The 144,179-nt window shown below is 43.8% G+C and overlaps 1 protein-coding gene across 1 annotated transcript; it reads right to left on the bottom strand.

The window, feature by feature from the left end:
* Nucleotides 1-31,107: 31,107 nt before the first annotated feature.
* BMPR1A (bone morphogenetic protein receptor type 1A) lies at nucleotides 31,108-132,925 on the bottom strand. Its single transcript, XM_082268346.1, has 11 exons — nucleotides 132,771-132,925; nucleotides 96,479-96,641; nucleotides 84,498-84,600; nucleotides 82,347-82,446; nucleotides 77,926-78,028; nucleotides 60,362-60,500; nucleotides 60,085-60,277; nucleotides 53,861-54,158; nucleotides 52,123-52,298; nucleotides 34,180-34,310; nucleotides 31,108-31,535 (listed from the first exon to the last, which is right to left on the bottom strand). The coding sequence occupies exons 1-11, from the start codon at nucleotides 132,853-132,855 to the stop codon at nucleotides 31,410-31,412; spliced, it is 1,617 nt and encodes a 538-aa protein (XP_082124472.1). The 5' UTR covers nucleotides 132,856-132,925; the 3' UTR covers nucleotides 31,108-31,409.
* Between the last annotated feature and the right edge of the window lie 11,254 nt (nucleotides 132,926-144,179).

The following is a 144,179-nucleotide window of genomic DNA, read 5'->3' as shown; positions in this document are numbered from 1 at the left end:
GCCAGTGGTTTAGACATTAATGGCTGTGTGTTGAGTTATTTTGAGGGGACAGCAAATTTACACTGTTATACAAGCTGTACACTCACTACTTTACATTGTAGCAAAGTGTCATTTCTTCAGTGTTGTCACATGAAAAGATATAATAAAATATTTACAAAAATGTGAGGGTTGTACTCACTTTTGTGAGATACTTTGTGTATATATATATATATATATATATATAAAAATTATGGATAGACCGATATGTTTTTTTTCAGGGCCGATACCGATATTTTGGTCACAACGTATAGGTATCGGCCGATATTTTGTACATTTAAAGTTTTGAAAAATAAAGACAATTTTTGACACAAATCTGGTACTGAACATGTTAATTTTTGTTTAATGCTTAATGGCTGGCTGGCACCCTGTGATGGGTGGGTGGTTGGCACAGGGGCTGTGGGTGGCTGGCTGCTACAGGGCCAGTGGCTGGCTGGCACAGGGCCTTTGGGTGGCTGGCTTGCTGGTACAGGGCCTGTGGGTGGCTGGCTCCCTGGTACAGTGCCTGTGGCTGGCTGGCTGGCTGGTACAGGGCCTGTGGATGTGGGTGGCTGGCTGGTACAAGGCCTGTGGATGTGGGTGGCTGGCTGGCACCGGGCTGCTGTGTGTGGGTGTATGGCTCTGATACACTCCCACGAGATTAGTCCCGACTCCAGACAAGGCTGTCCAAGGCGAGGGAGGTGGCCTAAGAAGGCAGAATGACGTCACAAAAATTTCGACAATATCGGCCAGTTCCAGGGCCGATACCGATATATCAGGGAAAGTGCATATCGGCCCCCGATATATCGCCCTTGCTGATAAACATAATATATATATATACAGACACACATATACAGACACACACTTACACCACTGCTTGCCTGTACATTTCTCCTATCTTGATTAATACTCATATCCAGCCCCCTCCAGCTCTGCAGCTCTCCTTGGCTAGCCTATGATTCATCCCTCCCTCCCTTGCTGGCAAACTCTGCCAAGAGTGAGAGAGAGAGCTGTGCATGATGTCATTAGCCTAGGCTTATTACCAGACAAGAAAGAGGAAGTGGGCTGTATAAGGTATTTACTGGCAGAAAAAAATGTTCTACTATCCAAAGTTAAAACAACAAGGGCAGAGGATTTAATAGATGGAAAGATAAAAAAAATGACTGATGATCTGCTTTAAATAATTGTTATTGGATGCTTATGTTCCAATAAAGTCTAATTATTTTTGTATTGGCAAAATGCCTGTTTTGTTCGGCATGTTAAAGGACGTATTTCACATTATAGCCATCAGTTGTCAGTGTCACTTCCATGCTGCTATAGCAGACTCCATGTTGATATCCAGGATATCTGATATTACACTGACTTGCCTGATATTGTTTCGGGCCCAGGGATTCCTTAGGATTTGAAGCCAATGTCAGGAGGCAACAAAAGCTGGCCATGGTTCAAATCTGAACTGGCTGAGATTTGAACCATGTATGGCCAGGCTAAATGTATCCAAGTCAATCGATCAACTTGGGTACATTATAGCTAGTGGTTGTTATAGCCAGTAGCAATATTCATTATTTTCCCCTGGCCGGGACAGCTTCCTGGCGGGAGAACACAATGGCTGCCTGAGGGATTCTCCTGTCAATGCTGTCTGTGTTGATGGGGGTATCAATTTATTTCCTGCAACCACGGGTTTATGTCTATGGCTGGCCTAACACTGGCAGAAAGAAGTAGGCAGTGGGAGCCCCCATAGGTCTCCTTGTGTACTTTAACACACAGATAAACCGATATCTGAAATACAAAACTCAGGCCTGCATCCTTTCCATCAGCAGAGGCCCACATGAGAAGCCAACCTTTGCAGTTTTACCAGATTTAATGCACACATTTTGAAAGTTGCATGTTTAGCTAATTTTTGTGTTTCACCGCTTTGTGTTTATGTACTACAGTATGTAATGTATTTTAGGGCATTTAGAACAAAGGTTAGGTGTGCGCTAGTTGCTGTGTGAAACATGTCAAAAATGCAGATTTGCATTAATGTTAATCTCAAAGATGCACATGGGTCAAATTGTTGCAGAATACTGAAAATAATTTTGTTTCAAAAGCAGGATATGATAAACATACATAGATATAATGGGTCCAATGTAAGTCATGCTGTTGTCAAAGATGCAGTATGCGGTTTGGCAATATTCTGCTTGTTCAGGAACTACAATTCCCATCATGCCTAGTCATGTCTGTATATGTCAGAATTTTACAATGCCTAATGGGATGTGTAGTTCTGCAAAAGGTGGAGGGCCATAGTTTGAGGATCCCTGAGCTAGAAGATCCCTCTTCTCTTTAGCCCAGAGAACACGGCACCCATGGTTGCCAAAAGGAACGTTGAATTTTCGTCTGTCCACAAAACAGTTTTCCACTATGCAACAGACCATTTTATATGAACTTTGACCCAAGGAAGACTGCAGCGTTTCTTGATCATGGTCAGATTTGGCTTCTTCTTTGCATGATAGAGCTTTAACTTGGATGGCATGGAGAACTGTGTTCAACCAACCTTCATCTCTAGAAGTTTTCCATAAGCTCATGCAGTGATGTCCATCACAGAAAAATGCCATCATTATGCTTTGGTCTTGTCCCTTGCACACACAGATTTCTCTAGATTCTCTGAATCTTTTGATGATATTATGTACGGCAGATGATGATATATTTAACATTTCTGCAACTTTGGGTTAAAGTGATGCTAAAGCCTCTTTTTTTTTTTTTTTAGTTAAAAATAACATATGTCATACTTACCTACTCTGTGAAGTGGTTTTGCACAGAGCAGCCCCAATCCTTCTCTTCTCGGGTCCCTCTTTGGTGCTCCTGGCCCCTCCCTTCTGTTTAATGCCCCCACAGCAAGCAGCCTGCTATGGGGGCACCCAAGCTGAGCCCCAGCTCCCTGTGTCCATTCAGACATGGAGCCAAGGCCTAACCCGGCCCTTTCTCTCTTCATTGGCTCACTGACTTTAACAGCAGCGGGAGCCAGTGACGCCGCAGTGCTGTCTCAGCCAATGAGGAGGGGAGTCTCGGACAGCTGGGTCTCTCGTGCAACATCGCTGGATCTAGATGAACCTCAGGTAAGTATTAGGGGAGCTGCTGCACACAGAAGGATTAAACCTTTTGACTTTACAACCTTTTTTACCGCTTGTGGACTGCCCACAGTAATATTACTGTGGCGGTGAGGTTTCCCTGGGTCCAGTCACGTAGTACTACGTGACTGGAGGGGAAGGGGTTTCGGGGGCACCCTCCCGCTGTGTTTAGACACAGCGGGAGGCGGGCCATGGGAGGAGAGGCGGCGTGAGAGACCGTGGGAGGAGAGGCGGCCTTCCTCCCCCGGTCGTCCGGTAAATGGAGAGAAGACCCGCCTGCTTATGTAAACAAAGCAGGCGGATCTTCTGTAAGACAGTCAGGGACAGATCTGAAGTTTCAGCTAAGCTGAAACTACAATCTGTCTGTGCCTGTCACAGAACCCCCCCCCCCCCCACACACACACACACGCACGCACAGTTAGTAAGCATACAGGCATAAATTAACCTCTTTGATCACCCCCAGGGTTCACCCCGTTCACTGCCAATGTCATTATTACAGTAACAGTGCATATTTTTAGCACTGATTACTGTAGTAATGTCACTGGTACCCCCAAAAGTGTAAAAAATGTCAGTTAGGGTTCCGATCTGTCCGCCGCAATGTCGCAGTCCCACAAAAAGTTGCAGATTGCCGTCATTAATAGTAAAAAAAAAAAGAAAACAATAAAAATGACATAAATCTTTCCCGTAGTTAGTAGATGCGATAACTTTTGAGCAAACCAATCAAAATACGCTTATTGCGATTTTTTTAACCAAAAATATGTAGCAGAAAACAAATTGGCCTAAAATGTTAAAAAATTTTGATTTTTCATTTTTTTTTTTTTTTTTGGGGAATGTCCTATAGCAGAATGTGAAAAATATTATATATTTTTTTTTTTTTCACAATGGTCGCTATTTTTTTGTTTATAGCGCAAAAAATAAAAATTGCACAGGTAATCAAATACCACCAAAAGAAATCTCTATTTGTGGGAAAAATTGGACATAAATTGTGTTTGGGTACAGCGTCGCACGACCGCGCAATTGTCCGTTAAAGTAATGCAGTGCCGAATCGCACAATAGGGCCTGGTCATTAAGGGGGCAAATCCTTCTAGGGCTGAAGTGATTAAGGAACATTAATCTGAAATCGACAAATTTTAGGACAGCTTTTCACAGATTGGTAAACCTCTGCCCACCTTTACTTCTGAAACACTCCGTCTCTCCAAGATGCTTTTTTATACCCAATCATGTTGCGAACATATTGCCAAGTAACCTAATTCTTCCTTGACAGTACCACTTACTTTGCCAGCTTTTTGTTGCTCTGTCCCAACTTTTTTGAGATGTGTTGTTGCCATCAATTTCAAGCTTACCTTATTTTTTTTTTCCTAAAATGGTACATTTTCTTGGTTTAAGCATTTGATATATTTTTTTTGATGGAGGAGTTATAGTTCAAATCTTTTTACAACTTGGGGTTGTATTTCTACGTTAATCAGATTGTTTAACCAAATAGGACGAATTCAAATCACAAATTTACAAATATAGAGCCGTTAGTTGAACTAAAGGCTTCAAATTGCATCTGTGAATTTTTTTGGTAATGGTGAAACCTGATATAATGCTGCCACCTAGTGGTTACATTTATTTGCTGCACGATGTAAAACTGATATGTAAGTGGCTTATTGGAAATTCATTTTTTTAGCTCATTTTTTTTGGCTAGTACGCAAGAAATATAACCCTTCATTGTTTGATATTAACATATATATATATATATATATATATATATATATATATATATATATATATATATATATGTCAAAATTTCACATAATATTTTCATTTCCACACTGAATTTCTATTATTTCTAGCTTACTTCTATTAATTTGAACGATCTTGAAGTTTGAAAACGTACTTTATGAAGAATCCCACACATATACTTTAAATTCTGTGACACATATTCGCTATGCCCTATGAATATGTGCTACTTGTGTAATACATTTCACAGAGCCTACGGGGAGTGCTAAGGGGAGAGGTTTTAGGAAGCAGAGATAGTTACAGGAATCACTACTTTCAGGCAACCACGTGAGATGTACACCAAAGGAACGATCAGAAGAGAAACTACAGAGCATGCAGGGAATTCAGATAGTTGTTGAAATAAATGGCTACAGCAGAGCATGCGTTATGCTCAAGCTGGCTATCAGGTTGAAGTGACTGGCCAGCTGTACAGTTGCCTGATCACTTCCATGCACCCATAGTAGTGTAGTGTAGTGTAGTGTAGTGTAGTGTAGTGTAATGTAATGTAGTGTAGTGTAGCTTTCCGCCACCCCCAGAGTTTAGTAACTGAGAACTACAAGTACTGACATCCTTTGCAGCTGTTCGCTTGTAGTTCCCAACTGTTGAGCACTCTAGGTAGTTTACAGATGCTTCCTAATCAGTTTATAGTTGCGGACTATGAGGTACAATCAGACAGTCTTGCAAGAGCCCTGCATTGCACTTGCCATCTGCGGTTTAGGGATGCAATGCTTCACAAGGCTCCTAGTAAAAAAAAAAAAAAAAAGCAAATTTTTTACCTGCAAAAAGATGTACATTTTAGTTATTTTTTTTACAAAGGTGAACTAATCTTTTAATGTTCAATCTGAATTTATTAAAATATTTTTTTAATAACAATATAAACAAGGAAACTTAGCAGTCCGTGCTGTTACATCAAAGAGAAGAGTATCATAATACGGATTAAAACATGGAAAGGGCACCCGGTGTATCTACCACGACCAGGCAAAGAATAACAATATAAAGGTATATGGGTAAGACAAAGTATTGACAGCTACATAAAAGGGCCTTTGCAGAGCATGATCAAGACACAACTGATATCAATGAACATCACTTCAAAGAAGTCAAATTCAAGGAGGGCTGGTAGAAATACTAGCCCTTTATGAGAAAACGCAGAACTCAAACACATTTCCAATGTGGGGGGAGATGTTTTATACTTTGGAGTGTAAGCTTGAAATGAGTTACCTTATCCACCTGGCAATAGTAGCTTGGAAAGTGGAAGTTTGCTACTACCATAGGTAAAAAGATAGGTCTTGGATGCAAAACAATTTTATCCTTGTGAAGGATCAGGAATGGCTCCTTACAAGTTCAGATACATGACTAAGATCACCTTTCAGGAGAGATAATCCAATATTCCTAGATAGGTTCAAAAGGGGGTTTTTGCAGGGCAGAGAGATCCAAACTGAGATCACAAGGCAACACAGGATGTTGTAGTCAAAGTCTAATCTGAGAAACACCTTGAATAAAGGTTTTTACATGGGAAAATGAAGCCAGAGGTTCTGGCGAAAAAATGGACAAAGCAAAAACCTGTACCTTAAGTGTACTTAAGGCCAAATTCTTGACAAATGTAGATTGTAGGAAGGTCAGAATGTATGACACAGAGTAATCTGTGGGCCTGCAGTGTTTGTCTTCACAGCAAGCAAGGAAGGATTTCCAGGTATGATGGTATTTTTTTCTGGATGTGGCTTTTCTGGCTTTGAGCAGCTTGGGAATGACAGAGTCACAGATACCCTGATAAAGGTAATGAAGTAGGATGGAACAGGGCCCATGAGACAGACGTTCTGGCTGGGATTGTCTCATAGAAATTTAAGTATGTCTGTGTACTATGTTCTTCTGGGCCAGTTTGGTGCAATGAGAATCACTGTTTTTTTCTCTTGCTCTAGTTTGTGGAGCAGTTGAGTTAGAATCCGCATTAGAGGAAAGGCGTACATGAATGTAACAGAGTCCAGGGAATTACCAATGCACCCAATGCCAGTGCTATTGGATCCTTGGTCCAGGCTGCAAACAGGGGTAAACTTGTTGATCTTGGAGGCTGAGGTGTTCAATTCTGGAGCCCCATTTTGTGATATAGAGGATTGAAGATTTTAAGATGAAGAAATCAATCCCCTTGGTTCAGGTGGAAGAGACTAAAGTAATCCATATTCCAATTGTCCAATCCTAGGATGTAAATGGGCTGGACGGTTTTCCCCACCCATGAGATGATCAGACTTACTTCCGTTAAGGCTGACTGACCCCTGGTACTCCCCTGGCGGTTGATATAGGCCACAGTCGTGGTGTTATCCAGTTGTTCACCGAGTGGTTGACCTTAAAGAAGGGGGGGGGGGTCCAGTGATTGAGAGGTATTTTTATCACTCTGAGCACCAAGAAGGTGATGGGGGGCTTGGCTTCCCTGGGTGATCATGTCTGAACTGTGAGAGATTGGAACACTCCTCCGCTAGTCTGTGAGGCTAGAATCTGTTGTCATCACCATAGGTGTGCGCACAGGGTGTGCCAGGTGTGCCTGGGCACACCTTAAACATCCTATGTGGCGCAGATTCCCCCTGTTTAGACCCTAAAAATATTATAAAAAAATAAAATAAAAATAAATAGAACTAAAAAATAATTTAAAAAAATTAATAAAAAAACTACAGTCACCATCCACTGCCCTACTGACACCAATCTCTGCCTACGGACACTGTCAGTATATATACACATGCACACACACATATGTGTTTGAGCTTTGGGGTGCACACCCTAATGCCATAGGCTACGCACACCTATGGTCATCACCCTCTATAGCTGTGTTAGAAACAACTTCCCCACTGTCAAGGCTGGACTGGAAATCCACCAAGCTAGGGAGTTCCTTGCTTGGCTGAATAGAAGCATGAGGAGGTTCAATGGAGGAGTGTGCTTGTTCCAGGCCAAAAAGATGTATTGGAAAGGCCTCAAATGAAACTGGTCAATGGGCATAATCTCAAACCAGACTCTGAGCATGAGATCTTAGAAGATTATGTTTTCTGTCAGAAAGACTTTTACCTGGCCTGTGTCTAGAATGAGGCCTAGGTATTCTAGGTGAAGGAAAAGTTGAAGAGCAGACTTTTGAAAGATGATTACCCAACTTAAAGCCTGAAGAATCTGAATATTTAGATATTGGCAGATAGTTGACGGGGAGTCCTTCAGAAGAAGGTTGACTAGGTAATATGCTACCTGAATGCCTTGAGTACAAAGTGAGCAAGGAGGAGTGTCAGTGCATTGGTGAATACTCACGAAGCAGAGGAAAGGCCAAATGGCTGTGTGAGGAAGTGTTTGTCTCTTGCTGCAAAGAGAAGGAAGCAATTATGAGGTCAGTAAATGGAAATATATAGATAAGCATCGTGGATGTCTACTGATGCTAAGTATTTGAACTCTATTTTACCACTTTGAAACCACTGATTGAACCAAATGGTCTGGAACGTCTATAACCCAGAGACGGGCAAACTGTAACAGACACCCCACCAGTCTTGGGAGTAAGACCTTTCATTGTAAAGGAGGTTTTGGGGGGTTCCTGCGACCTCATTGATAAATTTGTCAAGCACCTCTCTAAAGAGGTATCCTTCAAAGGGCAAACATGTGAGGCATGGTTTACAAGAAGATCTGCCTACCAGGCTTTTAGTCATAAGATTCTGCCAATAGGGACAGAAATCAGCAATTCTGGAAATTTGTGTCATGGTTTGTTCTATGGCATCAACGCAAAAGAATAAGGTGGAGGGCAGTTTTTCCAAATGCTCCACCAAGGTTCAATCCTGGAAGCCAGGATCTTGTAGGTTGTTTATTGCCCTGGTCCAATTAGTTTATAGCTGGGAAACAGAAATAGCAGCATTAGCCAGTTGCAGAGCTGGGCCTGGGAGGTTAAACAAACCTTTTCAAATTTTCTATGAGAAAATCTATATATAGTCACAGTAAGATGTTTAAGACGGCAGGGACTACTAAAGGAACAGACCATGTTTTAGAGAACGAGAAAGAAAAAATTCCCCTGGTGGTGGGACTTTAAAGGCACTTGTATTGATCATAAAAAATAATAATGTATTAAATGTATTTTATTCAAAAAAATCATGAACATTATTAAAGAACATTAAAAGAATGCAAACAGTGTATTCCAAAAAAAACACAAAATGCAATAAATGGTCAAGTTGATAGCACAATGTATACCCAATGCATTTCAAAGCCAATAAGCCTCTTCTTCAGGGATATACATTGTGCTTGACCATTTATTGCATTTTGTGTTTTTTCTGGAATACACCGTTTGCATTCTTTTATTGTTCTTTAATAATGTTCATGATTTTTCTGAATAAAATACATTTATTACATTATTATTATTTTTTGTGATCAATACAAGTGCCTTTAAAGTCCCACCACCAGGGGAATTTTTTTTTTTCTCTATCATATTTAGGGATGTGGCACTATTATCAGGGGCTCTGCTGAGGCCAATCCTCTCCAACATGTTTTAGAGAACAGTTTTTCCACTAGATAAAGTTCAGCAATGATTCTTATAAGGGCGAAAAGCTTTTCAGGGTTAAACCATTCGTCGTTAATTGCCCATTCTTTTTATTCTTGAATAGGAAATGTCTATTTTACATTTAGCAGGACTATTTGTACCCAAGGGGGCATGACGAGAAGTAAGAGAATCAAGTGTGACTATGTTAAGGGTTTTACGCACAGCAGAAAAGAGCATATCTACATTGGCTATTATATTGTGTGAAGCCATAACATCATGTGTACAAGAGCCTGGGGATGAGAATTCTTCTTTGGCCTCCTGTAACAACACATCCAGGTCCTCTTCAGTCTGCTCAATGTCTTTGTCCTCTAGAGCAGTGGTCCTCAACCCTGGCCTACAGGGCCCACTACCAGGCCAGATTTTCAAGATAACTGAAATACATCCCAGGTGATATCATTTGCTGCTCAGTGATTGCAGTACTCTAGTCTGCATCTCCCCAAGGTAATACTTAAAATTTGGCCTGTTAGTGGGCCCTGAGGACCACTGCTCTAGAGGAGGCATTTCACTTTCAGACTCCAGGAGAAATAACAGGGGAAGAGAAGGGGCTTGGTGCTTTTACAGAGACTGCAAAAAAAAAAAAAAAACAAGGAATCAGTCTGACGGAACCATAAGGTGGCTTAAACATAAATCCTATTATGTGCCTGTGGCAGGCGGAGTATTCCCAAATGCACTTCACCTGGGTCCTTTCTAGCAGCTCGGAGAGTGATGCCAGCAGAAGTTGGAAAGAGGAGAAAAAAAAAAGTCAGTGTATTAACCCCTTCATGCCTAAGGGTAAAACATATCTAAATGCCTAAGCGCAATATTGACATGTGTAAATAAAATCGTACATATCATCACAACTACTTTGTGCATCCAAGTGGATTATACCATGTTTATTTCAGGACAAGTTGGACTCTCATTTGGTAGTAAATGGTTATAGATAGCTCCTATTTTTTTTTTTTTTTTTATTATTATCAAAGGAAAACTGGCCCAAAGTAGTAAAAAAATATTTTTTATTTTTTAATTTAGCGGTATATTTCTCCCAATATAAATCCTGATGATCGCAACAATACCACTTATGTGTATGTTATTTGTTGTTTGTACCCGTTGTACAGCCCAGAAGCAATAGTAAGCATTTTGCTTTTTTTTTTTTGCCCTACCTAAAAACACACTGACTAATCTAAAAAAAAAAAAACACAAAAAAAAAAAAAACTGCCCAAAATATACCGACCCTGGTCTTTGACCCTTACTTGACCCAAACACTAACCCTGGCACTGACACTAGATCAAACCTTGCTATAGGTATTTTTTCTTTATTATTTTTTTAACAGACTTTTTTTTTTCTTTCTGCAAGGAAAGAGAAATATACATTGTATCTTTCCCTGTCCATTCACAGAAAGAAATAAAAAACACAGAGGTGGGCTTCATAGTGACTGATCACTGTGGTAGCCATTAAGACACTACCACAGCAATCAGGTGAACCAGAGAAGCCGGTTTTTGATCTTTAGTACGGGGCCTGGGGCTCTTGGAAATACCCCGGTCTCTGCGTAGGAGTGTGCCGTGTAGCAAAGTGAGATACGCATATATGCAGCCCCATGGAAAAAAAAAAAAAAAGCCCAATTCCGTGAGGCTGCGTATATGTGTTAAGTCAGCGTGAAGGGGTTAAACAACACAAATACTGAGCTTTTCCAATGGGCATATTAACACCTATAAAAGGGTTAACAACTATAAGGCTGTTTTCACACTGATCCACAGGTGCAGTGCAGTGCTCCTGCGGGTTAGCTGCTCTTTGCAATAGACTTCTATTATATCTTGCGAGTATGGTGCACTTTCAGAAAGTGCACTACATACGGGTAAACCGCAGCTCATCAGTGTGAAAGCAGCCTTATAGGGGTGCTCAGGTTGAGGTTTGGGAGGAGGTAAAACCCCAAAGTTGGAACGTGAAGCCTTCCCGTCACATTCTGCTTTACACATGGACAGGAGGCATATACAGAAACCGATCCTTTCTATCTTCCTCCTCTCCCTCTGGCCATCATTCAGCGACTGCAGGAGGAAAATTTTCATTACGTTATTCAAAATAAAAAAAAATTGAAATTCTGAACCAAGTAGCCCTCACTCTTCAAAAGGTTGAGCACCCCCTCTTAGTACTTGGGCCTAAACAACCATGCTGTCAAAGCCAGTGACCCTGAAGCAGGATGGAAGACCGCGTCCTGAGACAAGGAATCAAGAAGGTGTAATGAAATAAATGTGAGAGAGCCAATCCGCTACCTGAGGGGTAAGACAGAATGAGCAGGATAAACAATATGTGCCAAATAACTTGTGGGTAAAATCTAAAAAATTGAAAAGTAATAGAATAAGGTAGAAAAAGCAGCCAATTCTATTCGGTGCGCCCACCATGTGATAGATATAGAAAAAAAAAATGAAAGAAATCGGCGCTAATTCTAAAAGTGATAAATTTTATGTGCACAAAAATTCCCATATGCAAAAAAAGCTAGAAATGTATGAACAAATGACTAATATCAAATAAACTGGTGATATATGACAATGCACAAATAATGATGATGAGTGCAAAAGAATATGTCCAATAGGTGATGCAGTAGTGCACAAACAGTGTGCTAACAAGAAGTGGTTTACAGTGATAGTTCCATAAATAAAACAAGTGATAAATGTGATTCCAGACTATGTTGCCAGAAGAAAAAACTGTCACTCCAGTGGATAAAGATGAATGTGTGCAATGGCCGCTCACCTTAATGCACACTCATATGAGCGTGTTAGGAAACTCCTTAGGTGCAATATGGACCTCTTGTGGGATAGGATGGATGGTGGGATGTGAAAATGATGCGCCTCTCTCCCCTCCATGAGAATCAATCCAAACTGCTACGCTGATAGTAACCGATCATCAGTGTGCTTCTCAGATGTATCTCATATGTGGGGTGATTAAATGAAGGCCATCATGGTGCAGTATATCAAAACAACGATTTTAATGTTTAAAAAGAACTTACAGTAAAGCAAAGAATCAAACGCTGACCGCAGATGTGGTGTACAATCAGACTTCCGGTTACGGCCGTAAACCGGAAGTGACGTCACCCAGCTCCTTTAAATTGAGAAAGTCACGTGTGGAGTGAGGCAACGCCTCGGGAGGAGCCAGGTGACGTCACTTCCGGTTTACGGCCGTAACAGGAAGTCGGATTGTACACCACATCTGCGGTCAGCATTTGATTCTTTGCTTTTCTGTAAGTTCTTTTTAAACATTAAAATCGTTGTTTTGATATACTGCACCATGATGGCCTTCATTTATTCACTGTCAGTGTGAGGCGAGGAGAGACGATAAACGGCACTTGTAATTACATGTTATTGGCTGTGATTGGACACCGACCATGACATGGGTAAAGAACTGCACCTTCGGCTCTTTACTTAAAATTGGGGTCATGGCGTGTCTTAGGGGCACAACACAACCATGGGCACGCGAGATTGGGGACACTGGGGGTGACCTCATATGACATTGGCCCAGAACAAGAGGGGATCCCAGCCGCTGTCATTTTACCATACATCCAGCGGGAGGATGTTAAACATCTATTAGACTACCATGTAAGAAAAAGTAGGGGGCATCTACTAAGCCGCTGAAAGAAAAGGAAAAAAAAAAAGGCTTTCCCTAATATTTAATGTTGGTAATATATTCAAGTAATATGTGCGGTGGCATTATGGCCAATAAAGTTTGCAGCTGTTATTTTTTTTTTTATATATTTTAAAGTTTGTCAAAAAGCTATTTTTTTATTTTCTTTGCTTATGAAACTTTGTTTCGATTTATAAAAAATGTTATATATCACAACGGCTAAATCTGTGTCTAATGCACGTACAAACCTTAATACCATAAAGAACATATTTGACTTTTACTCCAGGAGTAGGAGTTTGGAAATTTTAGAGAAATGCTTAACCACTTAAGCCCCGGAAGATTTTACCCCCTTCCTGACCAGGGGGTATTTTGCGATTCGGCACTGCGTGACTTTAACGGACAATTGCGCGGTCGTGCGACGCTGTACCTAAACGAATTTGGCGTCCTTTTTTTCCCACAAACAGAGCTTTCTTTTGGCAGTATTTGATCACCTGTGCGATTTTTTGATCACGCGCTATAAACAAAAAAAGAGCGTAAATTTTGCAAAAATAGCAATATTTTTCCCTTTTTTTTATATGAAATTCCCCCAAAAATAAATGTAAAAATCAAAATTTTTTAATATTTTCGGCCAATTTGTTTTATGCTACCTATGTTTGGTAAAAAAAAATCGCAAAAAGCGTATTTTGATTGGTTTGCGCAAAAGTTATTGCGTTTACTAACAAAGGGAAAGATTTTTGTCATTTTTGTTGTTTTTTTTTTTTAACGCGTAATGGCGGCGATCTGCGATTTTTTTTGCGGTACTTGACCCTTGACTGACATTTTTGACACTTTTGGGGTTACCAGTGACATTTCTACAGTAATCAGTGCTATATATATGCACTGTTACTGTAAAAATACACTGGTAGTGAAGGGGTTAACTTTATTTGAGAGGGAGGGGCTGTGTGTGTCCCTAGGGGCGTGCTTCTAACTGTGATTTGGCTGGGGCTTCAACTGTATGCAGAGTGATCAATGGATCTACATAGTAGATCCATGTGATCATCTCTCATACAGAGAGGAGAATGACAGGCAGCTTGTTTACACAAGCTGCCTGACTTTCTCCCTCTCCCCCGCCGATCGCAGAGTGGCCGGCGGCGATCGGGTCCGCCGGTCACACGCACGGGGGGGGTCCGTGACCACGCGGGAGCGCGCCTCCGGCGGCGCGCGCTCGCTCCCTAAACCCTCACAGGCGAGCGACGTAGACCTACGTCACTTTGCCTGTGAGGGGCTGACCGCCCACGTAGATAGTCGTGCGGCGGTCGGCAAGTGGTTAAATAATGCATTACAAATTTAACTAAACCCATTACATTTTAGTCGATTGAAATGTACTGGACACTGGACTGGATTTAGTTGAATAAAACAATTCAAATTACTAAAAAAAAAAAAAAAAAAAAAAAAGCCTAAAATTAAATGGCATTTTAGTCAAAAGACTGACTAAAACTAAATCGAAATTTGACGTCAAAATTAACTGTTCTGAACCATGTCAATTTTGAGCCTTTGTTTTTTATTTGTATACAGAGATGAAGAAGCTATAGAAAACATTTGCCTTCTCTATGTCCCCAGTAACAAACCCAAAACTATCTAGTAAAGGGCCCATACATGCTCAGACCTGACCTTTTTACCTAACCTTAAGATAATCGAATAATTGTTTGGCATTTGTCCAACTCTGTTCATTTTAAATTTTTGCAGCCTTGATTACTTTTTTCCATACGGTTATATTCTTTGTATCTTTTAAATGATAGTGTTCCTTCATTTTTTTATTTTTAAAAGCTCTTTTCTTATTATATATAACCATTTTAATGTTGGACTTGAGCCACATAGGTTTTATAATCAGCCTTTTAAACTCTTTGCCCATGTAATATTTTGCAGTGTGTTTGCGGTTGATCTGAAGCATTTCCCATCCCTGAAGCATAACTGAGTAATTGTCAAAGAGTGACCGTGCTGAAAACTGAAAGATGGCCTAGGCAGGAAGGGGGTGAAAGTGTCTGGTCTTTAAATGGTTAAAGTTGGTAGTAGGCTTCAGCACCACTTGAAATTTGCTCAAAATCCACCGAGTAGATAGACGGCTTGTACAGGCACAATGACGTACCTGTAGGTCACTGCCTTCTTCAGGTTTCAGGGCGCAAGCAACTGGACACAGCGGGATTGTGTCAGCAGGTCCCGGCCAATGATTTATGGCTGCGATTGGCTGTTGCAATTCACATCCAAGAGCCCTGTGGTGACAAACACCACAGGTCTCTGTACAGAGGAGACAATATCTTGGTTTCGTCTATTTGCAAAGCATGGAGAAATAACAGATTTTTAGTAAAATACAGTACAAATTACCACTTGTTAGGCACACACTTAAGCCCTCGATTACCCCAAGATGTTAACCCTTTCCCAATCAGTCTCATTAGGACAGTGTATAGTATCACTGATCACCATTAGTGTCAATGGTGAAGTCAGTGCCAGTTAGCCAATTTTCTACCTCTCAGATTGTCTGTTGCACTATCACAATACCACCATAAGTCGCTGATCACCACCATTACTAACATATATACAGGTCCTTTTAAAAAAAATAGCATATTCTGATAAAGTTCATTATTTTCTGTAGTGTACTGATAAACATTAGACTTTCATATATTTTAGATTCATTACACACAACTGTAGTGCAAGCCTTTTATTGTTTTAATATTGATGATTTTGGCATACAGCTCATAAAAAACCCAAAATTCCTATCTCAAAAAATTAGCATATCATGAAAAGATTCTCTAAACAAGCTATTAACCTAATCATCTGAATCAACTAAACTCTAAACACCTGCAAAAGATTCCTGAGGCTTTTAAAAACTCCCAGCCTGGTTCATTACTCAAAACCGCAATCATGGGTAAGACTGCCGACCTGACTGCTGTCCAGAAGGCCATCATTGACACCCTCAAGCAAGAGGGTAAGACACAGAAAGAAATTTCTGAACGAATAGGCTGTTCCCAGAGTGCTGTATTAAGGCACCTCAGTGGGAAGTCTGTGGGAAGGAAAAAGTGTGGCAGAAAACGCTGCACAACGAGAAGAGGTGACCGGACCCTGAGGAAGATTGTGGAGAAGGACCGATTCCAGACCTTGGGGGACCTGCGGAAGCAGTGGATTGAGTCTGGAGTAGAAACATCTAGAGCCACCATGTACAGGCGTGTGCAGGAAATGGGCTACAGGTGCCGCATTCCCCAGGTCAAGCCACTTTTGAACCAGAAACAGTGGCAGAAGCGCCTGACCTGGGCTACAGAGAAGCAGCACTGGACTGTTGCTCAGTGGTCCAAAGTACTTTTTTCGGATGAAAGCAAATTTTGCATGTCATTCGGAAATCAAGGTGCCAGAGTCTGGAGGAAGACTGGGGAGAGGGAAATGCCAAAATGCCTGAAGTCAAGTACCCACAGTCAGTGATGGTCTGGGGTGCCATGTCAGCTGCTGGTGTTGGTCCACTGTGTTTTATCAAGGGCAGGGTCAATGCAGCTAGCTATCAGGAGATTTTGGAGCACTTCATGCTTCCATCTGCTGAAAATCTTTATGGAGATAAAGATTTCATTTTTCAGCACGACCTGGCACCTGCTCACAGTGCCAAAACCACTGGTAAATGGTTTACTGACCATAGTATTACTGTGCTCAATTGGCATGCCAACTCTCCTGACCTGAACCCCATAGAGCATTTGTGGGATGTTGTGAAGAGAAAGTTGAGAGACGCAAGACCCAACACTCTGGATGAGCTCAAGGCCGCTATCGAAGCATCCTGGGCCTCCATAACACCTCAGCAGTGCCACAGGCTGATTGCCTCCATGCCACGCCGCATTGAAGAAGTCATTTCTGCAAAAGGATTCCCGACCAAGTATTGAGTGCATAACTGAACATAATTTTTTGAAGGTTGACTTTTTTTGTATTAAAAACACTTTTCTTTTATTGGTCGGATGAAATATGCTAATTTTTTGAGATAGGAATTTTGGGTTTTCATGAGCTGTATGCCAAAATCATCAATATTAAAACAATAAAAGGCTTGCACTACTTCAGATGTGTGTAATGAATCTAAAATATATGAAAGTCTAATGTTTATCAGTACATTACATAAAATAATGAACTTTATCACAATATGCTAATTTTTTGAAAAGGACCTGTATATATACAAAAATCCAATATATATACACCATCGTTTATAGATCCGAACTTTCACGCAAACCAATCAATATACACTTAATGGGATTTTTTTTTTTTTATCAAAGGCACATAGCAGAATACATTTTCACTTAAATTTATGAAGAAATGTGTTTATTTTTGTATTGGATACGTTTTATAACAAAGTAAAATATAATTTTTTGTTCCAAATTTTCAGTCTTTTTGTTTATATAATAAAACAAAAAAATGCAGCGTTGACCAAATACCACCAAAAGAAAGCTCTATTTGTGTAAAAAAATTATATAAAATTATGGAAATTAGATAGAAATGAGAGAAATTACCAGCTGCAGTAGTGCAGTGCTAAAGAGCAAAATAAAATGCTTGGTCACGAAGGGGGCAAAACCTATTGGAGCTCAAGTGGTTAAATTCAGCACTTTCATAAAGATGTGTTTAACATTTCCAAATAGGAGTTGAAAGGTGCTTTAACCACTTGCCTACTGTGCACTTAAACACCCTTCCCATCCAGGCCAATTTTCAGCTTTCAGCGCTGTCACACTTTGACTGACAATTGCGCGGTCATGCTACACTGTACCCATTTGAAATTTTTATCATTTTTTTCACACAAATAGAGCTTTCTTTTGGTGGTATTTAATCATCTCTGGGTTTTTTATTTTTTACAAAAAAAAAAGAATAAAGACAGAAAATTTTGAAAAAAAAAAAAAGTTTTTCTTATTTTCTGTGAGTAAATTTTGAAAATAAATTTTTCTCCTTCACTGAAGGGCGCTGATGAGGCGGCACTGATGGGCACTGATAGGCTGCACTGATGGGCACTGATGAGGCGGCACTTATGGGCACTGATGAGGTGGCACTTATGGGCACTGATGAGGAGGTACTAATATGCCGCAATGATGAGCACTGATAGGCGGCACTGATAGGTGGCACTGATAGGGGGCACTGATGAGCACTGATAGGCGGCACTGCTGGGCACTGAGAGGTGGCACTGCTGGGCACTGAGGTGGCACTGCTGGGCACTGAGAGGCGGCACTGGCGGGCGGCACTGCTGGGCACTGAGAGGCGGCACTGATGGGCACTGGCGGATGGCACTGATGGACAATGACGGGTGGCACTGATGGGCAGCACTGATGAGCACTGATGGGCAGCACCATCAGTGCCCACACTCAGTGCCCATAGTGCTGCCAGTCAGTGCTTATCAGTGCCTAGATGAGCAGGCACTGATGGGCACTGACTGGCAGCACTATGGGTACTGATTGTGGGCATTGATGAGGACACTGATGGCGGGCACTGTGGGCACTGATGGGGGGGCACTGTGTATGTTTTTTACCTTGTAGTAATCAGGGCACTGGTGATCAGTGCCCTGATTACATGTCTCTTTGTCCCTGGCGCTGTGCAGCTCTCCCTCCTTCCTCACACTGCAGGCTCCGTGTGAGGAAGGAGCGCCGGCGATGAGAGATGATCTCATATGTTTACATATGAGATCATCTCTCATTGGATGATCCGATCACGTGGTGAATGGCCGCTGTGATTGGCCATTCACCACGATCTGTGATCGGCCGTGTCCAAGGGACACGGCCGACACAGATTCTCCCCGCTGCGCGCTCGCGGGAGCGCGCGGGGGGCGTGTCACTGGGAGGCCGTTTAAAAACGGCCTCCCGAAAATTCGAGTCAGCGCTGCAGCCGTATATAGGCTGTAGGGCGGATGGCAAGTAGTTAAAATCTTCAAGCAAGCTTCTCAAAAGCGTCACAAAAGCTTGCGGTTTACACTTCTATTATACAAGTTGAAGCCCATGGGACCAAGCCTTACAGCGCTGCTTTTAAAATGCCCTTATCTTTCAGCATCAGACCTTTTGGCCCCAACCTTGCTATGTGGCACATGGTATCGGTAGCCTTATAACTGCCGAGAATTTCTCTCAACCTGGATTTTATACATTCTAAATGCCCCCCTGGTCTGATGGATCCCATTATAACTTACAAAAGGAATGAAAAGGAATAAAAGGGAATAAAAGGGAATGTGCAAATGGGGAAAAAAAAAAAAAATATCAGCTCCTGGTCAAATATTTACAGTGCACATCAGATGGGCTCTGGAGAGGGAAAGTAAGAGCTAATTCACCGCTTCAGTCACAGGTACAGAGAGCAATAAAATTGGCTATTCTTTAAAGGGGTTGTACAGTCAGAAGGTTCTCCTAATACATTCAATGCATTAAGAGAATAAAAAAAAAAAAAAAAACCTTCTGTGTGCAGTATCCACCCTAATATTTACCTGAACCCCCCTATCCAGTGATGCCCATGAGTGCCTCAGCTGTCAGGGACTCCCTCTCCTGATTAGCTAAGACACAGCAGCAGGGCCACTGGCTCCGCTGCTGTCAAACTCAGACAATCAAGAGAGAGAGGGGGGCGGGCTGAATGGCAGCTCCTTGTCTGAATGGATACATGGAGCTTCGGCACAGCTTCGGGTGCCCCCATAACAAGCTGTTTGCTGTGGGGGCACTCAACAGCAGGGAGAGGCGAGGAGAGCCAAAGAGAGACCCAAGAAGAGGAGGATCCGGCTGTTCTGTGCAGAACTACTTCACAGAGCAGGTAAGTGGAACATGTTTGTAAAGTCTTTTTTTCTATTAAAATAATGACTTTAAAGGTGACCTGTGAAGGGAAAATTTATGTAGGCTACCAATAAAAATGTTAGTTGTCTGTCATTTACGTTAATTGTTGCCTTTGATTCATAGTGTAACTGTCCCAGAACATGTACAGTAATAAATAGGACTTCTCTCCACCTTTCATTTGCAGATGTTTGTTCTAGGCCTGCGCCTGAAATTTTAGTTGTCTAGATGTATTTTGCTTTAACATTTCTGAAGGTCAGTACTGGCAGCCACTTTTTTTTGTTGACAGATTTACTTTTAACAGACTACCGAAGTTAGCGTTTTGACAGTAGACCTTCCATTGCAATGTTCTGTTTATCACCACTTTTTCACTATTGGCATGCCAAATCTGAATAGGGCTAAACCAGGGAAAAAGCTCAGCTATCAGTGATGCAAGAATGCAAGCCTTTAAAATAAGTCTCACCAAGTGTCTAAGAGAAAGCAGGCCTGCCCAGTGTTGCCCATAGTGAACAGATTATCCCTGTGGCTTAATGAAGAGATTAATGAAAACATACCAGACACACAATTACTAAAATAAGCTTATTTACTTAGAAATGATACATTGGACATAATCTGTGTACAGAACAAAGCAATTTATGGTAAACTTAATATAAGGCACCTTTGAAACCAGATGCTGTACAAAATACATTTAGTGTTACATTTTGAAAGGTTATTCTACATTTATGGCATATATATATATATATATATCATAATAGTATAGCCACTGTTTTATGTTATCATTCTCTTAACTATTTACACTTACTATATTACCTACAATTTTATCTTACTGTATACATAATACACAGTTCAGGTCAGACATTGGTACATTAGGACATAACAGTTACAGGTGAATGAATGTTCCCTTTGATCCCTGTAGGTTAGGACATAAGGAACCAAAACAAAAAAAAAAACTTGCTCAAGAGGTGTACAAATGGGTCATTGGTCTAGTATTGGGGACATTTTAGAGGTTTTCAAAGGCCATGTTTAACAGCTTACATTATAGCTCAACTCCAGGTATGATCTTTATTGCATACTTACACTGGTCCAGCATGGGCCAGTGTAAACATATCTTATACCTTTGGGGCTGCTGCAGAAACTGCTCTCCACTTTGTCCAATCAGAGAAGGCCTTGTATTCAATTAAAAAATAAATACAGATGTTCTGTAAATGGCTTAAGTGCTGATCAAGTGATCTATTGTAGTCAGTGTGCAAGCTGCTTGGCACAGGGCTGTAAAGATTGTGGCCATCACCATAATAGCACTCGCTACTACAGTGTAGCGGCTTCCCCAGTGACCCATCAGTTATGGGATATGCATACTTGCATTGGTTCAAACGGGTCCAATGTAAATATGCAATAAAAACAATACCTGGAGTTCAGTTTTGAATGAGTAACATTAATACACAGGACATAACAAAAATTCCTTTGAATACTAAAAAAAAAAGATAGATTGTAGAAAAGATAATTTGTAATTAAACCAAAAAGAACAGTTATGGTAGCAGTCCCATATACGTTTGGTTTTCTCTGGATACAAAATTGCATCAAACATTTATTCTTTTGTAAAAACTGAAATCACATTTTAAGGCAAGTCAACAGATGCAAGCTTTCGACCACAATTGTGTTAGGACGGAAGAGAATAAGTGTCTTTAGAGAATATAGGTTTTCAGGTCAGCAAAATGTAAACAATGGCAAAAATCAATTGGCAAAAATGTTTAGAATAGAACAGCTCAGCCAAATCTAAAGCCTTTAATCAATTCTTAGATATTTAAAGAAAATGATGTTTAATTGGCCAAAACGGCTCATTACTGTACACAACAGAGTGACAGAGGAGATAAGTAGATACTGAAAATGGTTTAGTACAGGAATTCGAATACTGATATGAACACACTGTACTCCATCCAAAACAGACTTGGCTCAAAGATCAACTGCAACCAAAATTGTTTTTTCAACTTTGGACAGGAAGCAAAGTGAACTCACCAAAACAGGATTCTATACAGCATTTAAGGACAACTGTAGATAATCCAAATGTATCCATTTTTTTTTTTTTTAAAGTTGGGCTTTGACAAAAAGTGCAATGTGCAACATGCCAAAACAAATTCTGCTCTATGTGCAAAATGTAGAAATCAACGTTGGTAGCTGGTCTACAATTGCTACTTTCTTTGCATTATTAAAGCAAACCTATCAGCCATAACCTTGTAAAGCCTAGTACACACTGCTAGTTTCTTTTTCATTCAACCCAGCAGACTGAACGAAAAAAAAAAAAACTGACAGCTCAGGTCGGAGCCACTGTACTAACAAATCCGATATTAGTACAGCGATCTTCCCTAGTTCTATTGTGTGCTGACAGGGGGACACGACAACACCCCCCCCCCCCCCCGCCAGAATACTCCGGTCAGCAATGGCTGAGAGCCCTGATCAGCATACCTTTTTGGTCATGCACCTTCCACAGAAGCCTTCTGTCAGACTAGATGCAGTACACATGGGCCGAATGTCGGCCAGTTTCTATTGAACTGGCCAATGCTGCCTGACATTCGGCCCATGTGTACAGGGCTTAAAAGTTCTGACATATACATATCCGTTTTTACCTTCATTGGCTAGAAATACCCCGCTGGGTGTGCCCCTCTGAAAAAGTTTTTCTTTTTTTTTTACTAAAAGTAAAGTTCCCTGACTTTGGGATTTTGCCATGTCTGTCTCTCATTCCCTACTCCAATGAAAGAGTATCTCAGTGGCCAATAAGGTCGCATTTATTGTAGAAGAGAAATTGAGTGGGCAGGGCTTTGTCATAGAATTAAAGGACTAAAGCCTCATACACACAATGAGAAAATCGGAAGAATGATCATCCAGTTTGTTTTTTGCAGGTTAGTCTCATATCGAAAAACAATAGGTTACTAGATTAACAAAAATTCTCCTAAGACAGAATACAACTTCCTGCGATGAAATGTATTGCAATGTATTCTTTTGTTTCCAACTATGCACAGTCTTGGTCACTCAATTTTTTACAGATGAATACTGTACTTAAATCGTTATTGTACGAGAAAGAAATTACATGCTTGTCCTTTTAAAGGATTATTTCACCTTTTGAAACATGTTACATGTTCCACCCATTTTTAGGGTGGAACATGCAACATGTTCCCAATGCTGCAGATGCTGCCCACTTCCCGCCTCGTTGGGACAGCAGTATGGGGAGAAGCTCCCCGTACTAGCTGTCACTTTTTGAAATCAGCTGTTTGTGTAAACTACAAGTCTCGACATCCTTTGAAAAGGTCGGCTTGTAGTTCTCAATGAACTACCATGGTGCTGTGGAGCACAGTGGTAGTATATTGATGCTTCCGGTCAGTGTATCTGCTTGCCGATACTGGATGTACAAACCGATGTACAGAATTATCTGCAGGAGACCTGCATGGCACCAGTGATCTGTTGATCACTGATGCAATGCTTTACAGGCTCAAAAAAAAAAAAAAAATGCACATTTTTTTACCTGTAAATAATGTGCATTTTGTTTTTTAAAGTGAACTTATCCTTAAACGAACCAGTTTAACAAGTGCCCGGAGGAGGGTAATCTGGACACTACCTAATGACAAGCAGAACTTTTCACTCAAAAAAAAGTTTTTAAAAGACTGACAAGTTCACTTGAAGCCCACATGTCCTGTTTTTTTTAATTTAATTTCAAAAGCCTCAAAACATTGAATTATAATATAAAAAATGTGCTGCTGAAAGCTGTAATAAAAACGTCTTTGCAGTGCAGACTTGCACATTGCATATTTGCAGACTCTTGTCAGATTTACCTTTGCAGTAAACACCCGAGGAACAGTTTTCCTATTTCCATCCACCCTTTACACCCATAAAGGAACATCATGCTGCCTATCCAGAATGTTTCTTTTTGTTATAAATGGGTAATGTAAGAACTCTATCCGCTCCTACATTTATAGGCATTTTTTTGAAGCATGCTAACCATCCATCACCTCCAGAGCAGCTGGATTAGAAAATAATACAGCATAGCAGGCGTAAGCAAATCTGTGAAACTGCTACTCTGTGCAGGAATGACAAGTTGTCTAATCCTTGTTTAAAAAGGGAAGCATGGAAGGGACATAGCTTATGTGGGTTAGAACAGCATGTGATGCATGATTTATGAAATTGTAAATAAAAGGAGTAGTTCGAGCAGCCTTCACTACACAAATAGCATTCCCACCTAACCCAACCAGGATTACATTTTTTTAAATAAGAGCTTTTTAACCAATTAAGGATCAGGCCTATTTCTGACACTTGCTATTTAAGTTAAAATCAATAGGTTTTACTAGAAAATTGCTTAGAACCCCTAAACATTATATTTTTTAATTGCAGAGACCCTAGAGAATAAAATGGAGATAGTTGCAATACTATGTCACACCGTATTTGCACATCGGTCTTACAAAATGCAATTTTTTGGAAAAAATAAATTTTTATGAATAAAAAAAGAATAAAAAAAGAAAAACCGGAAACTCAGCCCAATTCTTTCTAAAATGTGAAAGAATGTTACGTCGAGTAAATAGATACCCAATATGTCAGGCTTTAAAATTGCGCGCACGCTCGTGGAATGGTGACAAACAATGGTACTTAAAAATCTCCATAGGCGACACTTTAACAATTTCTACAGGTTACCTGTTTAGAGTTAGGGAGGAGGTCTATGGCTGGAATTATTTCTCTCATGCTAACAATCACTGCGATACCGCACGTGTGGCTTTGAACACCGTTTTCATATGTGGGCAGACTTATGTACGCATTCCGCTTCTGCACGTAAGCTCAGAGGGACAGGGCGCTTTACTTTTTTTTTTTCTTCCTATTTTACCTTTTATTTATACACTGTCCCTTTAAAAAAAATTGTATTGATCACTTTTATTCCTATTACAAGGAATGTAAACATCCCTAATAATAGAAATAAGCAGCACAGGTCCTCTTTATTTTGAGATCTGGGGTCAAAAAGGCCTCACAACTCACATCTACACTTAAAAAGCAAAAAAAAAAAAAAAGTATTTTTTTCAGCATGAAAAAATGGGCCCTTTAACCCCTTGCCGACTGCCTAACGCCGATCTATGTCGGCAGTCAGCCCTGCACAGGCAAAGCGACGTAGGTCTACGTCGCTAGCCTGTGAGGCTCTGGGGAGCGAGCGCGCGCTCCCGCGCGGTCACGGACCCCCCCGCGCGTGTGACCGGCGGACCCGATGTCCGCCGGTCACTCGGCGATCGTCGGGGGAGAGGGAGAAAGTCAGGCGGCTTGTGTAAACAAGCCACCTGTCATTCTCCTCGGTGTAAAAACACTGATCACACGGATCTACTATGTAGATCCGTTGATAAGTGTCCTTACAGCTCAAGCCACAGCCAATCACAGTAGAAAGCAAGCCCCTAGGGACACACACAGCCCCTCCCTCCCAAATAAAGTTAACCCCTTCACTACCAGTGTATTTTTACAGTAACAGTGCATATGTATAGCACTGATTACTGTAGAAATGTCACTGGTAACCCCAAAAGTGTCAAAAATGTCAGTCAAGGGTCCGATCTGTTCGCCCCAATGTCGCAGTACCGCAAAAAAAAAAAAAAAAAAAAAAAAAAAAATCGCAGATCGCCGCCATTACGCGTTAAAAAAAAAAAACAACAAAAATGACAAAAATCTTTCCCTTTGTTCGTAAACGCGATAACTTTTGCGCAAACCAATAAAAATACGCTTTTTGCGATTTTTTTTACCAAACATATGTAGCATAAAACAAATTGGCCGAAAATGTTAAAAAAAATTGATTTTTAAATTTTTTTGGGGGGGGGGGGGGGGGGATTTCATATAAAAAAAATGTGAAAAATATTGTTATTTTTGCAAAATTTACGCTCTTTTTTTGTTTATAGCGCAAAAAGTAAAAAGCGCACAGGTGATCAAATACCACCAAAAGAAAGCTCTGTTTGTGGGAAAAAGAGGACGTCAAATTCGTTTAGGTACAGCGTCGCACGACCGCGCAATTGTCCGTTAAAGTCACGCAGTGCCGAATCGCAAAATACCCCCTGGTCAGGAAGGGGGTAAAATCTTCCGGGGCTTAAGTGGTTAAGGCTGTTGGAATGAAGGTATGACGTCGCTCTGGCCATTGGAAAGAAGTAGGACGTTGCTGCGGTCCTCCAGGGCCATAGAGTTGAGAGAGAGCCATCTTGCCCTCACTCGACTTCCTGCCTGGGACATAGACCGGACCTTTTTTTCCGCTACTGACAGCTCCGGTAAGCGGGGAAAACGACCAGGAATCGATCTTTCCTACCACCCATAAAAGTGATCCCGCAGCGAATCTGCCATGAAAAGAGGACTGCCCGCCCTGTAAGAAAATACCAGGGTTATGGCAGCCATCTGCTGCCATAACACCGGTATTTAAAGCCAAAGTACCGATGTAAAACTGCGGCGGGCGGTCCGGAAGTGGATAAAGCCTGTTAACATTCAGCAAAATACATTTCAATAATGTTGACATTCTAGAAATCTATCAAAAGCATTTTAAAAGAATATGTTTATAGGATGCATACACACTATGGGTTTTTTTCTGCCCTCTGTGTACCATTGACTTCATAAACAAAACAGGGAGTAGAAATTCATGCAAATAAAGGGAATTCCATAGGGACCTCCAGGTAACCAGAACTAGTGTCCCCATTGGAATATTTCCCTCCTATTACTTGTGTGTGTCTCCCCCCCCCCCCCCCCCCAGGTCACTAGAACATGTCCCCATTGGAGGCTTAACCCTGTAATATTTTGATTTTTACTTTCAATGATAACGGTAAACAGGACAAAAAGTAGATAAATCATCCTAAGAGGCACTGACCGCAAAAAAACTGACATGTGTTCTAATCAGTCTCCATGCTATCCAAAAACAAAAAAAAAAAAAATACTTTAAATCCCCTTATACATGAAAATGTTCAGCTGAAGCTGTGGATCTTTTACTCATGCACATGTTGTACAGTATATAGTGACTGCACAGAAAGAGTAGTACCCAGAATCTCATATGTTATTGTCAGACTATCCGGTGTCTAACTTCTGGAGGCTCTACAAACATGCTTAGTCAAGTTTGGTGGTTGCTGTGATGTTGTGGGAAATGGGAGATGGCACCACTGCTAAAATTCTACAAAGGGGTAATCCTCTAAGAGCAGTAATCATTCCAACAAAACGAAATAGGTCCATTTCCCCTCCTTCCCAGCTCACAGTGTATTAGTATGCATGAGTATAGAAGTAAATAGAGGTCACAAATTAAATCAGGATCACCTAAAGTAGATCTAAACCCTAACTAGATCAGAATTAGTTTGAACTGCATCATTTTCCCATTTTAGACCTGCTGAACTCCTCCAGGCTTTTTCAGGCACTTAGTGTTTACATGCATGTACTTCCGTGTTGGCACATTACTGCTCTGGCCCAGCTTACTGACAAGAGTGTACCATGCCTACCATTGTACATCGGCAGAGACACTCTCTCAATAGTGCAGGAGACAAGGTGATATTGCAGAAGCACAATTGGGTAACAGATGTCACCCCACAATAAGAAGTTCCTAGTCAAAGACCTTCATGGTAGGATCATCAGGTGTTTAAAAAAAAAAGATCTGTTGATTTGAAAAGATCAAAATCTTCTTTTGAAATAAGATTATAAGGGGATCAATAGTCCCCATCATACACTTTTATTTTGCAATACCAAAACAAATAGTTATTTCTGACATTCCAAAATAGGTTTCATAGAAAAATCTCTTTTCGTGTTTTGATTGCGGTCTTTCTGCTGGTCGTCTCTTTTAAAAGCTTTCTGCATGCTTCGCTTCTGCGCATTCCTTTGGTTTATATTCATTTCTAAGGACTACATATCCCATGGTACCCTGCTGCCTGCAAGAAGGGATTGCTATACTGACTCCTCATTTCAGTACCTCTGCAGTTCAGTAGGCAGGCTCTGTGAAATGTCTGACTACCTACCTATAGGTTATAGTGAACACGTGTCAAGGAATTCAACAAAAAAAAGGTGTGGGATTTTTCAAACTTCAAGATCATTCAGATTACTAGGAGTAGGTTGCATAAAATTGAGAATCAATATGAAAATAAATATAGGATTCTAAATTTTTGACCACAGATACACTTTAACACTTATATCAGATTTTAATGATTGGGTTTACATCCACTTGAATGCCAGATTGCCAAGGCATGGGTTTAGCATGATTAGTTACTTATATAAAACAGAAATATGCCTATAAAATTCGTGTATGATGAACATGAAACTCCAATTTTGTTGAACAGCTTTATACATTGCAAGGACTGCAAATTTAATTTCAAAATCTTAAACTCCTCTAAACCCAAAACCAAAATGTAGAATATTGCAGCTTACCAGTCCCTTGGATGTGGTAGTTTAATTAGTTGTCAATTTTTAGACGGCTTCCTTTTCACCTGCTAAACCTGTGAACAACACACTTCCCTGTCCCTGGGTAGCCATGCTAACTCCACCACTGTAGGGGGGAGGGGCTAAGTAGTTATTAGAAGATAACATTGCGATTTCAGTTCATCTCAAAGGAAGTGACAAGGACAAAGCATTTCCAGCAAGATCAACATTAGAAAAAATGTTCCTAGCCTGACAAAATTAAACAAATGAAGCCACCTCATCCAAGGACCAGCTGAATGCAATAGATTACATTTTTGTTCTTGGGTTTAGTTCACCATTAAATCTTTTGCAGGTTAAGGTGAAGATGAAGCTTCTCGTGATGCAAGCCTAAGGACAATACCAGAAAGCAATATAATTTGACCTCCAGCTCTCTGCAGATATACGAGAGGGGCAGTGCGGCAATTAAATGATTTTAGGATACCCTTATCTACACAGACTTGAGAACGGTCACCCTTGAGAAACTTTTTTGGGCATAAATCAGAGCTCACACTGCACTATGACGGCAAAAGCAAACGTTTATTATTTTACATAACATGGCTTGTGTAGCGGTTTGTGTAGCTTTAAGTGGTTGTAAAAGGCTCAAGGTTTTTTACACTAAGGTAAAACAAAATCTCATCTAAGCAGCAGTCCCCTGAATACTTACCTGAGCCCCATTGTGATCCAGCAATGTGGACGACAGCCTGGGGACTCTCACTCCTCATTGACTAAGGCAAAAGCGGGAGCCTTTGGCTTCTGCTGCAGTTAATCACAGCCAGTGAGCCAATGAGTAGCGAGCGGAGGAGAGAGCGGAGCTGAGTCACAGCTCTGTGTGAATGGACATGCAGAGCAGTGGCTCAGGAGCATGCCTGCTCAGCTGCCTCCACAGCAAGCTGCTTGTTATGGGGGCACTCGGCAGGAGGGAGTCCCGAGAAAAGGAGGATCTGGGCTGCTCTGTGCAAAACCACTGCACAGAGCATGTAAGTATGACTTGTTTATTATAAAAAAAAAAATAAAAAAAAAAAAACAACAAGCCTTTACCATCACTTAAAAGGCTCATTCATACGGGAGTCTAAAACGCAGCATTTAGATAAGTACAGTCAAGAGTTTTGTAGATATCTAAATGCAGCACTGCAGCAATCAATGATACTTTACGCACAGCTGTGTCTACAAATGAAAATGTGCCCTGCACTTAAATGCGTTAAAAAAAAAAAAAAAAAAAAGAGGACACAGCTGCTTCCATGGCTGCACAGATCTGCAGATATTATGCATGTTTACACAGGACCTTCTGCTAGCTCTGCCCGCAAGAACCTGCAGGAAATACATATATATGCCTGTGTGAATGAAGCCTTATGAATATATATTTGTTTCCCAAAACTGGAGTTTCCCCTAAGATCGTTTGTGTACACATTTTTTTGGCTGGCACATTTTTATAATTTCTCCGTTTAACATCTTGTGAGCCTGCTAAAAATATTAGTGTACTTGCCTCTCCGATTACCTAATTCATTTATGAAAAAAATAAAATAAAAAAATCACAAGTCTAGGAATTACAGGTGTTCATGATTTGTTTCTTGACAACCTAACAACTAGCACAATATGTTGACAATATGGGCTATATTGATAAAGCAGTGAAAGTACTTTCATCATACATTCACTGGTAAATCAATCACTCATTAAAACACATGCACCTGGATGATTTACATGCTGTAAATGTTTGCTGATTGTCAGATTTATAAATATGTTATATTTCATTGCTATCCTAATTTGTAGGCGAAAACAAACTCGTTTGGCAGACAAAAATCACTTTCAATTGGTGAAACCTTAAAAAAGTACAAAAAAAAATAACGGTTTGGCTTAATAAAAAGTAGTGTTATTGGCACAAAATCAAATAATTTCGGTTTGTAAAATTCTCCCGCTTAAACGGTTTACTTGAGAGAAAAGGATGGTCAGGGCTAGACCCTCTGTTTTTTATTGATGTCTGTGTTCTCGCTGAGCAGATTTTTTTTCTCAGTTTTTGTCTCAGTGATGGTGGTCATCAAGACAAGGCATCTCTCCACTGAGAATTATGAAAGCAATAAAACATCTATTTTAAATAAACGTTAGAACCTCTGGCAGCTCTTTAATGTTGGTGGTGTCTGCAATAGGGAGACTTTAACTCATCACCAGGACAGGAAGGGAGGAGAAATCTTCCCAGCAGGGACACAGACAGTAAAAAAAGTCACAAAGACTCAAAGGACATCTTGCAATTGAATTACCATTTAAAAATAAAATCCTTTAGGGCTCATTCAGATCTGTGAGTTGCAGTAGCACACGGTTGTGAACCACATGCTCCTTCTGGTTTGAAAATAAAAAAGGAGCAGGTATGTACTTTCTTGCATTGAGGTGTGCTGGCGGTATATTCAAAGCGAATGGGATTCCATAATGCAGGATGCCTCAATGCATGAAAACATGGGTGTCAGCGCAACGCATAGTATGAATGGGCCCATAATGGTACATAGAATTCATAGACTGTTTATATTCTGACAACAGCAGCATAAAACTGTCAATTTCATAAACAATTCAGATATTTCAAGGTTTCAAACTTTCCATCCCAGTTCATACAAGCAGTCTATAGTCCATTAGGAATTGAACATATTAGGCTCGTACTTAAAGAAAAAAAAAAATAACCGTCCATATTGTAGAAAATCCCCAGAAAATATCCCTGTGGTTTAGTTCTCTTTGATGAAAGACCACTTGCTGTTGAATTGACTTGACATTTTAATGGGTACACACGCAAAAAAAAAAAAAAACGGGACAGCTTAAAAATATGAAAATAAAAATGATATCCAGCAAAGATTCTTGGTTTCCATATAAACATAATAAAGGCAATGTGATAACATGTTTCTTCTGGAAAAAAAAAAAATATGGATTTTATACGGATGCTGCTTTCACAGAAAGCAAAATAATCTGAACATGCAATTCATTACCCACTATACTGTGATAAAAGTCTTGATAAAATATAAAAAGAAAAAATATTTCTGTTCTGATGTACACAGAAGCTCCCAATGAAGAGAAGATGCGTTCTGCACCTTATACACACAGTACTGAATGAAGTCATTATTTAGCAGCCTGCAGAGTGCCACAGGGAAAGTTACCTCCTCTGCACACACCCTACTCCCTCTATTCAGAGTCTTAATGCTGGAGCCAACATTCCCATTGTCAAATCTTTACATCTTGAGCCTCTACCATCTTTGCAAGCGTCTTTTTGATTCGTAGGGCCGTTAGACGGGAAGCAGGATTTGTAGCCCAACACTCAGCCATCAGTTTCAAGATTGCTCTTAAGCACTGAGGAGGGAGAAAGCAAAAAATATGTTAAAATAATTATTACGAAAAGGAAAAGAAAAACAAATAATCCACTGTGTAGGCAACCAGTTATGATGAAGAAAAACAAGCTGCTATAAAAATACATGTGAATATTTCAATTGTCATCAGTGTTTTGATTTTGTTACCCAATCAAATGCAAGAAAAATGTCTATTTTAGCAGAAGCTCTAATCCGATTAGGTTTTATTCATACATTATTTACAGATCACTAAGCATAAAGATGTGCATTTTCAAGCTAATAAAAACAAATAGCAGACATTAAAGATGAACCTCAGGTATATGAGGCGGTGCCTAATTCACACGGCTGTAATGATTTACACAGGATCTTGCTGGAAGTTGACCATATGTTGTATGCATGTAAAGGTATGTGCCAACTATTACATGCATACACAGATCCTACTGGCTCCCACCACTGTTCTGCACCAATATGCAAATATCATAGCTAGCCATGACACCATTTATATACCAAGGAGGTTTTCATCTACTTCTAAATAAATCGATCAAGCAGCAATGGAGTATGCACTGAATGACTCATTCAAGGGGAGATGAAAATATTAGTGTGTAATCAGTGCTGGAGGTGCCACTGGCTACTCATTGTTGACATTAACATTCCAGCTCGGAGCACTGGTGGCAGCTAGTAGGTTCCATTTATTTTGTCAAAATCTAAGCATGCACAACCTAATCTTTATATATATATATATATATACAGTAAAACCTTGGTTTGAGAGTAACTTGGTTTAAGAGCGCTTTGCAAGACAAGCAAAATTTTCAAATAAATTTTGACTTGATATACAAGCGATGTCTTGATATACAAGTAGCCTCAAGTCACAGCTGAGTATAAAAGAGAAGAGAGGAGCCTCTAAGTGTAGCAAAATGGTTAAATTTAATGAAGGTACAACATTTAGCAATTCACATGGTTGATGATTGGAACAGGCACATCTAAGTATGCAGGCATCAGGGGTAAAGCTGTCCACATAGACCATCCTCCGCACCATCATCTACGTCATCCTTTCCATGCTGCCCCTCGCTTTCAGATCGCTTTACTGCAGGGTGGTCTTCCCGGTCAGGATTACAGACTAGCAGCCGGTGGTGCAGAAGATGGTCTATGTGGACAGCTTTACCCTGGATGCCTGCATACTTAGATGTGCCTGTTTTATTCATCAACCATGTGAGTTGCTAAATGTTGTACCTTCATTAAATGGAACCATATTGCTACTCTGTAGCTCCTGCTGGATTTTGCTTCCAATCCCCTTGTGGAAGCGGCTATTTGTGGATGGACATTGTATGGTTACACAACCTATCGCAATGCTATAATCTTTTTATATGGAATATAAATTGAAGGATTTATGAATAAATGGTTGTGGAACGAATCATCTGAGTTTCCATTATTTCTTATGGGGAAATTCGTTTTGATATAAGAGTGCTTTGGATTACAAGCATGCTTCCGGAACGAATTATGCTCGCAATCCAAGGTTTTACTGTATATATATATATATATATATATATATATATATATATATGTTCTCAAATAACCTCACCGCAAGTGTCAAATAAACCCAAAGTTATACAATTCATAAACTGTACATTGTGTAAATCAATGAAATAAATGAAAAAAAAAATAAAAAAATCAAACTATCGCACATAAAACATGCTACCGTAACAAATGTTAAAGCAAATCTTACTATCCACCATCACTGCTGCTCCCCCAATCGTGGAAAACAATCCCATAAGCCACATTCATATCTGAATTACAAGTTCAGACCATATATATATATATCTATATATATATATATATATATATATAGATATATATATATAGATTTTACTGCAAGGTTATTTTGCCACGATTTTGACTGGACTTGAAGCAATGCCTATGTCTACGGACCTCAAAACACATTAGAATTGGCCCAAAGTAGTGCAGAAACTACTCTGAAGTCGATGCAATTTGAAGTCGTGCAGATATGAACCGCACTTGTTAATCATGGAGTACGACTTGTCATGCGACTTTGCAGTCCCAGATCACAGGACAAGTGTGAAATGGGCCTTAATCATACAACCTGATATCCCATAAAAAAAAAGTATCCATTGGACATTCGAAATGGACACTGATCTCAGGTTAAAAAATAAACAACTTTAAGAGTGTTATTTGTGAGTATTAAGATCACAGCACTACCTCCTATCTATGGTCTGAACTTGTAATTCAGATATAGATGTGACTTATGAGATAGGTTCCATTTATGGTGTCCCCTATTCAAAAGGTTCCATTTAAGGTTCCATTTATGGTGTCCCCTATTCACAGGTTCCATTTAAGGTTCCATTTATGGTGTCCCCTATTCACAGGTTCCATTTATGGTGTCCCCTATTCACATGTACATGTGTTAGCCCAACCGTTTACATGTGTACAGTGTAAAAACTATGGTCCAAATATGGACCTTGAATGCTTAATAACCTGCTCCACATACGAATTAGGACACACGTGTGGCTGAGCCAACTGTTCGGGATTCCATGGCTGGTCACAGATCGTTTATAGTTGTTCAATATACCAATTTAAAGTCCCATGCATTTATATTCCCTAAAAATAACAAAAAAATGATCACAACAGCCTACCTCATCACTGTTCCACCTATTGGACACCGTGGGACGTAAACACTTTATGCATACAACTTCTCGCATGTCTTCAAAGGATGGATCGCTTGGCACCATATCATAATATGGCAACTGATACTCTTCAACAATACCTAACAAATGTTCCAGAAAGAATAATCATCAATAAAATATATGGATGGCATTGCTTTAAATTATGTTTAAAGTGTTATCAAGAGGATTGTGTGAAGTCTCCTCTTCAAATGTACTAACCACTGAAAGTAGATTGATTCATGTTAAGTGCAACTATCAAGCATTTGATAAAAGTCAGCAAGTTTTAGGCTCGGTTCACATTTATGCGAGTGCGGGAAGGCTGCGAATCCGCAGCCTGTTCCCGCATCGCACACGCACCCCCGGCAGTTCACACTGCCATATGCGATACGCTGGGGGTGTCAATGTAATCTTAACGACACCCCCAGTTTGATCGCATATCGCAGTGCGATCGTGCAGTTCGCACAGGATCGGATCGCACAAGTGTGAACCGCTGTGCGATCCGATCCTGATGCGGCTAGAAAAAAGGGTCCCTGTGCGTGTTTGGAGCGGCTGCGGTGCAAATTTAGCCATACAAACTGTATGGCTAAACTCGCACCGCACAGCCGATCGCATGCAATGAAGGAGCAGTGCGCTCCGACATTACATGCGAACCCCGCACACGCACAAGTGTCTCAATAAACATTCTCATTTGTATATATTAATAAAACAATTAGTCTTTACTTTAGTTCTATTAACAGCACACAATAACGGTCAGCGCTGATTTGTTTTTCAAGGTGTGTGCCATGGAGCAGTTATTATCCTGGTTTGATTTTCTTAGTGCGTTTATGACCTGAAACAAGTATGCAAGTTAGGTGTCGCAGCACTTCACTGGCTACATAGATATTTCAAGTCAGTGGTTATCCAAGCACTAAAACAATTAAAATGACAGCTCTACATCAAGACCAGAAGTAGCAACCATGATATTTAAAAGGCGTTCCTTTAAGTAGGAAAAAAAAAAAAAAAAGAAAAAAAAAAAAAAAAAAAAAATATATGGGTATGCCTGCTGGATTCTAGTCCATAAACACTTCCATAAAAATAATCTTCCAATATTTCCAAATGTATTTCATTTTTTTTGGGTATGAGCCGTAACGCATAGAAAAACTGAATTTTTGTAAAATCTTACCGTAAAATTCCTTTCTCTGAGTCCTCCGGCAGTCGCCACCCACTCGTACAGTCTTCACTTATGGGGTATTGACTTCATCTCCACAGGAGTTTCTAGGCATAGGACTTGTAAAAGAACAATAAATCTACATAGTCACACCCATGGGGGCTGTCCTTCTAGTCCAATACCCCCCTGCAATAGCCATCCCAATTTAGTTTGGTCGCAAGCAGTGAAAGTGTATAACAAAGGACCCCAAAAAGAAGGGCGGGGGCGGCGACTGTCGGAGGACTCAGAGAAAGGAAAATTCAGTTTTCTCTTACGTTCTCCAACAGACGCCGCCCACTCATACAGTCTTCACTTATGGGGACGTCCCAAAGCAGTGTAGACATGAGGGGTGGGCAACGCAACCGCCAGAAAAGCAACGCAGTACCCACATCAGAGAAAGGAACCTTACATGTACAAGAAGGTAACCTTCTGGGTAACAAAAAAGGGCTCAACATGAGCAACAACCCAGGAAAACAAACCACCAAGGGGAAAACAACCCCAACAGCTAGGGACCCGTACAAAAACCAGGGTTCCCTATGGAACTGCCACACAGAGAACTTTGCGGCCAAAGGATGCATCAGCTGATGCTAGAACATCAAGTTTGTAGAACTTTGAGAAAGTGTGCACTGACGACCAAGTCGCAGCCGTGTACACCTGGGTTAGCGAGGCCTGATGCCGATAGGCCCAGGACGTACTCACCGATCTGGTAGAGTGCGCCTTGACAGGGAAGGGAGGAACCCATTCCCGCAACGAGTAAGCCTGTACAATGGTCTGTCTGATCCATTTGGCAATGGTTGCTGCAGACGCAGCCATACCCTTCCGAGGTCCCTCAGGAAGGACAAAGAGAGAATCCGATCTCCGAAAGGATTCAGTCGAGGACAGGTAAACCCTGATCGCCCGGACAACATCCAAGGAATGTAAGGCAACCTCCTTTGGATGCTTAGGATTCGCACAAAGCGAAGGCAAAACAATGTCCTCATTCAGGTAGAATTCCGAAACCACCTTAGGCAAAATGGACGGATTGGGTCGCAAGACCACCTTATCCCTATGAACCACCAGGTAAGGGGAGCGGCAAGACAACGCCGCCAACTCTGACACTCTGCGAGCAGAAGCGATCGCTACCAGGAAAGCAACCTTCTTAGATAGCATGGGCAACGAAAGTTCCCTGATGTTTTTAAAAGGGGGATGCTGCAACATGGACAGAACCAAGTTCAAGTCCAATGGAGGTAAGGGCTCCCTTCTAGGAGGGGCCAAGTGACGCACACCTTGAATAAAGGTGCGAATTAAGGAATTAGACGCCACAGGGCGCTGGAAAAGAACAGCCAGTGCAGAGACCTGGCCCTTAATCGTGGCCAATGCAAGACGCTGGTCCACACCAGTCTGGAGGAAAGCCAACACTCTCGCCACCGAGTAGGAACAAGAAAAGAAACCCCTGGACTCACACCAGGCAAAATAAGCTTTCCACGTACGGTAATAAATCTTACCAGAGGAGGCTTTTCTAGCCTTAATCAAAGTAGGAATGACCTCTGAGGAAAGACCCCTGTCTCTCAGGACCTGGCTCTCAACAGCCAGGCCGTTAAAGCCAGCGACTGTAAAGCAGGATGGAAGATCGGTCCCTGAGACAGCAGATCTTCCCGCATTGTCAGCCGCCACGGAGGCTCTACGGCCAGGTGAACGATGTCCGCGTACCAGGACCGGCAAGGCCAGTCCGGCGCCACCAGAATCACCAGTGATTGTTCCAAGGCCAACCTGCGAAGGAACCTGGACAACAACTGAATCGGAGGAAAGGCATAGATCAGTCGATACTGACGCCAAGGCACCACCAGCGCATCCGAGGCGTCTGCCAGAGGATCACGCGTTCTTGCCACGAACCTTTCCACCTTGTGGTTTAGCCAAGACGCTAACAGATCCACATCTGGGGACCCCCACTTTGCACACAGCATTTGAAACACCTCCGGGTGTAGGGACCATTCCCCCTGGTCCAGGGTCTGGCGGCTCAGATAGTCAGCCTGCCAATTCTCCACACCCGGAATGTGAACCGCCGATATCGCCGGGACATGAGTCTCGGCCCAAGACAGAATACTGGTCTCTTCCTGGGCCGCCCGGGCACTCCTGCCGCCCTCTTGGTGATTGATGTACGCCACCACAGTGGCATTTTCCGTCTGCACCCGTGTACAGGGCGGCCCTGAAGACGATCCGACCGATCGTCACAGCCTGATCGCTCTCAATTCCAAAATGTTTATCGGAAGGGAGGATTCCACCTCCGACCAAATGCCCTGGGCAGACAGGTTGCCCAGGACTCCACCTCAGCCCGACAGGCTGGCATCCGTGGTCACTACTGTCCACAGAACTGGCCGGAAGGACTTTCCGCCCGACACCGCCGGGGACTGGAGCCACCACAAGAGATCCATTCTGGTTTGGCTACTCAGAGACACTCTCAGGTCCAAGGACTGAGGCAGTCTGCCCCACCTGGTCAGAATCTCCGCTTGAAGAGCGCAAGTGAAATTGTGCAAATGATATTGCCTCGAAGGCCGACACCATCAACCCCAGGGACTGCATACAGGTCCTGAGCGACGAGGAATTCTTGTCCCTGAGGGACCTGACTTCGCTCTGCAGGGTCCGGAGCTTGTCCTCCGGCAAGAACACTTTTGCTTGAGCAGAGTCCAGGCCCATTCCCAGATACTGGAGACGAACCGAAGGCGACAAGGTCGACTTCGGAATATTGATGGTCCACCCGAACTCTTGGAGCGTCTGGACAGTAGTGGACAGATCGCGCAGCAGGCTCTGGCTGGCATTCGATCTTAACAGGAGATCGTCCAGATATCCCAAGACCATAATACCCTGTGCCCGCAACAGGCCCAGAACAGGCGCCAACACTTTGGTAAAGACCCTTGGAGCCGAAGCGAGACCGAAAGGCAATGCCACAAACTGGTAATGCTCCTCCGCGATAGCGAATCTGAGGTACCTCTGATGACCCTCGAAAATAGGGATGTGTAGATACGCATCCTTCAGGTCTATAGAGGCCAGGAACTCCCCCGGATTCAGGGAGGCCACCACTGAGCGGAGTGATTCCCTTCGGAACTTTCGAACGCGCACGAAGCGGTTCAGCGCTTTTAAGCCCAGAATCTGGGCACGGTGAAAAGATTTGAGTAAACGAAACCTGTCCCGATGAGGCACCGGGACGATCACCCCCTGAGCGAGAAGATCCTGCGCCGCTTGATGTAGGTCCTGTAACCGCCCTGGGGTCAAATGAAGATTTGAGGGAAAGAATCTGTTTGCCGGCCGTGAAAGAAATTCGATCTTGTACCCTGACCGAATGATTTCCTGAACCCACCTGTCTGTGATTCAGAGCAGCCAAGGTTGGAGGAAACCACGCAAACATCCCCTCACCACTGAAATGGGTGAGGGCACCCCTTCAGGCAGAGGCGGACTGAGCCGCCGCGCCGGCCTGGCCGGATTTTTGCTTGCCAAACCAGGGCTTCTTCTGGCCACCTTGGCCCTTGAAGGGTTTTCCCTTGTTCTGTGCCTTGAAGGCACGAAAGGACCCCTGAGTAGGTTTAAAGGAGGGGGCCCGCTTACCACAGAAAAACTTGCCCTTAGTGTTCTGGGGCAGCAAAGTGCTCTTACCCCCAGTGACTCCTTTTACCAATTCATCCAGGGATTCCCTAAAAAAGCGAGACCCCGCATAGGGGATATCAGCCACCATCTTCCTTGATTTTTGGTCAGCCGACCAACATTTCAACCAAATTAAGCGACGGTTAATCACAGCGACAGTGGGCAGGCGTATCGCCAAAGGGGCCTCATTTAGAGCCGCATCGCACAAATGCATGACCCCACGGTAGATCTGATCCACCATCTCCACTGTAGTGGGAGGGGCAGAATCGGCCACGAGGGTGCATTTGAGCACCTTGGTCCAATCCGCCACAGCCTGAGCCACCATCACAGAGGCAAAAATAGGCTTGAGCATGGAACCCGCCACCATGTAGGCACGTCGGGCAAGAGATTCCAACCTCCTATCCGTAGGGTCCCTAAACACCGGAGAGTCCTCGGCAGGGAGCAGGGTAGATTTATTCAATCTAGCCACCGTGTGATCCACTTGAGGAGGCACACACCAGCGCGCCATCATAGTGGCCGCAAAAGGGTAGAGAAGTTGAAACTTCTTAGGCACCACGAAGGTGTGTTTTATTTAAATTGCGCCATAGCTCATTCACCTTATGGTGAAACTCTGCGGGGCAAGGAAAAACCTGCGCCGTCTTGCGGGTTCTGTGTGTGCCAAAAGAGGACACAACGCCCGGAGGAGTGGGCGCATCCTCCAAATGTGTTTCCTTTACTGCCAGGATCAATTCATCCATAGCTGCGCGTTCCTCGGGCGACCCGGGGGGGGGGGGGGGTCATCCACCCCTGTGACCTCCACCTCCCCCTCAGACTCTTGCGGGTCCTGACAAGAGCGAGACCCCGAAAGGGCCACGCTACCTACAGCAACCATATCACACTCAGAATCAGAAGAAAAGGAAATTCTGGGCCTTTTCCTAGCAGCAAGTTCAGACATCAGCACATCCATTTTTGACACCAAAGTTGCACAACAGCAGCCAAATTAGTGACTGTAGAGGATTCAGAGGACCCTGAATCCTCCACCAAAGCTGGAGGAAACTTGCTGTCCTGGGATTCCATAGCATAAATAGTTTTTTTTTTTTTTTGGAACTGACCCTTTAAGAGCGCTGTGGACACCACAGCACACCGCTATCGAGACTGACACACAGACTCCCCCGCAGGGACAAAACTGACCAGGAAGAGTGCACAAAGCAGGATAAGAAAAGAAACAGCAGGACAGACACCCCACAGTGTGTTACCAGCTTCTTCGGTCGGCTCTGTGAGAGGAAGTGATGTCACCGCTGGAGGCTGAACTAAGCTGCAGGCTAAGGGAAAATGGATGCCTATGTCAACTAATGGGAGGCTTCAGCAAGATGGCCGCCGACATGTGCTCGGAACGATCCTGTTGCCACACACAAGATGGCGCCGTAAGGCGCGAAAATACACTACATAGTGTAAGGGAAATGGCATTCCAAGATGTTCCATTTTAACCCGCAGCGGTCGCCGCATGTGTCTGCATCCCCAAGCACCCTAAAGTGACATTACGAGAGGGACCCCCAAAACCCCCACACAGCGCTGCTGTCAGAGAATAAAAACCCCCTCAGGGACCGGGACCAGGGAGCCCAAAACGCACAGACACAGGGGACACCACAGACACACAGGACTGCCGACCCCAGACAGAGGCCCCACATAGAATGTACTTACCTGTATCCGATGGCAAAGGGGTGCCTCATATCAAGCGGGAAGCCGCCCACCTTCAGATGGCAGGGGAGTGCCACCAGCCCAAAACACAGGACACTATCAGTGCACGGACAAACCTATGCTGTGTCCAGTGAGGTAGCCACCTCACATGGCTGCATCCCTGATGGACAGGGATGGGTCATTTGTGAGGCCAGGGCAAACACATAGCCTGCGAAATGCTCGATGGCGGGCTGGGGTTCCATCTGACCCTCTGTCCTGGAGAACCAGGACCGTCAGTCCGATTCCCAGCTCCGCAGACGCCGCCTTCATCCGAAGATCCACTAACTAGTGCTGATAAAATAAACAGCTAGCAATGTAAAGAAAAAATTACATCTTTTGAAAATAAATCATAAGAGAAAAAGAGAAAAGGCTGAGACTGTAGCCTCAGCACAGGGAAGCCTATCCACTCCTGAAGCTAGGCAGAAGACAAACTGAATTGGGATGGCTATTGCAGGGGGGTATTGGACTAGGACAGCCCCCATGGGTGTGACTATGTAGATTTATTGTTCTTTTACAAGTCTTATGCCTAGACTCCAGTGGAGATGAAGTCAATACCCCATAAGTGAAGACTGTATGAGTGGGCGGCGACTGTCGGAGGACGCAAGAGAAATTAGATTTTTGTCTTACCATAAAATCCTTTTCTCTGATGTTCATTGACTGACACAGCTCCAGTATCTTCTTGACCATTCGGTTATGCTGCCCCCTACAAAAGGACACTAGGCAGGAAAAAGCTTTAGCAGGCCTACGCGGCAGCCCTAGGGAATAAACTCCCACTTCCTGCTACAGTATCTCACAAAAATGAGTACACCCCTCACATTTTTGTAAACATATTCTATATCTGTTCATGTGACAACACTGCAGAAATGGCACTATGCTGCAATGTAAAGTAAGGAGTGTACAGCTTGTATAACAGTGTAAATTTGCTGTCCCCTCAAAATAACTCAACACACAGCCATTAATGTCTAAACCGCTGGCAACAAAAGTGGGTACACCCCTAAGTGCAAATGTCCAAATTGGGCCCAAAGTGTCAATATTGTGTGTGGCCGCTATTTTGTTTCCAGCACTGCCTTAACCCTCTTGGGCTTCAAGTTCACCAGAGCTTCACAGGGCACCACTGAATTCCTCTTCCACTCCTCCATGACGATATCACAGAGCTGGTGGATGTTTGAGACGTTGCGCTCCTCCACCTTCCATTTGAGGATGCCCCACAGATGCTTAATAGGGTTTTGATCTGGAGACATGCTTGGCCAGTCCATCACCTTTACCCTCAGGTTCTTTAGCAAAGCAGTGTTCGCCTTGGACTGCCGGCCCAGTCTCTGAAGTGAGGAGGGATTATGCTCCGCTTCAGTATGTCACAGTACATGTTGGCATTCATGGTTTTCTCAATGAACTGTAGCTCCCCAGTGCCGGCAGCATTCATGCAGCCCCAGACCATGACACTCCCACCACCATGCTTGACTGTAGGCAAGACACACTTGTCTGTACTCCTCACCTGGTTGCCGCCACACATGCTTGACACCATCTGAACCAAAAAAGTTTATCTTGGTCTCATCAGACCACAGGACATGGTTCCAGTAATCCATGTCCTTAGTCTGCTTGTCTTCAGCAAACTGTTTGCAGGCTTTCTTGTGCATCTTTAGAAGAGGCTTACTTCTAGGAAGACAGCCATGCAGACCAATTTGATGCAGTGTGCGGCGTATGGTCTGAGCACTGACAGGCTGATTCCCTCACCCCTTCAACCTCTGTAGCAATGCTGGCAGCACTCATACGTCTATTTCCCAAAGACAACCTCTGGATAGGATGCTGAGCACGTGCACTCAACTCCTTTGGCTGACTATGACGAGGCCTATTCTGAGTGGAATCTGTACTGTTAGAAGCTGTATGGTCTTGGCAACAGTGCTGCAGCTCCAGCTTATTTTCAGGGTCTTGGCAATCTTCTTATAGCCTAGGCCATCTTTATGTAGAGCAGGGATACTCAAAGTACGGCCCTCCAGCTGTTGCGGAACTACACGTCCCATGAGGCATTGTAAAAGTCTGACATTCACAGACATGACTAAGCATTATGGGAATTGTAGTTCCTGAACAACTGGAGGGCCATAGTTTGAAGGCCCCTGATGTAGAGCAACAATTCTTTTTTTCAGATCCTCAGAGTTCTTTGCCATGAGTTACCATGTTGAACTTCCAGTGACCAGTAAGAGAGTGAGAGCGATAACACCAAATTACCACATCTGATCCCTTGCAACACTAACTAGTCACATGACAACGGGGAGGGAATAAGGCTAATTGGGCCCAATTTGGACTGTTTAACTTAGGGGTCTACTCACTTTTGTTGCCAGTGGTTTAGACATTAATAGCTGTGTGTTGAGTTCTTTTTAGGGGACAGAAAATTGACACTGTTATACAAGCTGTACACTGACTACTTTACATTGTAGCAAAGTGTCATTTCTTCAGTGTTGTCACATGAAAAGATATAATAAAATATTTACAAACATGTGAGGGGTGTACTCACTTTTGTGAGATACTTTATAGGCATTCAGTTTAGTTGCAAGCAGTGTCAGAAGAAAAATAACTCAATAGAGGGGTGGGTGCTGCATCTGTCAATGAAAATCAGAGAAAAGGATTTTACGGTAAGACAAAAAATCCAATTTTCTCTTTCGTTCATTGACTGACACAGCTCCAGAACATTCTTGACCATTGGGATGTCCCAAAGCATGAGGGGTGGTAAAAAAACACAGCAGAAAAAAATTCCCAAAAGGCTAAACCTAGCCAACCAGGTAGCATGAAGCTTAACCAGGAACAACTGGAGCTCACCTGAAAACAATACACCCTTAAAGACGACAAAGTCATCTCAAACAGCAGCCCACAAAAAGTTGCGGCCAACAGCAGCATCCGCAGATGCCAGCACATCTATTTTCTAAAATTTTGTGAAAGTGTACACAGACGACCAAGTGGCCGCCTTGCCAACCTTCACCACTGATGCCTGATGTCAGAAGGCAGTGTAGAATGCGCCTTACCAGGGAACATAATTGCTAAATGACTGTTGCCGCAAAGTACACCCTGATCGTCCAAACCGCATCCAGAGAGTGCAAGGCAATCTCCTTAGGATGTTTAGGCTAAGGACACAGGGAAGTTAAATGCAATGTCTTCATTCAGATGGAAACCAGAAACAACCTTAGAAAGAAATGACTGACAAGGGTGAAGCACCACTTTATCTCAGAACCACCAGGTAAGGTGAATGACTAGACAGCGCCGCCAGCTCCGACACCCTGCGTGCAGGAGTAATAGCCACCAAGAAGACTACCTTCTGGGACAATATAAGCAGAGGAAGCTTGTGAATATGTTTAGTTGAGGCAACGGAGACCTTACTGGGGGAGTCAAGCGAACCCCCTGAATAAAGGTGCGAACTAAAGAATGCGTAGCCATATGATGGGAAAAAGACCGCCAAGGTCAAAAACAAGGCCCTTGACGGTACCCAAGGCCAGGTGCTGCTCAACACCTCGTTTAAGGAATGCCAAAATCTGAGCCACCAAAAGGGAACGGAGTTGAAACCCAAGAGACTCACCACGCTAAGTATGCCTTCCAAGCGCGATGGTAAAATCTTCTTAGGAGGTAGATTGTCTATCCTTTCCAACGTGGGAATCACCAATTCAGACAACCCCCTATCCTTCAACACCTGACTTTCAAAAGCCAAATCGTTAAAAGCCAGCGACTGTAAAGCAGGATGGAAGATTGGCCCTTGGGCCAATAGATCTTCTCTGAAAGGAAGTCTCCATAGGGGCATCGGCAACTAGCCGTAGCAGATCGGCATACCAAGACTGGCGAGGCCAATCTGGAGCCACTGGGATGACCGGATCCCTTCTGCCTCGATCTTTCACAGGAGACTCAGGAGAAGTTTTAGCAGGGGAAAGGCATATATCAGAAGATAGTGGCCCTAAGGAGACAACAGTTATGTTGGCCAGAGGATCCCGAGACCTTGTCACAATTCGCTGTACCTTCCTGTTGAGACGAAAGGCCAACGTGTCCACCTCTGGAGTTTCCCACCGGAGACACAGCTGAACCTTAAAATGCCGGCCACCTCCCAAACCGCCAGGACACTTCTTGAGCCCCGTTGGTGATTGACATACGCCAGTCGTGGCATTGTCCGATTGAATCCTTACCTGGCACTCCTGAAGGCGATTTGTCCAATGAGCCAGACAAATTTTATTGCCGGAAGTTCCAGTAAATTGATCACTCCGCCCACTTTGTTAAAGTATGGGACACCAATGCTATGGTGAATACCAGCCTAAGGACAGAATCGACCATAGTAAACATGTGGGGGACCAAAGTCTTGGCTCTCCTGTCAAAGGGGTCTTTTAAAAGCCAGAGATTCCTCCACCAGAATAAGTGTGGAGTTATTCAGCCAGAAAGCCTGAGAATCCACCGCAGGTGGGACTGTCCACTTTTTTTTTTTTTAAAGGGGATTCTTCAAAGGAATACCGTCTAGTAAAAACGCTTAGACCCTAACAGAAGGAAGCCCCCCTACAAAAGCTAGCTCACCACCTCAAGGGAGGGAGGGGGGGTTGGGTATAGAAAACCCACGGTGACCCTAGAGGGGCTGGGGAGAAGGAGGGGAACCTGGAAGTCCCAACATCCCAGGGAGGGGCCCACATCCACCCCAAAAACCTCCAAGAGGGGGGGGGGGACAACTACTTATCATACCAAGGAACCAGGTGGGCACCGCTCTGGACAGATTACATCGACACCCGATTGGGGGTGATGTTGGAAAGGAAGAACGCTGCGACTCAGGCAGTGACCAGGTCCAATGCCTCCTCGCGAGACATTTAAATAAGGTCTCCCCAGTCCGGCCAGAGAGCGTAAGGATCTAGAATATCCAGTCCGTCGCCCAGTCCAGCAGTTGACTTTAATTCTCACAGGAACAGAAAATGATAAAAAAAAAAAAAAAAAAAAAAAGAAGAGGAAAAAAATTCAATTTTAAAAAGGAAAAAAATACTAGGACCAGAGATCCCAGCAAGAAACTAGGTCCTTACTCCTGACTAAGCAGAAAAAAACGGAATGCCTATAGCAGGAAGAAGTGGGATTATTCCCCCTGAGACTGCCCCATAGGCATGGTAAAGCTTTTTCCTGCCTAGAGTCCTACTCCTGTTGGGGGGATGCATAACCCAATGGTCAAGAAGATTCTGGAGCTGTGTCTGTCAATGAACAAAAGACAATTCTGATTTTTGACTTATGGTAAAATCCAATTCTCTGATATTCATTGACAGACACAGCTCCTGATCTTCATAACCACTGGATTATACTGCCCTCTAAAAGGTGTAGGACACTAGGCAGAAAAATTATCTGGCTATGCCTATGGGCAGTCCCAGGGCTTTCCCTGCTATAGGCACTCAAGTTTTGTTACAAGCAGTGTCAGAATTACAACTCCACAGAGGGGTGGGTGGTGTGTCCGTCAATGTACATCAGAGAAAAGGATTTTACGGTAAGTCAAAAATCCCATTTTCTCTTTAGTTTTTTTGACGGACACAGCTTCTGATCTTCATAACCATTGGGACATCCCAAAGCAGTGTTGAACATGAGGGTGGGAACAGCAAAAAAATTCCCAAGGCTAAAAAGTAGCCAACCAGGCAAGAGGAGTTCAAAACAACTGGAGCCCACCTGTAAAAAAACACTACACCCTCAAAGAGGATCAAGTCCTCTAAACAGCCGCCTGCAAAACGTTGCAGCCAAAAGAAGCATCCGCAGATGCCAATATATTAACTTTATAGAACTATGTGAAAGTGTGCACCGACGGACCAGGTGGCCGCCTTGCAAACCTGCAACACTGACGCCTGAGGCTCTAAGCGCCTGAGTAGAGTGTGCCTTAACAAGGAAAGGAGCAACCTGACCCTTGATGGAATAGGCCTGAATAACTGTCTGTCTGATCCATCTGGAAATAGTAAAGGAAGTAAACTACCCTTTATGAGGTCCATCCGTGAGCACAAATCGCGAGTGTGATTTCCTAAAAGACTCCCTAGCTGCCAGGTACACTCTAATTGCCCGGACCAGATCCAAGGCATGCAAGGCAATTTCCTTCGGATGTTTCGGCCTGGGAAACAGGGAAGGCAACACAAGGTCTTCATTAAAATGAAAAACAGAGACAACCTTTGGGAGGAACGACAAACAGGGGCGAAGAACCACCTGATCTCTGTAAATCACCAAGTAAAGCGGACAGGATAACCCCACCAGTTCGACACCCTGCGTGCAGAGGTGATAACCACCAAAAAGGCCACCTTCTGAGAAAGCATATGAAAGGGAATCTCCCAAAGTTCCTCAAAAGGAGGCAACACCAAATTGAGGTCCCAAGGCAGCAATAGAGACCGCACTGGAGGAACCAAAATGTCGGACACCCTGAAGAAAGGTACACCAGGGAGTGTGTGGCCAAGGGTCATTGGAAGAGGACCGCCAAAGCCGACACCTGGTGCTCGATGGCACTCAAGGCAAACTTCTGTTCAACCCCCCGTTGATGGAAGGTCAAGATCCGAGCCACCGAAAAGGAGTGAGGATGAACCCAAAGAGACTACCACCACACAATGTACGTCTTTCACGTGGCAGATCTCCCTAGAAGTAGATTTCCTAGCTTTTAACAGCGTTGGAATCACCGACTCAGATAAAACCCCTATCCATCAGCACCTGGCGTTCAACAGCCAAGCTTTCAACACCAGCGACTGTAAAGCAGGAGGGAAGATTGGTCCTTGGGACAGCAGATCCTCCCCGAGAGGAAGTTTCCAAGGAACGTCGGGCCCACGGGGTCTTCAGTTTTTTGTTGCATATGTTGATACAATTGGATGAAACTTCCTGAGATCTGTGATGCGCTTTTAACAATTGCAACTTTGTGAGTATTATACTTACCATGCTTTTATTCAATAAATTATTTGTCTCAGGATAATGCACTAGGTGGGTGTGCCCTCTGTGTTTTTGGATGGTAAATCAGAGGATAATGACCCCCATGGGGCCACCAGCGTGTCTGTTTTGTCCGCAAGAGGATCCGGTGACCGAGCCACAAACCTCTGCACCTTTCTGTTGAGCCGAGATGCCAATAGATCCACCTTGGTAATGCCCCACCGGAGAAACAACTGATGAAACAACTCGGATGAAGGGACCACTCCCCTTGGTCCAACGCCAGCCGACTGAGGTAATCCGCCTGCCAGTTATCCACCCCGGGAATGTATACGGCTGCGAAGGCTGGAACAAACCTTAGAATGCCGGCTACCTCCCCAGCCACCAGGACTCTTTGTGCCCCCTTGGTGATTGATGTAAGCCACAGCCGTGGCATTGTCCGAATAAATGCGCACTAGACATCCCTGAAGACGATCCGTCCAATGGTCCAGGCACAGTCTGATCACTAGGAGTTCCAAGACATTGATCAGTAGTCTTGGCTCTTCCAGTGTCCAGATCCTGAGCAGAATTTTCCTGAGGATGCTTCCCTAGCCGGACAGGCTGGCATCCGTGGTGACCACTGTCCAATACAAGGGGAAGACAAATTTGCCCAGGCAAAGCGCTGGAGAATGAAGCCACCATATCGGACTCCTTCGTTCCCTGGTTTAGCCGGATCTGATTTCCAGAGACTGCAGTCTTATCCCATTTCGCCAGAATCTCCCTTTACGGGGATCTCTTATGGAGCTGTGCAAACGGAACCGCCTCAAAAAGGTAGACACCATCAGGCCCAGCACCCACATGCAAGTCCAGAAGGATAACCATTTGCTGGACAGCAGGAGACGAATTATAGCCTGCAATTTCTGGAGTTTGTCCAGAGGAAGGGGCACTCTGGCTCAGGCAGAGTCAGACCCAGATAGTCCAGCTTTGTGGACAAAACCAGAGCAGATTTTTGAAAATTCAGAATCCAGCTGAATTCTCTCAGTTTGTATAGTGATTTCCAGGTTTTCAACCAGAGCAGTAGGGGACTCCCCTCGAAGAAGGTCGCCCCAGGTAGCCAAGTACTGCGATCCTCCTTTGGTGTAACAATGCTAGCACCAGGGCAAATGCTTTTGTGAAAACCTGAGGAGCAGAAGTGAGACCAAAGGGTAACACCACAAACTGATAATGCTTCTATTCCACGACAAAGCGGAGGAAGCACTGGTGACTAGAGCTGCACGATTCTGGCCAAAATGAGAATCACGATTTTTTAGCTTGGAATAAAGATCACGATTCTCTCCCGATTCTCTGTGTAGCAAAAAAAAAATTGGGATAACTTTACTGTTACGTTTTTTTTTATTCATTAAAGTTTATTAATTGCGTTTGAAAGACTGCTGCGCAAATACAGTGTGACATAAAATATTACAACAATCGCCATTTTATTCTGTAGGGTCTCTGCTAAAAAAATATATAAAATGTTTGGGGGTTCTAACTACTTTTCTAGCAAAAAAAATGATTTTAACTTGCAAGCAACAAGTGTCAGAAAAAGGTCTAGTCTTTAAGAGGTTAAACTTCCTTTCTCCCTGGCAGAGGGGAGGAAAAGATACAATGTAATCATTTTGTTTATAGTTACTGGGAGACTATGCTGATAGGCGTTTGCAGGAGGAAAGATACAATGTAATCATTTTGTTTATAGTTACTGGGAGTTTTCCACAGCTGTTTTCTCTGCTCCCTCAGCTATGCAAAGAATCGAGCATGTGTCAGGTTTAGATCGTCAGGGGGGGTGAATCGAGATCGCGATTTTCATACGATTAATCGTGCAGCTCTACTGGTGACTGGCACATATTGGAATGTGAAGGTAAGCATCCTTGATGTGGAAAGAGTCAACAAAATCCCCCTGATTCAGGGATGCCACTATCGTGCAAATGAACTCCATCCTGAACTTCTGCACCTGCACAAAGCAGTTCAGCGCCTTTAGGTCCAGGATTGGACGCACCTTGCCTTCTTTCCTGGAAACTGTAAACCGGTTTGAGTAAAAACCCTGAAAACGTTCCAAAATCTGAACCAGGACAATGACCCCTTGAAGCAACAGGTCTTGTACAGCCCCAAACAGGCCCTGTAAACGGTCTGGGGACATGCGCAAGTTGGAAGGAAAAATCCTTGCATGGGGACATGCGCAAGTTGGCAGTAAAAAGCCTTGCTAGGAGACCAGAGTTAAACTCGATCTTGTAGCTGGACCGAATTACTTTGTGGACCCACTTGTCTTGTACCAGGGAAGTCCACGGGTCCAGAAACCAACGAAGACGTGCCCCCACCCCCGATACAGAGAAAGTGTTCTGCCAGACCAGGTTCATTTGGATCCTCCAGAAGAGGCCCTGAAAGACTTTGAGCGCTTGTCAGTCAACCCTGAGGGATGAAAAAAACTACTTCTGAGCAGAGAAGGAGGGCCCAAGTCTACGACTAAATTCCATGCCCTTATTAGCCTGCGGAAGAAAAGTACTTTCCCCCTGTGAGACCTTTAATGATGCCATCCAGGGTAGCCCCGAACAGGTGATCCACTTGAAAGGGGAGATCAAAGTCTTTTTAGAAGTCTGGTCCACAGACCAGCGTTTAAGCCAAAAGAAACGCCGAAGGACCACTGCCGAAACAGAGAGCCCAGCCACTAGGGGAGCTGCATCCAAAGAGGCATCACAGATAAACTGAAGCCCCTGGACCAGCTGGTACGCCAGCTCAGAAAAGGCAGGGGGGGAGCTGTTCTCACTTCAGGTCGCTGTGTAAAAGCCAAGCCCACTCGGTCAGAGTTTGCGACACCAGGGCATTGGTGAATATCGGCCTCAGTGCCGAACCAGCAAGAGTGTACATATTCCGGGCCACAGTCTCCACCTTCCCATCAGCTGGATCCTTAAAGGTCAGGGGCGACTTCAACCGTAATCATGCATTTTGCTAGCCAATCGCCCAAAAACCAACCCCACCCGAGACACAAATGACTGCAGGACCGCCGTCAGTGCATCGATGGATGGTTTGGATCCGGAGAGAGGGGTCAGGTGGGGAGATGTGCTCCAAATATTTCATGAGTCACCAGGGGCAACCCACAAAAAGTGTAACACACTGCAAAGGGACAACCCCCACCGCGCTGGCAGCACCACCCGGTTGCCAGGAACAAAGCACTAAAAGCTATCCTAAGCAGAAAGGGAGAGAACCCCACCAGAAACCGGCACCTGCAGCCACCTGGTCCAACCCTCCCCACGTGCGGCGATCAGGAAGTGAAAAGATCCAGGCCTTAGCACCAGGGGAGGAGTGCTCCCACCACCGAAATCGCCGCCCAAAGGGCTACAGCGAAACGACGGCCCCGCGCATCACCAGGAGGGATCTCTAGGCCTAAAGTAAAGGCCAAGGCAGGACATGGGGTCCTGGCAGGAGCCCCAACCAAGTACACCCAAATCCCCCCCCCCCCCGCACTACCGATCTTCCAGTCGCCAGCATAGTGCCGAGCCCCCACCCCAGGAGGTGAACCAGACCACTGCACAGCCTTAGCATAAGTGGAGGGGGGGTAGGATAGGGGGCAGATAAAAGGGGGGTGCCTGACGGAAGGGGGGGGGACCTGGGGGTCCGACCGTCCCAAAACCCTCCAGGAGGAGAGAGGGGACAGCTACTTACCATACCAGGAATCAAGCGGGCACCACTCCAGACAAAACCCCTCACCAACGAAATGGAGGAGCTGTCGGCCAGGAAGAATGCTGCGACTCGGGCCGAGACCTTGTTGAATGCAACCTCGCTAGGTGTTGAACTCCCAGGCAGGCCCCTGTCCAGTGGGGCTATGTCGCAGCCGACCTACGCAGAACTGAGGTTTGCGCACGCTCACTGGCCAGACTGGGGGGAACACTGGATCTAGACTATCCAGCCCGTCGCCCAGTCCAGCAGTTGATTGTAGATCTCACAAGGAAAATCCAGGAGAAAAAATTTGGATCTAAAGAAAAACATTTTGCCAGGACCAGTGAACCCAGCAGGGAACCAGCCTCTTACTCCTGACCAGGCAAAAAAAAAAAAAAACTGAGTACTTAGCAGGGAGAGGGCGTATACCCCCTGGGACTGCCCATAGGCGTAGCCAGATTCTTTTTCTACTCCTGTCCTACTCCTGTAGGTGGCAGTATAACCCAATGGTTATGAAGATCAGGAGCTGTGTCTGTCACTGAATGAAAGAGAAGTTGACTTGCAAAACCTTTCAAACAATAAGCAGCTTGAAGTACACCATCTAATGATTATGCTATTTCTCTGGCTAATGTTTTGGTTTAAATACTTTCTGAAGATCTGACCCGTTACAGTTTTAGATAAGGATTTCTGACAAGCATGTGTGTTCCGAGTTTGTGTTTCAAAGTAATGGACTCAAACAGCCAGGCAACTAGCATTTTCAGGAGTAGACCAGCAATGACAACTCTTCTACTATTCTCATGACAAGTATATTTTAAATGCACTGAAATGAAGTACTTTATATAGTGTGATTGACTTACCACCAGTAATGCAACGACGGGTCATTTCCCAAATGATTAAGCTAAAGCTATATATGTCCGCCATTATGTAAGCTTGGAAGTGGTTCTTATTCAAACTTTCATCCAGAACTTCAGGTGCCATGTAGCGTTTTGTGCCTACACGTGTGTTCAAAGGAATATCCACTTCATGGGTGTCACTTGGAAGGAGAAAGAAAAAAAAAAAGAAGGACTTTACCTTAAATTTCTCTACCACTTAATACAACTTAATACATTTTTTTTTTTTTAATTAAGCAATTTTTTTTAACCAGACAGTGCAAACAGCAATGGCATGGGATACAGCACAATGATAATTTCATTGGTCAGCATTGTAGCAGTCATTCATTTGAAACAATGAATTTGAAAGACAATGAAAGAACTACGGCGCTACAGTATGTAGGGGTGAACACAAGTGAAGGCAGCTTCACTTAGAAAAAAGTCCTGAAAACCTATGTGAAATCGGTGCAAAGGGAGGGAGCGGTCGCCGGCATTCTAGGGGTGAAAAACAAATATTGATAAAAACACAGAGGATAAAAAGGAATGAAAACACACACTCACTTTTTGGAAGAAAAAAAGTACTAGACATCTGAGGAATGGAGGGTCTCTATCAGGCTCTGTGGAGGGCAGCTGATGGAAGTAGGACAGAAAAACCTATGATACAATGGGATGGAGACTGCAGATGGAAGGTCCGGCTGCTCGGATGAGTGTCAGTGGCTGCATGATGGCTGTATAATGATCCTATCAGCGGGAGGCTGCGATAGTGAATGCCAGGCTGCTCGGTAGTGCTCCCTGCATGTGTGGCTTTATCCAGGTATGCATCTGGTAGAACGGTGGAAACTGTACTGGGCTGCTTTCTACCCCAGGCAGGTGCTCCGGCTATTCTGCAGTATGTCGGCATTTCGGACCGGTCAGCTGCTTGGGGATGGCTGGCTGGGGTTTGGGGTCCCTCTTGGGGACCTTCTTATCCTTGAGCAGCTGACAGGTCCAGGACGCCGATACACTGCAGGGTAGTCGGCGCCCCTGCCTGGGGTAGAAATTAGCCAGGTACAGTTTACACCTTGCTATCATATACATACCTGGACACAGCCACACTGTCAGGGAGCACTACAGATCAGTCTGAGCCTCCACCTTTCGAGCAGTCCAGCATTCACTATCGCAACCACTGCAACCCCCTGATCAGCTTGATACGGAGCTGCTGTCACACTCCACCCACTGATACGATTATTTATCATACAGCCATAAACAGCCGCTGACACCCATCCGAGCAGCCAGGCCTTCCATCTGCAGTCTCCATCCCATTGTATCACAGGTTTCTCTGTCCTAGTTCCATCAGCTGCACTCCACAGAGCCTGATTGAGACCCTCCATTCCTCAGATGTCTAGTACTTTTTTTTTTCTTCCAAAAAGTGAGTTTTATTTTCATTCATTTTTTTTTCTCTTTTTCAATGTGTTTTTATCCAATCCATATTAGTTTTCACCCTTAGAATGCTGGTGCCCTCTCCCTCCCCTTGCATTAATTTGAAAGACAAATTTTGAATGGTTGCTATGAGATACCTAATAAAAAAAATGTACTAACTTGGGGTGGTGTAAGAATTCAGTACCACAACTCTTTCCTTTATAAGAAGTGGTTATACTTCGAACCACATTATGGTTTAAAATTCATCTCTCTAAATTTACCCAGTACGGTTTGCATTGTAACTATTGTTTATTATCAGCCCCCTTACCTGTTAAATTTGACTGCCAGTCCCAGGTCAGCAATGCAGCATGTCCAGTTTTCCTTGATAAGAATGTTTTTGCTTTTCAGGTCTCTGTGTGCAATTGCTGGTTTTCCCTGAGTACCATATATTTCTGTGTGTAGGTGACACAAGCCACAGGCAGCAGAGTAAGCCAGCTTGAGGAGAGATCTTGTATCCAGAGTAGCACACTTGAGAAAATCATACAAAGATCCATTCTCATGATATTCTGTTATCAGATACATTTGCGTCCAGGAGCCTGTCCCTTTAATATCAGCAGCTATGAAACCTGTTAGGACAGAGAACAGTTTACTTATGGCAGACAGAAAAATCTTAGTTTACATGAAGTACTGCGTAGTACTAATAAATCAGTTAAAGTGTCTAGCCAAAACATTTTCCCTTCCTTTTGGATACTGTCAAAAGCCTTTTTAGGCTTTCACTTCCAAATGTTAAAGAGATTTACCCTCACCTCCTGTCCTGATGCCATTTTATGAGACAGAATGTGAGGAGAACTCTAATGAGAACACAAACAGAAATAAAATGCTTTTATTTAGTAAAGTGGGGAAGGCTAGAATTAGAGATGCACCGAAATTTTGGCGACTGAAAAATCGGATTTTTGACTTAACGTAAACTCCATTTCTCTGTTGTTCATTGAGGACACAGCTCATGATTCTTCTTAACCACTGGGTTATACTGTCCCCTATGGGAGGACATAAGGCAGGAAAAGGCTTGATTACGCCTATGGGCAGTCCCAAGATGTATACACCCACACTGAGCTATAGGCATTTAGTTTTGTTACAAGCAGTGTCAGAAGAAAGCCAACTAAACAGAGAGGTGGTTGCTGTGTCCATCAATAAATATCAGATTAATGGATTTTATGGTTAGTCAAAAATCCCATTTTCTCTTTCGCTCATTAACGGACACAGTTCCCGATTCTTCTTAACCATTGGGATGTCCCAAAGCAGTGTAAAACATAAGGGGTGAGAAAACGAAAAAAAAAATCCCAAGGCTAACCATAGCCAAACAGGTAACATGGACCTCAACCATAACAACTGGAGCTAACCTGAAAAAAAAAACACACTCTCAAAGAGGACCGGGTCCTCTAAACGGCAGCCGGCAAAACCTTGCAGCCAAAGGAAGCATCCGCAGATGCCAACACATCCATTTTATAACACTTTGTAAGTGTGCACAGACGACCAGAAGGCTGCCTGCAAACCTGCATCCCTGATGCCAGAAGACGCAGGAGGCACTAAGCACCTGAGTGTGCCTTAACAGGGAAAGGAGGAACCTGACCCCTAATTGAATAGGCCTGAATCACTGTCTGATCCATCTGGAAATGGTCGCAGCAGAAGCGGCCAACCCTTAAGGTCCAACCGTGAGTACAAATAGTAAAAAAGGAAGAAGACAAAGGGCGCCAGGTCACAATATAGTATGAGAAATATGACAATTTATTGAAGTGACTTACATGTACAAACGATCCAAAATACAGCCAGTAAACCATGAACAACGGTACTCGCAATGGGACTTAGGTCAGTTTTTTGTGAGTAAAAATAGTGATTGACGCCCTAAAAGACTCTGTACCTGCCAGGTACACCCCGACTGCCTGAACCACATCCAGGGAATGCAGAGCAATTTCCTTAGAATGTTTAGACCTGGGACACAGGGAAGGCAACACAATGTCTTCATACAAATGGAAATCAGAGACGACCTTAGGAAGGAACCAAGGACAGGGACAAAGAACCACCTCTGTAAACCAACAGGTAAGGTGAACGGCAAGACAACGTTGCACACTCCGACACCCTACACACAGAAGTAATAGCCACCAAAAAGACCACCTTCTGGGACAACGTAAGCAGGGGAACCTCCAGATATTTTCAAAGGGGGAGTCCTTGATAACTGACAACACCTATTTTAGGACCCACGGCGGTAATGGAGACCCCCACTGGAGGAACCAAGTGTCGTGCTCCCTGGATAAAGATACGCACCAAGGAAAGAAAACTGCCAAGGCCGAAACCTGGCCCTTGATGGTACTCAAGGCCAGGCGCTGCTCAACCACCCTTTGGAGGAAAGCCAAGATCCGAGCCACCGAAAAGGAACGAGGGAAAAACCCCAAAAGACTCACACCACACAACGTACATCTTCCAAGTATGGAAGGTCTTCCTAGAGGTAGATTTTCTAACCTTTAATAGTGTAGGAATCACCGATTCAGACAAACCTCTATCCTTCAGCACCTGGCTTTCAACAGCCAAGCCGTTAAAACCAGCGACTGTAAAGTAGGATGGAAGATTGGCCCTTGGGACAGTAGATATTCCGTGAGAATGGTCTCCAAAGAGCATCAGCCACCAGCTGTACCAGATGGGCGTACCAAGACTGGCGAGGCCAGTCTGGAGCCACTAAAAAGACCATAATCTCTTGCTGTCTTTATCCTGCACAGGAATCAGCAGAAGTTTGAGAGGGGGAAAGGCATAATCAGTAGAATGTCGGCTACTTCCCGATCTGCCAGGACACTTCTTGTGCCCCCATGGTGATTGACCTAGGCAACGGTCATGGCATTGTCCGTGGCAATGTCCCTGAGCACAAGCTGTGCCGAGGATGCTTCCCCACCTGGATTCGTGGTGACAACCGCCCAGTACAGGGGGGAGAAGGATTTACCCGAAGTGCCGGAGAACAAAGCCACCTTTAGAGACTGGATTCTTGTTCCATTTCACCAGAATCTTTTTGCAGAGATCTCGTGTTCAACTGTGCAAACTGAACCACCTCAAAGGTAGACACCAATCAGGCCCAGCACCCGCATGCAAGCCCGGAGGGAAGACTGTCTGCTGGATAACAAGCTGAATTGCGTCCTGCAATTTCTGGAGTTTTTCCAGAGAAAGCAACACTGGTGGAAGCCAAATCCACCCAGATAGTCCAGATTTGTGGACGGAACCAAAGCAGACTTATGAAGGTTCAGAATCCCTCAGAGATCGCAGAGTAATCTCCAAGGCATCCATCAGAGCAGTCGGAGACTCTGCTCTCAGAATTTTGTCCAGGTACCTCAGTACTGCAATCCCCCGCTGACGCAACAATGCTAGCACCGGGGCAAACATTTTGTGAAGACCCAAGGAGCGGAGGCAAGACCAAAAGGTAAAGCGGAGGAAGCGCTGGTGACCAGTACATATTGGAATGTGAAGGTAGGAGACCTTGTCAATAGAAGCAAGAAAATCCCCCAGATGTAGGGATGCCCCTACTGTGCGGACGGGTGAGGGGGCCCCTTCATGCAGAGGAAGCCTTGTCCGTGGGTCTGGAAGAGCCTGCTCGTGACTTGCTAGACTAGGTCCTCCTGGAACCTCCGGTGGAGACTCTGTAGGGCTTAGATCCCTTATCTTGAGACCCTGAGGGATTAAAAGACCTCATGAGCCAAGAAGAATGGCCTCAGTCTATGATGGGGCTCCTTGCCTTTGGAAGAAGGGTACTCTTCCCCCCTGTGGGGCCGTTAATGATGTCATCCAAGGAAGCTCCAAACAGCTGATCCCCCCACAAATGGAAGATCAGATAAGGCCTTCTTAGAAGTCTGATCCGCAGACCAGCATTTCAGCCAGATAATATGCCGAAGGACCACTGCTGAGACAGACAGTACGGAAATCAAAGGAGCCGCATCCAAAGAGGCATCACAGACAAACTGTAGCCCTTAGACCAATTGATCTGTCAGCTCCGCAAAGGCAGGGGGAAGCTGTTCCCCCTCCAGGTCCCGGCATAAAAGTTTAGCCCACTCGGTCAGCTTTTGCGACACCAGGGCAACAGTAAATACCGGCCTAAGTGCCGAACCAGCCACAGCGAACATATGGCAGGTCAGAGCCTCCAACCTCCTACCAGCTGGATCTTTTAAGGCCGGGTACTCCTCAACCAGAATTAAGGTGGCTTTATTTAACCTGGAAACCAACGAGTCCACTACAAGTGGAACAGTCCACTTTTTAAGCAGGGAATCCTCATAAGGATACCCCATCCCAAAATGCTTAGGGACCGCAAAAGTGCATTTTGGACAACTCCACTGTTTAGGGACAATATTATCAAAGTAAGCGGGAAAAGGGGAACACCCTTGCCGCTTTGGAGGGCCTGTGGGTACCAAAAGGGACGGGTGCCTCCGACGCAGCATCAGCCACATCCTCCATTTTCAAAGTTTCACGCACTGACACAATCAGCGCATCCACTAGAGCCTTTTAATGCGCTGCTAGAGGAGCAGAGGAATCATCCTTACTATCTGAGCACGCAGGGTGCGTGGACGCAGACCAAGAAGGGTAACTCGCTGAATCAGATTTAGGATCCGATAAAAGATGAAGCAGGTGAAAGTGGGGGGAACGCTTTTTGCTAACCCATTTTCCCGGGAACAAATCCACCTTGGACACTAAATGCAGTCAGGGATTGTTGGGACCCGGAGGACCCAGCAGCCTCGGAAAGGGGATCAGGTGGGGAAAAGTGCTCCAGGGACTCCATTACAGAAGAGGGGGAGCCACACAAAAAAAAGTGTACAACACTGCTAGGGACACCCCCATCGCGCTGGTGGCACCACAGGGTCCAAAACTATAGCAGAGAGGGAGAGAAACCCCACAAAAAGACTCACCACCACCGATCAGGCACTTGAAGCACTAGGGACACTGCACACCATGCGGCGATCAGAATAGAATGATCAAGGAGTCAGCACTAAGGGAGGAGGCGGGGCTCCCACCCCACCATTATACAGCTTAAAAAAAAACATGGCCACTGCTCGTTTCAATTAAAAAAAAAAAACAAGAAAATAACCGCCGAGGCAACAAAAACATGGCCACTCCCAGGGGCCCTGGGGGGACCTCTGGTGCACCAAACACGATTCCCAGCAGGAAGGGGGGATCCCCCTCCCAACGGCTGATCGCCGGTTGCCAGCAGCACGCTCCCTGCCCCCCCCCCCCCCCCCAACGGCAGCTCAACACCCCACAACGAACTAAAAGTGAAGGATGGGAACCCAGGGGGTCCGACCATCCTAGGGAGGGGCCCACGTCCACCCCAAAAAAACTCCAGGGTTAGAAGGGGGACAGCTACTTACCATACCAGGAACAGGGTGGGCACCGCTCCTGACAGACCACCACTTCATCTGAATGGGGGGGGGGGTCTGTCAGCCAGGAGGAACGCTGAGACTCGGGCCGAGGCTAGGTCATATGCGTCCTTGCAAGACTTAACTCACAGGCAAGCCCCTGTCCACTGGGGCTATGTCATGGCCGGCCTAGTGCGGGGCTGAGGCCTGCAATTTTGTGGCCACCGACGGCTCCGGTGGAAAGCAGGGAAAATGACAAACATTAGATTTCAGCTTACAAATTATTAGATGTGATAGCTGCATTAGTTTTCTTTTTTAGGATTTCTTTTTTTTTTTATCTGGTAATACAGCCAGCTATTCTGCTGTTTTCAGCTGCATTAGTTTTCTTTTTTAGGATTTCTTTTTTTTTTTTTTATCTGGTAATACAGCCAGCTATTCTGCTGTTTTTTAAAAGCACAAGCTCTCCAGCAGAATGTATCAGTTTACATGAATGAGACAAATCATGTAAAACTGGCATCGGTGATTAAAAATTGTCAGTTTTAGTTTTTCATGCAAAATGAAAGGAAAAAGAAAAAATGTTTGCCGTAACGGATTATAAAGTGTGAGTTTGGCTTCGATGTGTTACTGTTATCTTAATCTGCTAATACATTTAATACTACCCTCCCCCCTGACCAACAATGCTGCTATCTGCTGTGCCCACTGTGATCATTCCTCCACAGTTGTGCCTCACTAATACAGGAGGTGTGTTACTGGCAAGATCAAGTGTTAAAAACAGGAGGGGGAAAAAAGGAAAAGAAAACAAAAAACTGATGCAGCCACCACGAGGACTGGCAAGCTGTAAAATCATATATTTTTGGTTTTGGGTTTAAAAATGCTTTAATGCCAACTCCCTGATGAACGATAAATAAAACACTATATAAAATGTCTATATCAAAGGAATGTCAAAATGGCTGAACAAAAAGACATTTGGTGGATAGCAGTATCCCGGCATAAATTTGGTGGAAAGCAGTATCCTGAAGGTTAGTGGACAGCAAGGTCATGACAATTTGGTGCAACTAAAAACAATCAACTCGTAATGGATAATTCATAATTTAGTTTTGTCTGATGGTAACCGTTTGCTACTGCCCCATTACAAACCACATATTTCCCAAGGAAACACAAATCCACTTACCAAGAATATTCTCATGCCGCATTAACACAGTTTGGTAAATTTCAGTCTCTCTGAACCAGCTGGCTTCCTCAGCTGTGAAAAAGACTTTGATGGCTACCTTTTCACCTCTCCATTTTCCCATCCAAACCTCTCCATATCTTCCCTTTCCAATCTGTCTCACCATCTGGATCTGCTTAGCAATGGTTCTCTGAACCTGAAAGGCAAAATACAAGAAATGTCCTTAAGTGTCTCACTAACCATCATAAAAAGTGGAAATGTTTAACGTGCACTAACTTACCAACAGTGGAAGCCCTGACCCACTGCCAGAACTTTGTGATAGGTCAATGAGAGCTTTCAGCGATTCTCCAGCTGGTATGAAAGCTTCATCCTGTACCAGATCCCTGTTATAGCGCATTCTCTGAGATGCCAGCTTATTCCTGCATCAGAAAAAAAAAATTATTTTTCACTTTTTTTTTTTTACACTCTTGTACTAGAATTCTGAAATCTAATCATCCAGCTATATTTTATTGTATTATTTCCAACTAGTTTTTTTTTTTTATAAACAGGTCATGAGAAAAATCTGGTGATTGGCATTATTGGCCTTCTAAGAGTGCTAGCTTGGCTTTAAAATTTTACCACTAGCTTTAATACAATTTGAATCACTGATGTGGAAAAGTATGCTGATCAAAAAAGTAGGAGAAAAGCCAGTTATCCGCATGATTCTTCCAGGTCAATGACTTAAAATTTGGACACAAGTAAAGTAAAGTTCATTGACGGACACAGCTCTTCATCTTCTTGTTGGGAGGGTTATACTGCCGCTACATGAGTAGGACACTAGGCAGAGAAAAAGCTTGAATACGCCTATGATGTAGTCCCTGGGGGGTATACTCCCACTTCCTGCAATAGGTATTCAGTTTTGTATCAAGCAGTGTCAGATGGAAAAAAAACCCAACTTCATAGAGGGGCGGGTGCTGTGTCAGTCAATGAATATCAGAGAAATGGATTTTACGGTTAAGACAAAAGTCCCATTTTCTCTTTCGTTCATTGACAGACACAGCTCTTCTTCTGACTGTAGGAATGTTCCAAAGCAGTGTCAAATATCAGGGGTGGGAACAGCAGAAAAAAAACTTTCAAGGCTAAGCCCTCCCTCTTAGATTGTAAGCTCTAACAAGCAGGGCCCTCTGACTCCTATTGTATTAAAGTGTATTGTATTTGTACTGTCCCCCCTCAAGTTGTAAAGCACAGCGTAAACCGTCGGCGCTATATAAATCCTAAATAATAATAGCCAACCAGGTAACTTGGAGCTCAACTGTCAACAACTGGAGCTGACCTAAAAAAATAACAACCTCAAACAGGACAGGTCCTCTAAACAGTAGCCTGCAAAACTTTGCGGTCAAAAGAAACATCCGCAGATACCAACACATCCACTTTAAAAAAACTTTAAGAATGTGTGTACAGATGATCAGGTAGCCGCCTGCAAACCTGCATCACTAACGCCTGATGACAGAAGGTCCAGGAGACACTAAGCGACTGAGTAGAGTGCGCCTTAACAGGGAAAGGAGGAACCTGACCCTTAATAGAATAAGCCTGAACCACAGTCTGTCTGATCCATCTGGAAATGGTCGCAGAGGAAGCAACCAGCCCCTTGCGAGGTCCATCTGTGAGGACAAATAGTGAGAGTCTAATTTCCTAAAAGACTCTGTAGCTGCCAGATACACCCTTATTGCCTGAACCACATCCAGGGAGTGCAAGGCAACTTCCTTAGGATGCTTAGGCTTGAGACACAGGGAGGGCAACACAATGTCTTCATTCAGATGAAAGTCAGGGATGACCTTCGGAAAGGACGACGGACATGGACGCAGAACCACCTTATCCCTGTGAACCACCGAGTAAGGTGAACGACAAGACAATGCCGCCAGTTCAGACACCCTGCACGCTGAAGTAATGGCCACCTTCTGAGACAATGTAAGCAGGGGAGTCTCCCGAATATTTTTAAGGAGAGGCTTCTGGAGAACTGACACCAAATTACGGTCCCACTGCGGCAATGGAGACCGCCCTGGAGGAACCAAGTGTCCCACTCTCTGGAGAAAAGTATGCACCAAGGAGTGTGTGGCTAACGGGGGTTGAAAGAAAACTGCCAAGACCTGGCCCTTGATGGTACTCAAGGCCAGGCACTGCTCAACCCCTCAGGGAAAAGACAAAATCCAAGCCACCGAAAAGGAACGAGGGTGAACCCAGAGGGATTCACACCACACAATGTAAGTCTTCCATGTACGATGGTAAATCTTCCTAGAAGCAGATTTGCTTAGCTTTTAACAGCGTATGAATCACCAAGTCAGACAAGACAACCCTCTGTCCTTCAGCACCTGGCTTTCAACAGCCCAGCCGTCAAAGTCAGCGACTGTAAAGCAGGATGGAAGATTGGCCCTTGGGACAGTAGATCTTCCCTGTATCCCACTGGCGACATAACTGATACAACACCTCCGGATGAAGAGACCGTTCTCCCTAGTCTAACGCCTGTCAACTGAGATAGTCCTTTTTCCAATTTTCCAAACCTGGAATGTGCACAGCAGAGAGGGCTGGAACAAAACTTTTGCCCACCTTAGAATGCTGGCTACTTCCCAAGCAGCCTGGACACTTCTTGTGCCCCCTTGGTAATTGACATAGGCCACTGCTGTGGCATTGTCCGATTGAATCCGCACTGGACACCCCTGGAGACGACTTGTCCAATGACCCAAAGTCTGATCGCTCAGAGCTCCATCGGTAGTCTGGACTCTTCCTGAGACCAGACCCCCTGAGCACAATCTGTGCCAAGGACGCCTGCCCACATGGACAGGCGCATGAAAGTCCGAAGAGACGACCGTCTGCTGGTCAGCAAAAGCCGAATTGCCTCCCGCAACTTTTGAAGTTTCTCCCGAGAAAAACACTCTGGCTGAGACGAAGACTCTGCTCGTAAAACAGATCGTCCAGGTACCCCAGTACCGCAATCCCCAGTTGACGCAGTAATGCTCAAACTGGGGCCAACACTTTCATGAAGCCCCGAGGAGCGGAAACGAGACCAAAGGGTAACACCACTAATTGACCAGATACGGGTGAGGATGTTCCTCCACCCCAGATACAAGTGAGGACGTTCCTCCACCCCAGATACGGGTGAGGACGTTCCTCCACCCCAGATACGGGTGAGGACGTCCCTCCACCCCAGATACAGGGTGGGGGTGGACCCTGGACCCTGAGGGACGAAAAAGTCGCTTGTGAGCTGAAAAGAAGGATCCCCGTCTGCAAAGGGACTCGATCCCTGGAAGCCTGAGGAAGAAAAGCACTCACTTCTCTTCTTGGAAGCCTGGTCCACAGACCAGCATTTCAGCCAGATAATGCACCGCAGGACCACTGCTAAGACAGACAGTCTAGAAGCAGGGGAGCAGCATCCAGAGGTGTTACCGACAAACTGTAGCCCTTGGAAGCTGCTTCTCCTCAAGGTCCCGGCGTAAAAGCTTAGCCCACATGCCGAACCAGCCACAGCCACATATGACGGGCCAGAGCCTCCACCCTCTTATTAGCTGGACCTGTAAAAGGCCAGGGACTCAACTGGAACAAAGGTAGCTCAATTTGACCTGGAAACCGGTGAGTCCAGGGCCTTTGGTTGCCAAAAAGGAACTGGTGCCTCCGATGCATCATCAGTCGCAACCTCCATTTTGAAAGTTTCACGCACTGACACAAAACAGTGCATCCACCAGCGCCTATTTAGGCACAGCTAGAGGAGCAGAGGAATCATCCGCACCATCTGAGCACTCAGGGTATGTGGACGCAGACAGAGTAGGGTCTATAAACTAAGCTCACCATAACATACCATACCGAGGGGGGGCGACTGCGATCCAGCCAAGGGCCACAATGGACCACCTATTGGACCCCGCAAAAAAAACATGAGGGTTGCCCTCCATAGAGGACATAATAGGACATAGCTCCCTTGAAAGGGGGCTTCCCGTCGTGACGAGGAAGGGCAGGCAGGGTACCCGCACTAAAACAGGGCAGGTGTCCCACACAATATTGGCGGCAAGGATGTCATTAAAAAAAAATGAAGGGCCCCCACCCACAGCACGACCCCTTCCAAGGGAGAGGCTAAGCTGACCACATGGCCTAGCAGAACCAAACTAGATATCACTGCTCCAGGTGGGTCTACTGGGCTGGAAATGAACAGGCTCCGTGAATGGGGTGCACGCCCTGCCACTGCTGCAGAGAGTGAGAAAGTAATGAATAAAGAATGGTCACACTTTCCATAAAGATGCATTAAAAATTTATTGGAGAGATACAATATCAAGCACGGATGTTACAGGCATATAGCCTACTATACATGCCTGTGACATCCGTGCTTGATTTTATCTCTCTCTCCGATAAATTTAGATTGCATCTTTATGGGAAGTGTGGCCATTCTTCATTCATCTAACATGGCCTAGCAAGTCGCGGCCTAAATTTTTGTGGAGGCTCAGCCGCAATTGCACAGGTCCTCAGCCAGGAAGTGCCCAAAAGAAGAATGGGGGCTTCAGCTACAGGCCACAAGCCATGGGCTAAATTTTTTAAGGCGCCCAGCCGCCCATTGTTCCCCAGGAATACCCGATCAGCAACAACTTCAACCAGCCCCCCCTTAAGAGCATAGCGCAACAATAACCTCGCCCAGGAAGGGGATGCCGGGGGCCCACAGACCCACAGTGACTGAAATTTTCGAGGAGCTGCTGGTGGGGTTGGATGGGACCCCGGGGGTCCAAAAATCCAAGGGAGGGGCCCACGTCCACCCCAAAACCTTACAGGGGTAGTGGGGGGACAGCTACTTGCCACCACTAGGAGCAGGGTGGACACCGCTCCATCGCAATGTGGGTGCTGTTGGCCAGGAGGAAAAGCTGCAACTCAGGCCAAAGCCCGTTCATCTGCGCCCTTTGAGATGTTTAACTCTCAGGCCAGCCCCCATCCAGTGGGGCTATGTTGTGGTCGACCTAGCACGGAGCTGCGGTCTGCTGGCTGGACTGGGGGGACCCTAAGGGGGGTCTAGATTATTCCATTCGTTGCCCGGTCCAGCACTTGATTGTAGCTCTCAAAAGAAAAAAGAAAAATTCCATGTAAAAAGAAAAAAATTACCAGGACCAGAGATCCCAGCAAGGAACTAGGTCCTTATTCCTGACTAAGCAGGAAAAAAAAAACGAATACCTATATACCCCCCAGAGACCGCCCCATAGGCATGTTAAAGCTTTTTCCCTGCCTAGTGTACTACTCCTGGAGGGGGCAGTATATTCCCACGGTCAAGATGATGAAGAGCTGTGTCAGTCAATGAAGGAAAGAGAAATGCCATTTTCTCTTTCGTTCATTGACTGACACAGCTTCTGGTATTCTTAACCATTGGGATGTCCCAAAGCAGTGTTAGACATGAGGGGTAGGAAACAGCAAAAGTTAAACATTGGCCAACCAGGCAACACGGCTCGACCAAAACTGGAGCCCTCCTGAAAAAAACAATACACCCTCAAAGAGGATCAAGTCTCTAAACAGCAGCCTGCAAAACCTTGCGGCAAAAGCAGCAGTCGCAGATGCCAACACATCCACTTTATAAGACTTTGTAAAAAAGTACACCGACGACCAGGTGGCCGCCTTGCAAACCCGTTATCAGGTGGCAGTGACGCAGAAGGCTCAGGAGGTACTAAGCGCCCTAAGTAGAGTGCGCCTTGACAGGGAAAGGAGGAACCTGATGGAATCGGCCTGAACCACCATCTCTCTGATCCATCTAAAAATGGTCGCAGAGGAAGTGGACAAACCTTTACGAGCTCCATCCGTGAGCACAAAGTCTGACCACATCCAAGGCATGCAAGACCATTTCCTTCAGATGTTTAAGCTTGGGACACAGGGAAGGCAACACAACGTCTTCATTCAAATGAAAATCAGAGACCAACTTAGGAAGGAATGACAGACAGGCATCACAATATTCCTGTGAATCACCAGATAAGGTGAGCGACAGGATAACGCCGTCAGATCAGACACCTTGCGCGCAGTGGTGATAGCCACCAAAAAGTAAACCTTCTGGGACAGCGTAAGCAGGGGAAACTGCCGAAGATTCTTAAAGGGAGACTGCTGGAGAACCAAAAGTACCAAATGAAGGTCCCAAGGAGGCAAAAGGGACCACACTGGAGGGACCAAGGGATTCACACCATGCAATGTACATCTTCCACGTACGATTATAGATCCTCCAAAAAGTAAATTTCCTAGCTTTTACTAGCGTAGGGATCACTGATTCAGACAATCCCCTACCCTTCAGCACCTGGCTTTCAACAGTCAAGCCGTCAAAAGCAGCAACTGTAAAGCAGGCTGAAGACTGGCCTTTGGGACAGCAGATCCTCCCCTGGGGGGGAAGCCTCCAAGGAAACGTCGGCAACCAACCACACCAGGTCGGCGAAGTATGCCCGGTGAGGCCAGTCCGGGGCAACTAAAATGACCGGAATCCTTTCTGCCTTGATCCTGTAGAAGTCTTGGCAGATACTTGAGGGGAGGGAAAGCGTAAAGAAGACAAATACTGACCCCACGGGGCCACCAGCACATCTATGGCATCCGCAAAAGGATCCAGTGACCGAGCCATGAACCTATGTACCTTTCTGTTGAGCCGAGAAGCCAACATATCCACCTCGGAGGGTTGCCCCACCGGAGATACATCTGATGAAACACTTCCGGATGAAGAGACCATTTCCCCTGGTCGAACCCCTGCAACGGAGGTAATCCTCTTGCCAATGTTCCACTCTGGGAAAGTGAATGACGGAGAGGGCTGGAATGAAACGATCTGCCCACCTGAGAATGCCAGCTACCACCTGAGCCACAAGGACACTTCTTGTGCCCCCTTGGGGATTGACATAAGCCACAGCATTGTCAGATATAATGTGCACTGGACGATCCATCCAATGTTCCAGGCACAGCCTGATCACACATAAGCCGGACAAGCTGGCATTCATAGTGACCACTGCCAAATACAAGGGTAGGAAGGGTTTTGCCCTGCCGGAGCACGAAACCCCCGAATCAGGGACTCTCTCGCACCCCGGCCCAGCTGGATTTGGTTGGCCAGACCCTGAGGATTCTTGTTCTATGTGATGAGAATCCCCTATTGCAGGGACCTCGTATGGAACTGCGCAAACTGGACCGCCTCGAAGGTTGACACCATCAGGCACAGCAGCCGCATGCAGCCCGCAAGGACGACCATCTGCTGGTCAACAGGAGATGAACTGCAACCTGATGTGTATGAAGTTTGTCAAGGGGAAGAAATACTGTAGCTAAGGCCAAATCCAGAGTCAGCTCCAGATCGTCTAGGTTCATAGAAGGGCTTACTTCCGAAGATTCCGAGTTCGTATGGTGATCTCCAGGTATTCCGCCAGCGCAGCAGAAGACTCTGCTCGCAGAGTAGATCATAGAAATAGACAAGGACCATGATCCCCCCCTGGCGTAACAATGCCAGTACCAGGGTTAACACTTTAGTGAAGACCCGGGGAGCGGAGGCGAGACCAAATGGTAATGCCCCAAACTGATAATGTTCCTCTCCTACTTCTCTGGGTGGTTTGTGAGTGCCGAAGGGAACCTGCGCCCCTGTCGCAGCTGCGTCCCCCATCTTTAGAGGCTCACGCACATAATCAGTGTGTCCACCCACGCCTTTTCGCCCGCGGTTGAAGACGTGGAGGAATCATCCTCACTATCTGAGTATTCTCCATTAGTTACAAGGGGGACCCACAGACAAGTGTAAATACACTGCCAAGAGACACCCCCACCGCACTGGCAGCAACACCCGGTCTCCAGCTACTTTTGCATGGCTGCCATCAAAAAATAGACCGCCACCACAGAATCACCCCTTCCAAGGGAGTTGCCAAGCTGGCCACATGGCCCAATAGGCCGAAAGCCTCGCCCTAAGTTTTTGTGGAGGCCCAGCCGCAAGTACCCAGATCCCAGCCAATTGGGCCAGCGGAGAAAAAAGCAGCTGCCCAAAGGAGGAACAGTGGCTTCAGCTAACCTAGGGAAAGAACTAGGTTAAAATACATTTTTAGGTAACAAGGGAAGCCGCATGACAGACCGCTGCACTAGGAAACACGCTCAGCAAAGCTCGGCTTTTTGTGTTTATGTGCCTGGGGAAGCTAGTGAATTCAGCCTATGGACTGTGATGTTGATACCACACTAGTGTTTGGATTTTGTAACCCGCTCTATGCTGACTCAAGTTCAACCCATCGAATATCCCTCCTGCGGTTGACTAATAAGATCAGCCCACACTCTCATGAATCTCTGGTTAGACAATTGTTGTTTACTTGCTATCCCTTCCTAACGTACAGTTGGATATCAATACATCAAATACCTTTAGGAAACCTTTAAGTATCAACAGTAGATGTAGCATTATTTTGGCCCCTGAAGAAACCACACTTGGTGAAACATGTCAGGATTGCAATAAATAATTAATATTAACTAAATAAATATTTGAAGAATTAAGGCAAATTTTAAATTGTGGTCTATGTATTTTAATTACTGTTTAAATAAAATCAGTTTACTTTTTTAAAACATTTTGACCATAGTTATCTGGTACTTTAAATATGCCTAGCTCGATTACAATTTGAAAGAATTTCTTGCTTCTTGTGTATTACATTTTTAGGTAGCACATAGATTAAAATGATTTTTGTAGTGCTTACCTTAAAGTATATACATTTTTACATTTGCATCTTCATTTGTTGAAATTGTATTTAAAGAAGTATGAAGATTTGCCACAAGAGCTCTGAGTGGATTGGCACCATCATTTATTTTCCTACTACCATTCACATGCAAGGCTGTTTGTGTGTGCACGTCACGGGTACAGCAACCTATTCATTGTATTGGGCTAACCTACCTGCGAGAAACGCAGGAAAAGTCCCTAAACCTTTTTATAAAATCACAGCACACTGAATCGCATGGTGCTTTAGCACCATGTGGTTTAGTGTGAGTGAAATTACATATCCATACATCCCATATCAGCAGCTAATGAAAGTAGAAAATATTAAAGTAAAAATAGTAAGCAGTAAAATCCCATCCACACTATGCTGAAAAAAAAAAAAAAAACAACAGGTAGCTGCAATGCCACACAGAAAACTATTGTTCAAACCAGTGCGCAATATTTGCATTCCAAAGCTGTGCGAAATTATGCAATCTTCGCATTATTTAGCACCTCTCCGAATGGCCCTACATGTCAGCACACATATAGCAGACATATGAATGTAACTTTGTACATTTGTCACAAAAAAAAAAAAAAAAAAGCTGCCCCTATGATAAAAACCACTCTAGATAAAAACGCGGGCAAGTGTAAACAGGCCCTAAAGCAGTGATTGCCACTGGCTAACTTTTTTAACGACGGATAAGATGCTCCTGAAATGGGGGAATAAAGTTTGTTACACTTAAAGGAGAAAAAAAAAAGAAGTGGATCCTGTCCCTTTAAAGCATGTTATACAGCGCAGTGCTTGCATTGTGTAATTTAGCCCCTTGTTTAACTTAAAAAACCTGGTTGATCCTGCCAGTTTATACCCTTCCCCCTGTAAACTGACCATGGTATATCATGGCTGCTGAGCCCTGACGCCGTTGTCAGTTTACATGCCTCCATCATCTGCAACCCTCCTGTCTGCTCTCCTCTGTCCCCCCCCCCACACCTATCAGCTAGTGACAGTGCCTGCCCCCTCCACTCCTGCTGCTGAAAACTGGATTTTGACTTACCGTAAAACCCTTTTCTCTTAAGCTCATTGACAGACGCAGGACTGATATCTTGATATCCGTAGGGTTATACTGCCCCCTACAGGAGTAGGACACTAGGCAGGAAAAAAGTTCTGGCCACGCCTATGGGCAGTCCCAGGGGGTATATCCTCTCTCTCCCTGCATAGGATGTCAGTTATGTAACAAAGCAGTGTCAGAGACTCATACCAACCCAACTCAAAATAGAGGGCGGGTACTGCGTCTGTCAATGAGCTTAAGAGAAAAGGATTTTACGGTAAGTCAAAAATCCAGTTTTCTCTGTCGCTCATTGACAGACGCAGGACTGATATCTTGATATCCGTAGGGACGTCCCAAAGCAGTGCCATAAATGAGGAGTGGGATAACAGAAATAAAATCCAATCCAGAAGGCCAAAACAGAGCCAACCAGAAAAACAGAGGACTCATTGAACTAAGCAGATGAGACCCACCTGAAAAAACAAAACCCCCAAGGTAGACCAAAGGTCCCCTCAAACAACGGCCTGCAAAACCTTGCGGCCAAAAGAGGCATCCGCCGATGCCAGCACATCAACCTTATAAAATTTTGTAAAGGTATGAACCGACGACCAGGTAGCCGCCTTGCAAACCTAAAGCACCGACGCCTGATGGCGGAAGGCCCAGGAAGCACTAAGAGCCCGAGTAGAGTGCGCCTTAACAGGGAACGGAGGAACCCGACCCTTAAAAGAATAAGCCTGCACCACCGTCTGTCTGATACATCTGGAGATATTCGTGGCAGACGCAGGCAACCCCTTTCTAGGGCCATCCGTGATCACAAAAAGTGAATCAGCCTTACAAAAAGAGTCAGTAGTAGCCAAGTACACCCTGATCGCCCGAACGACATCCAAGGAGTATAACGCAAACTCCCGAGGATGACTGGGTTTAGGACACAGGGAAGGTAACACAATATCCTCATTCAAGTGAAAGTCGGAAACCACCTTAGGAAGGATGGATTCGGACAAAAGAACCACCTTATCCCCATGAACCACCAGATGGGGGGAACGACAGGACAACGCAGCCAGTTCCGACACCCTGCGTGCAGAAGTGATAGCCACCAAAAAGGCCACCTTCTGGGATAAGGTAAGCAAGGGAATCTCCCTAATATTTTCAAAGGGAGGTTTCTGGACAACACCAAATTAAGATCCCAGGGTGGCAAGGGCGCGCGCACCGGAGGAACCAGGTGCCGCACCCCCTGGATGAAGTTCCGCACCAAAGAATGAGTAGCCAGTGGCCTCTGGAAGAAGATCGCCAATGGTGAAACCTGACCCTTGATAGTGCTCAAGGCCAGCTTCTGCTCAACCCCCCGTTGCAGGAAGGCCAATATCCGAGCCACGGAGTAAGAACGTGGAGGAACCCCGAGGGACTCACACCACGCGATACAAGACTTCCATGTGCGATGATAGATCTTTCTGGAAGTCGCTTTCCTCGCTTTAATCAGAGTAGGAATAACTGAAACAGACAAACCCCTGTCCTTCAGCACCTGGCTCTCAACAGCCAAGCCGTCAAAGCCAGCGATCGTAAAGCAGGATGGAAGATCGGTCCCTGAGACAGCAGATCCTCCCTGAGAGGAAGTCGCGAAGGAGCTTCCGCGACCAGCCTGACCAAGTCGGCGTACCAGGCCCAACGAGGCCAGTCCGGAGCCACAAGGATGACTGGAATTTCCTCCACCTCTATCCTACGAAGAAGTTTCGGCAGCAACTTGAGAGGAGGAAAGGCATACAGCAGCTGATACTGCCCCCACGGAGCAACCAGCGCGTCTGCGGCGTCCGACGGAGGATCGCGGGAGCGGGCTGCAAACCTCTGCACCTTCCTGTTGAGCCGGGATGCCAACAGATCCACGTCCGGGGTGCCCCAATGAAGGCACAACTGGTGAAACACCTCTGGATGAAGAGACCATTCCCCTTGATCCAAGGTCTGACGGCTGAGAAAGTCCGCCTGCCAATTTTCCATGCCCGGAATGTGAACTGCGGAAAGACCCGGAACAAACCGTTCCGCCCAATGAAGAATTCCAGCCACTTCTACGGCCGCCAGAACACTCTTGGTGCCCCCCTGGTGATGGACATAAGCCACGGCCGTGGCATTGAATCCGAACAGGGTAGCCCCGAAGATGCTCGATCCAGTGAACCAGGAAAAACCTGATCGCTCTCAGTTCCAACGCATTTATCGGCCACCTGGATTCTTCCAGGGACCAGAGCCCCTGAGCAGCCAGAGACTCCCTGGTCCGCTCGCTCAGCCGGATCCGATTGTCCAGGGAATCGGGATTCCGGTTCCATTTGAGAAGAATCTCCTTTTGGAGAGTCCACGTATGAAACTGAGCCTGCGGAGACTCCGTACCAAGGAGGAGGTCGTCCAGGTATCCCAGGACCGGTATGCCCCGCAGCCGCAACAGCACTAGAACTGGGGCCAAAACCTTTGTGAAAACCCGGGGAGCAGAAGCGAGACCAAAGGGTAACACCACAAACTGATAATGGTCCTCTCCCACAGCAAAGCGCAGAAACCGCTGGTGTCCTGCGTAAATGGGAACATGAAGATAGGCATCCTTGATGTCTATGGACGCCAGAAAATCCCCCTGATGCAGAGAGGCCACCACTGTGCGAATGGACTCCACTCAAGTCCTGCACTGCCCCCAAGAGAGCCGTTAGGTGATTCGGGGACAGTCACATATTGGAAGGGAAGAACCGCACCGGTGGAAGCGATCGTAACTCGATCTTGTATCCCGACCGTATGACCTTGTGAACCCATTTGTCTTGAATCCTGGAGAGCCACGGGTCCGGGAACCGGCGAAGACACCCCCCCCACCCCTGATATGGGTGGGGCGCACCTTCAGGCTGAAGCGGTCTTATCCTCAGGTCTGGAAGGACCGTATTTTTGCTTACCAGACCAGGATCTCTTGAAACCCCCCGGGGGGGCATTGGAGGGCTTTGCCTTGTGCCCGCCCCGGAAGAGCAAAAAACTTCTTATGAGCTGAAAAGGAAGGTCCCTGTCTGCGACAAGGTTCCTTACCCTTATTAGCCTGTGGTAGAAAGGTGCTCTTGCCCCCAGTGAGATCCTTGATAATCTCATCCAAGGTAGCACCAAACAGGCGATCCCCCTGAAAAGGGAGATCAGTCAAGGCTTTTTTGGAAGCCTGATCCTCTGACCAGCACTTCAACCATAGCATGCGCCGGAGGACCACCGTCGAGATCGACACACGCCCCAGCAATGGAGCAGCGTCCAGTGCTGCGTCACAAACTGTAGCCCTAGCACCATTTGCTCCAGCAACTCCGCCACGGCAGGGGGGAGACTTCTCCCCTCCAGATCATGGGGTAACAGCTTGGCCCATTCCGTCAACGTCTGTGAAACCAGAGCAATGGTAGGAAACCAGCGGATCCACCGAAGGTGGCAACGTCCATTTTTTAAGGAGGGACTCTTCAAACGGGTAGCGCCTAGCAATCCGTTTGGGCATCCCTGGGGGTCGTTTTGGACGGACCCACTCCTTAATGATATCGTCAAAGCATTTGGGAAAGGGAAACACCTTTGCCACCCTGGAGGGCTTGCGAGTGCCAAAGGCAACTTCCGTATGAGCTGCATCCGCAGGTGCAACCTCCAGTTTTAGGGTCTCCCGGACAGACACAATCAGTGCGTCCACTAGTGCCTTGTCTTGCGCTATGGTGGAGGCAGAGAGGTCATCCTCACTATCAGAGGAGATGGGGCACGAGACAGCAGCCCCAGAGGAGGAACCCGCAGCAGCAGCGACTGGCTCAGGATCAGAATCTGAGGCATCAGACAAGACAGGGGTAGGCGGGGGTCGCTTTTTAGCCCCCCATCCCTGACAAGCCACCTCCACCCGGGACACAAATGACTCCAGGACCGCCGAAGCGCATCAATGGTGAGCGGAGAATCAGAGGACCCTGCGGCCACCTCGAGGGGATCAGGTGGTGACACATGTGCAGCAGGGTCCATGGTAACACCAGGGGAACCCGTCAGCAAAGTATGACAAAATTGGAAAAAAAAAAAAAAAAACTTTTTTTTTTTTTTTTTTTTTAGAAATGTCACCCAGCGCTACAGCGCCCCTCAATGAGACAGCGTGCCTCGAGACCCCCAAAAGGCTCACCACACGATGCACCAGAGTCCAACAGGACTGCTCTCAGCGTTGTCTACATGACAAGTCAGTCCTGTGGAGCGACCTTCCTGGGTCTAGGGAGGGGGTCCGCCCCCTCACACGCCCTCAGTAACTCCCACAGCTGCCCAGCTCTGCAAACAAAACGAGCTGGGTGTACCAAGATGGCCGCCCCCTTTAGCCACATGAGGGACTCCAAACAAATGCCAGCCCCGCGCGCTGCGGTGGGAAGGGGGGTCCCCACATCTACTAACAGACGATCGATCGGCAGGTAGGCCCTGGGAAGCCAGGGAGGAAGCCCCCCGCACAACAGCCGTGCGCACTCGGGACCCCCCACCCCCTTAGCGGCTTGCATGAATGGCTAACCACCACACACACACACACACACACAAACACCCCCCCCCGTAGGGGGGAAGGGAGGGGGGGAGAGGGACACCACAGAGGGAGGGTGCACAGGGGAACAGAGGGGAACCCAGATTAGTGTGGGTCCGACCGTCCCAGGGAGGGGACCGGGTCCACCCCAGAGTCAGCCATGAGGAGCAGGGGGGAAACATTTACTCACCATACCGGAACAGAGCGGGCGCCACTCCAGACAAAACCCCTCGCCGCCCAGTGGGGGGGGGGGGGTGTCAGCCACAGGAGACGCTGCGACTCGGTCGTCGACCGGTCGTATGCGACTCGGCGGGACGTTTAACCCGCGGGCCAGTCCCCGTCCAGCGGGACTATGTCGCGGCCGACCCAGCGCGGAGCTAGGGCCTGCACACGCTCGTAGGCCGGCTGGGGTGACCACTGGATCTCAACATCCAGCCCGTCGCCCAGATCCGGCATAATTGCTTGAAGATCTCACAGGAACAACTGGAGAAAAAAAGCTAACTAAAAAAAGATCTAAAAAAGCTTGCCAGGACCAGAGATCCCAGCAAGGAACTTAGGTCCTTACTGCTGACTAGGCAGAAAAAAACTGACATCCTATGCAGGGAGAGAGAGGATATACCCCCTGGGACTGCCCATAGGTGTGGCCAGAACTTTTTTCCTGCCTAGTGTCCTACTCCTGTAGGGGGCAGTATAACCCTACGGATATCAAGATATCAGTCCTGCGTCTGTCAATGAGCGACAGAGAAACATCTACATTTTATACTATCCTCTGTCTCCCAATGTGGTGTGTATGATTCATTAAAAAAGTGCCGTCTATCTGCATTCAGAGCGCCGACCAGCGCTCACATGACCAGCCGCCTCTCCTCCCGGCTGATGTCAACAGGGGATTCTCAGCGCCTACTGCTGCAACTGTCAGACGGAGAGAGGGGGGGCGGTTAGGTGAGCACCGAGCGGTGCTCTAAAAGCAGGTATAAACAACATTTTTTATTATAAATCACACACACGGGACACACAGCATTAGGATAGTAAAAAAAGGTGTCAGACTGGCTTAACAAAACACTTTAAAGCTCAACTCTAGCTAGAACTTTTTTTGTGGAAAAAAAAAAAAAAATTAAAAATGAGGTAGGTTAGAACTTTCCTTTTTTTTCCCCCCTCACCAGGGCAAGGTGTAGAGGGAGTTCTCAAAAGTTTTATTAAAATCCAAATAGGCAGCATACATTATTCTCACAAAAGATGTAGATGAATGTAAGATGCATGTAGGAAATAGGAACCAATCGACTCCAGAACACTTTTCTACTGCTAGATGGCGTCCACAATGTGGGACGGACTACATGTCCTTTAAGGGTCAGGATAGGGGAGCACAAAATCAACATCATCCACCAAAAAGAGAAATATTCAGTTACCCGTCATTTTTTGGACATGCATAATAGTAGTATAGGACAGAAAATTTTCGGGATAGAAGCCATCAGTAACGATATGAATAGTGGTAAAAGATACCAAAGGCTTTGCACAAGAGAAGCATATTGGATATTTACCCTGGGATCTTTCGCACGGTATGCGACTTGTGCATTTGCTCAATATTCTTGTCACCTATTCTGTATCACATTACTTAATAATAATATAGTGTTATATTATACTATACTATATTGGGTTATATCATACAAATTTGGATTACGCCAATGTTTTCCGTTCCCATATTAGATTAAGTGCCAAGTCAGTCACCTATGGAGAACATCATACACATGATATATCCTTAGGATTCCATTTGGTGGTGCAATATTGTCATATTTTTATGTTCTCCGACAAATGCACTAATATCAGCTTGGGTACCACTGTGTGTGCTTTGTTATACACAAGCAGGTCATCTTCATTATTTCCATCATTGTTCTTGTATCCTTGGAGGATACCTATGCGTGACGGTATATGTTTCCCGTCTCTTCAGGTTTTAGCAATAGGGATAGGGTTCATTGAGGTTCATTCATAGGGTTCATTAAGCTACATGGACCAATCGAGTAAGGTATACAGCCATGGGTTACGATCGACATGGTCTCTTACTACCCCTATGTATCCCTCCACCCATTCATCCCATATCAATTTGTCACACTGAAGTAATTTATTTGAGCCAAGTCAGTATAGGGAATGTGCCCTGGGTCATTTATTTTCCTATCCATTTATTTATTCAATTATTCAAGTGTTCATTCGAGCATTTGTGTATTCATCCATTATGGTGACGCCCCTGTGATTTTTACTGAATGAATTCTTAACTTCTACCTCTGATTATTTTAGGTTTCTAGTACCATTTTGTACTATTAGTTTTATTACCAACATTATTATGTATCGATCTATTATGATCATTGTTAATTCTATTTATTCTGGTCATTCTAATCATTTTATATATTTATTTCTCCTAATATTATTATTGTGTCACTGCCACTATCACTATTTGCAGTTGTTTGTAGCCAGTATTCATGTGAAGTGAGGATAGCCTAACTGATGGGCTGTCTATCACATGAATTTGCACACTGGGGCATACATCCCCCCCAATTGGTTTACACTCATTCCTCACCTTTGCTCCAAGTGGGGCGGGGAGGGGTGATGTGGGCGGTGCAGACTGGCTACATAACATTCTGGGAATTGATGGTGGGTCAGTGGCAATTTTGGCTCTGAGGAAGAGGGTTCTCCCTCGAAAACGTGTAAGTCAGGTCATTGTGGACACCATCACGCTATCCAGCAGTAGAGAAGTGTTCTGGAGGAGATTGGTTCCTATTTCCTACATGCATGTATACATCTTACGTTTGTGAGTATAATATATGCTACCCATTTGGATTTTAATAAACTTTTTTAGTGGTAATGCACAAGGTCGTTGCCCCCTTCTCTTGTTGTCTTTCAATGTTTTTGTACACCCTTGGTCCTGAGGGAGCAGCAAGATCGCCTTTTCTGTTCTAAAAAGTCCATTCAGACCACTCATCTTCCTGCATACCACTTGAGCGCAGGAGAGCTACTGTGTTTGTAGGGGGGTTCTCACCTGAGCGATTTTCTACTTGAAGCTTGTACCTCTAATACACTCAACAAAATCCCATTCATTTCAATAGCCCTTGTTCACATCTGAGCGTTTGGTCACTTGTTTTGCTCAAAAAAGGACAAGCTTCTTTTAGGCAGATTGGCCCCAAATAATTCAATGCGAATGCCTGAACAACGCTCAACATGAGCGTTTTACAAGCATTGTGTTGTATGTTTTATGGAAAAAAAGAGTCTCTCCTCCCCTAATCTCCCGCCCTAGCGCTTTCTAGTGACTAAAATAAAAACACCTGAAGTTCTAATGCACATGTAAAATGCTTGTAACATGCTTCAAAACGCTAACACACTTGTCAAACTTTCAAATAAAAACATCTGAAAATCGCTCTGTTCAGGTGCAAACAGATCTTTAAGCAGATAAAATACAATTTCTAAAGTAGCGGTGGAAGGCGAGAGCCTCTGTCAAGCCTTTCTGCCATTTGTGTCCTCATTAGCACAATTTCCCTTTATTCCTGTACTGGCGTCACATAATGCCACTTGAAAAAGAAATGGGTTAAACTTTTTCCAGCGAGGACACAAACAGCGTAGTAATTAAAGTGTAAAAAGGTTCTTACTTGTAGAAGCAAGTGATAAAGATGAAGATAACCATGATAAACAAGCAGACTACAAAGGATATTATAAAAGCGATTAGGTGTGCACTTCTGCCAAATATTCCTTCTGCAAAAAAAAAAGACAATGTTAGAGTTTCTACTACATGATATAAAAACTACACAAAACTAAAATTTAAGAGCATAAAACCAAAATTCCACAGAAAGCCTAAGTACATGGGTGCTTTCCTAAAAATATCTGTAGTACTTAACTGTTTTTTTTTTTAGCCTGAGCTCAGTAGCACACAGGAGAAATTTACTGGCTCATCAATACTACACAATATGCCAAATGCAGAAATCAACTGCTACACTGATGGAACCACCTGGTGTAAGCTACATGGGTAACATGTAGTTGTGATTGCACAACTCTCCAAATCAATGTGATAAATTGCTAGCACATTTGTGTAGTGCAAGCCAATTGTTCCTTCTATGTTATCAATCATGAATTAAAGTAGAACTATAGGTAACATTTTTCCCATTTGGACAGAGCAAGGGAGGGTAAAAAAACGGTTAGATTTGTTTCCGCAATCAGCGTCCCATTGTGGAGATTTCCCTTCACTTTCTGTCTCATAACCAAACAGAAGTGTGAGGAAATCCCTCCAAATTAAGTGAATTACTTATTTGAAGGCACCTATTGGGAAGGGAGACTACGATCCTCTCTTGCACATTGTTATGGTTAAGGGGCTGGCTTCTGGGCTTCCTTCATCAAAGGGCTGTACTTAGTTCTGTTACTTGTAATTGTACTTCCCTGCTCTTCTGTTATCAATACTTTTAGATGCAGTCTCTATTCCTTGCATTTTATATACTAGCTTCTGAATAAATCATGTATACATTTTTATGAATGTCCAATTTTCCTGTTGCCTGATCTTCTTGTTTCTATATTCTGGTTTATTATCTGGTGCTTGATTTTGTCCACCTGCCTCTTCAAGTCTGGAAGTATATCTGGATTGGTATGTATAACCTCTTGCCTCACTAGGCATATTTTATGGTCTGCTTACATTTGTTAGTATATAAGCCATGGTTGTACTGTATAGAATAATCATGAGCGATATAGATTTATTCATATAGATATCCATTGGCCTTTTATTGCTCCCATGCCAACTGGGTGAGAGATGGCCCTGTGCCCTTGTGTGCTTTGGCCCCCCTTGTGCCCACTTGGTTTCTATGGGTAAGTTCTGGATTGCCATCTATCCCAGAAATTTTAGGTATTAAATGTAATTGGATTGTTAACTTGCTTTATACAGCGACGTGTCTACCATCACTATCTGCTATTTTTTTGCCTTTGATCTCCCTGGAGAAATTTCTCTCAAATACTCCTGAAAAAAGTGGGCAATCCGCAAAACATGTCAAGACTGGCTGACTATATATTTGTCTTCATAATTTATTAACATCATTTTGGTGCTTGAAGGCACTATTATAGAAACAATAGCTTAGCCATGAGGGAGTTATGTGAACATATAATATTCATTTTTGTTGCTAGGATTTTTAAGGTATTTTAATAGCAAAATTTGTAATAAAGAATGCTTGTTTTTAACTTTTAATATGTTGTAATGTCTTTGATGGTACCAAGAAGGTCCATTTGCCCCAAAACTCTTATCATATAGCTTTTTAAGACATACAGTCGGCATCTTTGTAACGGATAATATATCAAAGCTTAGCACTTTCTCCTATATTGTAATCAGGTGGATAACGGACCTTGGGGGGCCTTTTTAATGCGCTAAAATGTTATGGTTTGCTATGGCTTAAATTATTTTAACTAGATCTTTGGAATTGGATAGGTAATTGTTTTCTCCTTCCACATTGTTCAAAATGAATCTTCTTGGCAAGGCCTGTCCAATAGGTCAGTGGTTCTCAACTCCGGTCCTCGGGACCCACCAACAGGCCAGGTTTGCAAGATAACTAAATTACATCACAGGTGATCTAATTTGCTGCTCAGTGATTGTGGTATTCTAGTCTGCATCCCCCAAGGTAATACTTAAAATCTGGCCTGTTAGTGGGTCCCGAGGACCGGAATTGAGAACCACTGCAATAGGTAATCCAAAAACCAAACATACCTTTTGTAAAAAGGATGAGGAAGAATTACAGATGTATATAAAAAAAATTCAGGGGTTGTTAAAACGCAGATCACCTCTATATTGGCATATTGAATATTTTCAGAGATACATTCCTCAGGGTTTGCGTTTACATACCTTTCCTACTCTTAAGACTCCATCAGAGGATTTCAAGAAATCCTGGGCAAGTACCTTGACTAATTGTAGTAAAGAGTTGTCTCTGCTAGTCACATAATATAACGATATGCAACCACTAGACACTGGGACTGATCGTATAAATGCCCAATACAAACCATGTGCTTGAACAGCCTACATTCGCCAGAAGTTGGAAAAATGTGAAAGACAGCTTGGAAATTCTTAATAAGGAATTTATTTAACTATACCAAGGATAAACTGGCACTTACTGGAAGGGCTATGTATATAAATGGACAGGCAGACCAGTAAATCTGAGTAATGCCAGAAAAGGTACTGCACAGGTTCATTCTCAGATATAAGAAACTACTTCTGTCTGACTCAGAATGGTTTTAAATAACTGAAGTATCTTCCAATACTCAGCCCATAAATAAGTCTTCAAAGACCGGGTCACATCAGAGAATGTGCGATAACTTTGGACCTGGAAAGCGGTCTGCTGCTAATACAGTGACAGAGCTGGAAAGTGCAAGAAAGCAGAGCCCAGTGTCCATAGGTCAAATCCCAAGCAGGCTCTGCAATAAGCATGGTAGGCCTCCAAAGTGATTGCTGAGGATGTGCCAATGTAGAGAGCTGCATAAAGAGACCAGCTCAAGCAGCATGTAGCAAAGTCTCATTTGAACAGAAAAATGTTCTTGAGAACAAAAAAAATCAGGCATCCTGGGAGGGGAAGCAGTTAAACCTGGCTTTTCCCTATTTTTTGTTTGCCAGTATCCAAATCCTCCTGTAGGCAGCAGTATAACCCAACTGTCTCTGTATCCTGTGCTCCTATATAAATAAATATATTTCTGTACTTTTATTACGGTACTCATGTAACTTAAATGCAAAGCTATATTTTTTTATACTGTTTAAATCTCCATTTTTTTTCTTTACTCTTAAAATGTACTAGTAATCCACACACAAAACCTCTACTGCCGGAATGTAAATATGTAACGATCAGCTGCCAATAACAACTGGCCTTAGAGTGGTATCAAAACCAACATCAAAAATTTTAAATAGTGCAGCTTTTCATCAGATGTGGTGGCTGCATTTGTTTTCTTTTTATACGTTTTTTTCGCCTAGTTATCTGGCCAGTAACATACTTCCTGTTTTAGAAAGCCTAGAAGGAGCAACAGAGACACCTTTGGACAGCAGCATTGTCTGTCTGGGGGGAGGGTAGTGTTATATATACTAGCACATTTAGATACGCTAAACTAATTGAAGCCAAACTACAGCTAACAATTTAGCAGTTACAGCAACAGTTTTGGGATAAAGGCTTTACATAAATGAATAAAAGCTAATCATTGTAAGCACCCCTGTGAATGTTAAATGGTTAGTCTCAATCCTCCAACTGCTACATCTGCAAGACAGTTTGTATTGTTGTAAAACAGCAGACATAAAGGCAGGGTCACCAAGTGGGGGGGGGGGGGGGATAGAAAGTATAAAAAAAAAAAAAATACTAATGCAGCCATTTGGATTTAAAGACGGCTTTAAGTTTTTGAATAAAACATGCTTTAAATAACCATATGCAACTAAGGTCTAGTCGAGGGAGAACTACCCACCAACAAAATATATATAGGAAAAATTAAACAAATAAGGGGACTTTTACACACACAAAGCAAAAAAAAAAAAAAAAAAAAGAAGCTTATTCTTAGGTAATCACTGAATACCTAAAACATTTATATTTTAGGTCTTCGATGAATAAGAGAAAGTATGAGATGTTTTCTTTTTTTTGACCATTACCTAGGTGGATGCAGCATTGGTCTGATATGGTCTGACACTGAAAACCGAAAGGTCAAACACTGCTGATCGCTCGGTTCTCAGTGCTCCGAGAGCTGGTGACATTCTCGCTCACTGGAGCACTGGGCTGGGGTGGGAGTGACCAGCTCAGGGTACCAGTCCAGGCATGTGGGCGGATCCCGGCCATATGGTTGCGCTCTTTCCCGAGCCAAGATCGGCTCTGACATCAGCCTGCTGTCTGCTGAAAATGGGTCACAGGAGTGCAGAATGAGCTTTGGCTGTACTTTTCCTTTAAAAATAAGCATTTGTGTCTTAAGGTGTGAGCCCTTCAATAAGTTACACAAAAAAAGTTCCATTGTTTTATAATTTTTGCTTCAATAACTAAAGATTTCGGAAAATTCTCTTGCATACAGATTTTTTGTATTTTACCTGTCCTTCCATCTGGGGGTAATGTTGGTCGCAAATCCTTATTACAGAAGTCAGTTCGGCAACATTCAATTGTTCTACGTAACTGTGCCTTGGGAGAATCCTGTGTATGAAAGAATAAAAAATTCTTGTTCACATGTTCACACCTCAGCATATTTCAGCTCGTAAAACGCTCATCTCTGAAGTCTCAAAGCGGCCAACAAGCAAAATTCTATTCATTTCAATGGCCCCTGTTCACATCTGAGCGTTTTGTCTCCAGAAGAAAAATGCCTGAAGTTCAAAAAAGTACATGAGCTTCATTTTCGGATGATTACAAGAGCTTTTGTTAGATGTCAATGCCTGCCTCCAAACACCTGAAAAAAATGCCTGTAAAAAGCCCAAAGAAAACGCCTGTAAAAAGCCCAAAGAAAACGCCCGTAAAAAGCCCAAAGAAAACACCTGAAAAGAATACGCTCAGGTGTGAATGGAGCCTTAATGTTCCTGAAATCTAAACATGTGTAAAACACAAAAATGATAGAACACAAACCTTTAGAAACAAAAAAAAAATATATATCCAATATTGTCCCTTTAAAAAATGGTTAACAGCTTTATGGGATGATTGTATTCAAAATAAGGAATCAATAATATTATTTTGAACTGGTGCATACAAGTTATTTTGGTTGAAAATCAAGGACTTGATTCAATATTCAAAGGAACTGAAAGAAAATGTCTAAAAGAAAGAGGACACCTGGGAGTACATCACATGCAATTTAAAGTTAAAGGAAACAAAAAAATGTGCTAATTTTTATAGCTGGCTGTATGTCACCTTGCAAATAAATGTTTACATGAATAATCTGTGTGATTACTGGAGGGTACCTGGGTAATACTATTGCCCTCCAGACCTTGAGTGACTTCAGGGAAGGGCACGCAATCCTCTACAACATCTATCTCCTCTGAGAAGCCTCAATACCTGTCCAAGTACTGTATATCTTATGCTGAGGGGTTCAATGCCACTTCTGCCCTGGGGATCCGCATCTTCTCAGCGCATTTCGCCCTCCGGTTACCCTTCCACAGGCTCCTTCAGCCCCTCTCACTGTCCGGGTACCTCAGGATGCTCCTCTGGCGCTATCCCCTAGTAAGCAGAGGGGGAGGAGCATGCATGTTGCTTAACATAGGTGGCAGGGCAGCTCATCCCCTTCTAATAGCAGTCTCTCTACAAGGGCCCAAGCTCTTCCTACTGACTTCCCACTAACTGCTGCTCCCCCTGCCCGGGGATGTCCAAGGGAAGGCTGTCCACACCAAAAAGGGTCAGAGGACACAGCTAGGGAAAGGGTGTTTGGGGGATGGGGTTGGCATCAGAGTAAACTGCTTCCCTTTTATATTTACTGTTTGGGAAGTATGACTTAAATTGAGGAATGAGGCTGGCTAGATAGAAGACATAATATTAACATACAATACTTTCTATATACCTTTTGAAAAAAAAAGTTAAAGCGTTACAGTAATAAACGGATAAAAAAAAATTATATATATATATATATATATATATATATATATATATATATATATATATATATATATATATATATATATATATATATATATATATTTTTTTTTTTTTTTTTTCCTCCCTGCAAGTTAAGAGCATAATGTGCTCCTATGCATTGCATAGTAGCACATTATTAAAGACTTACCTGAAAACAAAGTCCTCCAGCGGAGCGCTGTCACGGCTTTCCCGGTCTTCATCCCAGGTTTGTGAGCTGCGGCTGTTTGACTGAGCCGCGATGACATCACTTCCATGCATATGCACGGGACAGCCGCGGTATGGCTGTCCACTGAGTGTGCGTGTGCCAGTGACATCACGGTGCTGCTAAAGTAAATATTCTAAATAAAAATATGTAAAGCTATTTACTGTACCTACAGGTAAGCGTGATTATAGGCTTACCTGTATGTATAGATCATTACAAGGACTTTACTATCACTAACCTTTTTAACCCCAGATCATAAAAAAATAAACAAAATAAAACTAAACTAAAAATATGTACCAAAAAAAAAAACTATACATTCCCCTTTCTTTTCAGAGCTTTTTCCCTAATGGCAAAAAAAAAAAAAAAAAAAAAAAAAAAAAGCACAAAAAAAAAAAAAAAAAGCACAAAAACTATGTTGAGATGATCCTACCTTGCACTGAAAGTCTGAGCCTTCAAGCTTCATACAACCAGACGTCGTTGCAGTTTCTCCATGTTCATCTTCCTCAATTATTGCAAAGCAATGTCCATTTGTACTGCAATACACAAGATATTAAATTGTCAAGTTAAAGGTGTAAAAATTCCTATGAAACTTACTAGTTCAACAAATGAATTGTATTGTAACTGTATTGTCTTCCCTCACATTGTAAAGTGCTGCACAAACAGTTGGCGCTATATAAATCCTGTATAACAACAACAATCCGGTAACAAGAAGATTGCTTAGTCTACAGGGGTCAATTTTTAAAAACATTGTGAACATATTTTTCCCCAATCATCCTTAGCATTACTTGTCTCCTCAGTATGCTACTGCAGGAGTGATGGGGCCTTTTGGATACATTAATCTTTAGGTTGGTGACTTCAAGAAAACTTGGAATAACGGAATTTTGTAAAATCTTACCTGTAAAATTCCTTTCTCTGAGTCCTCCGACAGTCGCCGCCTCTTCATATTCGTCACATATGGGGTATTAGACTTTGCTCCGAAGGAGTAGCTAGGCAACAGAATATGTTAACAATAAAGCTTTAACATATCCCACCCTCAAGGGGTGGTCCCCTCAGTCAATACCCTCCTACTTCCTGCAACCATATCTCAGTTTTAGTGGAATAGCAGTAGAGTATACATTCAAACCCCAAAAGAGGGGCGGGGGCGGCGACTGTCGGAGGACTCAGAGAAAGGAATTTTACAGGTAAGATTTTACAAAAATTCCGTTTTCTCTTACGTCCTCCGACAGTCGCCGCCTCTTCATATTCGTCACATATGGGGACGTCCCAAAGCAGTGCAAACATGAGGGGTGGGAAACGCATCCGCGCCGAAAGGCAACGCAGTCTCCACATCAAAGAAAGGAACCTTACCAAAGGAAGGAAACCAGCTGGGCAACAGCAAAAACAAGTGCTCAACAGGAGCAACAACCTAGGAAAAGACAAAAAAACCAGGGGATACAAAAAACTATCCCAACAGCCAGGAGTCCCCAACAAGGGACCCTATGGAACAGCCGCACTGAGAACCTTGCGGCCAAAGGAAGCATCCGCCGATGCCTGAACATCTACTTTGTAGAATTTTGTGAAAGTGTGCACGGTCGACCAAGTCGCCGCCTTACACACCTGGGCTACAGAAGCCCCATGACGGCAGGCCCAAGACGTACTCAGAGATCTAGTAGAGTGCGCCTTCACAGGCACAGGGGGAACCTTCCCCTGCAAGGCATAGGCCTGTTCAATGGTCTGCCTGATCCATTTGGCGATGGTAGAGGCCGAAGCCGCCATGCCCTTCCGAGGACCCTCTGGAAGAACAAACAAGGAGTCCGTTTTACGAAAAGACTCAGTCGATTTAAGGTAAACCCTTATCGCCCGAACAACATCCAGAGAGTGCAATCTCACCTCCTTTGGATGTTTAGGCTTCGTGCACAACGAAGGCAAAACAATATCCTCGTTAAGATGGAATTCCGAAACTCGTTTCGGCAGAAAAGAAGGATTAGGTCGCAAGACCACCTTATCCAAATGAACAACCAGGTACGGAGACTTGCAGGACAAAGCCGCCAGTTCCGACACTCTGCGAGCCGAAGTGATCGCCACCAAAAAGGCGACCTTTTTGGACAACATAGACAACGAGATCTCCCTGATCTGTTCAAAAGGAGCACGTTGTAACACAGATAGAACGAGATTCAAGTCCCAAGGGGGCAAAGGATCCCTCCTAGGAGGAACCAGATGCCGCACACCCTGAATAAAAGCGCCAACCAAGGAGTTGGAAGCCACGGGACGTTGAAACAGAACGGCCAGCGCAGACACCTGACCCTTTATCGTAGCCAGCGCCAAACGCTGATCGACACCCGTCTGAAGGAAAGACAGCACACGGGAAACCGAGTACGTGCGGGGTGAAAACCCCCTGGACTCACACCAGGCAAAATAGGCCTTCCAAGTACGGTAATAAACCTTCCCCGAGGAAGACTTCCTCGCGTTGATCAAGGTATGAACGACCTCTGGAGAAAGACCCTTCTCCTTCAGGACCTCGGTCTCAACAGCCAGGCCGTCAAAGCCAGCGACTGTAAAGCAGGATGGTAAATCGGTCCTTGAGACAGTAGATCGTCTCGAAGAGGCAGACGCCAAGGGGCGTCGACCGCCAGATTCACGAGGTCTGCGTACCAGGACCGGCGAGGCCAGTCCGGTGCCACAAGAATCAACGTGCTGCGTTCCGAGTGCAACCTGCGAAGGAACCTGGACAGCAACTGAATCGGTGGAAACGCGTACATCAGCCTGTACTGATGCCACGGGGCCACTAACGCGTCCGACGCGTCTGCCCGAGGGTCGCGCGTCCTTGCCACGAACCTCTTCACCTTGTAGTTGAGGCGAGACGCGAACAGGTCCACATCTGGAAGACCCCACTTCGCGCACAACATCTGGAAGACAGCCGGGTGGAGAGACCATTCCCCCTGATCCAGGGTCTGGCGACTCAGATAGTCCGCCTGCCAGTTCTCCACTCCCGGAATGTGAACCGCCGTTATCGCCGGGACATGAGTCTCGGCCCAAGACAGAATGTCGGCCACTTCTCGAGCCGCTCGGGCACTCCTGGTGCCCCCTTGGTGGTTGATGTAGGCCACCGCCGTGGCATTGTCCGTCTGCACCCGAACCGGGCAGCCCTGCAGCCGGTCCGTCCAGCGATGAAGACAGAGCCTTATCGCACGCAATTCCAGAATGTTGATCGGGAGGGAAGACTCCCCCTCCGACCAGGTCCCCTGGGCGGACAGAACGCCCAGAACACCACCCCAGCCCGACAGGCTGGCATCCGTGGTGATTATCGTCCACGAGATCGGACGAAACGACTTGCCCCCGGACACCAACGGGGACTGGAGCCACCACAGAAGGTTTTCCCTGGTGCGATGACTCAACGAGATCTGAAGATCCAGGGATTGAGGTCGCCCGTCCCACTTGGACAGGATCTCCGCTTGGAGACCCCGCGTGTGAAACTGCGCGAAAGGAATCGCCTCGAAGGCCGAGACCATCAATCCCAGACATCTCATACACGTCCGCAGAGACGAGTGTGGAACGTCCCTGAGGGACCTGACTTCCTCCTGAAGAGTCCTGAGTTTGTCTTCCGGCAGGAAGACCTTCGTCTGCACCGAGTCCAGTATCATTCCCAGATAGGGGAGACGAACCGACGGACTCAGTGTCGACTTTGGAACATTTATCGTCCAACCAAACTCCTGCAGAGTTTGCATTGTGACAGACAGGTCCTTCTCCAGACCCTGTCTGGTCGCAGACCGAACCAGAATGTCGTCCAGATACCCCCGGACAGAAATGCCCTGGGCCCTCAATAATGCCAGAACCGGTGCAAGCACCTTGGTGAAGACCCGCGGAGCCGAGGCGAGACCAAAGGGCAACGCCACGAACTGGTAGTGATCCTCCGCAATGGCAAATCGAAGGTATCTCTGATGACCCTCGAATATGGGGATGTGAAGGTACGCATCCTTCAAATCGATGGAGGCCATGAATTCCCCCGGAACCAGGGCAGCCACCACAGAGCGCAGGGATTCCATGCGGAACTTGCGAACCCGCACAGAGCGGTTCAGAGCCTTCAAGTCCAGAATCGGACGAACCTTGCCCTCCTTCCTGGGCACGGTGAACAGATTGGAATAAAACCCCCGAAATCTGTCCCGATGAGGCACCGGAACCACCACTCCCTGAGCCCTCAGGTCCCGCACCGCCAGGTGCAGATCCCGCAGGCGCTCTGGAGACAGTTGAAGATTTGAGGGAAAAAATCTGCTCTCCGGCCGAGAGAGAAACTCGATCTTGTAACCAGATCGAACGATTTCCAGAACCCATCTGTCCCGCACACGGGCCAACCAGGGCTGAAGAAAACCGAGCAAGCGTCCCCCCACCCCAAAACCGGGTGAGGGCGCCCCTTCAGGCCGAACTGTTATGGGCAGCAGGTCCGGATTGGCCGGACTTCTGTTTCCCAGACCAGGGCTTCTTCTGAGAGCCTTGGCCTTTGAACGGTTTGCCCTTGTAGTGCGGCCGAAAGGCACGAAAGGACCCCTGAGGGGGCCGAAAATTAGCATGCTTCTTCCCAGAAGCCCCCTTAGCCTTGGGGAAATGGGGCAAGAGAGTGCTCTTACCCCCGGTGATCCCCTTAATCAACACATCCAGGGACTCCCCAAAAAGGCGAGACCCATCATAAGGCAGATTGGCTAAGGTCTTACGTGAAGATTGGTCCACCGACCAACATTTCAACCAAACCAGGCGGCGAGACAACACCGCCACGCTGTGCACACGTGCAGCCAACGGAATCAGGTCCAGGTCCGCATCACACAGATACATGACACCCTGGTGGATCTGATCCACCATATCCAGGGTCGCCGCCGAGGCCGAATCGGCCACTAGGACGCGCCTAAGCATCTGCGTCCAACTTGCGATCGCCTGGGCCGCCATGAGAGAAGCAAACAGAGCCTTAAGCATAGAGCCCGTAACAGAATAAGTATGACGGGCAAGAGACTCCAGTCTCCTATCCGTGGCATCACGGAAAACAGGGGAACCCTCTGCAGGAATCGCAGTGGCTTTGTTCAAAACCGCAATTGCATGATCCACTGGCGGAGGCACACACCACCGTTCATCAGTGGCAGGCGAGAAAGGATAACGCAGCTTGAATTTACTTGGTACCGCAAAAGGCTTGCGCAGATCGCGCCATTGATCCTTAACAGCGCGCTGAAAATCAGCATTGCAGGGAAAAACCTGCGGCGTCCTGCGTTTCCTCTGCGTCCCATAAGCCGCCAAAGCAGCGGGGGGACACACTTCGTCCTGCAAACGTAGCGTCTGCTTAATGGAAGCAATCAACTCATCCATGATTGCAAGCTCTTCAGGCGAGCCAGGGGGAGAATTATCAACCCCCTCAACTTCAGCCTCTACCTCAGACCCCACTAGATCAAGAGAGGAGCGGGACCCCGATAGGGGGGTCCCTGCCAGAACAGCCCCATCACCTTCACCCTCAGAATCAGAGGACAGAGCAACTCTGGGCCGTTTAGTAGATTGAGCAGCCACCAGCATTTGCACCTGGGCAGCAAGGCCAGCCACAATAGTGGCTAAATCCCCCCCTGGGGGGGAAACAGCGGTCCCCTGGCTTTCCACCAATACTGTAGGAAACTTGCCCTCCTGAGAATCCATTGCCCCTGTAATGCCAGACAACCAAGGGTTAACTGCCCCCTTTTAGCAAGCGCGGCAAGCGCAGCCCACCGCACCACACTCAGGCACAATGAGACCCCCACAGGGAATATACAAACTGAGTACAGGCAATGGATAACAAGAACAGAAGGATAAAACCTGAGGAGACCCCGCTGCTGCTGCTGCCTCGATCGGTGTTCCAGGAGAGAGGAAGTGATGCTGCCAGGGCGCTCTATGTAAGCCTATGGAGGCTACAAGAAAATGGCCGCCGTGCATGTAAACCATGCGGCCGGAGCGGGCGCCGGTAAAATGGCGTCGTTTGGCGCCGAAAACGCCGCTCCACAGTGCATAAAAAAACACACACATTACATCCCAATATAAGGATACATGTTAGATCGCCGCAGCGATCGCTGTATATGCCCAAACATGTCAAGAAAAAACATGCCCCACAGCACACAGCTCCTCACACTGCCCAGCCTGACACACTCAGTGTCATACAGCTCCCCCCCCCCCCCCTTGCAGCCCACAGCATGCAGCCGAGAGATAGGGAGACAAGCAGTGTGATTAAAGGCAGGTTACACAGTCCCAGACTGAGACCCCCCCAGACAGACAGGTCCCCACATAAATACACTTACCTCACATGGCGTGGGGAACCCGCACAGGCGAACAAGCCGCTGCACATGAGGCAGGGAGAGTCGCAATTCAAGACGCACATAATGGAGGTTAAGAAACCGCACAGCGTCCGGTGAGGTAGCCACCTCACCAATCATCCCTGCACCGAACAGGGATGGGTCGTTCACTGTGCCAGGAGCGTTACCTGGCTGAACGCTCGATGGCAGACTGGGAAGCCACTGACCCACGACCTGCGACCAGGGGGATCAGCCCGAGACCCAGTCCGCATGATCCTCTTCGTCCAAAGGAACTAACTAATGCTGACAAAAATAACAGCTAAGTAAAGGTAGAGAGAAAACTCAAACAAAATATTAAAAAGAAGAAAGAGTCTGGGACAAAAAGTCCCAGCACAGAGAGAGCCAGCCACTCCTGACAAGCTAGACATGAAAAACTGAGATATGGTTGCAGGAAGTAGGAGGGTATTGACTGAGGGGACCACCCCTTGAGGGTGGGATATGTTAAAGCTTTATTGTTAACATATTCTGTTGCCTAGCTACTCCTTCGGAGCAAAGTCTAATACCCCATATGTGACGAATATGAAGAGGCGGCGACTGTCGGAGGACGTAAGAGAAAATTTATTTTAAAAAAAAACAATTCCCCCTTTCAAATTACTGGGAAAGATCTTTGACATTTTGCTGGTTAGGGATGCAGAAGCATGCACGGTAGTACAGAAAGCGAATGTGAACACACAAATATACTTCACTATTTTAATTTGTTGTCTGTTTGTTCAGTGACTTATATTCCAGTCACACCTTTACATATATGCAATCAGGAGCGCTGCTGCGCATTATACATAAAATAGACCACTAGGTGTCAGCATAGGACTATATTGTAAAACATCATGCACACTACATTACCGCATACTACACTCACAGAGCATTTATGTTAATTTACCAGAAATAAGCCCTTCATTACTTTATATTAAATACAGAATGCATTGATTTTCAAATCTCATAAACCAATATTTTATTCACAATAGAAAATAGAAAACATAAAATGCTTGAGAATGTGCGATTTTAATTAAAAAAGAAGGTAATTTTGAAATTGATGGAAGCAACTTGTCTCAAAAGTTGGGACAGGGAAACAAAAAGCTGGCAAAGTAAGTGGTACTATAACAAGGAAGAGATTAAACCTAATTCGGTTTATTGGAAACAGATTAGTAACAGGACTTTATACCCAGCATCTTATGCCTCCTTTCCACTGAGTGGTTCGGAACGGTACATATTGCGTTTCCACTGCCAATTTTACCCTTTTATGATAGGCGTGATGTAGCAGGAAAGCTGTGATAGACGATTCTCTGTCAACCAATCAAAGTTCTGCACAGTGTAGCTCCACCCTGTTGGTACGGTACTTATGTGCTTGGTACCCCAACGAAAGGGTACCAGAAAGTGGTACGGTTCAGAATTAGGGTACCATTCATAATGGAAACGGCATAAATAGCGTACCGAACCGAACCAGAAAGCTCAGTGGAAACGAGCCATTAGAGAACCATACATAGGGGGTTGATTTACTAAAACTGGAGTGCGCAAAATCTGGTGCAGCTCTGCATAGAAAGCAATCAGCTTCCAGGTTTTTTTGTCTGAGCTTAAAGTTAGAAACTGATTGGTTACCATGCAGAGCTGACCAGATTTAACACTCTCCAGTTTTAGCAAATCTCCCCTAGAGTGTGTCTCAGAAGTAAGGACAAGCAAAGGTTCACCAATCTGCGAAAAACTGCGTCTAAAAATTACCAATTTCAGAATAATGTTCCTCAATGTAAAATTGCAAAGACTTATGTACTATATGACTTATAAAGACTTATGTACTATAGTACATATTACCAAAAGATTGAGAAACTGGAGAAATTTCTGTGTGCAAGAGACAAGATTGAATTGCAATATTGAATGCCTGTGATCTTTGGGCCCTCAAACAGTACTGCATTAAAAACAGGGATGGTTCTGTGTTGGACATCACTGCATTAGCTCAGAAAAACATCCAAAAATCACTGTCTGAACCCAGTTCGCTGTGCCATCCAAAAATGCAAGGTAAAGCTTTATTATGCAAATAGGTCATATCTGAATATGACCCGGAAACGCCAACGTCTTCTCTGGGCCAAATCTCATTTAAAGTTATTGTAGTGGATTGCTTTTTGTTAAACAGGTCATATACTTTCCTGCTCTGTGCAATAGTTTTGCAGAACAGACCCGATCTTCCTCTTCTGGGGTCCAAACCTGGCCCCTTCCCTCTTCCGATGCCCCCACAGGCAGCCACTTCCTATAGGGGCTCAATGTCGAGCTGGGCTCTGTGTCTCCAATGACACACATAGCGCGGCTTGGCCATAGCGTCCTGCCCTCTTCCTCATATGCTGTGACTGACAGTAGTAGAAGTCAATGGCTCCCACTGCTGCCTCCATGTCAAGTGAGGAGATGGATAGGATAAAGCTACTGGTCTATGGCACAGAGCTGGATCCAGATCAGCCTCATACGTATGAGGGGGGACTAATCACAGAATGCATTAAGGTAAAAAAATGTTGTTCCTTTAAAACCACTTTGTATGTATATTTTCTCAATTTAAACATTTGATATATTTTCTATTGTGGGTTTATGAGATTAGCAAATCATTGCATTCTGTTTTTATGTAGATTTTACACCTTGTCCCAACTTTTTTGGAATAGGGCAATGAAAGCAATAAAAGCTAGAATATTATATATCATCCTCAAACTTCTGACAGACACTTCAATGCTCTACTTTGACAAGCAAATCATGTGCATGTGTCCTAAAACCATATGAAAACAATTGCCTATTACGGTTTATCACACAGATTTTCCAACAAGTTGTGTATGTAATTGTGATATAGTCAAATCCACTCGTCACTGCCACCCAAGAAAACCCAACTTGTTTCAAACATTGCCTTGATATAAAAGTGGAAGTCCAACTCAAACTGCATGTGGTCAACTATATCCAAGTGACTAGGCTTCAGGGTGTGAGCTGTCCAAATGATCACAGAAAACGCAATTATAGTAAGGGAAATCTCAAACTAGAATAAAAAAAGGCAGTAAGTAAGCAGCTAAAGAGGAATTTTTGACTTAGTGTATTACTCGCTCCAACAGGCTCTCTCCTCTTCCTTCATAAGACTGGTCCTCCAAAGACATTCCTCTACACCGCCTGGCTGGTCTGACATCAACCGGTACAATGAAGGACCAGTGATCCTGCACTGTATGTGAAGACACCAAGGGCCCACCCACATTCTGAGGCTTCATTCACATGTCAGCGTAGCGATCACGGGCAGAATCACCATGATTCTGCCCGCTATCCGGAAATCATAGCAAATCGCGGGACGCTTGTGTGTTGCCCATGATTTGCAATAGCTCCCCAAACGCTGTTGCAGCGATTTGCGCCTGCCGAATCGCGGTAACATCGAGCAAAAAAATTGCGGGGAGCATGATGCCCAAAAAAGGTACAAGAGCGTCTTTGGGGTGTCATGCGTCCCGCGATTTTTTTTGCGGGATGTTACCGCGATTCGGCAGGCGCAAATCGCGGGAACATCGCACAGCGTTTGGGGTGCTATTGCAAATCACGGGTAACGCACAGGCGTCCTGCGATTTGCAATGATTTCCGTATCGCGGCCATCAACGCGGTGAATACGCTGACATGTGAACGTAGCCTCAAAGTGCTGGTAGTTTACCGTAATCATTATTCCTGACAAAACAAAACATTTAACATTTGCAGAGTGAAGAGGAATCTACTGCACAGGTATTTTTTCTACAACCCAGAGTTGGACGTTAACCCTGCGCTGCAACCTGTGTAATGCAGATGGCAGGACTGAACTGCTGCCAGCTGGCCAGGTCGGTAGGTCTACTGCTATAGGCTTACAGACCATTTAGTAGGGAAGGTGTTTTATCAACTCCTTTTTTCCTGAATGAACACAGTGAGAGCTTAGTGCTGATTACTCCTGTGTTAATTCAAACCTGAAGCACAGTAAACAGTGTTTACTATGTATTTTAGTTTCACTTTTTGAGAAAACGGGAATCTTCTATACAGAGCACTGTTCATTGAGTGCAGCTGCAATTTCTGCTCTCTCTCAAAAGTTTAACATCTTGGGTCTGTTTAAGCCTGTTTATTTCAGCCCCTTAACAGAACTGAACTAGCTAGGAGTCACAGATGTCTGCGTATAGCCGTGGGCAGCAGCCTGTACACTTTAAAAGATGGCTAAGACACCCCGAGGCTATACGCATGTAACTGTGCCATTGGCTCCTGGGCACAGAAATATGCTCCTATGTAAATGAGGCCTAAAATACCTACCCTACACACAACACACATGTGCACTAGCGTTGCGCTGATAGCAGTATTGGCGCCGATACAAAGTATTCATGCAAATGCTTAAATACTAAAACTGATACCTTCACAGCCTGTTCAAAAATGTGCGGGCCGGGGGCAGTGCGATGTAAAAGAGTCCTGTGCCATTTCTAATCTCATACACTACAATTTGGATTGGAATCGCACCTGAACAAAACCAGACTAGGCTTCGCATTGTAAACCGGCCTGCACATATGTTAACTGAGTCTGAAGGTATCGGTTTTAGTATCGGAGCATTGGCACAAGTACTTGTGCAAATGCTTAGTATAGGCACAGATACAGATATCGTTGAAATGCTAGTAATATCAAAAGTGACAAAGAAAGAATGGTAATTGCATGTGTCTGACAGACGGCCTCCAAAGGGGTGCACCAATCAATGCCCCTCTCTCACATTTCTAATACCATAGCCACAGTATGCAGTTCACAGATCGCAAAGGGGTTAAAAGAAAATCGACACGGCTACTAAAAAGATATATTTTCTTCCCATCAAACATTTACCACATAACAGCTAAAAAAGCAGTATAACTTGTTCTCGCAAATGACATCCACAAACATATTACCTGTACCCCATAAGCAGCATTTAAAAAAACGATTTTGAGTTGTTATACCAAGTAAAAATAGAATTATTATTAGTGTTTGTGATTGATGCTGTCCTTTAATATTATGCATCTTCTGTTACTGAGTAACCTGGTATTCTGAGAATGTGTACTATTGAACCTGTAAGGTACAGGTCAAATATTCTTTACTCAGCCCATCAAGTCATTCTGCAATCCTTTAATGCACACCTCTTAAATCAGTCAAGCCCAAGCACCACAACAGCTTATAGGTATAGGTATAAGTATTACATGCAATATAATATACATACATATATACATACTTTTTTGTCATGTTACAACCAAACTGTGAATCTATTTTATTGAGAATTTATGTGATAGACCAACACAAAGTGGCACAATTGTTATGCGGATGGAAAATGACAAATGGTTTTCAAAAATGCATCTCTGAAGCTCCTCCAGAGTTACCATGGGCCTCTTGGCTTCTTCTCCGATTAATGCTCTCTTGACTGGCCTGTCAGTTTAGGTGGGCAGCCATGTCTTGGTAGGTTTGCAGTTGTGCCACACTTTTTCCATATTCAGATGATGGATTGAACAGTGCTCCATGAGATGTTTAAAACTTGGGATATTTTTTTATAACCCAACCCTGCTTTAAACTTCTACACAACTAGACAGAAAAGCTGTATTTATACTGAGATTAAATTACACACAGGTGGATTCTATTTACTAATTAGGTGACTTCTGAAGGCAATTGGTTCCACTAGATTTTATTTTGGGGTATTCAGATTAAAGGGGGCTGAATACAAATGCATGCCACACTTCAAATATTAATTTGTAAAACATTTTGAAAATCATTCATTATTTTCCTTCCGCTGCACAATTATGTGCAGCTTCGTGTTGGCATATCACAAAAAATTCTAAGTAGGTACATTTACACTTTTGGTTCCAACATGGCAAAATGTGGAACATTTCAAGGGGTATGAATACTTTTTCAAGGCCCTGTATATAATTGAAAGGTAGTCAGGTTAAACACAATGAATGACAAGGGGCACCTTGTCACTAAGAGGCCTTCTAAGAGTACCCAATCTGGCAATGTAAACACATTTGATCTTGATTCTAGCCAAGTGACATTTCCTTGATAACATCAGAATTGGATGATTTGATACGATGACTGAAATTTCACTTTAACAAACAGAAATATATAAACTTACATGCAAGTGTTATTTGTAGCATCTTCTGGACAGTATCCAAAGCAGTAACAATTCAGGAAGGGTAGTGTGTCTTCTGGAGCTAATGTCACCCCATTTTCCTGCTTTTTAAGGTCCGAGTTTGATTTTGTTCCAGTCCTATGTGGAAAAATGTCCAAATTCTGACCTATGGGGGAAAAAATGGTTGGTAAAGAAATTATTCTTAACACACCACATGTACAATCTAGACATTTCATAATTAAAAGTTCTGTACTCAAGTCAAGGATATTGCACACATACTACAATGTTTTCCAATGACAAGACCGATTTGATTATTTGAATCAACTGAACTAATGTAGAAGATATCCTCTTTCAACAAAATCATTGTCATATGATTACCATCAATTTGCACCAGGGATACTGGGTTTGTAGTGTTTACATTGGTTAAATCCTGGAGAATCCTTAGGGTTAGAACATGGAGTTCACCTAAAAACTGCCTATGAAGGTAAGGGGTGTCTGTAGATTAAAAAACCAAGTGTGCAGCTCTGACTAAAATTGAATAATGATCTTGATATAGGTGTAGTCTATTTACATACTGCACCTCCCAAATCCGGACTGGAAACTTCCAGGATGCTGCTCAGTGAGGCCTAGTCATTACTACTCCCCTCCACCAACAGGACTGAGCTCTTTCTCTGATTCAAACCCTCTCACAAGCTCTCTCTCCCCTTATGCAGTAGTTCTGAGCCCAGCATTTGAGCGCTCACTCGTGGGATGGAGGAGATGAGCAGTAATGCCTAAGCCTAGCTTAGAAACATCTTAGTCTCCTGGGAGTATTCCAGGAGGGTAAGTAAATGGCCTACACCTATAGCAAGTGCATTATAAAATTTGTAAAGGAGAACTAACCCTTTAAAGCAGAACTAAAATCCAATACTTACCTCCAATCTTCCAGTGACAGGCCACTTCCGGGATTTCAACCTCTTGATTGGCCAGTGAGGGAATGACGTCATCTTGCACATGCACAGGAGTCTGTCATTCAGCCAGAGTGTGTCAGGAATGCATGCTGAGCTGTGTATGCATACCTCAGTGTACAATTGAGGACTGAAAGCGGGCAAGTAAGTGTTTTGGATTGCAAAACATGCATGTGTCTTCTGCAATAAAGAGCTGCTTGCTTGCAGTTTTTTTTAAAAAAACAATACATAACCCAATTTTTTTTGTAAAATATAAAAGATTGTTACGCCAAGTAAATAGATACCAAACATGTCATGCTTTAAAATTGCGCACACTCAAGCAACCGTAGTAAATTATGTACATTTTACTAGCCATACGCGATGCTTTAAAAGCCTTTACAGGTTACCACTTTAGATTTGCAGAGGAAGTCTGGTGCTAGAATTACTGCCAATGATCTGACATTTGCAGTGATACCTCATGTGCGAGACGATCGCTGTTTGCGTACATACGGGACCTATGCACAGGTTTGCCTTTGCGTGCGAGCACAGGGGGATGGGGGCACTTTCATTTTTTGTTTTTAATTCATTTTTTAATTTTACACTATTACTTTATTTTTTTTAATCACTTTTATTGCTGTTGCAAAGGAACGTAAACATCCTGTTGACAGCAATAGACACGTGACAGGTGCTTTTTAAGAGAGAGATCTGGGGTCTATAATTAAAAACACCAAGATCAGTGAGTTTTAAAAATGGAATTGTTGACATCCGGGTAAACCGAGAGTGACGTCAGGTTATCACTTTCGAGTTACCAGAGCCGATTCCAGCGGGACAGGAGAGCCCAAGCAAGCCGTGTGTCCCTTACTGCTGCTTGTAAAATCAATCCAGTGTCCAGTAAGCTGCTAGGATTGCTTTTACAAGAGAGCCAAATACTGGCTCAGAAAAACTGTACCAGGGTAATTCCTGCAGCTATCATCCTGGTATAACCACCCAAAGTCCAGTGGCGTACGGGTACATCACTGGTCCAGGAGTGGATATTCCGCTCCATCTAGTGGTCGAAATGCAGTATATTTTTAGGAAATACTTCAGAGAGAAAATTTACCACATTTTGGCCACTGGATGAATCTAAAAATCATTACTTTTTTACAGAAATTACAGCCAACAATTTGTAATGCATGCACGAGCATGTTTGAAATTTGTCCAATGTATTAAGAATCGACTCCTAATGTCTTAAAAGTAAAAGCTGAACTCCGGGCACACAAACCTTTTAAATATAGCCATAGAGGATAAAGATTCACTTTGTGTGCATCAAACACCTTTTTTAAAGAGGAAGTAAACCCTCCTCTACAACTTGTACCTATAGGTAAGCCTATGATAAGGCTTACCTATAGGTACTGTAAATATCTCCTAAACATGTACCGTTTAGGAGATATTTACCTTACATGTCGCCAGTGACGTCACTGGCGCATGCGCTCTGAAGGAACGGCCGATCGTGCCGTTCCTTCAGAGCCCCGTGCCGTGACTGTCGGCTCTAGCGCGCGTGCGCGGGAGTGACGTCACCGCGGCTCCGGCCAATCAGATGGCCGGATGCCGCGATCCCGGAAGACGGGCGACTAGACATGTCGCCCGTCATAGAGGTGAGTGAGCGGCACGGCGGGGGCTCGTTCTGAGGCAAGTATTGCATAATGAGCTAATATGCGATGCATACTAGCTCATTATGTCTTTCTTTTGCAGGGTGTAAAAAAAAAAAAAAAAAAAACTCAAACTAGTTTACAACCTCTTTAAAGGCCGATATCAGCATATAAAAGCAGCAATGCCATTATTGGACTGCAGATAGCCTGCGCAGAAATGAGAGCTTTGGCGGAGGCCCAGCATGCCTATCCATTACAGGCTGCCTGCAAATAACTGCAGCAGAGGGGCAAATATAAGACCATTCAACTCTGCACAGAAAGAGAAAGCAGCAGTGCCCGGTCTTTATTAGGTTAGCCATACAATATTTTTTTTTTTTTTTACCGGTTGATAGAAAAAAAAAATGTGATGCTGATCATTCAGAAGAAAAAAAACAGGTTGGTTATGTACAAGTTACATCGATCGATCCACTTGTGTATTATTATTATACTATATTATACAGGATTTATATAGCTCATTAGAGCTTACAATCCAGCTTACACATCGAAAACTGGCCAGTCCCTGCTGAACCAGCCAAATTTCAATTAATGTTTGGCAGGCTTTACAGCAAGCTCTTACAAAGTCAAGTTTTGCACTGGATTACTGCACATATCTGGAAGAAATACACAAAGCAGAGAATTCAAGTAAGAATACTAGGGCAGAAACTGATTATGAAAATAGTTAATAGTTAACTATTTTCATGATCGATAACGGACTAAGACTGGGATGCCATTAAAGTTCGTGTGTGTAAAGGCAGGCGTCCCAATAGTTTTGACAATATAGTGTGTGTGGGGGGCAAGAGATGGTATCATGCTCCTATAATTGGGAGCATCAGAGAACTAGCTTTCAGAACAGCCTTCTGAGAAGGGTCTTGAGCGTTTTTTTTTTTTTTTTTTGTTACTAAAAGCCACTTTAGAAAGTTATACAGGGTATATTGACAAGTAGCTGACACGGTAACCTAGGAATTTACTATGAACATTTATCTTAGCCCTGTACATTCTAGTCTGTTAAGCAACGAGGGCACAAGAGCGCTGTTTGACACACAGCCCCATTGCAAGGGAGGCCTTTTCATTTTCCTGGAGTTGGGCTCCTCTGCATTGAAATGAGGAAATTACAGGCTGTAATCTTATTATATTAGCAATTTCCAACATACAAAAACAGCTAGAGCACTGGTTTACCTGCACTTTATCTGAAATAGAGCCATATTCGTCTACAGATGAAAATGGAGCCCCTTTAATTCAAGCTGGAAATCCAATTTAAGTACAGGAGGAGTTTAAAGTAAAGCGCTGTATGTAGGTTTCCGTTTTCTGCAGTTTTAGGTTAAAAATCAAATTTATTGGTCAAGACAATATTAAAAGTAACCATATTGGGATATATTGGCCTATCCCATTTCGGCCGATAATGGGTTAAAAATGCCGAAATTAATGGGCGCCGAGAGAAAGGAGCAGGGCGCAGTGCAGGTTTAAAAAGTCCCGCCTCTGGCAGCCTCTCAATGATGTCCCTACTACTATGATCTGTGTATAAAGTGACACACCGGGCGGGAGGGCGGGGGGAGCGGCCGCTAATAGCTATAACTATGCGAGCTTCACTTCCCTGTCATGCGGGTATCTCCTCTGACAGGGAAGTGAAGCGCTCACATAGTTCTAGCTATTAGCTTACCCCGCCCTCCAGCCCGGTGTGTCAGTTCATTCATGCTCATCATCCCGCTGACAGGGAAGTGAAGTGAAGCTCACATAGTTACAGCTACCATATTAGAGGCTGCTCGCTCGCCCTCCCGCCCGGTGTGTCACTTCATTCATGCACAGATCGTAGTAGTAGTGACATCACCGGGAGGCGGGCGGCCAGCCAGAGGCACGTCTTTTGAATGAAGGACACCGGAGAAGCACTCAGCAGAGTGAGAGTAAGGAGATTGAATCGTTGGGATGCGGAGGGACGCTGAGGCAGAGGGGGGAGGGTGTACTGCTGAGGGGGACGCTGAGGCAGTGGGGGGGGGGGGGTAGCTGAGGCAGCTTACCAATGGTATTAGTATTATGCAGCATGAGGGGGTTAATGTATTGTCACTGCTGGTCACTGATGCATTAGTGACCGACAAGTGGCAGTTAATTAACCCCTTTGTGCTGCATTAGTGCAACCAGTATCAGTGCAACCAGTGTTAATTAACACTGATACTGGTTGCACTAATGCAGCACAAAGGGGTTAATTAACTGCCACTGGTCGGTCACTAATAGATGAGTGACCAGCAGTGGCAATACATTAACCCCCTCATGCTGCATAATAGAAATACCATTGGTAATTAAATTAACCTCTTGCCAACCCATCACAGTACATATACTGTGACAGGGTGGCAGCGACAGGTGTACGTCAATGCCTGTTTTTGGTGCATGCCCCTCTTCTATCTAATCTAAAATTATTTGGGGGAAAAAGTCATTTTCGGTTTCGGTTTTCGGCCAGGGGCATCCTGCATTTTCGGCCCAAAATTTTCATTTCGGTGCATCCCTAATACATATTTTGGCAGGTGAAGAGAAAAAATTGTTAATCTGGAAATTTTATAGCTGGGCAACTCCTAACCTCATATTGATTAGTTGTTTCAAACTAACAACTACTGCAGTAGGGAACAGTAAAAAAAAAATATATATATCTTTCCAAAATAACTGTTCTGATTATTCGAGGCAATTGAAGGTATTTATTTATTTTTTTTATACATGAGATTACATAGGTATCACATTAATATTACAATTGTACTTTTATGGCAACAAGGGGCGTAACATAGGCAGGCTAAATTCTAATCAGGACTTGAAAGAATGCAAACATGTATTCGTGCCATGTGCGCAATGAGTGCAGTGTGCAATACTTCGGCAAAGCATACAAAATAGAATATTTACAAATTTATATTACTGAGAAAATAAAAATTTTAAAGTAATTTTATCCTCTGAATTCTTGAAGATGTCTCACTATGGCAGGTGAGCAAACATTAAGGTGTCAGTAGCGACTAGCCCCTGAAGTCATTACTGAACATACATGGGATTTTGCTGCCAAATTACTGATGTCAGTTATGCATTGTGCATGCACTGGTCCTCTGACTACAGCACGTATGCTGTCCTTTAATGTGAGGTCAGCAACTAATGACAAGATCCTGGGCATGTGCGGCAGTGACCTTAGAGAATGAATACTACCACGCATGTGTGGGTTCTCGCCACCTCATTGCTGACCTCAATCATACTATACAAGCTTGATAGGTGCACTGTAAAAACAGATGTGCTGAAAACAGTGAATGCTTGGGTGTAGCGGTAACAATCGATAGATGCAAGGCTATAATTTTTAAATAAAGCATTTGTATCATAAATTGCATGACAGTGCTAAAGGATACTAAAACAAAGCTGTATGAGTTTGCTGCTGCTGACCGGGAGGGTACCAGCAACATCCCCCATACTCTTCTAATCCCCATGCGTTGTGCCCCTCCCCCACCCATCCCTCCCCTACAGTTCATCAACTGCCCATCCCCTGAAACCTACACACCCACCCCAATACTGCCACCACCAGGTATCTGCAGCCACGCATGTATGTTCCCTCTCCCAGGTATCACCCCTCACTCTCACCAATGCAACCCATTTGTTCTCAGCACCGCACCTACCATCACCCCAATCCAGTGCTCTTACCAGAATACGTGCCACCATTGCCAACCTTGCCCATTCTGTAAAGACTCAAGAGCATACTTTTGCTTGTGGTATTAAAAAAAAAAAAAAAAAGAAAGGCCTGGAAAATTCCTGCATTCTCTAGTTTTATGTAGAGACCAGAAACAAAATGAACTTAAGACTCAAATCCCTTTGGCAGTGAGAGAATATGCAGGCAGGTTTTCCAGACATACTCGAATCCATTTTAAAATATTCCTTTTTCCTGCTGCAAGCATTTACTCAGTACAGGGTTTCATTTGGAAATTAAATGAACACAGAAACCAGGCCCTGGGTGCAAATCTTATGCCAAGCGTTGAGCATTCGAGGAGACAACCTGCAGGCAGAAGTACTCTCTAAACATCATAACCACACCAATGGAACAAAAGATAGAATCCACTGCGCTCGATCTACTGTTTCACCAGCAGCAGACTTTTTTTTTTTTTTTTTTAAATAAAACACCAAGTTTTGCAAAAACGCTTTAAATGCCAAGTTGAAAAATGATAAGGTCCTATTAGAAATGGCTTGAAGTGTGGTTTGAAGTCTGCTTCAGCCCTCCACAAATTTTGGCTTGGTTTTGAAAATATAACTAACATCACATGTTAAACCAATATAAATGTCTAATAATTAACTCAAGTTATTTACTTTGTACATTTTTTTAGCAACAGTTTTACAAATAACTAAGAGTAATAAAAGCCAAATGGCTGAACATTGATCAAATTGTCATAATAGTTTAGATCAGGTAACAAAAAGGCTGATCCCTTACGCACTCAAAAGGTGCATGCATAAAAAAATATAGGCAATAAAAAATAGAGATATTTGTGATACAGTGTTGTGCTGTGCTGTGTAGATGAAAATAAATAAAAAACAGTGGAATGACTTCAAATCTCAGTAGTAAATCAATAAAATGATGATTGACCTCCCTGGCAGTATTCCCAAGTGTGGCTCGGGGTGGAATTTCAGTGCCATTAGCAGTAATCCCGAGCCACACTCGGGGCACAGCCAGGGAGAAATCGCTGGATCCTGGAAGAGGTTACTTACCTTGTCCCCAGGATTCCGCAATGTATTCTGGCAGTTTGCGGCGGCCGGATCTTTGGCCTGATGCTGTGTGCCCTGGCTTCCGTTCCCTGCGAGCGCCACGTCGGAGGTGGGTGGTACCGGCGGCAAATTAAAAAAGTAAAACACACAAACACACTGATATATTGTAATCCTATTGGATTACATTACTAAATAAATTGACCTTAGTTTGCCCCCCAGTGCCCATGCCTGCAGTTTTACTGTACAGATTATATATATATATATATATATACACATACACACACACTAACTTATTTATATTTATTATATTATAATTTATGATTTTGTGTTTCAAACTTTATTATACCCGAGAAGTCATAAAGAAGAGCGCACAGTAAAAAAAAAATCATATGTAAATAGTTGGTTTGGGCTGCTCATCCTCCAGAATTACATGCAAAATAATGGTACTGTTTTCAGCACCTAAAATCTGAATTATACCGCCAGGGAGGTTAAACTAAAATATTCGATAAATACATAAAAAAATGAAAGAAAAGTGACGACTATTGAGCCAATAATGAAAAGATCAATACTATCCTTCATCATGTGACAAACAGTGAATGTTCAATACAATTATTGTGCAAATCGGCAAGTGACTAAATATTGGATCTTCTGTGCCAACATGCAGTAAATCCAACATAGAGTGTGTGAATCTTCAGTGCAAAGGACACCTATGAGTGCACAAGCTGTTCACCTTACTGCTGTAAGATAACAGCAAAAAAACCCTCTTTGCTAATCCTCCTTTTCCATTTTCCAGTACTTTCAGGGTAACAGTTGTGTCATCTGGATTTCTTTCCCTTTGATGTCAGATTCACTTCATATAAAGTGTGGGTAAGAAAGTTCCATAGCGTGATACCGTTTAAAATGGTTTATTAAATAAAACAGCAGCAACCTACTCACTTGAAAATCTCCTGAAGTGGTCATGTGCAGTGACGCAACGCGTAGGACCTCGGTATACCGGAAGAGACTTGTAGATGAGCTCGGCACTTGTGGATGCAATACACCTGTCAGTTTTTTTAAAAAGGGAGTACCTTGCTGCTGTTTTATTTAATAAACCATTTTAAACGGTATTACGCTATTCAGCTTTCTTACCCTCTTACCCACACTTATATGGAGTGAATCTGACATCAAAGCAAAAGAAATCCAGGGCAGAGGCAGTTATCAGACTTTGTGTCCTCCCCCCATCGACAATGTCATCCTTTTAGCAGAGCAGGAGGCGGGAGAAGCTGCAGATCTGGACAGGGGGCGGAAGCTGCCCAACCTATGTTAACAAGTGGGTTATTACCCACTTATGAAAAAAACCCTGAAGAAAACACACAGGCTAAATGGCACAACTGAACAGCAGGAGGTGAGCGATAACCGTGGTTATCAACTTGCCACAGACCAGTCAGTACTGGTATGCAGCCTGAGGTTGGGGACTTTTGCTCTAGAGAACCAAAAGGACCAAATTATTGCATCTATCTATATGTAAGTGCTATACAACTATAGGGTGGTTAGGTAAGGTATGTCTTTTTGCTGATGACACAAAAGTGTGTAATAGGGTCGATATCCCTAGAGGTGTCTGTCTTATATGGAAGATGATTTGGCATTGCTGTAAGATTGGTCAAAACATTAGAAACTGCAGTTTCTAAATTTAAAAAAATGCACCTAGGGAAAAAGAATCCCTTGAATGAGTACAGTATTTGGGGTACAGTGTTGGCCAGTGCTACAGAGGAAAAGTATTTGGGGGTACATAAATGATTGCCAAATTAGGAAATCGTGTGACCAGGCAGTGGGAAAAGCGATTAGGAGGAATCACCAGAGGGATCACCAGCAGGAGGAAGAGGTTCTGATCCCCCAATATAGATCTTTAGTGAGACCTAATTTAGAAGGGGCCCAGAGACGAGGTAACAAAAATGGTGAAAGGTCTAGGTGATAAAAAGATATCAGGAGAGACTTCAGGAACTTAATATGTCTGGAGAAGAGAAGGGAAAAGGGAAACATGATTGAAACCTTTAAATATATCAAGGGGGTGAAAAAAGGTTCAGGAGGAGATTTTCAATGTGAAACCAAGATCAAGAACACAGGGACATGACCTCAAACTAACAGGAGGAAAGTTAAAAATGAATCTTAGAAAGTATTATTTTACTAACACTTGGAAAAGACTTCCAGCAGTGCCAGTCAACAGTAGGTATATACAAACATGCTTGGGACAAACAAAAGTAAACAAAATAAAAAGGACAGACTAAGAGCCCATTCAGACTAGCGCGACTTGTCAGGCGACCCAGTCGCCTGACAAGTCACGGTCGGTCGCTCGCCATTGAGTAGTACAGGACCCGTTCGAATAGGAGCGACACAAGTCGCTCCGACTTAGAAAAAGGGTCCTGTCCTATTTTGGGGCAACCTGGGAGCGACTTGCATAGACTTCCATTAAGTGAAGTCCCTGCAAGTCGCGCTAAAGTCACAGGTCGCCCCTCGAAGTCGGATCGCGCCAGTCTGAGTGGGCTGTAACTCCTTGAAGATGTGAATCAGTTTGTGTGGCCAACACCTGAGCCACTATGAAGGAATGTGGATGGACACTCAGAGGCCAGCACCAGGCAATAGAAGCCTTCCGTGTGTGATATATCTTCCAAGACATATACTTGCTCGCCATTAACATGGTGGGGATCACCAAAATTCGAAAAAACCCCCTGTCCCCCAAAAACTGGCTTTCAATAGCCATGCCATCAAAGCCAGAGACTGTAAAGCAGGGTGGTAAATCGGACCCTGGGACAGATTCCTCTCGAAAAGGCAACTGCCAGAGGGCGTCTGCGACCAGCTGTACCACGTCAGTGTACTATGGATGACCAGGCCAATCTAAGCTCAACAGAATGACCAGAATCACCTCAGCCTCTATCCTACGGATTAGGCAACAGAGCAGCTTAACATGTAACATGGAACATGTAAATGAGGAAATACTGATCCCACAGTGCCACCATCCATTGCATCTGCCGGGGGTTTAGCAAGTTGCCAGAAAATCCACCTTGAGGGTCATGAAACCACTCCTTGATCCAGCGCCTAACAGAGGTAATCCACCTGCCAATTTTTGATGCTGGGAATGAGCACAGCCGAGAGAGAACATGCTGCTCTGCCCACTGCAGAATGCAGGAAGCTTCCAGCACCGCTGCCACTCTACTCATTACACCCTGATGATTGACATAAGCCACTGTGGTGGCACTGACTGGATCCTGACCAGGAGCCCCCAGAGAAGGTCCGTGGAAGGAAAGAAAATTAAATCATCAATGACTTACCAGTTGCAACATAGGGTTTTGCTTTAATTAAGGAATGCTGGGTAAAAAAAAAAACAACTCATGCTGACTGGTTTTCCCTGTCAGATAGAGTATGTTGTGGGTCTGTGGACACACCGTTATCTGCAAATACATTTTAGCCTTCGTGGTTGTAAATGAGAGACATTTTACACTACATGTATACAAGGTATTACTTTGAACAAGATCACATACACAACAGAATATACATTTATGAAAACAGATTAAAGACCTCTAAAATTGAACAACTCCTTTGGGTCTTAAAGTAAAATTTATACAAATAGCCATAGCTAAACTAAAAATATCCCACACTCCAGCCTTGATCCTTCCTAAGGATGTAAGCAAACATAGCTTGCCACTGGAGACAAATTATTTCATGGCTAGACAATGTATAGACAAGCAAAATAGAGATCAATAAGCCTTAAGAGTCTTTTTATTTTTTCATACTCTGAGAAAGAAACAAACAGGCAAGCATGCTAATGACCTTATACAAAATAAATGGCAGGTTATAATTTACATGTGCATGGACAGACTACAAGTCCGGCTCCAGCAACTAATGAACAAAATGTTAAAATAGCTTGAGTGCATCTCTAATAAAACAAGCACTTGAGATTCACACCAACAATGATATTTACTTTGAGAATGTATCTAGGTTTTAACACCTAAAATCCTTAAACACATAGGTCAGAATTACAATTTTATGTCCAATCAATTTTTCTTGAAAAAAATAAAACAAAATGACAAAGGAAAGCAAAGAAAGATCAAAAGATTGAGTCAAAAAGAAAACCTCACTAAGTACAAGCATGTGGCATGGAATTCTAGCGTGGGACTTGCCTCCATATGTGTTTTTTTTTTTAAATACATTTCTTGAGTAGTCACAAAGGAGTCTGAGGTCTGGCAATGTGTACTTAATCAGCCCTTTTTCGTACTGCTTTCTCACTTCTCTTTTTCTCCCTTCATATTGTGACTGTCCACACAGGGCAAGATCAGGTTTTATATATATATATATATATATATATATATATATATATATAAAAATTTTTTTTTTTTATTAATTTCAATTCAGTGTACATGAAACAAGTTTTTAAAAAGCAAGAATACATCACAACTCACAGTTGCTATAATTTCCCTCTATATCCGAAAGGCCTATAAACTCTCCCTCCCCATTTCTTCTACCCCTTGTTTCCTTTATTGTACCAATTCTCCCACCTCTCCGTTAACATTTACCCAACTAGAATGCGCCATGACAGGGAAAGGTGGAACCTGACCTTTAATTGAATAGGCCTGAGTCACTGTCTGTCTGATCCATCTGGAGAGGATAGCTGAAGAAGCGGTGAGCCCTTTTTTTGGTCCGTCAGTAATCACAAAAAGCGAGTCTGACCTCCAACAAGGCAGACCTTGGCAACGCCAAGGGGGGGGGGGGGGTGTGCCAAGGGGAGCACTCACAGCAGGATCTAGTGCAAAGCAATATTATAAGCTGGCCCTGCATCTTTCACCAGGTGAGACAGGTACGGTCCTCCAAGGCTTTGTTGAGGAGTCAACCTAACTGGAATGTGCAAGAAAAGCTGCAGTGGGTATTGTGCAGCATAAAAGAATAATCATGTTAACAGAATCCGAGGAAAACCTCCACAGACGGTAAGGACACTAGTTTAAAAAAAAAAAACCTGAAGCTAAGAGTATGAAGAAGAATTATCTAGGGGCATCACAGCATTTTTTTTTTCATCAGTGCCCAATAACTTGAAGGGAGCTACAAACAACCCAATCAAAATGGTTAAAAAGACTTTGTCTTATACTGTATGATGTAGAAATGGGCATTTTGGGCAATATGATGTATCTGCTAAAGGTCACAGCAAATGCAAACAGACAGCTAAATACGAGCATTAAACAATATGAGTAGTCTGTGTGCTACATGCTACATTTGGTATGAGTGAATTCTAGAAAATAGTGGTTCAGCTCACAAGATAGCGACTTCTGGAGTTTAGCTCATGGGTGTCTACCAAGTTGGGATAGGGTAACCTCTTTATGCTGAGAACACAAGACAAAATGGGACCACTCTCTCATATATATGACCACATATTAAAAACATAGAACTAGTCTATGTTCAATATCCATTGAGTGAATTCATTGCGATAGAAAATCAGGGTGTAGCATTCCCGACATGTTTCACCATTATATATATCCCTTATTTTTTGGCACTAAAGATATTTTGATAAAATACATCAAAGACAATATGGTTCCATGGGGTTTACGCATTCAGATCTTGCCAAACCTACCTGAGATTGAGGCAGATCTGAAATCAAAATCGGAAATGAACTTGCAACTTTCTTTGTTCAAAATTATGGATCTTATTTGTGAACAATTCACACAAGAAAAGCTCTTTAGACATTGAAATACAGAAATGGTATTCAGACAATAAGGGGTTAACCTCAAACCCACATTTTTCCCAAAAAGAAGCTATGTTGAAATCCCAATTAGAGACCTAGGTTAACAAGATTCCAAAAACAAAATTAGAAATTCACAAGGGATAGAGCTGCATATGACTCTGGTTATGCGTATAAGTGGAATTCCAAACCTTTCAATAGGTGAGGAACTGAGAAAAATAATACCCCTGCTAACTATGATGGTGATTACAATGACTGATAATTCTTCTAATTCTTCTTCTGTTTCTTCCACTCAAGCAGGCTCCTCACAAGACTCTTCAATCACTAATGCCTCCAAAAAATGTAAAAGGTGGTGGGGATAAAGTGCACCTTCCTATACCTAAATCAAATCAATCGTCCAAACAGTCACAGAACTCAAAATAGATATAATACTAGAGGCAACCTTTCAATCCCCCCACAAATGTGCCACCTTCTTTCACTTCCATTTCTAATTCCACTGGTAGTTTAAACTCAACTTTAACACCTCTGACTTAACACTCAGAATATTACGACCAAGGTAAGCAATGTTGTATGCAATTTAACCAGTTGCCGACCGCCCACCGCAGATCTACATGATTTTGTGCACACTGTCTCTGCGGCACCCGTGCGCCGCGGCGATTGCCGCCGGCCTCCCGCAATCGTCAGATAAACTGACAGAAGACCAGCCTGCTTATGTAAACAAAGCAGGCAAGTCTTCTGTCACACAGGCAGGGAGAGATCATAAGTTTCAGCTAAACTGAAAATTTTTCTATCTCCATTGAAACTTGAAAAGACACTAATATAGGCTTAAACAAAATTGCTGGCTGGCACCCTGTGGTGATATATTATATATATATATATATATATATATATATATATATATATATACATACATATATAGTGACCTCAGTTGCATGGCACACACCCTCCAAATGGTGGTAAATGATGGTCTGTCAAACCAGAAAGCATTGCTTGACATTATTAGCATGCTTAAGTAGTGCGCAGACCATTTCCACCATTCTATTCTTGCCAAGCAGCGAATTTTAACCTTAATGTTAAAATTGTTAAGTTTTACACGTTCAGTAACAGATTTTTGTCAAAATTTTTGTTTATTTTGCAAAATGTACAAAAAATATCGGCCGATAGTGATATGCAATGGCCAAAATATGGGTATCGGCAACGAAAAAACCAATAAAGTTAGATCACGAATATATATATATATATATATATATATATATATATATAATTAACCATTTGAAATAAAGCTGTGACTAGGATTACCCACCCCTGTCATGGATTACCCCTGGGTACTGCTGTGTGTACTGCAGGCCGGTGGGTACTGGCTGGTACTGCTGTGTGTACTGCTGGCTGGCGGGTACTGCCAGCGAAGTATGAGGAGCGGCACAGAGCCGATGCTTCCTGTAGCTCTGCTCTCCTCAGTCTCCTTCCACAGGCGGAGTGCATTTGATATCACTCTGCCTGTGACAGAATGGAGCCAGTGTAACGTGAGAATTACCTACCCCGTGAGAATTACCTACCCTCGTCACTTCCGGCCAGAAACAGCTGAGCAGCGCAGCAGTGCGCATGCTCAGAGCCCCGGATACCTAATGGAAGAACAGAGGAGCTTACTAGTGCGCATGCGCACTAGTATGAAACGATCCTGGTGTACCGTGAAAAAAACCTACCGACGCGGCGCTTACATAAAACAGCTGTGCTGAAATACGAGTCATCTCCGCTCCTGTCCTGGTCACTTCCCTGCTCTCGGCAAGTAAATATAAAAGCGGCTTTCGGCTCCGTGATGTATGTTTTCATACAGCCGCCGCCGCTTTTATATTTACTATCCGAGAGCAGGGAAGTGACCGGGACAGGAGCGGAGATGACTTGTATTTCAGCACAGCTGTTTTAATGTACCCGCTGCATTACATACAGTGCCGAGTACCGGAAGTGACGAGGGGTAGGTTTTTCTCACGGGTAGGTAATTCTCACGGAACACCGGAACTACACAGGAAGCATTGGCTCCATTCTGTCAGCTGAGCTCTGACATAGACAGCCGTGATATCGCTCAGGTGTCAGCCAGACATCCGAAGTCTCTGGCATGCGGGCTGCAGCTATGTGTCATACCCAGACACATATAAACACAGAGAATAGTCAAAATTAGGGATTGAGATTGTGGGGGGGGGGGGGGGGTGGACGGGCTAATCGAGATCCCGATTTCTATACGATTAATCAAGCAGCTCTACTATAAACACATATTAGCAAGTCGTGTAAATTCCAATCAGAGTTTAATGTCCTAATAAATCATGTGCCCCCTCCTATGCCAACTTGGGGGGCACATGATTTATTACGACATTAAACTTAAACTTTTTCTATTAAAGATGGTCATCAATGACTACAATCTTAAATTTACTATGAATTATGATCAAAGGTCAATTTCCTGTCTGGATATTGTGATTACATCAACAATGATGGTAGCATTGGCATACAATACAATTCTTCTTGCGACCAGTTCACACCCCGATCTTTAAATTTCCAACATTCCCTACAGCCAATATCTTAGGATAAAACAATTGCACTAAACCCTTGGATTTTGAGCAAGAGGTTAAAGCTCTGCAAAACAATCTTCAAAACAGAGGATACAGCAAATACTGTCTGAAAAAAAGCATACAATCGGGTGAAAGATAGCAACAGATCACAGTTAATACATCAAGTCAAAACTAAGACCGGTCCTATTACTACTAGACTCCTTACAAGATTCATAGGTCAACATGAGACTGTACGTCAGATAATGACTAAATGGGTACTTATTGCAGGCTGACAATACTGTATCCAAGTACATTGGCCAACGACCTGAAATCACCTATAAAATCAAAATCCTTAAAGGACCAATTGGGGCAAAGTCGCCACTTCTATAAAAAGGAAGGCCATTCAGTGAAAATGGGCACTGCACCCTGTGGTAGGTGCAATTTTTGCCCTCTCCATTCCAATTCCACCACAGTCATTTTGCCTAATGGGCGTGGATATACCCCACAGTTCTATGCTGACTGCCAAACCTTGGGTGTCATATACCTCATGCAATGTGATTGTGGCGTTTATGTTGAAAAGACTCAATGGACCGTTTTTCAACACATTCAAGATCATGTGTCACTCATTTCCAAAAAACGACTTGAAAAACACCAAATCAGTCGTCATGTAGGACTATATAACCATTTTGTCTTCTCTTTCGTCCATTTTTTTACCCTAGAACATGTACCGATTTACAAAAAGGGTAGGGGAAGGTGACCGACTCCTACTCCAATGTGAAACTAAATAGATTTTGTCTTTACAAGCAGCAATCTCCAGGGTTAAATGAATCCATACGTTTCAAACCCTACTTGGAATTTCTTCTCAGCCATACTGCTGTACTCTTAAGTGCCACTGTTTTTTAGCAATACACAGATTAAACTAATAATATCCCGGGCACTGTCCTAATAAACATTTGGACATTTGTCAATAGTGATTGTTCAAGAGCATCCTTGGTCATCCAAAAATAAGTTTCTCTTGGGTGCCCCTTTATACATTTATAAGGAGTTTTTGTCTTTGGACTGGGTGACAGAGGCCGATTACCATGTAAACTGTATGGATACCCAGGCGCCTAATGGGGGTGATCGTCTGGTTGACCTGGGTGGGGTCTAACCTTGGACACATGCTTGGGATTCTTCTCCTAGCCTTTCTCCTTATCCTGTCCTTGCTATATACATTTCCCACTCAATATTTAAACCATTTAGAATTTACTATTTTTTTAATTCATTTCACTATGTGTTTTGCAGATAATCCCCAATAGGCTTGTTTGGCATAGTAATAAGTGAACCATCTTTGTTATTTGTCCACTAGATGGCTCTATTACATTGGGGCCGTGATCATAATATTTTCTTAGTGGCAACAGAGTCTTGTTGGGTCTCCTACCCAAGAGTGGACTGCATATGCGTCCTCCCCGTGTGTGGGGAGCTGGAGTGATGGTGGCGTCCCCCTTGGCATCCACGCTGTGACGTTATTACGTCCGGCTTGACGGGAGGGGTAAATCTGGAAGCAGGCATTAGCAGCAATCAGTGTCGGCGGGGAGCTGTGGAATGTTGATCACAACAGAGTGCAAAGCAAGATTTAAAACTGAGACATTTTATATTTCGGGATAACTTTCCCCTTGGAGTGGCGGAGACATATGTCACTCATACCTCCGTCCTTTTGCTCCAGTATATTGCTGCCAAATATCTATGCAGTCTTTACTGATTTGAGTGTTGGGAGCGATCTATATTGAATAGTGAATATCTACCCACTCAGGAACTTTTATGCTGCAATATATTCTAAAATAAAGAAACCGGTACAGTATTGATTATTCCACTTCTAATTTTTCTGAAGCATTTAAATGTAATGCGGATATATAATTGCAGCTCATAAAAATATACTTAAGCTTATCTCAAATATGTTTTCAGTTTCCTTGTGCTCATTTTGATTGCCCCTCCTGCGGTTGACTGCAATATTGGCTATCACATGTGGGCCTTGAGATTGGGACACCTTTGTTTCCCTTCCTGCCTTTGATACACAAGCTGGACACCACATTTATGTTTCAGCCCAATTTCTAAGCACTTTTGGTAAGATGCTCTTAAATAATTTCTAGCTGAATGCCCAATTGTAATATTTAATTGCTGTTTGTATGGAACAGATTTTTTCATACTTTTCAATATTGAATAATTGATATTTTTGTATTATTTATCCATACACCTTTGTCTAGAATAATTTAACTTTCTTTATTCATATGTATTTGTATACTTATTTTGTCTTCTTTTTTGAGTTCTATGTGTAGATGTAGCAAAATATATCCCCTGAAGAAACCAAATTAATGGTGAAACATGTCGGGATTGCTACACTGCGATTTTCTATCGCAATGAATTCACTCGATGGATATTGAAAATAGATTGGTTCTATGTTTTTCATAGGTGGTAATTTACTTCATAGGTGGTAATTTATATGTGTTTTTTTTTTTTTTCAAAATAGGAATAAAATTATTGAATTTTTGATTTTTTGAGTTATTGGCCCCTTAAAAATCAAAGCTCAGTTTCTGAGAGTGGTCCCGATTTGTCTTGTGTTCTATGCATTTAGGATGCAGTGCCTTTGAGACATTCCTCAATCCATTCTTGTTCTGTTCTTTATGCTGAGTTTAAGCCAAGTGTTACATAGTTACAGCTAGTTCCTATGACTTAAATTCAGAAAAAATATGCACATTCATTCTTGCTTTGACAATATTTTCTGTAATCTGCCATGTTAAACTAATATAAAACATGTCTGAGGTAACAAATTAAGAGTGTGAGTTTAAATGAACTTTCAAATGTCAAGGAAAAAGTGTGTGTGAAACTAATTATTACTTTTTGTGTTTCACAGGTGAAGTACAAGAGTAAGAAAATAAACTAGATTTTAAAAATGAACAACTGTGCATTTATGTCTGTCAAGGTGATAAAGCGAACTTTCCTTTGGGTCGGATTTACTTGGCGCCATTGAAAAAAAAAAACACTTTTTTTAGTAGAAGCTTGAAATGAGACGCTGTGGGACCTCTGCACCAAGTGCCATTGAAAACAGATGACTGGCACAGGAACAGCTCTGGAAACCAAAAGACATCCCCAAAAACATTACTGAGATAGGCAGAGCTCAGCAGTTATACGAAAGAATTTACAATGTAAACTCAGCGGATTGCGTAGTTCGTAACATCTATGGGGACCGTGTATAAAAGCCTTTAACCACCAATGACGCCAACTTTTTAAAACGTCTCAGCAGCAAGAACCTGTGGACTCTGCAGCAGTATAACTATATGGCAGCTATGCCACCCCTGTTACTTATTATAAACATCAAACACGTTTGAATCTTATTATCTGACTTCTGAACAATATATCTTTTTTTTTTAATAAAAAGAAAGTATTTATATTTTCATTATATATATATATATATATATATATATATATATATATATATATATATATATATATATATATATATACACACACACACACACACACACACATATACATACATACACACATGCACACTATATATACACAAACCCACATACAGGACTAAAATCCCAGTGGCCCACAGAAGTTTAGCGTGCAGCTCAGGCTCTTGTAGTAATTGCATCCTGGCACCTGGGCTACCACCCGCATGCTTTCACATGCCCTACGAAACCCCGCTATGTATGGGCATAGCAGGTGTCGCTGAGTAGAGGGGGGGGGGGGGGAAGAGCAGAACGCACACATGTCCGCTCGCCTCCCCTTCTCGGTATGTCACTTCCGAGTCCCAATTAATTAAGTGTGATGCATTACATTCAGCAGAGCACCGGGGGGACATGTAGGGTCTTTTAGACTTTAGAGATCTCATTAAAGATAATTTTTCACCAAAAAAAATCATCACATAGGGGACTTTCTTGTGATAAAAAAAATTAAACAAAAAAAGTGCTACTAAACCATAACAGTAAAATCAGTCTTGTATATGCAGCAAAGCATGCTTGTTCTATTCACTGTGGAACCTTAGGAGTTAATCCTCTGCATTGTGTAAAAAGGCTGTTTAATCCCGTCTTATCTGATCCTCCCCTTCTTCCAGTCCCCAAACCATCTCCTGATCGAAGAAGCGCTATGGGGCAAACAGCACATACTCAGTTTGGTGTGTATTGCTAGAGAGTTTTTCTTGGGGGAGTGCATGTGATCAGCAAAGGGCCAATCAGCACTGTCCAGACAGCAGGTGTTAAATGTGCTACCCATAAGATTTGTTACTTAAAAAGAAAAAAAAAAAAAAAAAAGGCTCCTAAATTCAGAGGAAATTTGTCGTCGAGCCCTGTATATTATGTATATTCAGGCAGGTAGGCCATCATAACAGTTGTTGGGGAGACTAAAGCAGTAGTAAAAAGGAAAGGCTAACAAACAAGGTTTAAAGCCTTGCCTCCCCACTTGTGGTAAACATGCTGCATGCTTTTTCAATAAATCACAGCATAAACACCCATTATGTCACTTCTTCAGCGCAGTCATGTGTTTGCACCACTCTGTCCACTATGTGTCGGTGAAAGACTTGCTGCGGCTGAAGGAAGGGAAAGCTCTACCCCTTCGCAATAAACAGCATAACACGAGCAGGTGACATCACGGCCCAGTGACTTACTATAAGCCCCTTTGTTAAGCCTCTCAATGACATGCCCCATTAGATACTAAAAATCTTAGTAAAATGATCATTAAAACGTTATTAAATCCAAAACCAATCGTGTAATATATTGCAGCTTAATCATTACATGCGGTGGCTTGCACTTTTTTTTGGGGCTGTTTCTCTGCTAAAGGTACCAAGGCCAACTTTGCCACATTGAGGGGTCATGCAATGTAAAATCTTGGATGAGAACCTTCTTCCCTCAGCCAGAACCCTGAAGATGAGTCTTCCAGCATCGCAATGACTCAAAACATACCGCCAAGGCAACAAAGGAGTGGCTCAAGAAGAAGCAAATTAAGGTCATGGAGTGGCCTAGACAGTCTCCAGACCTTAATTCTATAGAAACTTTTTAAACTTCGAGTTGCAAAGCGACAGTCAAGAAACCTTAAAGGCCAAGTTCACCTTTGTTCACTTTTTTTTTTTCTAAATTCCAGCTCCTTTATGTATCAATACCCCATTAATGACGTGAAAAAAAGTTTGTTTGAAATTTTAGCAAAATTATTAAAAATAAAAAAAATGAAAAAATTCACATGTACATAAGTATTCACTGCCTTTGCTCAGTACTTTGTTGAAATTCCTTTGGCACAAATTACAGCCTCAAGTCTTTTTGAGTATGATGCTACAAGCTTGGCACAGCTATTTTTTGGCAGTTTATTCCATTCTTTTGCAGGACTCTCAAGCTCCATCCAGGTTGGCTGGGGAGCGTCGGTGCACAGCTATTTCAGATCTATCCAGAGATGTTAAATCAGGTTCAAGTCTGGGCTCTGGCTGGGCCACTCAAGGTCATTCACAGAGTTGTTACATAGCCACTCCTTTGTTATCTTGGAGTGCTTAGGAGTGTTGTCCTGTTGGAAGATGACCCTTTACCCCAGTCGGAGGACCAGAGCACTCTGAAGAAGGTTTTCTCTGCACATTGCTGAATTCATCTTTCCATTGATCTTGACTAGTCGCCCAGTTCTTGCTGCTGAAAAACATCCCCACTGTACTGTAGGGATGGTATGGGCCAGGTGACGAGCGGTGCCTGGTTTTCTCCAGATATGATGCTTGCCATTCAGGCCAAAGAGTTCAATCTTTGTTTCATCAGATCAGAGAATTTTCTCATGGTATGAGTCCTTCAGGTGCCTTTTGACAAACTACAGGCGGGGCTGTCTTCTGCCTTTTACTGAGGAGTGGCTTTGGTCTGGCCACTCTACCATACAGACCTGATTGGTGGAGCACTGCAGAGATGGTTGTTCTTCTGGAAGGTTTTCCTCTCTCTACAGAGAAAACGCTGGAGCTCTGTCAGACTGACCATGAGGTTCGTGGTCACCTCCCGGACTAAGACTCTTCTCGCTCAGTTTGGCCGGGTGACCCGCTCTAGGAAGAGTCCTGGAGGTTTCAAACTTCTCCCATTTACGGATGATGGAGGTCACTGTGCTCATTGGGGCGTTTAACGCTGCAGAAACATTTCTGTACCCTTCCCCATATCTGTGCCTTGATAAAATCCTGTCTCGGGGGTCTACAGATAATTCCTTGGACTTTATGGCTTGGTTTGCGCATTGATGTGCCCTGTTAACTGTGCAAACTTATATAGACAGATGTGTGCCTTTACAAATCATGTCCCATCAACTGAATTTACCAAGGTTGGACTCCAATCGAGTTGTATAAACACCTCAAGGATTATCAGTGGAAACAGAATACCGATATTCAAAAAAGGGCAGAGGCATGTCCAGGGATATTATAGGCCGGTCAGTCTGACATCGATAGTATGTAAACTTCTGGAGGGGATGATAAGGGACTATATTGTAGAGTTTGCTAAAGACAATCTCTAAACATTCTACAAGGAGGTGAGCTGTGAGCTAAATAGGGGGAGATCAGTGGATGTGGTGTAGCCGGATTTCGCTAAGGCGTTTGATACAGTTCCCCACAAGCACTTAATTTATAAAATAAGGTCTGCAGGCATCGACCACAAGGTTTGTTCTTTGATACAGAACTGGCTAAAAGGGCGTGTCCAAAGGGTGGTAATAAATAGCGCATACTCAGACTGGTCTGGGGTGGTAAGTGGGGTCCCCCAAGGCTCAGTCCTGGAACCAACCCTGTTCAATTTATTCATAAACAGCATTGAGGACGGGATCAGTAGTTCTATACAAGTTTTTGCAGATGACACAGAATTGGGCAGGGCAATAACTGCACAGCATGAGGCAGGAGACAGATATCCTACAGAATGTCCTGAACAAAATATGAGTGGGCAACGACATGGCAAATGAGGTTTAATGTGGAGAAGTGTAAGGTTTTGCACTTGGGGACTAAAAACATAAAAGCACAATACACTTTAGGGGGGGGGACCTTTGGGGGAGTCAAGAATGGAGAAAGATCTGGGAGTCTTGGTAGAGGATAGACGAAGCAATAGCATGCAATGTCAAACGGCAGAATATTAGCATGCATAAAGAAAGGGATGAATCTGACACTCCGCTTTTCCCCCTACCCCCTCCCCTTTATATCCCTGTCACTTTATCCTCTTTCCCGCTTCGGGAAGTCATATATTTTGCGCAGTTTATTATTATGCTTACTTCATTGGTGAGCAATGTTCCTTCTGAGTACCACCCTCACACACTAGTGTATTCACGCATTATCTTTCCCATGCTGCCGGATATGTGAATTTTACAAAACATAGTTATAAGTTATGGACTGTTGGCAGTGTTATTTGATTATGGACTCATGTTGATATTGCACACTACTCTAACGAAGTTACCGTATTGAATGCATCTTTTGCTTTCCCTCTACTCTATTTCTTTCATGTATACGAAAGGTATGTTTCTGTTGATACATCTTTCTTAAGTTCTAATGAGTGTGACATTTATTTGTATTATGCTTGAATTAATAAAGAAAGATTTGATTAAAAAAAAAAAAAAAAAAGGAATGGATTCCAGGAGATAAAACTATAATCCTACCACTATATAAAACTCTGGTCCGACCGCATCTGGAGTATTCTGTCCAGTTCTGGTCGCCAGTCCTCAGGAGGGATGTGTTGGAGCTGGAGAGAGTCTAGAGAAGGGCAACTAAATTAATTAGGGGATTGGAAGACCTCAATTATGAAGAGCGTCTACAAGCGCTTAATTTATTCTCCCTGGAGAAGAGACGCCTGAGAGGGGACATGATAGCAATTTATAAATACCTCAATCGTGATCTCAGCATAGAAAAAAAGCTATTCAGTCGCAAGGAATGCATGAGGACTCGAGGACATACAATGCGATTAGAGAAGCGTTTTGACCTCAGGCAACGCAGGGGGTTCTTTACTGTTAGGGCTACAAGAGTGTGGAATTCTCTACCACAAGAGGTAGGTTCTGCAGGAAGTATGGCTACTTTCAAAAGACTCTTAGACGTACATCTCAAGGATCAGAGCATTAAGGGGTATGAGAGATGATTACGGCCACGCGCGCCTACACAGGATGAACTGGATGGACTATTGTCTTTATTCAACCTCGACTACTATGTAACTATGTAAGAATGCACCTGAGCTCAACTTTGAGTTTAATGGCAAAGATTGTGAATACTTATGTACATGTGATTTATCTGCTTTTTATTTTTAATAAATTTGCAAAGATTTCAAACAAACTTCTTTCATGTTGTCATTAGGGGGTATTGTTTATAGAATTTTAAGGAAAATAATGCATTTAATCCATTTTGAAATAATGCTGTAACAAAATATGGAAAAAGTGAAGCGCTGTGAATACTTTCCTGATGCACAGTATAGTATTAATGTACTTGTTTTGCAAAAATATCAAAGCTTTCCATTTTCTACAAAAACAACTCAGTGTCTTCATGGAGGTTTCAAAGCAAATATAAATTACTGCTGCCTTACTTCCTGGGCAGACTATAGGTCATGACACAGGAAGAAGTTCCCCAGCTAACCTCATTAGCAAACACCCTGCATCATCCACCCTCCTACCTACCCATTTCCAGGTACATGTTTTTTAAATGAAATGCAATCAAATCAGTGATCACCCGTCTCACTAAATACACAGCCATCAGTTTTTTTTCCCTGTCTTAACTTTAATCGTGCATAGATCGTTCATTTGGCATTTTGAAGTGTGCAAGAAATGAGAGAAGAGAACAGCCTATGGAAGAGCTGTAATATTGAAAATAGGGGGAGGAGTGTGCCCTGGGTTCTGTAAATCTGGTTTTACAATCTCCTTTAGATCTACCATTAACTCTGTAGTGCAAGGGCCTGTGATTGGATAAACAGTGAATGGATAGATTGGTAATCCTAATCCCTAGTTCTGGCAAATCTAAATAATGGAATTGTACGGAGATTGTACAATCAGACTGCATGGTGTATGGCCATTTTTATACAAGTACACAGGAGGGAGTGGACAGAAACACTCAGCTGTCAAGCCCTGTTCGCATCTCTGCATCTGTCACATTGCCACAGGTGGGGTTTTTTTTGGAAGCATTTTCACTCATCACGCATAGGGCAGCCCATCCACCTGAATGAATTGCCTTATATGCAACAATTCCCCATATTTAGAGCGGAGCTTGGAGCGTTTTATTTACTGTCATTTTTGGTGCGGCGCATTTCTGAAATGCAAGGAGACGCAGAGATGTGAATGGAGCCTCTTTGTTCTTGTGTTAGCGCATCAATTTAACTTTCAGAACCCATTCCCATCTAGCATAGTGGAAGTGCACATTTTGTGGCTCGATTTTCCTGTGACACACATAGGGCAGCCTGTTGATTTGAATGGGCTGCGCTACATGAGGCTCATGGGACATTTTGGCGTGTTGTGGGTTGCACACTTACTGTGCACTTTGCAGCATTTGTCACTAGTTTTTTTCACATGGCAAAATGTGTGTTTGCTTCGGTGTTTTAAGTGCCATTAGTTAAATGGCACTAAAAGCGCAACTAGTAGTTTTAGGCGTATAAAGATGGCCATACACTATACAATCTCCTTTAGATTTACCAAATTTATATAATAGCACACATCTATCCAACCACTCTATTCAATCAGACATGCCCTTGCACTACATAGGTGATGGTAAGGTTAAAGTTAAGGCGGGGGGGAATTAAACTAAAAAATACATGCAGCTGGAAATAGGTAAATGGGTGGGTAGGTAGTAGGGTGGATGAAGCAGGGTGTGTGCTAATAAGGTCAGCTGGTCCATTCCTTCCTGTGTAATGACAAAGTCTGCCAAGGGAGTAAAGCCCCGTGTACACGTACCGATTGTCGGCCGTAAATATTTCGGCCGACGACCGATCGGCCGATTGTAGGCTTGTTAGTATGATGCTTCCGACAGCCGACAGCGCATTTTCGGCCGAACAGAATCTGGCATGCAGGCATTAAAATTTTTGTTGGCCAACACCAGAACAGCCGATTGTTCGCCAGTCAGTACAGATTTCGGCCGACAGACAGCAGATTTGCAAGACTGGGCATGCTCAGAAAAGAAAAAAACGACAAGGAAAGTTAACCATAACATGACATCACTTCTGCAGTCGGCTGTTGGCCGACAAAATTTGTGTGCAGTCTTTTGCAGTTTTCAACAGACACGACAGCCCTGGACAAAAGACGGCCGATCTTTCGGCCGACGATCGGTACGTGTGTACGGGGCTTTAGGCAGAAGTAATCGATACGTGTTTTGAAACATCCATGACAGGTGTCCTTAGAATTGATGGAAAGACGTTTATATTTGCAAAAGTGGTACAATACATGAATGTTATATTGGTACACAGGGTAGCTGGAACAAAGGTGAACTTCTCCTTTAAGGATTTAGAGACGATCTCTAAAGAAGAGTGGACCAAAATCCCTCCAGAGATGTGTGCAAACCTGGTTACTAACTACAAGAAACGTCTTACCTCTGTGCTTGCCAACAAGAGTTTCTCCACCAAGTACTAAGTCATGTTTTGCTTGGGGATCAAATACCTATTTTACTCACTGAACTGCAACTCCATTCACAACTTTTGAATCATGTGTTTTTTCTGGATTTTTGGTTGATATTCTGTCTCTTTCATTTAAAATACACCTATGATAAAAAATTATAGACCCTTTATTTCTTTGTAAGTGGGCAAGCTTAAAATTCTGCAGGGGATCTAATTATTTTCCCCACTGTATAAAGCAGAATCCAAGCATATTACAAAAAAAAAAAAAAAAAAAAAGAAAAAAAAAGGACTACCTACATACCTGATCCTCCGAGTTGCTAGACAGGTCCCCATGGCGTCTTCCCCCTCCTCTCCTGCAGAAGAAAATCCGGACAATACAAACATGCTGCAGATTTCCGCAAAGCAATCTCCCACACCTGCAGGGCTCACAGCAATCTATTGTAATGTCAAGTGCCCACAGAAAAATGCAAGTAGCGTTAATGTGTCGGAAAGATGGGAATGTGTGAATGTGCAAGTAGGCATCCTTGATGTCCACAGGGAACAGGTGGTTTCTCGGATGGAGGGAAGCAATGACAGGCTGGGAGGATACCAAAAATCATTTATGTACTCGGAAAAGGGTGTTGATAACCAGTTGAGTATAGGGTGGATTGTCCCTTTATTTTTTGGATAGTGAAAAGATTTGAATAGAAACCTTGAAAAGTCTCCTTTTCCAGGACAAGGACTATGACCCCTTGAGAGAAAACAGCTCTAGAGCAGCATGAAGGTTCTCCAGTCTTTGTAGGAATCACTTAGTATATATGGGCATTGAGGGGGTTACCAGATTATTTCTGATTTTCTAATAGCTCTGGCCTCAGCCTGCCCCCACACATTGACACAATAAGTATATATTTTCCTGTTTTCCATTCCTTCCGTGACTGTGACAAAGCGCATGAACGCGAAACGTGTCGTCACAGCAAAAGAGGGGCTTGCGTTCCACTTGGCCCATGGGCCTCCATCCCTCTCCACACCTCCCGTTGGCACGTACATCATCCCGAAACGATGACCTGCCAGCTTGGCTTCCCAGCCGGCCGTATCCTCTGTTGTGGCCGACAGTGACTCCACACAGCCATGTTAGGCTTTCCAGCCCGCTCTTCCTGCACACCATCCCATCGTGGACAAAAGTGACATATGCAGACCCACCAGTGCAGTCTGGTCCTGAGTCTTCAGGAGTTTTCCCTTTCCCTTTGCATAGGTCTTCATTCACTTTGCATGGACTTGGCGCCCTCAATGCTCCATCTTTTTGTCCGGTTGGTGTTAACCCCTCTATGCCCATGAGTATTCAGTGTATCATAGCCTGCTTTTTTAAATAACTTTTATTCTTATTAACTTTTTTTTTTTAATAACCTACAGCCTTTATTTAATGGCATCTTTGACTGTTTTTGCTTCATACTTCATTATCTAATCCATTGAGCATGGTTTCCCATGTTGCCTTCTGTAAGGATGTTAGCAAGTTAGACAATATGTAGCATGGTGGAGGCAGAAATTGAAATTCTACTTCGTAGACCTTTCAGACCCAAAATATCAGAAACGTCCTGAGACCAGACAACTGCAAAGACCAACAGGCCCTTTAACTCTGGCAAGTGGGGCCATTCCCTCATTATGAGCATGACTTGCTTGCACACGAAGAGGATTTAGGGGGTCAGGACTTGCGGCAGAACCAAGTTCTAGGTTTTGCTTTGGAGGTCTGAAACTCTTTTTAGCCATAAAAGTAGAGTGTTTTACCGATGGAGATTCTTCCTTTTCCTGGGTCTAAAGGGTACGCTTCCCCCAGCCGGTAACATTGTTAATGAAGTTGTCTAGGAACATGCCAAAGAGGCATAAGCAGAATGTTTTTTTGGCACTGATACTCCACCAACAAATATTTTAGCCAAAGGATACCTTGCAGATTTAAAGGAGGCACAGTCCAGATATTTGGCGTATATTTATAATAAATCTGTCAACACGATAGAATAAGGACACAGATCAAAAGTCAAAGTCTTGCAGGCTTTAGGAACACCTCCAAAGGGGACTGCTGGGTAAAAGGTTTAAGCAAAGCAAGAATCACTTCTGGGTTAGGCCAATCACTATACAGGTCCAGATGCAATAGGGAATGCACTGAAAATTCTTAACATGTTGAGGGCTCTTTGGAGAACCTGAGCTAGTCACTTCCAATGTACCTGATGCAGACAGCAGCTCAAAACTTAGGCATATACAGACAGTGTCAATAAGGGAAGAGATGGTATCCTAACATTTTGGAAAAATATCTGCTGACTACAACATCTCATCTACCATGTCTACAATCCTTCCCCTCCTCAGCTGACTGTGCAAAAGCAACTGCAGCCTCAGGGAATTCAGAGACAAACTAGTGCAGAAGTACACTTTCAGCCCCAGTGCTCTGAATTAGTTATACAAAAAAATATGTTTATTTTTAATTTTCGGTGTGGTGTAAAAAAATACTAAGAAAGAAGCCATTCAGCTGTGCTGCAGTACACATATGCCAACAAGAAGCATGCTGATAGAAAAGAGCAGGATGACAGACAGATGAGCGATTTAGTGCCAGCAAAATTGATCAGTATTACTTAACTGCAGGAATGTAGTAGAACTTCATAAATCTCAGGAAAAGATGGGCATAAGCAAATCAGCTTTCAGATGTATTTCATCTGCTTATTTAGCTATTTGCTTAAGTGTTCTTATTGGGATCTGAACAATTCAGAATTTACAGGCTACGTCAACTGTGCTAACAAAAAAAAAAATGTTATCTATTTCTATAAAAAAATGATTTACAATTGACAAGTCATACAAGGCGTCACTGATTGATGCACCAAAATGTAATGACATTTAAAAAAAAAAAAAAAATGCATTTGTACAAGCTTAAAAAGGATAAATCTGCAAGGAATACACAGTATTTGTAATGAAAATTCCATATGCAGTTCCAATGCTTTACCATGCATAAGCACCAACTGCAATACTAAATTCTGGCTGTACAGTTTTAATTTTGGTTTTTATGTTTGTCTCACAGAGGTACAGTTGAAGTAACACAGAAAGACCTATGTCACTGCTATAACGAGGAGCAACAAAAATTACAGAGAACAAGTCACCAACTTGAAAAAAAAAAAAAAAAAAAAATGGATAAAAGCACAGAAAACTCAAGCATTTTAAATGCTTCCTTGCATTGTATTTTCCATTTATAATTTTTGTATTTCTGAGCAGTATGTTTTTGAACTTGCACATCATAGCCCTTTTACTATTCTAGGAGCATGTAAATACTCGCTGTGCTGGCTAAGGTCCTCTGTCCCTACATAACCTTCTACATAGTTGTCAGGGAGAGATGGAGGGCAACACTAGAGCAGGGGCGTCCAACCTTTTGACCTCCCAGTGCCACATATAAAATACACTAACAATAAGGATAGCTGATAAGCAGAAAAAGTCAGGCAGATTAAACGATAATGATTGGGGTGTGGTCTCGGCATGCTGGAGTGAGAGAGTGTGCTCTCTTAGCTCCGGTCAGCAGCAGCCCAAACGGCCTCTTTTTATAGACTTATCCCACATTGCTCCTTTACTCTTCTCCCCCGAGGGTAGCAGCCACTGCAGTCCGTTGCAAGATGGACTGTCACCTGCTCCCCAAGCAGCCTGCAGCCTCCAAGCCAGACACCACCAAGATGGCGCTGGCTTCTGCAGAGAGGAACGCGCTACAGGGCCCACACGTGGCTGCTGAGAGAGAAACGGTAGGCTCTGAAAATAACATGACGCCGTTCTTGCAGCCCAGTGACCTCTCCCAATGCCTCTCACGCTCCCTGACACATAGCCCAGGGGTGATAGACCCTGTCTGCCTGACAGGGATGTCGGCAACACTACCAGCATTGAGGAGGGTGAGCTCTGCAACAGGATAACATGGTTATGGCTGACCGAACTGAGGACTCCCCATATGTATGCACAGTGAGTAAACTCCTTCCCATGTCCCCACTACAGGGCTCGCCACAAGGACCACCTAATAATCAGAACATCTGGGTATTCCTTCAAAAGGTGCCCACCAGAGAGGACTTTGAGTCACTAGCTAAAACATGCTGAGACAGCCCTTAGAGGGGAGCTGACCGGGCTTAAGCAGGAAGTAGCAGATATCACTGCAAGGGTTTCCACCATAGAAGCAAGTGAAACAGAGATGAAGCAAACTGTCCCCTGTTTCACAAAAACATGGTGAGTGAATCCAAAAAAAAATTTTTTAATTATGCAATTGTTTTTCAGATAAATTAAAGCAAGCGGATTGTAAAAAGATCATTTTGAGGGTGGAACTCTGCTTTAATGTTACTCCTAGATGACCTTGAAAACAGAAAAAAAACAGACGCAACATCAGAATTAGAGGTCTCCCAGAGGCTACTCAGGATGCGGACCTGAAAACCACGGTCTACGCCAGATTTACCATGTGTATCTGGGGGCAAGCCCCTGACACTAACATTAACAGTGACAGAGTTTACAGAACCCAGGGACCTAGGAACGACACTGAGGACAGACCCAGAGATATACTTTGTCTACACAGCTACTCCCTTAAGCAAAACATACGAGCCTGGCGCAGAGGCCCCATTGAGTTTGATGGAGTTCATGTCCACCTGTAACCAGCTGTCTCGGAGAACCCACCAGATGCGCAAATGCCTAAAAACCCTACTGGAGAAGTTTGGAGATCTCGGCATTACATACAAATGGGGTCATCCTTTTCATCTTATTGCTCGTAAAAACACCAGTTTCTACCCTTTGCGACACCAAGATGGACTCCCGGCTTTAAGCGACCCTTGAGATGACCCCAGTGGCCATTCCAAACTGGCTGAAGTTCACGCTTCCACCTGCATCTAACATCGCAACCTCTGCAGCCAGTAGGCCTCAAAGATCACGAATGGCCGGCGGACCAATCAGCGCCCGATCGCGCCCCCCTGGAGGCCCCTGCATACAGAGGTATGTCATTTCCTGCAGGGGATCCGACTTGTCGCAGTAAAAGAACGTTAGGGGGTCGGCAAGTGGTTCAACAATTATACACTTTATACAAATGAAGATAATGATTAGAGATAAGGCCTGGGAAAAAAAAAATGGATTTTTGTAAAATCTTACCGTAAAATCCTTTTCTCTTAGCTCATTGACAGACGTAGTCCTCGGTGATACAGCACCTTCGGGTTATGTTGCCTCCACAGGAGCAGGACTAGACAGGAAATTAAAATGCTCTGGCCACACCCTAGGGGCAGTCCCCGAGGGTATATCCTCTCTCTCTCTGCCTCAGCAAACCAGTTATGTCAAAAAGCAGTCTTTAGAAATTTTAACCCAACCCAACTCCAAAACAGAGGGGCGGGGACTACGTCTGTCAATGAGCTAAGAGAAAAGGATTTTACGGTAAGATTTTACAAAAATCCATTTTTCTCTATCGCTCATTGACAGACGTAGTCCTCGGTGATACAGCACCTTCGGGACGTCCCAGAGCAGTATCACAAATGAGGGGTGGGAAAATGGAAATCAAATCCCAATCTAGAAGGCCCAACCAGTGCCAACTAGAAGTTTACAATGCTCATCCTTAATGATGAGACTCAACAAAAAAGACATTTTTCAAACAGAAAAAAACTCTCGAGGTAGACCACCGGTCTCCTCAAATTGCGGCCTGCAAAACCTTGCGGCCAAATGAGGCATCCGCTGATGCCGTCACATCAATTTTATAGAATTTTGTAAAGGTATGTACCGACGATCAGGTGGCCGCCTTACATACCTGGACCACTGACGCCTGATGGCGAAAGGCCCAGGAAGTACTGAGCGCTCGAGTGGAGTGCGCCCTAACAGGGAACGGAGTGACTCTGACCCTTAATAGAATAAGCCTGTACCACCGTCTGTCTAATCCATTTGGCAATGGTCGCGGCAGATGCAGGCAAACCCTTTCTGGGGCCATCCGTGATCACAAAAAGTGAATCCGTCTTACGGAATGATTCCGTAGCTTTCAGGTATACTCTGATTGCCCGAACCACATCCAAGGAATGCAACGCATGTTCCCGATGATGCTTGGGCTGAGGACACAAGGAAGGTAGTACAATATCTTCATTCAGATGAAAATCTGAAACCACCTTAGGAAGAAAGGATGGCTTAGGATGAAGTACTACCTTATCCCTATGAATCACTAGGTATGGGGACTGGCATGATAATTCAGCCAGTTCTGACACCCTGCGAGCAGAAGTGATAGCCACCAAGAAGGCCACCTTCTGGGATAAAGTAAGCAAGGGAATCTCCCTGATGTTTTCAAAGGGAGGTTTCTGTAGAACCGACAAAACTAAATTAAGATCCCAGGGCGGTAAGGGCGCGCGGACTGGTGGAGCCAGGTGCCGCACCCCCTGGATGAAATTCCGCACCAAGGACTTGGTAGCTAAAGGTTTCTGAAAGAAGATTGCTAATGCTGAAACTTGACCCTTGATGGTGCTCAAGGCTAGCTTCTGCTCAACCCCTTGTTGCAAAAAAGCCAATATTCGAGTCACCGAATAGGTACGTGGAGGAAATCCTAAAGATTCACACCACGCAATATAAGTCTTCCATGTGTGATAATAGACCTTGCTGGAAGTCGCTTTCCTTGCTTTAATAAGGGTAGGAATGACTGAAGCTGACAAACCTCTGTCCTTCAGTACTTGGGTCTCAATGGCCAGGCCATTAAAACCAGCGACTGTAAAGCACGATGGTAAATTGGTCCTTGAGACCACAGACACTCCCTGAGACGAAGTTCCCACGGAACGTCTGCGACTAGCCTGTCCAAGTCGGCCAGGCCGGCTTGACGAGGCCAGCCTAGAATTTCTAGGACCACTGGCGCTGATAGAATCTGAACCAGGCGTCCCTAGAGGTATCTGGCCCCGACCATCCGAGAAAGTCTGGTCGTTTTCTGTTCCCACACATTTATCAGATACCTGATTGCTATCAGGAAGGGTGATCTTTTCTGGTTGAACCTCAGGGACCGAAGTCACCCGGCTAGAGGCTTCTTGGCCTGTCTGGTCAACCAGATCAGATTCCTGTGGGGAATTGAGACTAATCTTAGGAAAAGGTAAAGGAAAAGATCTATTCAGGGAACGGTGACTACCGCTCCCTGTAGTACTTAAATGTTGGAAGGGAAGAATCGCACCGGTAGTAGTAGTTGATGCTCGATCTAATGTCCTGAATACCGGTGAAAACGTCCCCCCACCCTCAAACCGGGTGGGGGCGCACCTTCAGGCTGTGTACTCCTTTGCTTCGGGTTTGGCTGAGTTGGTCCTCCGTTTGTCCGACCAGCCTTTCTTGAACCCTCCTGGAGGAGTCTTGCCTTTCCCGCTTGTTCCAGCCGGGCGTGCGAACCCTTTATGGGCGGTAAAGAAAGGTCCTCGCTTGTTGCGAGGTCCCTTAGCTTTAGCAGCCTGTGGCAAAAAAGTGCTCTTGCCCCCAGTGGCATCCTTAATGATTTCATCTAGGGTGGCCCCAAATAGACGATTCCCCTGAAAGGGGAGATTCGTCAAGGTCTTTTTGGAACCTAGGTCAGCTGACCAGCATTTTAACCACAGCACACGTCTGAGGATTACCGCTGACATAGATGCATGCCCTAATAGGGGAGTAGTGTCCAAGGCTGCGTCACAGATAAACTGTAGCCCTTGTATAATCTGTTCCATCAAATCAGCTGTTTCCTGGGGAATAGCTTTTCCCCTAAGGTCTTGGCGTACCAATCTCGCCCATTCCGTAAGTGTCTGGGAAACTAGACCAATAACAATTACTGGTCTAAATGCTGACCCTATCAGAGAGAAGATGGTGCGGGACTCTGCTTCCATCTTTCGATCCACCGGATCCTTAAAGGACGAAGTGTCCTCCACTGGGATAACCGTGGCTTTATTCAGCCTGGAAATAGGTGGATCCACCACTGGTGGTACCGTCCATTTCTTAATGAGGGATTCCTCAAACGGATAGCGTCTAGCAATACGCTTGGAAATAGTAAAGGTACGTTTAGAATGCTCCCATTCTCCTTTAATCTTATTACCAAAACACTTGGGTACAGGAAAAACCTTCACCGTTTTGATGGGCTTGTTAGTACCAAAAGGAATCTCTGTCTCAGTTGCTTCTGCCGGTAAAACCTCAAGTTTTAAGGTTTCCTGCACTGCCACAACTAGTGCGTCCACCAATGCTTCTTCCTGAATTATAGCGGGAGAAGAAACGTCCTCCTCACTGTCTGAGGGAGCTTTACCTGAGGTAACAGCCCTTGCAGAGGGACCTGCAACTGCAGTGACCATCTCTGAATCTGAGTCAGAGGTGTCAGATAATATAGGGGTAGGCGGGGGTCGCTTCCTTGACCCTCGTCCCTGACAGGCCGCCTCCACCCGAGCCACCATAGACTCCAAAATTGCTGTAAATGCCTCTACACTCTGTGCACCGGCGGGTCCCGTGGCCCCCTCGAGGGAAACAGGTGGGGGAATTTGTGTGGCAGGGTCCATGATTATTCCAGTAACTTCCCGGATAATATAATTCAAAAATAAAAAACTTTTTTTTTTTTTTTCACAGACCCCCAGCGCCACAAAAGCCCCTTAGTGTTACCTGCTAGGGATCCCTATCGATCGAGAGAGAGAGAGAGAGAGAGATAGACCCCCAGGCTCACCACTTGATGCTCAGAGTTTAACTGCAACAGGTTACAGCGCTGTCTTGACAAACAGGAAGTCTTTTGGCTGGCTGCCCAGGAAGAAAGGAGGCGGCTCTGCCCCTCTGCACGCCTTCCGGCGCCTCCCCTAGCTCCACGAGGTGTTTGGATCACCTCAAAACATGGCCGCCCCCATGCTGGAGACACGAGGCTACGCCAAAATAGCGGCTCGTGCAATCCAGCAAAAAAAATGGCGGCGGCCTGTACCGAATAGCGGTGTGCTGCAGGGCACACAACACTATCTCTGCATGGGGATCTTTGGCGTGGTTGGCGGTACCGGCCCTGGCGGACCTCATGGCCGTTCGGAAGGCCTGCTATAGCTGGAGATTTGACTAGGAAGGCAGTCTACATGTCCGTGGCTTCTGACTGGTAGGTACCTTATTCTTATCACAGTAAGATTCCCAGACTGCCACTGATTACAATCTTTTAAACATGTATACAATAGATTGTTAGCTCCCAAACCAAGCCTCCTGGCTTTTTGCACATAAAATCACACTCAAAGTAGGGGGATCTGTGCCATGTTATAGGATAGAGGGGGACTCTATCTTACCATACAGAGAGGGGCCCGCGTTCACCACAAGACCCGTCAGGGGGAAAAGGGGGAACATACTACTCACCATACCGGAACCAGGCGGGCACCAACTCCTGACAGTACCCCTCTCCACCGGGGCGGGAGGGCTGTCGACCAATACGGACGCCGTGACTCATGGTCTTTGGCGTTTCAGCGAGACGTTTAACTCGCGGGGTCAGTCCCTTAATGGGACTTTGTCGCGGCCGACCCAGCGCGGAGCTATGGCCTGCACGCGCTCGTAGGCTGAACTGGGGTGACCACCGGATCTCAACATCCAGCCCGTCGCCCAGTTCAGCTTTCTTGCTTGAAGATCTCACAGGAACACTGGAGAAAAAAGCTGTCTAAAAAAATATTTTTTAAGAAAAAAATCTTGCCAGGACCGAAGATCCCAGCAAGGTATCTAGGTCCTTACTCCTAACTAGACAGAAAATAACTGGTTTGCTGAGGCAGAGAGAGAGAGAGGATATACCCTCGGGGACTGCCCCTAGGGTGTGGCCAGAGCATTTTAATTTCCTGTCTAGTCCTGCTCCTGTGGAGGCAACATAACCCGAAGGTGCTGTATCACCGAGGACTACGTCTGTCAATGAGCGATAGAGAAACAGGTTTTTTTTACCCCCATTTTTTCCCAAAGCCCTATTTGTTTTTTGTTTTTTTGTCTTTATTCCTGGAAAAAAATGTGGATTATATTTATGACAAAGAATTCAAACTATATAACATGACGACCTTAATGAAAGATTTCCGAGACTTTATGTAAAGTCTTAAATTACTGCAAGCTAAAGGCAAGCAAATCCTGAAATACAATTCAACACTGAACTTAATGCAGTTCTCAAAAAGGAGAAATATGCATTCCTACCCTTAGGGGTCACAGTAGGGAATATGCTCCAGTTTAGTTTGCTTGTGGGCTCTATCAAAGTTATCACTCTTGAGAAAGTAAAGATAAGATATACAACAATATAAAATAGCTGGTCACCAACCTTGAATATGAACTCCAAGAAGAAAGGACCCCAACAAAGCAGCAAACACATGCTTTATCACCGTCCTCTTTTTTATTCGCAGCATTTTACCAGGAAAGATAAGTATAGTGTTTGGAGCTATGCAGAATATTTTCACAAATGAAGATATCTTCTTTGGTTAAGGTTTGTTCCTATAAATAAAAAACAAAATTTAAATATAACAATGAGGGAAAAAAAAAAAAAAAACACTTTAAATGTAAACTAATTTTCACAAAAATCCATAAAAAATGGTGAAAGAAAAAAAAAAAAAAAAAGAGTCAAAAGTATATCTAAACTTGAGAACAAACATTTAATATACTGCAGCTTACAGACGCGCATTAGCTGCATTCATTACCCATTTTTTCCAGGCTTAGTATATTTTCTGGAAATACTGAAAAATATCTGGTAATCCTGTCAAAAATATTGTACATTGTCACTTTGCCCAGACCAAAAACTTTAACAATGTCAGTCTCCTCAGAAGGCAAAACCAATCTAAGTAGTTGAGAGAAGGAGGGGGCGTTTGTAATCCAAATCAGGAGTGAGCAGCTTAGGGTAGTAATGCTGTGCCTCCAAAAATAAAAAAGGTAAAGCGGAGGTCCTCTCCCTCCACTGCCGCATTTGGCACTTTTTTTGGGGGGGGGGGGGGGAGCAGGTACCTGGTTTTGACAGGTAACTGCTCCTACTTCCGGTAAAGATTGCCATGACGATCTAAAAGCACGTTCACGAGAATTTGTAAGAAGATCAGCACCGATATCCGCACAGCCCTAATGGCCGGAATACACGATAAGAAAATCGGCCGAAAATTTCCGTTCAGCGAAGGATCGGCCGATATTCTAATCGTTAATGCCCAGCCATCCGTGACCGATATTGTGAACGAAAAATCCCGTTTGAAAAAAACGATAAATTCTGTCATCTCGTTTGCGAACTAATGATATTCTATACGTTGGTGTTAAGGTCGTTCATTTAAAATCTGTAGAACATCATCACGCATGCACTGTTTCAATGTTCAGCGGTCAAACGGTCGGGCGATGTGTTGGCAACTTTTTCGACCAACAAACACTTTTTCATAAGTCGGTGGTCGAATGATCGGGCGATATTCCAACCATAAGAGGAGCCCTTGACAATGGGAAATTTCTACATCACACAAGCACTGATATGGTCACCCAGATGAAGGAAGACACAAGGAAGCAAACAGTGAAGAGAGGGACCCATGCCGGATTTTTTTTTTTGGCTAACCCAGCAATCAAATAGAGGTGAGTGGGCTACATTTATTCTGGAGTTAGGCTTTAAGTGTAAAAATAGTGCTGGACCTGTAAGCTTATCTTATTGGTATTGCCATCTTGTATTAAGGTTTTGATGTTGATGTAGGTGAACTGGTTCCTGAGCAAGCAGCTTCTACACCCCAGAGGATTATCACAGTCCTCTTGGTTTGTACTGTAATGTAACAAATGTTAACAAGTACCACACAACTACTAAAAGGTCCAGATACAACTTTATTTTAATAAAGGTCAGGGAGGACAATTCAAAGAGTATCCAATGCGTTTGGGGGGTCCAAAACCCACACTCTTTAATAAACAAGCTGCTTGTAATTACACTGGAAGAAAGATAAGAGCTGGTTCACACTGCCGCGACCACTGAAGTCGCCTCATAAGGGGCGACTTCTAGCGCGACTTCCGCGAGACGACTTTGTAGGACTTTGTATTTGGCCAATCAGAATATGATGTGTTGTGACCTTATTTCCCTTTCCTTTTTTTGCTGGCATTTATCGGGCATTTTTTGGGCGTCTTTGGAGGCAGGCATGTCTTTAGTGTCTGGGGGTCTAAAAAGTGTACCTGTGAAGTTTCAGCTCTGTAGCATGTCCAGAACCCCAAAAAAAATTAGCATTTTTCTTATAATTTTTAATACAGCAGTGTGGTGGATTCTGTACACCTTGCCTTTTTTCTTGCAGGCATGACTTTTTTTGGATTTAGTGTCTGGGGGGGGGGGTCCAAAAAGTGTCCCTGTGAAGTTTCAGCTTCTAATAAAAATAAGAAAAATGCTATTTTTTGGGGGGTTCTGGGCATGCTACAGAGATTAAACTTCACAGGTAAACTTTTTAGACCCCCCAGACACTAAATCCAAAAAAGTCATGCCTGCCTCCAAAAATGCCAGATAAATGCCTGCAATAAAAAAGGCAAGGTGTAAAAAAGCCGCCACACTGCTGTATTAATAATTATAAGAAAAATGCTATTTTTTGGGGGGTTCTGGACATGCTACAGAGCTGAAACTTCACAGGTACACTTTTTAGACCCCCCAGACACTAATCTAAAAAAAGTCAAGCCTGCCTCCAAAAATGCCCGATAAATGCCTGCAAGAAAAACCGCCGGGTGCAGAGAAGACATATTCATGTTTTAATAAAAAATTATAAGAAAAATGCTCTTTTTTTCTTGTTCAATACCATTTTTATGGAAAGGCGGATCACAAGTCGCTTCAATTAAGATAAGGAGGCGACTCCCATTAAGTATATGGGACAAGTCGGATCACAGGTCGCCTCAAAGTAGTACAGGACCCTTTTCTGAAGTCAGAGCGACTTCAGTAATGCCAATTAAGACGGCACTGATTAACATTGCTTTTGTTATGTCAAGCGACCTGGGGCGACACAAGTCGCCTCGTAGGTCGCCCTAGTGTGAATGGGCTCTAAAGGTCCAGTTTATCTCCAGACTATTTACAATGTCTTCAATAACACACCTCAATGAGGTGGGTGGTTTTGGACCCCAAAATGTGTTGACTACTGTTTTGATTGTCCCCCTAATATTTATGGAGAAAGTTATATTTGGACCTTTTAGCAGTAGTGTGTGACCTTTTAACCTCCATAGAGCGCTGAACAAGCATGGTCACTACCGGACAATATGGCCACGTAAAAAAAAAAAAAAAACCCTGAGAAAAAGAAAGAAAATTAATGCAACGACTACATCTAACTGCAGGTAAGCTGCTATGAGCAACTATTCTGAGGCTAAAGAAAAAAAATAATTCTTGCACAAATATTTAAATGTATGAGTCTGGTCACATGATCAAATTGCTGTTAAAATCAGGTTGGTAATCGCTAAAAGAAAGGGACAGTAGTGGTATTGGAGTCTAATTATTCTTTTTTTGTTTCTATACACTGATTAATGCAGAAAGCATAATTAGACCTCAAAGAGCTTCTTGGTGCCACTCACACACCTCAACAGTTAATATGGACAAAGGAGATTTGTGTTAAGATGAATGGAAAGCAAGTTTTGGCTTTCATTGGCCTCTTGTTTCGGTGAGCTTGACCTGCATGACCCTGTCAGCCTGGCGCTATTCCTGAATGGAAAAATTTGTATTTGTACAAGGATGTGCCTCAATTACTGTTGGTGGCTGCTTCCACCATAAATAACTCAATCTGTCTGTTCATCAGAACCCTAGAACTTTTCATTTTAATTGGGACTCTGTAGCTATTTAACACAGAGGCAAATTAGTAGTGGAGCAAAAAGATGCCTGTCACTTCCAATTTTACTGGGTATGGGGCACACAGCCTTCGACCTGTGGCCTACTTTTCACACATCTGTGACTTCTCTGTAATTAGGAAACAAAGAGGGTTCATCACCACGAGGGAAAGGAGACAGGCTAGCAACAGGAGGGAACCATACGAAAACCACGAAAGACTGGAAGATGGTCATGTGCTGCTGGATAAGGTACTCAGAATATCAAAAAGTTAATTTCAGTTATTCAAAACATGAAACTGCTATATTATATATAGATGCATTACACACAGAGTAATACACCGCAAGCATTTATTTCTTTTAATTTTAATGATTATGGCTTACAGCTAGTGAAAATACAAGGATGTTAAATACAGAAGTGTGTCTAGCATCTCATCTTCCTCTGGACAATACCCCCTTTCTTGACTATAGGGTTTAGGTCAGGTGGGTTTGCTGGCCAATCAAACACATTGATTCCATTATCATTAACTACTTCCTTCTCTCCGGATGTCATATGATGTCCAGGGCCTTAAGTGGGGATGTCTGAATGCCGCCTGCAGCAGGCATCATTCAAATATTTTTTTCAGACAGAGACTCCCTTCACCATGAGATCAATCATAGTGGCTGTTCAGCCACTTGATTGTTCTTACAGGCAGCGGGAGGGTACATCTCATCTCCGGTGCTTCTACCAGCTCGCCCATGCGATCGGCGTGCCTGAGAAGGAATCGGCTGCCGGCATAAGTACATCATAGAGACTGTCGATGACCAGATGGTACCCGACAGTCTGACTCTCAGAGACCCGGGCAGTTGTCAATACTGCTGTGATCTCGCCTATATAGCCAAGATAGTTTAAGAAGTTGTTTTTTTATTTCAGGCTTTCCAGGCTGTAGGAGAGAACGGAGGTCTTATTGACCCAAGATCTCTCCATAAAGAGGACATGTCATGCACTATTCCTATTACAAGGGATGTTTACATTCCCTGTAATAGGAATAAAAGTGATCCAAGAAAAAAAAAAAAAAAACAATTAAAGGGAAAGTGTAATAAATAAAATAATGAAAAAATGTAAAGTGCTCCCGTCCCTGCGCGCTCGAACGTAGAAGCGAACGCATGCGTATGCTGCGGCCACATATTTAAATGGCGTTCAATCCATACATGTGAGGTATCGCCATTAATATTACAGCGAGAGCAACAATTCTAGCCCAAGACCTCCTCTAACGCTAAACTGATAACCTGAAAAAATGTTGAAAGCGTTGCCTATGGAAATTTTAAGTACCGAAGCTTTGCATCATTCCACGAGTGTGCGCAATTTTAAAGCGTAACATGTTAGCTATCTATTTAGTCGGCGTAACATCTTTAACATTATACAAAAAAATTGGGCTAACATCAGTGTTATTTTTTTTTTTTTTAATTCATAAAACTTTCTGCGCGAATACCGTGTGACATAAAAAGTTGCAATGACCACTATTTTATTCCCTAGGGTCTCTGCTAAAAAATAATAAATTACACGCATATGTGTGTGTGTTCCGAGTAATCTAGCAAAAAAAAAGGATTTTTACATGTAGGAGCGGATGGCCAGAAATGGCCTGGTATGGAAGTTGTTAAACCAGGTATTGGTACTTTTGGCAGTGGGGGCAGTTGACAAGTCCTGCTGGAAAATTAAATCAGCATCTCCATAAAGCTGGTCTGCAGAGGGAAGCATGTAGAGCTCTAAAAACTTGCCTGCTAGAGGGCTGAGCCGAGACTTTGGACTTGATAAAACGCAGTGGACAAACCCCAGCAGATGAAATGGCTCCCTAAGTCATCACAGACTGTGGAAAATTTAGCATTTCATTTGGAAATTAAAGTCCCATAGTCTGGAGGAAGAGTGGAGAGGCACAGAATCCAAGTTGCAGGAGGTCCAGTGTGAAGTTACCAGTCAGTGATGATTTGGGGAGCCATGTCATCTGCTGGTGTTGGTCCACTGTTATATCAACTCCAAAGTCAGTGCAGCCCTCTACCAGGAAATTGTAGAGCACTTCATGCTTCCCTCTGCTGACCAGCTTCATGGAGATGTGGATTTCATTTTGCAGCAGGACTTGGCACCTGCTCACACTGCCAAAGGTACCAATACCTGGTTAAATGATCATGTTATCACTGTGCTCAATTTTCCAGCAAACTCACCTGATCTAAACCCCATAGAGAATCTGTGGGGTATTGTAATGAGAGACACCAGACCCAACAATGCAGACGAGCTGAAAGCCATTATCAAACAAACCTGGGCTTCCATAACACCTCAGCAATGCCTCAAGTTGATTGCCTCCATGCCACGCCGCATTAATGCAGTAATTCATGCAAAAAGGAGCATACTATACTGTGCATGGACATACTTTTCAGCAAGCCAACATTTCTGCATAATTTTTTTTTTTTTTCTTTTTTTTAAATGGTCCCCATGTAATATTCTAAATTTCTAAGATACGGAATCTTGGGTTTTTACTAGCTGTAAGCCACAATCACCAAGATTAAAAGAAAAAAAAAAAAGGCATCTATATAAAATAAATGAGTTTCACTTTTTTAATTGAAATACTGAATAAAATTGAATTTTTTGATGATATTCTAATTTTATGAAGCGTGTGTGTGTATACACACGCTAAATCAAATACATACACATACTACTGTATGAAAGTTTTATGCAGGTCTGAAAATTAGGAATGCTTTCAGAAATAGAAGTGTTAGTTTATTTTTACCAACTAACAAAATGGAAAGTAAATGAAAAGGAGAAATCCAAATCCTATCAATATTTGGTATGACCACCCTTTGCCTTCAAACCAGCATCAATTCTTCTAGGTACACTTGCACAAGGACCTCGGCAGGCAGGTTGTTCCAAACATCTTAGAGAACCAACCAAAGATCTTCTGTTGATGTAGGCTGCTTTAAATCCTTCTGTTTCTTCATGTAATCCCAGACAGATTTGATATTGAGATCAGGACTCTGTGGGGGACAAATCATCACTTCAGGAATTCTTGTTTTTTACACCAAAGATAGTTCTGACATTGGCTGTATGTTTGGGGGTCATTATCCACCGGCAGAATAACTTTGGGGCCAATCACACGCCTCCCTGATGGTGTGGCATGATGTATAAGTACTTACCAGTATTTCTCAGCATTGAGAACACCACTGATCCTGACCAAATCTCCAACTCTGCAGACACAGATTATTGTACTGCTCTCCAGCCCATTCCCCAAACAAACTGCCTCCTGCTACAGCTAAATATGTTCAAAATGTTGACTCATCAGTCCAGAGCACCTGTTGCTATTATCCGCACCCCAGTTTCTATGTTTTTGTGCACATTTAAGTAGCTTAGCCTTGTTTCCTCATTGGAGGTATAGCTTTTTGGCTGCACATCTTCCATGAAGACCACTTCTAGCCAGACATCTCCTCACAATAGATGTGTACCTGGGTCCTACTGGTTTCTGCCAGTTCTGTGCTGATGGCACTGCTGGACAACTTCTAATGTCAAAGGGAAGGAAGCATGATGTGTCTGTCTTCTGCTGCATTAAGTTTCTTTGGCCGACCACTTAAGTCTACAGTGCTCAACATAGCCAATTTCTTTGTGCCTCTTCAAAAGAGCTTGAACAGCGCATTTTGAAATACCAGTCTGCTGTGAAATCTTTGCCTGGGAGAGACCTTGCTAATGCAGTATAACAACCTTGCATCTTGTAGCAGAGTTTGGCTGCTCCTCACCCATTTTTAAGCTTCCTACAAAGCTGTTTGTTTCAAGTGAGGACTGTTTCTACCTACATATGCTATTAAAGATAATTAGCTAATTATACGACTAACCCTACAAAATCCCTGTATTTGTGCAAGTGTACAAAGTGTGCAAGTATAAGAATTGATGCTGTTTTAAACCCAAAGAATAGTCACACCAAATCTTGATTGGATTTAGATTTTTATTTTGTTCACTTACTTTGCATTTTGTAAACCAACATATTAAAATATAAACTTATGAAATAGAAATATTTCTGAAGGCATTGTTACTTTACAGCATTTCCTCACCCCCTGCCTAAAACTTTTGCTTAGTACTATATATCTCCCATTATATACAGTACAAATATGTTAAACTCTTATCTGCCAAAGATTTTGCAATTCTAATTTGAATTGCAAAAGGATTCGAAAATCTTATCAGCCAATCTTGTAATCTGGGCAACTGTGCCATAAAGCACAGCCAGGTCCTGAACCTCTAAAGACTACACTTCATTCATTGTAAACTTGATTTCCATTGAAAAAAAAAAAAATAATTACTAAAAAGGCATTCCCTTTAATACCACAACCTTTAAGGTTAGCATGAAATGTACTGATGGTCTACTATGATAAATTTCAACAGCAGGTGACATGTGGGAAAACAAAAGCAGTTCACTAGGGTGTTCCCCTATCAGGAGTGAAAGCTGGGCACATAGGGGTAAGAGTTGGGGACACTTCCTGTTATGTTTGTCCAATCCTCAAACACAGAAAAGCTATAATAGCCATGAACATTCTTCTATAGCATTATATGTTGAATGCTAAACTTTTTCCCGTCCTACATTAACTTCTCTTGCACTAAATAAATTCCATGGTGGTCTAGATACAAGGCATGCCGTTGGCCTCTTGATGCGTCTCTGGTGCATGGATTTCAGAAACATTACAACATCCTTCCTAGTTCAAATAGCATAAACTCAGCATAGGGTGCCTTTGTTTACAAGTTGAACTGAAAGCCCCAGGGGCAGGATGTGCTAGTGGCAGATATCACATTACTGCAGAGAAACATTTAACAGTACTCTAATTCTTACTATTATACAGGATGAATATAGAGTCAAGAGTTTGACAGTATAGTTACAATACAAGGGGGTTCAGAGGGCCCTGCTTGTGAAAGCTTACAAACTAAAGATAAGAACTTTCATTTCTGATCAATTTTATCTGACAGCAAACGACTGCTTTTTAAAATTGTACGCTCCCACTGAATGTTTATTTTTGATAAAGTTAAACTCACATCCGTAAACACTGCACTAAGCCCCGCAGAAAATGTACTACACTACAAGACCATGTCCTAAAAAAAAAACAATTCCATCTATTTCGAAACAATAGATAAAGGTGCTCGTTGACTTTAAATAGCAATCAATCACAATCCAATTTTTTTCATCCCTCCCCCAAGGCATTTTATTGGGAAAACACTAGTAACTTCTCAACCAATCTAGGGGGCAGGCACCAGAGGAAGCTTATCAGCAGGGGAGCAACAAGATTCAGAACAGGTTTTCTAATCTTTTAAAGATCAACTACACTACTGCCCTAAGATTGAGGCTATGGCATTTGTTGGCTAAAAAGAAAAAAAAAAAATGCAACACAGACAAGTTCTATTGTGCTTGTATTGCCAAAATAGAAATCCTGCGCGGCAGGACACTGTTTGAGCAAAAGGGTTAAGCTGGACATAGATGGACCTACAGTCAGAATACAATGCCCTGCTGGGGAAAGGGGGGATTTTTCCATCCATTTCATGTTGGTGGATGCAGGAATCCATACATTATTTTTTCCTCGAGGGCTGAATAAAAAAAAAATCAAAATCAAATCTGATGAGTTCCATTTTTAAAAATTTGCACAAGGTGGCTAGAACTGATAACATGTAACTAAAACAGATTTGTGGCTACATTCATATGGACACTTGTATTTGACAGCAGATAAACGCCACTAATCCGCACATGCAAAAGTTGAAATACTTCCTGCCAATAGCTGCAGTTGTAAATTAATTAGGCAGCAGATTGCTGTGTTTTCACATAACCTACTTTGACCTCTGACCGCGTTTTGCGGCCAAATAGTTACTATTATCCTGATGGCAATTCTTCCGCGTTCAGGAGATGGAGGTTGAAGCTCCCCTAACCGAAGAAGCTCCTAAAGTCTGCAAAAAGCCTGTGTGTACATTGACACATAGGCTTCATGTACACTAGCAGCTCCAAAACTTGTTAAAAAAAAAAAAAAAAAAGCTATTAAACTCAACTCCATAAAAGCTTAACATGATTACTTCGCATTGTGCGAGTCCAGGGCTTTTACCTTAAGTAAACGCAGCTAAACTCTGAAATGTAGATGTCCATGCGAATGCAGCCTTAACAGTGCGGATATCAACTGATAATGTGCCACTATTATCATACCCTATATAAATATATTCATTACATTTATTCCTAAAAGACAAGGCCCTGGAGAATGGCTGTTATTGTAATTTTTATGTTGCATGATATTTGCGCAGCGGTTTATCAAATACAAATTTTCAGTAAAATATACACTTATGTCAGTACACACAAACCATATATTATGCAATTTTTTGGTCACAATTTAACCAGCTCCCAGGCGGCCTATATTCAAAGAATGTTGTTCTGGGTGGACACATCATATGATGTCGTCCTGGAATGGGCTGTGCTATGATCTGTACACAGATCACTGTATCGAGCCACTGCTGGTACCATGATTGCTCAGACAAATTACAGCAGATCACATGTCAATTGTAAACAGAGGATGGCTTCCTTACATGCCATTAATTGCATACAATTGTGTTGCTACAACACAACTGTACACACTGAATTCATTTCATTCAGTAAAAATATTTGCTTACAATAGTGAAATTCAATGGTGTAAACCAGGGGTCTTCAAACTTTGGCCCTCCAGTTGTTTAGGAACTACAATGCCCATCATGCCTAGTCGTGTCTGTTAATGTCAGAGTTTTACAATGCCTCATGGGACGTGTACTTCCGTAATGCCCAGAACACACGATCCGAAAATCGGACGACGTTACGTCCGTTTTTGTTTGGTTGCTAGGAACTCTCAATTATATTCGCAAATGGGAGAGGTTACTTACGATATGAATTTTCTCGGACGATTATTCAAAAGCTTCCGGTATGTGGAACCATGTTGTAGCGTGTGAGGGGAAATGATGTCTACTGCTCACCATTTTTTCGGACGAACAACATACTGATAATACGATTATCGTACGATATGTTATAATACGATCAAAATTTTTATGCTTGCACGACCGGATAATATCGGGCGAACTGTCGTGATCGCCTCTCGTAAGCTGTGTACTAACGATCAGATTATCGCCCGATCTTTTCACAAGCGTTATTTTTCGTCCGATTTTGGGATCGTGTGTACGGGCCATAACAGCTGGAGGGCCATAGTTTGAGGATCCCTGGTGTAAACAATCATTGTGTAAAAAAAAAAAACCTGATCACCTCCCCAGAGTAGTACAATGTTACTATGTTAACACTGTATTGCTCTAGTCACCAGTGCGGACAAGGCTCTTGTTGAATGTCCATTGACAAATGGAAGAGAAACATAACTATAAGCTTCAGCAATTGTCTGCTTTATCCACCTGGTTATGGTGGCCTTAGAGGCTCCATTACCCTTGTGTGTCCCAGAAAAAAGAACAAATAAGGCCTTGAGATTTCCTAAAGGTTTTGGAAACATCCAGGTATGCGAGAAGAACCCACCGACATCCAAAAAACTAAAATCCCTCTCTCATTTTTATGAAAATTACAAATGCACAATATCCTGTAATCTATGAGGGGCTACCTTTGGCAAAAACTCTGGGTGGGTTTTTATGGGTGGGTTTCTAATAGTGATCGACCGATATAGCTTTTTTTTTTAGTGCCAATATCGATATTTTGGTCATTGGATATCACCATCGGCCGATATTTTCAGACATTTAAAAAAAAAATGTATTTTTTATTTTTCACAGGTACTGTTGTGGGGGGATCTGGGGGTCTAAAAGACCCCAAACCCCTCCTCTGCACTTAAAGCAATTAAAAACGTCAAGTTTGGCTGTTTTGAATGCTCGCATTTTTTTGCCGCAGAGAACCCGGAAGTGATGTCATGACATCACTTCCGGGTTTTTACACATAGACCCGATCAGAGC

The sequence above is a fragment of the Pelophylax lessonae genome, assembly GCF_965119305.1.
Source record: "Pelophylax lessonae genome assembly, chromosome: 9".
NCBI lineage: Eukaryota > Metazoa > Chordata > Amphibia > Anura > Ranidae > Pelophylax > Pelophylax lessonae.
This window is presented reverse-complemented; position numbering and strand designations above follow the sequence as displayed.

Coding starts and splice junctions, on each gene's coding strand:
- BMPR1A (XM_082268346.1), bottom strand. CDS start 132,855: ATGCTGCGAATAAAAAAGAGGACGGTGATAAAGCATGTGTTTGCTGCT. Junction 54,159..60,084: donor GCGGCATGAGAATATTCTTG/GTAAGTGGATTT, acceptor CTGTCCTAACAG/GTTTCATAGCTGCTGATATT. Junction 52,299..53,860: donor CTGGCAGTCAAATTTAACAG/GTAAGGGGGCTG, acceptor TCTCCTTCCAAG/TGACACCCATGAAGTGGATA.